This window comes from Procambarus clarkii, chromosome 77 (genome assembly GCF_040958095.1).
Source record: "Procambarus clarkii isolate CNS0578487 chromosome 77, FALCON_Pclarkii_2.0, whole genome shotgun sequence".
In the NCBI taxonomy this organism is placed as follows: Eukaryota; Metazoa; Arthropoda; class Malacostraca; order Decapoda; family Cambaridae; genus Procambarus; species Procambarus clarkii.
The window spans coordinates 15,557,451-15,701,629 of NC_091226.1; the positions used below are offsets into that span (position 1 = coordinate 15,557,451).

The 144,179-nt window shown below is 40.8% G+C and overlaps 3 protein-coding genes and 1 long non-coding RNA gene across 8 annotated transcripts; 1 reads left to right on the forward strand and 3 right to left on the reverse strand.

The window, feature by feature from the left end:
• Window positions 1–22,399: 22,399 nt before the first annotated feature.
• Window positions 22,400–38,596, forward strand: LOC138357274 (uncharacterized). Its single transcript, XR_011224897.1, has 3 exons — window positions 22,400–23,410; window positions 28,622–28,762; window positions 33,399–38,596. It is a non-coding gene; the product is annotated as an uncharacterized lncRNA (long non-coding RNA).
• A 676-nt stretch (window positions 38,597–39,272) lies between these two features.
• LOC123747165 (stomatin-like protein 1) lies at window positions 39,273–85,465 on the reverse strand. Of its 5 annotated transcripts, none has more exons than XM_045729200.2 (11): window positions 85,354–85,465; window positions 83,700–83,901; window positions 82,117–82,263; window positions 74,109–74,386; window positions 69,837–69,997; window positions 67,429–67,527; window positions 66,970–67,178; window positions 62,689–62,730; window positions 59,387–59,443; window positions 51,203–51,352; window positions 39,273–43,773 (listed from the first exon to the last, which is right to left on the reverse strand). In XM_045729200.2, exons 3-11 carry the CDS (start codon window positions 82,259–82,261, stop codon window positions 43,547–43,549), a joined length of 1,368 nt encoding a protein of 455 aa, XP_045585156.1. In that variant the 5' UTR covers window positions 82,262–82,263; window positions 83,700–83,901; window positions 85,354–85,465; the 3' UTR covers window positions 39,273–43,546. The 5 variants fall into 5 exon arrangements, with proteins under 5 accessions (XP_045585156.1, XP_045585153.1, XP_045585154.1 ...); XM_045729197.2 differs by having other exon boundaries at window positions 82,042–82,263; XM_045729198.2 differs by having other exon boundaries at window positions 82,042–82,263; window positions 85,279–85,431.
• A 3,666-nt stretch (window positions 85,466–89,131) lies between these two features.
• Window positions 89,132–102,640, reverse strand: LOC123747129 (homeobox protein MSH-D-like). Its single transcript, XM_045729146.2, has 4 exons — window positions 102,157–102,640; window positions 94,989–95,146; window positions 93,002–93,138; window positions 89,132–89,832 (listed from the first exon to the last, which is right to left on the reverse strand). The coding sequence occupies exons 1-4, from the start codon at window positions 102,638–102,640 to the stop codon at window positions 89,439–89,441; spliced, it is 1,173 nt and encodes a 390-aa protein (XP_045585102.2). The 3' UTR covers window positions 89,132–89,438.
• Window positions 102,641–123,510: 20,870 nt separating this feature from the next.
• On the reverse strand, window positions 123,511–124,269 carry LOC138357314 (coiled-coil domain-containing protein 70-like). The gene has a single exon (XM_069314005.1). The coding sequence runs from the start codon at window positions 124,267–124,269 to the stop codon at window positions 123,511–123,513; it is 759 nt and encodes a 252-aa protein (XP_069170106.1).
• Between the last annotated feature and the right edge of the window lie 19,910 nt (window positions 124,270–144,179).

Here is a 144,179-nt window from a genome sequence, read left to right on the forward strand (position 1 = left end):
CGGCTGCCAGGAAATACTACTAAAGAAGAACCAGCATCCCACCGCTGCCACCATTGCTGCCTCCGCCGCCACCATCACCGCTGCCCCCACCACCACCACCACCACCACGGGCACTACCACGACTACCAACACCATCACCACCACTAGGAACACCACAGACACCACCACCAGTCTGCCTAGCGACCCCCCAATCATCGATCCAACACTTACTAAAGGCAAATGAGAAGTTGAAGATTGACCCGGCCGGCCTGCGTTTTGAAGACTTCAAATTTCTAAAATATCATAAGAATTCTATTGCATCGAAGAAGAAAACGATCTTTTTACTTGTGAACTTAATTACTTTGAATCACTTGAATAATTTAAAATAAATTATTTTAAATTATTGGATTGGAAATAATTTAAATTCCAGCTGCTACCCATCCCTTCACATCCCATTCCACATGTGCGTGTGTGCGTGTGTATTTTTACTATTTGTATATGCAGAATCGAGCTATTAGCTCTTGGACCCCGCCTTTCTAACCAATTCATTTTTCTCTATGTCTACTACATACATTTCTCTCTAACACAAGTGCGACCCTCCTCCCCCATCCCCCTAGGAAGCAGCCCGTAGCAGGTGTCTAACTCCCAGGAACCTATTTACTGCTAGGTGAAGAGGGGTATCAGGATGAATGAAACTACCCACTTGTTTTTGCCTCGGCCAGAAATCGAACCCAGGCTCTTAAAACTACGTCCCCCGAGCACTATCCGCTCGGCCACAAGACCGTGCAGGGGGCCAGATTCACGAAGCAGTTACGCAAGCACTTACGAACCTGTGTATCTTTTCTTAATCTTTGGCGGCTTTGTTTACAATTATTAAACAGTTAATGAGCTCCGAAGCACCAGGAGGCTGTTTATAACAATAACAACAGTTGATTGGCAAGTTTTCATGCTTGTAAACTGTTTAATAAATGTAACCAAAGCCGTCAAAGATTGAGGAAAGATGTACACGTTCGTAAGTACTTGCGTATCTGCTTCGTGAATCTGGCACCATTAATGCGTGTGTTTATATCAACCCGTTCTCGCACTTTCTTACAGTCAATATTGACTTATTAAATACGTGCATATGTGACATACTAAACATACTAGTTTACCTTGAAAAGCTTCATAGAAAACACCGACCTTGCTAATCTTAACATACTAAGAAGGTTAGGTAAGGTCGGTGTTTTCTATGAAGCTTTTCAAGGTAAACTAGTATGTTTAGTATGTCACATATTCACGTATTTAATAAGTCAATACTGACTATACGAAAGTGCGAGAGCGGGTTGGTTTATATAAATGTACACAGTTGATTAAATTTCCATAATGTTTCTTTATAATTTGATGTAGCTAAAGTCTATTTATTTCACCACGCCGGCCAGCCGCTCCTCCCTTCATCACTAACTAATTGATAGTTTTTAATTAAACTTTGAACGGTGACGAATATCGGCCCTCGGTCGCCGGCCGCTGTGGTACGGAATTAAGAATTCTGTTCTCCATTTTTCACTTATATTTTACGCTTGCTCTTCAGGAGTGATGTGTAGGTTCTTTAAACAAATTAGCTCGAGTAAGTAATATGGTGGAAATGAACAAATCCACAAGGGCCGTGACTAGGATTCGAACCTGCGTCCGGGAGCATCCCAGACACTGCCTTAATCGACGGCCCTTGTGGATTTGTTCATTTGATGCATCACGTTAGTGTGATCTCTGTGTGTGATGGTGAAAATGTTTGTCAAAGGAGTGAGTATTTTCGTAAATTTCCATATTGCGTTCGAGTATGGGTTCAAGACCCTGGTTCGAGATTCACGAAGCAGTTACGCAAGTGCTTACGAACGTGTACATCTTTCCTCAATCTTTGACGGCTTTGGTTACATTTATTAAACAGTTTACAAGCATGAAAACTTGTCAATCAACTGTTGTTATTGTTATAAACAGCCTCCTGGTGCTTCGGAGCTCATTAACTGTTTAATAATTGTAAACAAAGCCGCCAAAGATTGAGAAAAGATGTACAGGTTCGTAAGTGCTTGCGTAACTGCTTCGTGAATCTGCCCCCCTGTGAGTGGAATTCATATTCCGTATTTGCATCATAAATAAATATGCATGTCGTATTTATTTATGCTTTCATAATATGTTTTTATTTATGTAAATTATCCATCTGTTCTGAGGGGAAACGTGTATATAGTGTTTTGGGTATAAGGCGTTTGTGGTCCAGTATCCTGCGAACAAACCCAGGATACTGTATCCCAGGATACATACCCAAGTCTATCAAAACTATTACCGTATGTAAATACTAATTTATATATTAGAAAAACGTGTTTTTTATTACCCCAGTACTGAAAACCTGACGCTTGTCCCATTGGGACTCCCATAGCTTGGAGAGTCTCTTGCAGTGGGAGAGTCCATGGTGTTGTGAGTCCATGGTGTTGTGAGTCCGTGGTGTTGTGAGTCCGTGGTGTTGTGAGTCCGTGGTGTTGTGAGTCCGTGGTGTTGTGAGTCCGTGGTGTTGTGAGTCCGTGGTGTTGTGAGTCCGTGGTGTTGTGAGTCCGTGGTGTTGTGAGTCCGTGGTGTTGTGAGTCCGTGGTGTTGTGAGTCCGTGGTGTTGTGAGTCCGTGGTGTTGTGAGTCCGTGGTGTTGTGAGTCCGTAGTGGTGTGAGTTTGTAGGTCTGTGTTTAACTATCAATGACTGTGAGGCAATTAAGGCCTTTTGTTCTCCATGACGAGATTGTACCTGTTGCATTTTAATTTAACTTCTCTGACGCTTCCATTTTTTCCGAAACTGGCCTTAAAGTTGTAGGCCTACTCGATTTCTTCTTTTCTGTGCATTCCACTTGTTAATCTGTCGTAAAGGGTGTGTGTTTCATTATATATATTCGACTCCTTTGCTTTTCCAGCATTCACATATGTCTTGTCCTACTGTCCTTGTCCATCTTCCCATCAGTATTTTGTATAATGGGATCATGTCCCCTCTCCTTCTTTCCTTTTAGGATTGTGAAGTTTAATTGGTTTAACATGTCCTTGTAGCTTAGCCTTGTTGGTTTTAACACGATTCTTGTTGCAAACCTCTCCAAATATTTGTATCTATCTGGTTCCTGTAATAGCCTTTTCTGTAATGTATATTCCCTCCAATGTCCTTTCCACCTTTCTCACCTTCATTACCTTACACTTGTTGTGATTGAACTCTAACGACCAGTTGTCTGTCTATCCCTGGAGTTTAAAATATTCCTGGAATTTTCTGCAATCCAATTTGGGATGTTATATGTATGTTATATGTACGTGCTCACTTCATGTAGTAGAACAGGAACATGAATTCGAAACAGCTTGAGTCAAGCTTCTTGAGGTTATCTTGAGATGATTTCGGGACTTTAGTGTCCCCGCGGCCCGGTCCTCGACCAGGCCTCCACCCCCAGGAGCCCATAGCCCGTGACAGCTGACTAACACCCAGGTACCTATTTTACTGCTAGGTAACAGGGGCATAGGGTGAAAGAAACTCTGCCCATTGTTTCTCGCCGGCGCCTGGGATCGAACCCAGGACCACAAGATCATAAGTCCAACGTGCTGTCCGCTCGGCCGACCGGCTTCCCTTAGCTTAAGGGAACCTCCTTCCCTCTATTTGTCACATCCCTCCTTCTCGACTCTTAGAAAACAAAGGGTCACAGTCTGAGACTGTCATTTAGGTACTCCCTCGTCCAACTAAGTGTTCTTCCCCATTTCCCCTCAGCATTTCCCCATTTTCCCCTCATTTCCTCCCCCATCTTATACACTTGCCCTTCACAAGGAACAGTATTAAATGTTTGATAAACAATATAGTCTGTCCTTTTTTCGGTGGGGAAAGGGGGCTATTTTGGTGGCATGTCATAGGACTCTATCAAGTTTGTTAGGCATGTCTTTTCATTTTTCTAAATCTATGTAGGTTTATCGTTTATCCTCTCCAAGCCGTTAGTTCGTTGGTCTGTGAATCCCTACTTCTGTGAATCCGAACGTCTGTGAATCCGAACGTCTGTGAATTCGAACGTCTGTGAATCCGTACGTCTGTGAATCCGTACTTCTGTGAATTCGTACATCTGTGAATCCGTACATCTGATAATCCGTACATCTGATAATCCGTACATCTGATAATCCGTACTTTTGTGAATCCGAACATCTGTGAATCCGTACATCTGTGAATCCGAACATCTGTTAATCCGTACATCTGTTAATCCGAACATCTGTTAATCCGAACATCTGTGAATCCGAGGGTCCTGGAGCCCCCGAGTACAGAATTCTCTTGGTTTTTGAGTCCATAGATCTGTGAGTATGTGCGTCTGAATCCACGGGGTCCTTTGGTCTGTGAGTCCACAGGTCTGTTAACGTGCGCATTCATAAATCCAAAAGTCTTAGCATATGATGGTAAATGTATCTTATAAGACAGCGTCTGGGATCCTCTCGGACATAGGTTCGAACCCTCATCACGGCCCTTGTGGATTTATTCATTTAAATGCATCAGTGTTGTCGTGGAGATACTGAAGAGAGGCCAATAGCCTCCCATGACGACTGTTCCCCGACGACAAGGATAGAATATCCATTATTAATAGCATTAAACGATTTTTTTGTAAACACGAGTCAAGAGCCACGCGTAGCTCTGAGAGCGAGGACGATGACCCCCGCAAGGAACTTTATTGGTGTCGAATTCCCTGAATGTAGGATTCATCTGTTTGATCGCGTGGCGTTGACAGGTTTGGCACCTCCAGAAAACTCGACATTTGCAGCAATTTGCTATATTTTTTGGTCTATCAGTAACTTGGGCTACGGCGAACCGATGTATATTTGTTGACCAGACCACACGCTAGAAAGTGAAGGGATGACGACGTTTCGGTCTGTCCTGGATCATTCTCAAGTCGATTGTGAGAACTTGAGAATGGTCCAGGACAGACCGAAACGTCGTCGTCCCTTCACCTTCTAGTATGTGGTCTGGTCAACATACTTCAGCCACGTTATTGTGACTCCTCGTCTGCAGATGTATATTTACAAGTTCCTCTTGTAGCAATGATTTTGTTACATTATTGCATTGCAGTGAGAAGTTGGAAGAAGCCACAAGCATAGAAAATGGGATGAAGTCAACACGGAAAGTGGGGATCCGAAAAGCCTACGAAACATAGAAAATGGGAAACCAAAAATATAGAAAATAGGATGAATAAGGAAAGTGGGAAGACGCCAGCAAAGCTTAGAAAATGGGTAGTAGTCAACGAATCAAAGAAAACAGGACTGACCCAAAAATTTACACGAAATGGGACGAAGAGAACAAACAAAAAAAATGGAAAGCCAACAAAACAAAGACAGTAGAAAGTGACAGACATAGAAAATGGGAAGCCCGCAAATCACAGAAAACGGGTTGTAGCAGCAAAACGAGAAAAATAGGGAAGAGATAAGAGAACATAGAAAATGGGTCGGAAGGGAGCTACCAGGGGAAAGCACCAAGACATTAGACTATATAGCACTGGGAAGGAGTCAGGATATAAGGATTTGGGATGGGACGGTGGGAAAGGAATGGTGCCCCAACCACTTGTGGACGGTCGGGGATTGAACGCCGACCTGCATGGAGTGAGGCTGTCGCTCTACCGTCCAGCCCAAGTGTTTGGGTATGTTGCACAAGCAATTGTTTTCTTGTTAATATGTTGCAAAATTATCATATAGTTAATATATTGATTAAGCATTTTTTTTATTTAATGTTTCTTATGAATTATCGCTAAGTTACATAATTATTTAACCGTTTATGCATTGCATAGATATTATTATTCATTGAATATCTGCAGCGGTTCGTATTCCATTGAATATCTGCAGCGGTTCGTATTCCATTGAATATCTGCAGCTGTTCGCATTCCATTGAATATCTGTAGATATTCGTATTCCATTGAATATCTGTAGATATTCGTATTCCATTGAATATCTGTAGATGTTCGTATTCCATTGAATATCTGCAGCTGTTCGTATTCCATTGAATATCTGCAGCTGTTCGCATTCCATTGAATATCTGCAGATGTTCGTATTCCATTGAATATCTGCAGATGTTCGCATTCCATTGAATATCTGCAGATGTTCGTATTCCATTGAATATCTGTAGATGTTCGTATTCCATTGAATATCTGCAGATGTTCGTATTCCATTGAATATCTGCAGATGTTCGTATTCCATTGAATATCTGCAGATGTTCGTATTCCATTGAATATCTGCAGATGTTCGTATTCCATTGAATATCTGCAGATGTTCGTATTCCATTGAATATCTGCAGATGTTCGTATTCCATTGAATATCTGCAGATGTTCGTATTCCATTGAATATCTGCAGATGTTCGTATTCCATTGAATATCTGTAGGTGTTCGCATTCCATTGAATATCTGTAGGTGTTCGTATTCCATTAAATATCTGCAGGTGTTCCTATTCCATTAAATATCTGTAGATGTTCGTATTCCATTGAATATCTGCAGCTGTTCGTATTCCAACAGTTGTGTCCGCAATATGTGCTTGTCGCGTATCCTGCCGCTGCATCTGGAATCTGTAACTGCGTTCATAATGGCTGGAAATAGGTTGGAAGGAGCAATTCGAGGCGCAGGAGCGAATTCAATTCGTCAAAGTCACCCCTCTTTGCTAGATCAGTTTCTTTGTCGATTAAAGAGCATGTCAGTTACACGTCAAAGCGCTTCCGCTACCTAAAATAAATATCACTTTAATAAATACTGATATTGAATACGATAAATGATAAGAATACCACTTTTTTTTTTAATAATGGTAGATAGTATTATGATTATAATATTTGTTGAATTTGAATCGACCAGATGGTGGGAGCCATTTTTGGTTCCTTGATTTGCAATGTGACATAATATTTTTTTTGAAATATATACAAGGGTTGTTACATTCTTGTAGAGCCACTAGTACGCGTAGCGTTTCGGGCAGGTCCCTGGAATACGATCCCCGCCGCGAAGAATCGTTGTTACAACCAAGTACACATTTTACTGTTGCGTTAAACAGAGGCTACAGTTAAGGAATTGCGCCCAGTAAATCCTCCCCGACCAGGATACGAACCCATGACATAGCGCTCGCGGAACGCCAGGCGAGTGTCTTACCACTACACCACGGAGACTGTGTCTTACCACTACACCACGGAGACTGTTAAGATATTATGAGATATTATGATGATTGAGTAACGTAGGATTATGTTACGTTACAGGCGATGAGTCACAATAACGTGGCTAAAGTATGTTGACCAGACCACACACTAGAAGGTGAAGGGACGACGACGACGTTTTGGTCCGTCCTGGACCATTCTCAAATCGACTTGAGAATGGTCCAGGACGGACCGAAACGTCGTCGTCCCTTCACCTTCTAGTGTGTGGTCTGGTCATCATTATGTTACGTTGTTGGGTAGATTAGATACACAGTGTTTAGTGGGTTTTCATGTTTATTTAGTAGTCTTGGATACAGCAGTGTCGTAGACGTTGAGACGGAGCTTGGAGCAGAGCAGAGCGCTGAGTGAGGCCGGAGTCGTGGCTCGATGGGGAATAGTGAGTGTCTAAACTCAATGGGGTGGTGAGTGTCTAAACTCAATAGGGTGGTGAGTGTCTAAACTCAATGCGGTCGTAGTCTGCTGTGTCGAAGCTGGAGCGTCTTAATGTCGATTAGAACTGCATACACCGAGTGCTACATTCTTGAGGTTGAAGAGGTGTGATAACTCCGAAGCGTGTGAACTGAAGTTATCTGAATTACTGTGGAAATTGTACTGATTATTAACTGTTGTTGTTGTTGTTTTAGATTTAGCTACTCAGAACGAAATGTCCATGTAGCACGGGCTATGGTGATCCTGTAATTGAGTTCGGTTATTCCTGATTACCTTGTTACTCTGATATTTGGGTCAAAGTTTTAAATGGAGGTGGGGTTTCCTCCTTTTTCCCTGTTTCTTTTTCGCTTCTGTTTTAGTGCTCTGGTTTTAGTCTTGTTTTTATTAATCGCTTCTCGATTGCTTATATTATTGGACTACACTTCAGCTTCCTCCAATGGGAGGGAAGAAATATTACCTGTAATTAGGGAAAAGATTTGATTGATGCCATTAGGACTAATGAAAGGTTTGCTTCTTCTCTCATTTAGCTAATGAGTTTGGAGCGAGTAAATTGTTTACATAGACACTTGCCTGGCGTTCTGCGAGCGCTTTGTCATGGGTTCGTATCCTGGCCGGGGAGGATTTACTGGGCACAAATCCTTAACTGTAGCCTCTGTTTAACGCAACAGTAAAATGGGTACTTGGTTGTAACAACGATTCTTCGCGGCGGGGATCGTATTCCAGGTGTAGTGGTAAGACAGTCTCCGTGGTGTAGTGGTAAGACAGTCTCCGTGGTGTAGTGGTAAGACAGTCTCCGTGGTGTAGTGGTAAGACACTCGCCTGGCGTTCTGCGAGCGCTTTGTCATGGGTTCGTATCCTGGCCGGGGAGGATTGACTGGGCACAAATCCTTAACTGTAGCCTCTGTTTAACGCAACAGTAAAATGTGTACTTGGTTGTAACAACGATTCTTCGCGGCGGGGATCGTATTCCAGGGACCTGCCCGAAACGCTACGCGTACTAGTGGCTCTACAAGAATGTAACAACTCTTCTATATATCTCAAAAAAATAATAATAATTAACTCGCTACGGTAGTGGTTCAAAGCAACTGTTGTGGGTTGGGTGTCAGATGTGAGGATTGAATATAATTATTTCAGCTACTTTATTGTCACATATCGTCGACATATTTAAGATATATTAGGAGACAAATACTATTTATCTGTCTATTTTTTCACGACCAAACGCTGGACATTTGTGAAGCACACTTCCCAGCCTTCGCTATTTCAGTCCACATATAAATAAATAAAAAAACGCAGATAAAAATTCCTCAGTTTTAATTGAACTAAATGGAAATCCGTTCTGACTCAGAACACAAGTTTTCTCCTCTTAAGCCTGTACACAGAGAGGGAGGAATTGCCTATTTCAACGCTCTGGAATAGGCAGATAGGTTTGCCAACGAGCTCCCTACCAGTATCATTCTCCCTACTCCCTATCAGTATCATGACTAGTATCATTCCAAAGGTGCCACCAGTGGAGGCACCTTTTTCCCTCAGCACCTGCCATCATTCCATTCACCCGGCCTGTAGGAAACTCGAACCGCGAAACCCATGTGTCTGATGATGAAGATTAAGCCATCCAAAAGGTAGCACGGGCATGAATAGCCCGTAAGTGGTGGCCCTTTTGAGCCATTACCAGTATCAAGAGCTGATACTGGAGATCTGTGGAGGTGCGACTGCATCCTGCGTGACGGGAGACGTCTCCCCATGTGACTGGGTTGTTGTTGTTATAGATTCAGCTACTGGGAACAAGTTCCAAGTAGCACGGGCTATGATGAGCCCGTAACTTACTTGGCACAGGAGCTGGGCAAGAAGCACGGGCTATGGTGAGCCCGTGTGTCTGAGACCGAAGCTTCCCTTTATACTGCGCTGGCTTCTCTGCGGCGGCGGTTCTTGGCTTCACGTTCCTCTGCCGGTAAAAACAATGAGTGAGAACTTACGGTGAAAGTATCCGGGCTTCCGGAGAGCAGTAAGTCTCTCGGTATTTTACACTGGGAGCCATTTTCCTCGTGGGATAAGGAGAGAGTCGCGGTGAATTATTCAGTAGTGAACGAGGTTATACATTAGTGAGAGCAGCTGGAGCAGTGAGGGTAGAGGGGAGGAGGGAGGGAGAGGTGGATATGAGGGGACTGACCGGGAAGGCCAGTCAGTCCAGTCAGTCAGTCAGTCAAGTCAGTCAAGTCAGTCAGTCCAGCCAGCCAGCCAGCCAGCCAGCCAGCCATATAGTCAGCCAGCCATATAGTCAGCCAGCCATATAGTCAGCCAGCCATATAGTCAGCAATATAGTTGACCAAATCACACACTAGAAAGTGAAGGGACGACGACGTTTCGGTCCGTCCTGGACCATTCTCAAGTCGATTGTGAGAATGGTCTTCTCACAATCGCTGGAGAATGATGGAGATTGTGATTCGAACCACAATCGACTTGAGAATGGTCCAGGACAGACCGAAACGTCGTCGTCCCTTCACTTTCTAGTGTGTGGTCTGGTCAACATACTTCAGCCACGTTATTGTGACTCCTCGCCTGCACACTAAAACATTCACTCACTCACTCCACATCACAAGATATAAGCATGGACTCGATAACAATCAAATTACCTGGTATTTTTCTGTAATTTCCTTCGTGGCTCCATCGTCCCGCGGTCAACCACCTTGTAATTCTTGAGGTGATCGCCCTGAGGTCAGCGTTCCAAGGTATATACCACCTGGGGTATAGTCTCAAGATTCTATGTGGTCTGCTTGGGGTAATTTGCATACAGCAAGATGTATGTTGTATCGTTTCCGATGGTAGTTTGCAAGCTGTGAGAGCAATTGAACTTACCCTTTCTCTCTGTCTCTCCTAAACCCGTTTCTCTTCCATCGTATCTTTCCCTTCCCTTTCCACAGAATTTCCCAATCGGTGTAGTTTTCAAACTTTGCTAAGGTTGCTCCCCCTCGCCACACTCTGGATCTTTAGTTCCGCAGCTGGAAAAGAAGATTGATAGCGCAAAGTTTGTGGTAAGGTGGAAAATCAGGGGGCGGTTGAATACCTCAAGCGGGTAATCATAGGTTATAATGGTGGTTATCCAATCACCGCTGTTGGGAAGACCGCCGCGTACCCGCGGTGAGCCATTCTTGGCGGCGGTCTAGCTCGGGGCTCGCTGACGAAATTGGCGGGAAATTGTTTCGCTGAAGGAGGGAAATATATTACATTGGTGTTTGATCAAGTGTATCGTTGGGTCTTGTGTGTGTGTGTGTGTGTGTGTGTGTGTGTGTGTGTGTGTGTGTGTGTGTGTGTGTGTGTGTGTGTGTGTGTGTGTGTGTTCATCTAGTTGTGCTTGCGGGGGGTTGAGCTCTGGCTCTTTGGTCCCGCCTCTCAACTGTCAACTGGTGTACAGGTTCCTGAGCCTACTGGGCTCTATCATATCTACACTTGAAACTGTGTATGGAGTCAGCCTCCACCACATCACTGCCTAATGATTAAATCATCTCAAGATAATCTCAAGATGAAGATAATCGTTAATATACGCGCCTATTTGTTATTTTTCTCGTTCAATGAACGCCATTGAACGCGTCTTCATTTCTTACGTTAGGCTGAGTGAACAGTGAACTGGTGTCCCTTTTGTTCATCACTTTCAGTGAACGTTCAACTCCGTCATGCAACGTTTGCTCGCAAACTCAAAAGAAAACTTTTCTCTATTGCAATTAAAACTTCAATGAATTTTACTGCGTTTCCAGTTCGATACCCACGAGATTGACTGTGTGTGTGTGTGTGTGTGTGTGTGTGTGTGTGTGTGTGTGTGTGTGTGTGTGTGTGTGTGTGGGTGTGTGTGTGTGTGTGTGGGTGTGTGTGCGGGTGGGTGGGTGGGGATATCACGGGAAGAATAGGGAAACTTTCAGAGAGGAGGCCGAGAAATTTCCCTTTCACAGACTGACGTGTCGTAATGGAACTTATCCATTCATTTTCCCTAGACAACGTGCGGTGGGGGAAATTTGTGTCTGTATGAGAGATGATAGATGGGGTGACGGGGGAGAAAAGCCGAATTCTGTCTATTATCCTTGTCCAGGAATGTCCTTATTATCTGTCTCGAACTGTGTTATCTGTGTGTGTGTGTGTGTGTGTGTGTGTGTGTGTGTGTGTGTGTGTGTGTGTGTGTGGGTGTGTGTGTGTGGGTGTGTGTGTGTGTGTGTGTGTGTGTGTGTGTGTGTGTGTGTGTGTGTGTTATGTTGGCCAACATAAGAAACTTGTGTAAGGAATCTTTCAGAACATTATATACCACATATGTCAGGCCAATCCTGGAGTATGCGGCTCCAGCATGGAGGCCATATCTAGTCAAGCATAAGACTAAACTGGAAAAGGTTCAAAGGTTTGCCACCAGACTATTACCAGAACTGAGGGGTATGAGCTATGAGGAGAGACTACGGGAATTAAACCTCACGTCACTGGAAAACAGAAGAGTTAGAGGGGACATGATCACCACATACAAGATTCTCAGAGGAATTGATAGGGTATATAAAGACAGACTTTTTAACACAAAAGGCACACGCACTAGGTGATACAGGTGGATATTGAGTGGCCAAATGAGCCACAGAGATATTAGAAAGAACTTTTTTAGTGTCAGAGTGGTTGACAAATGGAATGCATTAGGAAGCAATGTGGTGGAGGCTGACTCCATACACAGTTTCAAGTGTATATATGATAGAGCCCAATAGGCTCAGGAATCTGTACACCAGTTGATTGACAGTTGAGAGGCGGGACCAAAGAGCCAGAGCTCAACCCCCGCAAACACAACTAAGTAAGCACACTGGCAGCCTGTCCCCAACAATGAATTAAAATGAAGCATTATATACAAGCTAGAAAATAAATAAAGAATATATACAACATATTAATTATTCTACTACTATGTATTTTGGAAATTTTTATTCCAGTTATTCAAACTATAAACACTGAAGTTTTGTATATTAAAAACAAAAGGAACACTGAAGTTTTAATTACATTGTACGTTTTAATGAGGTTAAAGTTGAACTCTGGTGCAGTTGATGTGCACAAATAGGTCGCTTGTTTGTTGGAAAATTATAAATAGGTTCATTGTAGCGTACTTTTGAGCCGATTTTCAATGATGATAAATTGTGTGTCTGGCGTGTGACCTCGAGTGTCATATATATATATATATATATATATATATATATATATATATATATATATATATATATATATATATATATATATATATATATATATTCAGATTCAGATTCAGATGTTTATTCAGGTAAGGTACATACATACAAGTGATGTTACATTAATGGATTGATATATAGATAGAGCTAGTACATACAATGCCTAAAGCCACTATTACGCAATGCGTTTCGGGCAAGAAAAAACATTAATATCTAGAACTTAATACTAATTGAGCATAAAGAATAAAAGGTGTTGAGAACAAATACAAATAAAGATAAAAAAAAAGGGGGAACATGACTGAAAAAGCAGCACAAATACAATAGGTTGACAAACAGTGTTGATTAAAAAAAAGAAAAAAAAAAAGAAAATAACAGACATGGGTTGACAATAGAGGAGTGAGGTAGATTACAGGGAATTTATTAGGTAGTGTTTAGTTTTTATCTTAAACTGGTTGAGAGAGGTACAGTCTTTAACATGGTTGGGAAGGTCATTCCACATTCTGGGCCCCTTGATTTGCAGAGCATTTCTAGTTTGATTAAGACGTACTCTAGGAATATCAAAACTGTATTTATTTCTGGTGTGGTGCTCATGGGTTCTGTTACAACCTTCTATGAAGCTTTTAAGATCAGGATTGGCATTATAGTTTAGCGTTTTAAATATGTATAATACACATGAGAGAATGTGCAGTGACTTAATATCTAACATATTAAGAGATTTGAGTAGGGGTACCGAGTGATGTCTGGGGCCAGAGTTGGATATTGTTCTAATAGCGGCTTTGTGTTGGGTAATTAGAGGACGTAAGTGATTTTGGGTAGTAGAACCCCAAGCACAAATACCATAGTTGAGATAAGGATAGATAAGGGAGTAATAGAGAGTCACCAGAGCAGGGCGTGGTACATAATATCTGATCTTAGAAAGAATGCCCACAGTTTTTGAAACTTTTTTTGATATATTTAGAATGTGTCCCTGGAAATTCAGCTTGTGGTCAATGAGAATGCCAAGGAATTTGCCATCTAATTTGTTACAAATTTGGGTATTGTTTATTTTGAGATTTATAAGACTAGAGGATTTATTGCCAAACAGAATATAGAAGGTTTTGTCAATGTTAAGGGTGAGTTTGTTGGCAGTTAGCCAAAGATGGACTTTATTTAGCTCAGTATTTACTGTGGCATTTAGAGCAAGAGGGTCAGGACTGGAGTAAATGAAGGTTGTGTCGTCAGCAAATAGAATTGGTTTGAGGTGTTGGGAGGCATTTGGAAGGTCATTAATGTAGATGAGAAAGAGGAGAGGGCCAAGTATGCTGCCCTGAGGAACACCAATGTTGATGGGTAGGGTGGGAGAAATTGTATTATTCACAGAAACATATTGGAGCCTGTCAGTAAGGTAGGACTCGAGGTATTGTAGGGAGTGTCCTCTGACTCCATAATGATGTAGTTTAAGAAGAAGGTTTTGGTGGATGACAGTATCAAAAGCTTTACGCAGGTCCACAAATAACCCAACAGGGAGCTCCTTTTTATCAAGAGCTGTATGAATCGAGTTAAGCATACTAATAAGTGCATCGTTAGTGCTTTTTTTGGGTCTGAAGCCATATTGGCAAGGGCTAAGTATATTGAGTTTGGCTAGATATGAGTAAAGCTGCTTGTATATAAGTTTTTCAAAAATTTTTGACAAGTTTGGCAGGATTGATATAGGTCTGTAGTTGTTAACATCTGTGGGGTCACCACATTTGTGGACAGGCGTTACTCTCGCTTTTTTTAGAATATCTGGAAAGGTTTGGAGTTCAAGTGACTTGTTGAAGAGCAAAGCAATAGCAGGGGCTAAAGATCTGGAGGCTTTTTTGTAAATTAAAGTTGGTATCTCCTCAAGGGCACCAGACTTGGTTTTAAGGGAAAGGATTATCTCATTGACGTCAGTGGAGTTAATAGGCTTTAGGTACAGAGACTGTGGATAGTTACCTGTAAGATAGTCCTTAATGTCAGTACTGGAAGATGGAATATCATTTGCAAGGGATGAACCAATGGAAGAGAAGAACCTATTGAACTCAATAGCAGAATCAGAGGCTGAAAGCTGACCATCGTTATTAGACAGGAGAGTCGGTTTGTTATTTAAAGATTTCTTTGATCCCAATATTTGTGAAATTGTGCTCCAAGTTTGTTTAATGTTGCTCTTTATTTGAGTAAATTTATCTTCGTAGTAATTAGTTTTGGCTCGTCTAATTATCTTAGTTAGCAATAATGAGTAATTCTTTGAGAATTCTTTGGAGACAATTCCTAACCTATACTTCTTCTCAAGGTCGTGTTTTTTGTTAATGGATTTCAGTATTCCCTTTGTAAGCCAAGGATTGTTAAGCCTTTTGCTTGTGACTTGTTGAGTAAGCCTAGGACAGTGGGTGTTATAAAGGCTAAGAGTTGTTTGTAGAAAAGATTGCACTGCTAGGTTGATGTCCCCTATGTTACCTAATTCGGACTCCCAGTTGACATTATCAGCAGCAGTTATAAAATTGTTTATAGCAGTTTCATTGTGCAGCCTAAAGCTTAACTCCCTTGTTTCTAGAGGTGGTTTGCTAATGTTAGTTAAGAGAAATGTGGGGTAGTGGTCTGTAGTGCTATCGGTGATTATACCTGAAGTAAGCGGAGAGGTTATGTTGGTCCAGATGTGATCTAGAGTCGTGGCAGTGCTATCAGTGATTCTAGTAGGTCTAGTGATTAAGGGTATGAGGAGGCAGGAATTCATACAGTTGAGGAAGCTAACAGCAGTAGGGTGTTCTGGCTCGCAGAGGTCAATATTAAAGTCCCCTGCGATAATTAGGTGGTTTTTGTTCAGTCTGTTATCAAGTATTAGATTTCTAAGGTTTGAGTTGAATACAGACACATCAGTGTTGGGAATTCTATAGACTGCACCCACAGACAGGACAGACTCGGCACCCTTGACTCTGAAGCTGGCGAAGATATACTCCCCATAGCAGTCTCTAGTTCTAATTTCTTTTAGGCATGTTAGTTCTTGGTGGTAGTAAAGAGCAGTGCCACCACCTCTCTGAAGTTGACGACAGTTGTGAATTGCTGAGTAGTTAGGCATGTTAAAGAGTTGAGTAGTATCCTCTTTCAACCATGTTTCAGTAAGTATAATAAAAGAGAATTTGTTGCCAATAGTTTCAATCAAGGCACTAACATCATCGAAGTGTTTACCTAGGGATCTAACGTTCAAATTGATTACAGAGATATTGTGATTATGAGTTAATACATTGTTTACATCATGAGCTGCAAAATATCTGCAATTTAGATCATTAAAGTGATTATTGTCATAGATAGTGGATAAGAGGTTAAGTTCTGGGTCTATACTTGACTGCATAAAAGAAGCTGATTGTAGAATCAGAAATAAGTAGAAAAAAGCTATAAAATAGGGAAAAATATAAATAAAAAAAAAAAAATAAAAAAAAAAAAAATAAAAATATATATATATATATATATATATATATATATATATATATATATATATATATATATATATATATATATATATATGCAAACAAGCCTGAATGGTCCCCAGGACTTCAGTTTTCAGTTTATATATATATATATATATATATATATATATATATATATATGACAGACAGTGTCAGACCACGTAGGAAAAATTTAAACAGGAATTTCCTTAAGTACTTTCGTATATTAATACATCTTCAGAAGGAATGATTTTTTGACAAAAAAGGCAAAAATCATTCTTTCTGAAGATGTATTAATATACGAAAGTACTTAAGGAAATTCCTGTTAATTCTTCCTCTGTGTGGGACATGGCAGGATGTGCAGGATACCCCCGTTGAAAAGCAGAGGTGCAATAGGTATTATGAGAGAGAACTCTATCAACATCAGAGGCCCGAGACTGTTCAACACGCTTTCACTACACATAAGGGGCATAACTGGCCGACCCCTCACAGTGTTCAAGAGAGAACTGGATAAGCACCTCCAAAGGATACCTGATCAACCAGGCTGTGACTCATACGTCAGGCTGCGAGCAGCCGCGTCCAACAGCCTGGTTGATCAGTCCAGCAACCATGAGGCCTGGTCGACGACCGGGCCGCGGGGACGCTAAGCTCCGGAAGCACCTCAAGGTAACCTCAAGATAAGATGGTCTGACACTGTCTCATTTTTGCAGGCGATGAGTCACAATAACGTGGCTGATGTATGTTGACCAAACTAGAAACGTCGTCGTCCCTTCACCTTCTAGTGTGTTGTCTGGCCAACATTCTCAAATCGATTGTGAGAATGGTCCAAGACGGACCGAAACGTCGTCGTCCCTTCACCTTCTAGTGTGTGGTCTGCCCAACAGAGTATATAGTCTCTAAACGCTGTTGCTGCTCTTCTCTCTCACGATCTGCTGCGTACTCAATATTTTTCTTGGCCCCCTTGTCGTGTTCTCCTGGAGTAATGGGCTTCGGGGCACACTCTCCAAGCAGCGAACTAAGTTATGCATTAGTGAGAGCAGCTGCAGCCCCTCACTGTCTCAGGGCCCGCAGAGACAACCCGGAGAAATTGGATTGTCAGACCCAGTCAACAAGCGTTTGCCGGTGAGAGAGGGAGTATAACGAGCCAAGTGAGGATGATATCTCTGATAGGGACACGAAGACCCTTGTCCAAGCTACTCCAAGATCCCCAGGAGCCAGATTCATGAAGCAGTTACGCATGTACTTACGAACCTGTCCATCTTTTCTCAATTTTTTGGCGGCTTTGTTTACAATTATTAAACAGTTAATGAGCTCCGAAGCACCAGGAGGCTGTTTATAACAATAACAACAGTTGATTGGCAAGTTTTCATGCTTGTAAACTGTTTAATAAATGTAACCAAAGCCGTCAAAGATTGAGGAAAGATGTACACGTTCGTAAGTACATGGGTAACTGCTTCGTGAATCTGGCCCCAGGTTCGTAAGTGCTTGCGTAACTGCTTCGTGAATCTGGACCCAGGTGTGGTCTACGAGCGGGATTTGACGAGATCCGTTAACCGGATAAAAATGTATGATCCATGCAGTTAATCATTGCGTTTTCATACTTGGAAGATAGGCTAAAAGAATAATAATGTATAGCGAGTCAAAAAGTAAACTAGGTCCTTCGCTTTGCAACAAATAGCACCTAGAAGAACAGAACAAGGTACACATGAGTCAACCCGTCCTTGGACCAAGTCCATTCCATCCAGCGGTCGACCCCCCAAAGACACATTCATCAATTTTAACATTCTGGTCATTCAAAACGGTACTTTTTATCAAATATAAATTAATATTATTATATATTGTGCATATTTAGGCATTGGTTACATTAGGTGTTTAGGTTCTGTTGGCGATTATTTGGCACTAGTACTGTTTCTTATATAAGGAAACAAAAGAGCTCTACCTGAAATACATTTCTCTACTCAATACTCAACGCATTTTTTTCTTTTTACCCATTAGTTTTAAGCTTTAGTCAGTAGTGTTTTTTCCTGCCCGAAACGCTTTGCGTAATAGTGGCTTTAGGCATTGTATGTACTAGCTCTATCTATAAAGCCAACAAACTTTGTAAAATCTCTATGTATGTACCTTTGCCTAAATAAAAATTATTATTATTATTATTATTATTATTATTATTATTATTATTATTATTTCAACCAGTGAGAGTGAAGGTGCAAGCACTAATAGAGGTTGTGGTAGAAGAACCTTTGAAAACTTCGACGCGTGTACATTTGGGTGAGGCTGTGTACCTGTCCTCACCACCACATTTAGCTCTCCAAATGTACTCACTAGAAAGGAGACGAGAGACACCAAATAATATACACGTGGAAAATACTGGAGGGACAGGTCTCAAATCTGCACAGTAAAATAACAACGTACTGGAGTGAACGATATGGAAGAAAATGCAGAATAGAACCAGTGAAGAGCAGAGGTGCCATAGGCACAATCAGAGAACACTATGAACATCAGAGGTCCGCGGTTGTTCAACGTCCTCCCAGCGAGCATAAGAAATATTGCAGGAACAACCGTGGACATCTTCAAGAGGAAACTAGATTGTTTTCTTCAAGGAGTGCCGGACCAACCGGGCTGTGGTGGGTATGTGAGCCTGCGGGCCGCTCCAAGCAACAGCCTGGTGGACCAAACTCTCACAAGTCAAGTCTGGCCTCGGGCCGGGCTTGGGCAGTAGAAGAACTCCCAGAACCCCATCAACCAGGTATATGTGGGCCTGCGGGCCGCTCCAAGCAACAGTCTGGTGGACCAAACTCTCACAAGTCAAGCCTGGCCTCGGGCCAGGCTTGGGCAGTAGAACAACTCCCAGAACCCCATCAACCAGGTATATGTGGGCCTGCGGGCCGCTCCAAGCAACAGCCTGGTGGACCAAACTCTCACAAGTCAAGCCTGGCCTCGGGCCGGGCTTGGGCAGTAGAACAACTCCCAGAACCCCATCAACCAGGTATATGTGGGCCTGCGGGCCGCTCCAAGCAACAGCCTGGTGGACCAAACTCTCACAAGTCAAGCCTGGCCTCGGGCCGGGCTTGGGGAGTAGAACAACTCCCAGAACCCCATCAAGCAGGTATATGTGGGCCTGCGGGCCGCTCCAAGCAACAGCCTGGTGGACCAAACTCTCACAAGTCAAGCCTGGCCTCGGGCCGGGCTTGGGCAGTAGAAGAACTCCCAGAACCCCATCAAGCAGGTATATGTGGGCCTGTGGGCCGCTCCAAGCAACAGCCTGGTGGACCAAACTCTCACAAGTCAAGCCTGGCCTCGGGCCGGGCTTGGGGAGTAGAAGAACTCCCAGAACCCCATCAACCAGGTATATGTGGGCCTGCGGGCCGCTCCAAGCAACAGCCTGGTGGACCAAACTCTCACAAGTCAAGCCTGGCCTCGGGCAAGGTATGGGGAGAAAAAAACACTTAGACTAAAACTTAATAGTAATTGGGATTAGGTATAAACTGTGTTGAAAAAAAAGGAATAAAAAATAAAGGGGGAACATGCCAGAAATCAACAATTGTACAAGTTGGTGAACAAACAGCATTGTTTAAAAAGTACGGTAGGTTAAATGGAGGTAATTAGGTAGCACTTGGTTTTACTCTTAAACTGGTTGAGCGAGGTACAGCCTTTGACATGATTGGGGAGGTCATTCCACATTCTGGGTCCCTTGATTTGTAGAGCATTTCTAGTTTGGTTAAGTCGCACTCTTGGAATATCAAATAGGTATTTGTTTCTGGTGTGGTGCCCATGGGTTCTGTTACAACCTTCTAAGAAGCTTTTAAGGTCAGGATTGACATTACAATTCGAACACAAACAAGGGGACACAGGTGGAAACTGAGTACCCAAATGAGCCACAGGGACGTAAGAAAGAACTTTTTCAGTGTCAGAGTAGTTAACAGGTGGAATGCATTAGGCAGTAATGTGGTGGAGGCTGACACCATACACAGTTTCAAATGTAGATATGATAGAGCCCAGTAGGCACAGGAATCTGTACACCAGTTGATTGCCTGTTGAGAGGCGGGACCAAAGAGCCAGAGCTCAACCCCCGCAAACTGAAATAGGTGAGTACACACACACACACACACACACACATTTTTACTTACACAGGTGTAAACCTGATAGTTCAGATTCTTTACTTAGACCAGATACATACATTTCAGATGAGTTACAAACATAATGTTGGATTTAAAGAAAAAACTAGTACATACAATACCTTTTTATTTACTTATTTACTTAATTTATATACAAGAAAGTACATTGGGTTTGTGAGAATACATAGCGTAGTATTTACAATCTTGTAAAGCCAAGTAATTGGCTTGTAATTGACATTAAGTATACATAGTGTTGAAAAAATAAAAAAATAAAAAAGGGGGAACATGGCAGAAAATATACAATTTGGTCAATAAACAGCATTGTTTAAAAATAGTAAGACATGGGTTGACATTTAGGGGTAAGGTAGGTTTCATGGAGTTAATTAGGTAGTACTTTGTTTTGATCTTAAACTGGTTGAGTTATTAAATAAAGTAAGAGAAATCAAATACATTATATAACAAGGGTTAGGCTGCTGTTTTATCAGTAAAGCAAAGTTAAATAAGTTTTATTATTAACATGAAAATATAAATAAAAAGAAGAGGCATCCAATGTACAGCGATATTTTTCCATAATATCTGTCCCAATGATCAGGGGGTAATTTTTGCCAGGGAGTACCTGTAGCTTCTCTTCAATGTAGATGTCGCCAGCCATATGAATCCGTAGTGTTTTGGGTGGAGTGTTTTCTATCCCAATACTTTTTAGAAATAAGCTGGACACAAAGGTCTCATCTGACCCTGTATCAACCAGTACTTTATTTGTCAGTGCATTTTCTGCATTGTCCGGTAGACTTATTCTAATGAAAGAATGTTTTGAAGATGCCAATCCAAACCCTTTATATATGAAGGGTCTTAGGTTTTTGAAGTAAAGGGATGAATTATTAGAGTGAAATTATTGTATTACGTGGCACTCTGTCATTAGTGGAAACCCAAAAATAAAAGTTGGGATTGGGTCCGGGTCGTAGTAATGGTCCATTTCCGGAGGGTAAATGTCTATTCGTACGGTCAATTCTTTACCCTTTTGTAACTGTAGTTTAACATTTTCCGCTGTATTCACAATGAAATCTTTAGTTTCGCTAAACAGGTTTAATGTAACTGGGTAGCTATCGGACACCATCTCATTTAATCCTAGTTTTGTTGCTTCTCGGTGTTCTATAAAATTCCTTGACGTCCCGCTGTCAACGAACATAGTAGAGGATTTCCCATTAATTTTCACTTGCAGGAGGTTATGGCCTTCCAGAGCAACCTCCTCCATACCCTCTAGTGACGGGGGATCACACATTATAGGCTGATGAAGGAAGTATATTGTCAGCACCTCGCCATTATCGCTGATCTCATAACATGTGTCTTCGTATCTTTGTCTTTTACTGTGGCTATTGTGCTCATCCAGGAGCCTTTTGGATCCGCCTACGACTCTTAACATGCCAGTAGCCATGACTGAAGAGAGTGGAGAGGGACTGGAGCTGAAGCTCGACCCTTCGTCCATATTCTCGTCTTATATTGGGTCTCTGTCTCGGACTCGAACTGTAAAATATATCCTAGATCCTTCATAATATAGTCATGTACATCTTTTAGATTTCTTTCAATGGCGGTTTTGTATTTATAAACAAATATTGTGTGGTAAATACACCAGTAAATACACCAGTAAAGTATATTTTGTATTATAATAAAAAATAAAATTTTTGAGAAGAGCGGGAAAATATTAATAATGTGCGCCGTGTTCGGAGACTGGACCAAGTACGAGAAGGTGCAGCCCCGCTGGACGGGGAACAAGGCATATAAACTGCTTTATGCAGGTGTTGACATATATGGGAACCTTACTAACTTTACTTAGCTCAACCTAACCCAACCCAGCCAAATACAGTCTAACCTAAGCTAATACATCCAGGCATAACAATATACAAAAAGGGTTTTAACCAAGAAAACCTGGTCGTATGATCGTATTTAACCTGGTCGCATAGTATTTAACCTGGTCGTATTCCAGGGAACATAAGATTAAGGATTTGCTCGAAACGCTACGTGTACTGGTGTCTGTACAAGAATGTAAGAACTCTTGTATACATATAGATATATATATATAGATATATATAGTAATAGAAAACGAGCTTGGCGGAATGGTCTGGTGTGGTAAGCGAGCACAACACTGTCAGTCAGCTGAGCGGTCTCTCATGGCTCTCTAAATCAACACAACATCTCTTGGCCCTCTGCAGTTGTTCTATACGTGGACTCGGTTATATCCCTACATCTGATATCATCTCGGCGTCCACGAGTCCATCGTCATACAGACCCGTGGAGAACTGCTGTCATACTCTGGTACTCCGGGTTGGTCTGTCTCCAATGGGTTCCGTCACATGTCGGTATTAATGGCAATGAGGTGGCCGACGCAGCAGCAGGGATGGCACATGCTCTCCATGACTACAAATGTGCCTCTGGACCTTTCCGAAATTCTCCCACAACTCCGGGCGGTTTGCCTCGCGAGTTGGGAGGCAATGATGGAGTCAGCACTCAGGTCCTCCTCTCTGGCGGGTCTCCGGGAAGACTACTCCCCGCGACCATGGACTCGTCATCATTCTCGACTCCTCGACACTGCCATCACTCGTCTCCGGATTGGGCACACCTGCCTGGCTGCACATCTCCATCGTCTATGGCTGGTAGATTCCCCATACTGCCAGTGGTGTCCGACCCAGGAGGATACAATGGAGCACCTTCTTCACTGCTCTCGATTTCATAGCGCTCGCGTCAGACTACAGAGTGCCGTTCGTAGGCTGAATATTCCCCGCCTCACAATTTCCGTTCTTGATGGGGCAGGTGTGAGAGACGAAGACGTCCGTCATGACATCCTTCGCCATACCTTTCACTTCATCCGTCATGTCCGTGGCCTGAAGAGACTAAAATATGTGGCCTGAGGAGATTGTAGGGTCTATGGCCTGAAGAGACTATAGGGACCCCATCCCTCCGCTATTTCCCGGTATCGGGCAACTGGGGCGCATCCGATCCCACAATAGTCGCCGTTCCTAAATCAACAAAACAACAACAACAGTGTCTCTCTCTCTCGCTCTCAAGGTAATGTTTTTATTTATATTTCTTATATACACAAGAAGGTACATTGGGTTTATGAGGTTACATAGCAATGATGTTTTTATATTCTTGTAAAGCCACTAACATGCATAGCGTTTCGGGCAGGTCCTTATCCTAAATGATGATTATGAAGTAGGTAATTTGTAGCAAAATGTTAGCCTCTGATGGAGTTGTTTTGAGATGGCGTTTTTATTTCAGTTGTCTCTCTTGAAATTACTTGCGGCATTTTACTAAATCCATAGTGAGGGGGATAAAATGATGTCTGTAAGTGAAGTCAGAATGAAACGAAATCATTCAGGGCTGTGGTTTATAGTGAAGTTGCGGCTCCATTTATAATTTTCCTATGTTGAAGTTAGTCACTTTTCTGGGGGGAGATTCCCTGGACAATTTTAGATTATATGAAGTTCACTATGGATTTTCCCATATGAAGATATATTTGGTTAGTGTAAGATATTTGGTTAGGGCAAGATATATTTGGTTAGGGCAAGATATATTTGGTTAGGGCAAGATATATTTGGTTAGTGTAAGATATTTGGCTAGGGTAAGATATTTGGTTAGGGCAAGATATTTTTGGTTAGGGCAAGATATATTTGGTTAGGGCAAGATATTTGGCTAGGGCAAGATATTTTTGGTTAGGGCAAGATATTTTTGGTTAGGGCAAGATATATTTGGTTAGGGCAAGATATATTTGGTTAGTGTAAGATATTTGGCTAGGGTAAAATATTTGGTTAGGGCAAGATATATTTGGTTAGGGCAAGATATATTTGGTTAGGGCAAGATATATTTGGTTAGTGTAAGATATTTGGCTAGGGTAAGATATTTGGTTAGGGCAAGATATTTTTGGTTAGGGCAAGATATATTTGGTTAGGGCAAGATATTTGGCTAGGGCAAGATATTTTTGGTTAGGGCAAGATATTTTTGGTTAGGGCAAGATATATTTGGTTAGGGCAAGATATATTTGGTTAGTGTAAGATATTTGGCTAGGGTAAAATATTTGGTTAGGGCAAGATATTTTTGGTTAGGGCAAGATATATTTGGTTAGGGCAAGATATTTGGCTAGGGTAAGATATTTTTGGTTAGGGCAAGATATTTTTGGTTAGGGCAAGATATATTTGGTTAGGGCAAGATATATTTGGTTAGGGCACGATATATTTGGTTAGGGCAAGATATATTTGGTTAGGGCAAGATATATTTGGTTAGGGCAAGATATATTTGGTTAGGGCAAGATATATTTGGTTAAGGCAAGATATATTTGGTTAAGGCAAGATATATTTGGTTAGGGCAAGATATATTTGGTTAGGGCAAGATAATTTTTGGTTAGGTTACGATATTTTTGGTTAGGTCAAGATGTTTTTGGTTAGGGTAAGATGTTTTTGATTAGGGTAAGATGTTTTTGGTTAGGGTATGATATTTGGTTAGGGTATGATATTTGGTTAGGGTATGATATATTTGGTTAGGGCACGATATATTTGGTTAGGGCACGATATATTTGGTTAGGGCACGATATATTTGGTTAGGGCAAGATATATTTGATTAGGGTACCTTAAGATGTATTTGGTTAGGGGTACCTTACCTTACCTTACCTTGAGGTGCTTCCGGGGCTTAGCGTCCCTGGGGCCCGGTCGTCGACCAGGCCTCCTGGTTACTGGACTGATCAACCAGGCTGTTGGATGCGGCTGCTCGCAGCCTGATGTATGAGTTACAGCCTGGTTGATCAGGTATCCTTTGGAGGTGTTTGTCAAGTTCTCTCTTGAACACTGTGAGGGGTCGGCCGGTTATGTCCCTCATGTGTAGCGGAAGCGTGTTGAACAGTCTCGGGCCTCTGATGTTGATAGAGTTCTCTCTCAGAGTACCTGTTGCACTTCTGCTTTTCAACGGGGGTATTCTGCACATCCTGCCATGTCTTCTGGTCTCATGTGATGTTATTTCTGTGTGCTGGTTTGGGACCAGCCCCTCTAATATTTTCCACGTGTAAAGTATTATGTACATCTCCCGCCAGTGCTCAAGGGAGTACAGTTTTAGGCTCTTTAGTCGGTCCCAGTAGTTTAGATGTTTTACCGAGTGGATTCTAGCAGTAAAGAATCTCTGCACGCTCTCCAGGTCAGCAATTTCTCCAGCTTTGAAAGGGGTTGTCATTGTGCAGCAGTACTCCATTCTAGAGAGCACAAGCGTTTTGAAAAGTATCATCATCGGTACAGCATCTCTAGTGTGAAAAGTTCCTGTTATCCAACCTGTAATTTTTCTTGCAGTTGTGACGGCTACTTTATTGTGTTCTTTAAAGGTAAGGTCTTCCGACATGAGTACACCCAGATCCTTTACATTGCTTTTTCGTTCTATGTTATGATTTGCCTGAGTTTTGTACGTGGTTTCCGTTTTTATATTTTAATTTTTTCCGTAGCGCATGAGCTGGAACTTACCTTCGTTAAACACCATATTATTTTCTGTATCCCATAGAAAGACCTGATCTACATCTGATTGGAGGTTTGTCGTGTCCTCTATGTTGCCTACTCTCATGAAGATTTGTCTTTCATTGCATCTAATGCCATATCATAGTGGTCCAGCAACTGCGACAGGCAAGAGCGTCCTGTTCTGAAACCATGTTGTCCAGGGTTATGGAGATGCTGTGATTCCATGTTTTTGGTGATCTTACTTCTTAGAACTCTCTCAAAATTTTTTATGATGTGCGATGTTAGTGCTATCAGTCTGTAATTTTTTGCCTCTGCCTTATTTCCTCCTTTATGGTGTGGTGCTATCTCTGCTGTTTTTAGTATGTCAGGGATAATGCCAGTATCTAGGCTTTGTCTCCACAGAATGTGAAGAGCCTGCGATAGTGGTTTTTTACAGTTCTTGATGAATATGGAGTTCCAAGAATCCGGGCCTGGTGCAGAGTGCATAGGCATACTGTTTATGGCTTCTTCAAAATCCAGTGGGCATAGGGTGACATTTGATATATGATTTGATGTTGGTATCATATCCATGAAAATTCATTAGGGTTATCAATCTTTAGTGCGTTTAGTGGTTCTCTGAAAACAAGAGTCGTACTGCTTCCTCAGTAACTCGCTCATGTCTTTGTTGTCATCGGTGAAAGTTCCATCTCCCTTTTGCAGGGGCTCGATACTAGATGTGGTTTTTTATCTTGATTTTGCATAGGAGAAAAAATATTTTGGATATCTCTCTATTTCACTGATGGCCTTTTGCTCTCTTTGCCTCTCCTGGGTTTTGTATGATTCTTGTTAGCTTGAGTTCAATTGTTTCTATTTCTCTACCTAACCTTCTTCGCCGTTCTTGAGATAGGGTGCGACTCTCAAGTTGTTCTGCGATTCGTTTTCTTCGCCTATAGAGGGAACGACGTTCCCGTTCCAATCTGCATCTCTTTCTCTCTTTTCTTAGGGGGTATGCAGTTTGAACATATTTCTAGTGCTACTGAGCTTATTTTTTCCAGGCACTGGTTCAGGTTTGCATTTTCTAGCTGTTCTTCCCAGTTTATTTCTGTAAAGTCTTGGTTTATTTGCTCCCAGTTTATCTGTTTATTATTGAAGTTGAATTTGCTGAAATCTCGGGTAAGAAGGAAATAGAGATAAGAAGGTAAGATTTGCTGAAATCTCGGAAGAAGGGTAAGATGTATTTGGTTAGGGAAAGATGTATTTGATTAGGGTATGATATTTTTATTAGGATAATAGGATAAGTTAGGTCATTTCAGATTATTTTAGGATGGGTAAAAGTGGTTGGTTGGCCACAGCTCTCAGTCTTGTTGCAAGTCGTTTAACAGCCAGGTACCCAATCACTGCTGGGTGTACAGATGCGTACAGTTAATGACTGGCACCTTCCCAGTCAAGATGCAAACTCAGGCCAAAGCACTCGCAAAGCACCGGGCGAGTGCTTTGCTTTGCTTTGCTTTACAACTATTTAGCACTGGGAAGGGATCAGAATAAGGATTTGGGATGAGATAGAGAGGAATAGTGCCAAACCACTTGGACGGTCGGGGATTGAACGCCTACGACTGCTACTGTGCATTTAAATTACTAACTTACCTGAGAGTCTATACCCCTACATGTCAATGTTTGTGTATACTGGTATGTGAGGATCATACAGAAGATAAGGGCAGCTGAACACCACAAAATACTGAAGAACAACTTTATTAAAGTTGCATAATATGGTTATTGACATTCAATAATAGTAAGACAAAGCAATGAGGATCAAATGGGAGACCAATGATCAGATGAATATTACAGACTGAAGGGTAGCTCTTCACAATTGCAATATGCATGGTAAAGTTACCAAGGTGGTTGTGATGACCAAACCACATGGCCAGAAGATGAGGAGACGATGATATTTCGGTCCGTCCTGGACCATTATTACAATCGACTTGTTAATGGTCCTCTCCTCATCTTCTGGTGGGTAGTTTGGTCATCATATCTTCAGCCACGTTATTGTGATTCATCGTCTGTACATGGTGGTTGTGAGCTTGAAAGTCTGAGCCACAGTATTACTGTTGATTATCCTTAGGCAAAATGATGTGCATGAGCCGGTCGGCCGAGCGGGCAGCACACTGGACTTGTGATCCTGTGGTCCTGGGTTCAATCCCAGGCGCCGGCGAGAAACAATGGGCAGAGTTTCTTTCACCCTATGCCCCTGTTACCTAGCAGTAAAATAGGTACCTGGGTGTTAGTCAGCTGTCACGGGCTGCTTCCTGGGGGTGGAGGACTGGGCCGTGGGGACACTAAAAAGCCCTGAAATCATCTCAAGATAACCTCAAGATGGTATACAGTAGAGTGTATCTCTTGCTATGACATTATGCCACAGTGTAATCTGGTCGCTTGCCGAACAAAATACAACTTTTCAGATCGGTGAGGAGGGGAATCATCAAAGATTGTCACCTGTTTTGTTATTCTGTGAGATTCATTTATAATGTTTGTGGCATGTTTTATATCTTTATATCCGTTTTATAACATTGCATTTTTATATCAAATTGGAACAAAAATTGCTGTACAGTATTTCTGCTTTGTTAGAACACCAAATAATGTTGCTTCATTCTGTAATTGTCCATAAATTTGTTAATCTCACTAGAGATATTCCTGCAGCATCTGGATTGAGAAACAATAGCTAACATAATGATTCATTATCACCCTAACACATTTCCTAGGTCACTCTTTACACAAATATCCGTAACCTGTTAAGAAAGTGGGTTTGTTTCAGCCTCCACACAAAGATTATGGCATCAGGATACTCCCTTGTGAATGGTGAGCAGAGGCGGGGAAGGGGACAGCGATCATATGGAACCATAAATCCAACTGTGGGATTGCTCCTGCAGCAAGTTTGGCAACGGAATTCTTTCAGGTATGCTTCAGTTAATCTGACAAAAATAAAGTTTAAGGGTTATCGACAATAATAAATTGTCTTTTAAGCCTAAAATATTGGTTCATAAAAGTAATGTGATTTTATCTTTTTAAAATTCAATTGGGTTAAAAAATGTACAGTGATACCTCGGGTTACGAGCGCCTCTGGTTGCGAGTTTTTCGGGTTATGAGCAGGATTTGCTTGGAAAATTTGTATCGGGATACGAGGGTTGCCTCAGGATACGAGTTTGTTGATACGCGTACGGGCCGACTTGGCACGTGGTGGCACGGCAATCGCCGCTCAGTTTACCAGTGCCTCGCGCCCAGTGACTATCCCGTCTGAATTCTTCACAAGGATTTAATGTTTATTTTTGGAGTTTTTGCTATTTGAGCATAAAATTTGTTATAATATACATCGCAATGGATCCCAAGAAAGCCAGTGGTCAGGTTCAAGGCAAGAAATCGCATGTGAGGATGACAATAGAGGAAAAGCAAGAGATCATTCGGAAGCATGAAGATGGTGCACGTGTTGTTGAACTTTGTAGGCAGTACAACAAATCCACGTCAACGATATGCACTATACTTGCCAAGAAAAAGGACATTATGAGTGCTAAAGTGGCAAGAGGAGTATCAACAATCGCGAAACAAAGACCACAAATACTTGAGGAAGTGGAAAAGTTGTTATTAATTTGGATACACAACAAGGAGTTAGCAGGTGATAGTGTTTCAGAGGCCATCATTGTGAGAAAGCCAGGGTATTGCACGAAGACCTTGTAAAGAAAACCCTTGGAATGAGTGATGCAGATACGAAAGACTTTAAGGCAAGCAGGGGATGGTTTGAGAAATTTAAAAAAAGAAGTGGTATTCATAGTGTTGTAAGGCATGGGGAGGCTGCCAGCTCAGACAAACCAGCGGCTGAAAGATTTATTGAAGAATTTAAAGAGTTTGCAGAGGCTGAGGGATATCTACCACAACAGGTGTTAAATTGTGATGAAACAGGACTCTTCTGGAAAAGATTGCCTAAGAAGACATATATTACCAAGGAGGAAAAATCATTGCCCCGACACAAGCCTATGAAAGATAGGTTTACGCTTGTGCCGTGTTCAAATGCGAGTGGCGATTTGAAAATTAAACCCTTTCTAGTGTATCATTCTGAAAATCCAAGGGTTTTCAAACAGTATAAAGTGCAGAAAAACCAAATGTGTGTGATGTGGAGGGCTAATAATAAGGCATGGGTGACTAGGATTTTTTTTTCAGAGTGGGTGAATGAAGTGGTGTGCCTTGCCACAGAAAAATATCTGCAGGAGAAACATTTGCCACTCAAGCCCCTGCTTCTCCTCGACAATGCTCCTGCTCATCCTCCAGGCTTGGAAGATGAATTGTTGCACAGATACAGTAATTTTCTCACAGTAAAGTTCCTTACTCCTAACACCACTCCTCTAATTCAGCCTATGGACCAGAAAATCATAGCAAATTTTATGAAACTTTATGAAAGGGCACTTTTCCAGAAATGTTTTGAAGTGACTGAAGCCACAAACCTCACCCTCAAAGAGTTCTGAAACACCATTTTAACATTTGTAATTCTTTAAAACTCGTTGACAAAGCCTGGCAAGAAGTGACTCAAAGAACCCTGATCTCTGGCTGGAGAAAATTGTGGCCTGAATGTATACCAGAACTAGACTTTGAGGGGGTTTGAGCCTGTAAATGATGCACCTATTGTTGAGGAAATTGTTACTCTGGGCTGGCAAATGGGCTTGGAATTGGATGGTGATGATGTGGAGGAGTTGGTGGAAGAAGACAACGAAGAACTGACCACCGAAGTATTCCAAGCCCTTCAAAAGAAACAGCAAGAAGACCCCACTGAGTATGTTTCTCCAATGAAGGAGGATGAGACAGTAGCGAATGTCCCTTCCAGAACCATTATGTAGTGGTGTCAGATGTGAGAAGAGATGCAAACTTTTATTGAAAAGTCTCACACAGAGAAAGCTGTAGTTGTTGCATTAATCTTTTCAATGACAATGTGATGCCTCACTACAGAGACATCTTGCGAAGAAGGGAAAAACAATCGTCCATGGACAGATTTGTTGTGAGAACATCGAGCAGTGAGCCACAACCAGGACCGAGTGATATGCAGGCAAAACGTGCCAGAGAATGCACCCCAGAGAGGTCCTCACTGCCTGATGTTATAATGGAAGGGGACTCCCCTTCCAAACAGTAACACCTCTCCTCCTCCCCATTCCTCACCATCTTCCATACGCCAACAGCAGTCGTCAGCAATGGCAAGTAATAACATGAACATAGTTTGTAGTGTAGATTTTGATGAATTAGGTATAAAATTTAGTTTGAAGTGAGGTTTTTGGGTAGTCAGGAACAGATTAATTCATTTCCCATTATTTCTTATGGGGAAATTAGCTGCGGGTTACAAGCTGTCTCCAGGAACGGGTTAAACTCTTAAACCGAGGTACCCCTGTAGTGTACTACTGAATATCTTTTCTGGGGAGGAACCCTTTGTGGCTCTGTGAAGCTAGTATTCACCGAGATGAATAATACTTTTATACTTGGTAATACTTTTACCAAGTACTAGGTCACATCAGCCATGGTGTTCTGTTGGCCTGCTGGGGACCAGCGCCAGAACCTGGCCTTCTCACAGAGAAGTGGTGACATTTATTTTCACCTCCTCACACCTGACTCCTGGTTGCCTCTGGAAGGGCAACCAGAGAGTCAGCGAGTCAAAACAAATCACTGATGGATTCAAGGGAGACTGAAACCTCAAAACCCATCTGAAGAACTCTTCCAACTATGTAAACAAAAACAAATACAGTAGAACCTCGAGTGATGACCGCCTCAAATGGCGAGCAATTTGGGTATTTGAGCTCCCCAATCGCCGACAATTCGTGTCGTTAGGCGAGCTCTCATTTGAATAACATCAACACCACGTGGTGGGGTTGCGCTGCTTCTCGCACATTCTCGGACGCCTCTGATGATGCAAATAAATTGTTTTTTTTTTTTTGTTTTTTTTAAATGCTAATGATGCTGGGATATAAAGGGGTGACTGCTGTGATGTTGCAAAGCATTGACTTTTTTGTAGAAAAAAAGAAATTAAAAATTTTGAAAAACAGAACAAATGTCAAAATGGTTCATTCGGTGTTCGGCAGGCAGGCTGCTCCATGTTTTTTTTAAATAAAAATAAATGAAAATTTTTGAAAAATAACAAATGCCGAAAAAGTTTGTTCGGTGTTTGGCAGGTAAGCTGCTGCAGGTTTTAAAAAAAAAAAAAAAAAAAAAAAAGTTGAACAATTTGAAATTTGAAAACGGACAAATGCCATAAGGATTCGTTCAGTGTTTGTCAGGTAGGCTGCTCTATTATTGAAACATAAATGAAAAATACAAACCAAATGCAACACATTTGAAACAAAGAAAGATTGTCATAATGGAGCAGCCTACCCAACAAACACTGAACAAACCTTTATGGCATTTGTCCATTTTTCAAATTGTTTCAACTTTTTTTTTTTTCATTTTTTTTTTAATAAACACAGAGCAGCCAACCTGCCAAACACCGAACGAACCGTTTGTTCGTGAGAAAAAAAAGGAAAAAAATATTGAACAAATTTGAAAAAGAAAAATGTTATAAAGGTTTGTTCAGTGTATGTAGAGTAGGCTGCTCCATTATTTAAAACATCGAATATCATATTGATGTTTGTCGGTGGTAGAACAGATTACTTTGATTTCCGTTATTGTCAATGGGGAACTTCGTTTTGAATGACGTCAGTTTCACATGACGACCACGGCGCTGGAACGGATTAAATTCGTTATTCGAAGTTCCACTGTAATTGACTTATTTTGGAACGAATGCGAGGCTGTTCATCCCACCTCCACTCGTTTGAATGGGGGGGGGGGGGGAAGTAGCTGACTGTTTACCTGGGAGTGAGTTCTTAGTTCTATAGCTGATGTAGTGCATACTGGGTCACCTCTCTTCCATGCTGGCTCTGGTGTTCTGCCTGTTCACCTAGTGGTGTGGTGTTTTCATTGGTGGAGTCTCCTGTACACTACAGGGTAGCATGAAGCTAGTGTTAAGAGTGCTTGGAGCTGCATCTGCTCAAGGTTACCTTTCCTGGGTTATCCTCGCCATAGATCTTTATCTTCACTCTTCTTCAGGGAAATCTTCAGTGAGCCACAAAGGGCTCGCCCAGAAAACCAGCAGTGAATGTAATGAAACGGCAACTTCTGGGCGAGCCCCAGTGGCTCGCTGTTCCCTGTCCTTCCAGGTTGTCAGGTGGATCCCTTCATCTGCTCAAGAACTGGGAGCTCAGCCCCCGGAAAATGGTGAAATACCTCCTTCTACATCCCAAAATGAGTGGGGGAGGCGAGGAGAAAGACCTTGTGTTAGTTCCGAGAGAATTCCATGGTTTACATACAGTAGTTGGGGTAATTCTTTCGGTGGGTTTTGAGGTTTTGGTCTCTCTTTGAATCCAGCAGTGGTTGTTTTGACTCGCTGACCTTCTGGTTGCCTTTCCCAGTGAGGTGGCAAAAGTAAATGTACTATTTCATATAAGCCTACATGTTGTAAACAAAAAATGTCATTCAGTAATATTTATAACTTGCTCTTCGTGTTACTGATTTTTTATTCCATTTTTCAGTTATGTGAAAAAATTACAACAAACCTTTACACAATCAACAATGCAACAAGCACCCTGGATTGGTCATTAAAATAAGTAGGAACAACTTCAGACAGTCAGCAACTAAGAGATAGAATGTAGGTTAATAATGCCTTGAACCGTCTATAATATGACTACTGTATAGATTTTTTTGTAGTGTGTGTGTACTCACCTAGTTGTGTTTGCGGGGGTTGAGCTCTGGCTCTTTGGTCCCGCCTCTCAACCGTCAATCAACAGGTGTACAGATTCCTGAGCCTGTTGGGCTCTATCATATCTACACTTGAAACTGTGTATGGAGTCAGCCTCCACCACATCACTTCCTAATGCATTCCATTTGTCAACCACTCTGACACTAAAAAAGTTCTTTCTAATATCTCTGTGGCTCATTTGGGCACTCAGTTTCCACCTGTGTCCCCTTGTGCGTGTTCCCCTTGTGTTAAATAGACTGTCTTTATCTACCCTATCAATTCCCTTCAGAATCTTGAATCTGGTGATCATGTCCCCCTAACTCTTCTGTCTTCCAGCGAAGTGAGGTTTAATTCCCGTAGTCTCTCCTCGTAGCTCATACCTCTCAGCTCGGGTACTAGTCTAGTGTGTACTAGGTACTGTGTGTGTGTGTGTTAGGGAAAAATTTAGAGAAGTAAGTTTTGGAAGGAAAATGACTGGTGGAATGTAAGCCCAGGTTAGGAAGAATCATTTTAGAGGGAAACGTTCTCACACTGTAACCATGGACTGCACATGTGCAGAACTAGCTCACTACACTAGCAGGAGTTTCAAATGTTTTTCTCTTTCAACCCAACAGTTTCAACTGTGTATTATCTGTTATCTGCACTATTACTCACATTCTTTCCAAAAGGGACCCCTTCCTTACAACCTGAAAATCTTAACAGGCTTCCTGTCTGTGCAGTGAAAACCATATATAATATTGTACAGAACAAATATTTATAACATTATTCTATAATATAAGGTAAAAAAGTACTGTACAACAAAATGCAAAACTGTACAACTGTGGCACCTTGCTCGAATGGAATAATTGGGACTAAACTCACTCTCAGTTCACAAAGTGTGTTCAAATTTTTCATCAGTTCTTCTGTATTTTGCTTACTAGAAATGATAAAGATAAAACACACTATTATGCATATTTATATGCAGTATATACATTTTAAATATACTGGAAGGTAAAATGTTGAGAAATTAAAAAAAATTACCACTAAAGAGAACTTAAAGAAATATAAATTCACTTGGATCGTAAAGTTCATTTTTCTCATAATGCTGGAGACCTGATTTCTGACCACTGTTTCAAAATATTTAATTATGGTGTGACATTAGTGCAACCTGTCTAGAATTTTTAGTCAATGCCCGCCAAACACACACCGAAACTACGACGTTGGTACAACGTTCGAACAAGTTTTAACACTTCCTAACCAGTTATAACAACCAATATAGCAAGTTGTAACAACGTTCTAATACGTCATAAACACGTTAAGCCAAAATGTAACAACTTTATTACAAGTTGTAACAAGCGGAAAATAGAGACAGTTTCGGTTTGTGTTTCCAGGGTGGTTTCCTACCTCCCTTGTGTAGTGGTACTATATGTGCTGGTGTTTTCCCTGTATCCAAGCTTGTTCTCTACATTATAGCAAGTGATCTTGCTACTGGCACTTGACATTTCTTCATAAATATGGAATTCCGAGAGTCAAGACCTGGAGCTGAGTGCATGGGCTTGTTGTCAATTTCTCTTTCAAAGTCTCCTGTACATTTGTTTGTATTAATTATATTGTCAGTTTTGGATATATCTCATAAAGAAGCTGTCCATATCTTCAACTTTTGACTTGTTTATTGGTGTCCTAAGCATTGCCTCGTACTGTTCTTTTAGAATTTCCCTAATTTCATTGTCATTCCCTGTGTATGAACCATATTTAAAAGTTATTCCGAAATTGAAAAGCATATCATGGTCTTGCACAATGCTCTTTATGTGGTCCTCTGATAGTTAACTATACCACTTTGTAATTGCCTATTTGTAGTTACAGGATGACAGCTATTCTTGGCATGTCCCATCTTCCCAGCACCCTTTGTCATATAACGCTTTGAAACTACTGACGGTTTTGCCCTCCACCACCATCTCACTTAACTTGTTCCAGCCGACTACCACTCTGTTTGCAAAAGAAACATTCTAATATTTTTTCAGCACCTTTGTTTCCTTAGCTTGAATCTGTGTCCTCTTGTTCTTGAAGTTGCTGGTTTCAGGAATTCCTCTGTGTCAATTTGGTCGATTCCTTTTATTATTTGTAAGTGGTGATCATATCGTCCCTTTTTCTTTTATTTTCTAGCTTAGGCATATTTAACGCCTCTAGCCTCTCCTCGTAACTCGTTTTTCAGTTCTGGAAGCCATTTTGTAGTATGCCTTTGCACCTTTTCCAGTTAATTAACACTTTTGTGCTCTGCGGGGTCGAGCCTCTCACTATCTAAGGTGGGTCTGGGCATTTCTGCGCACTCCCCGGGAGTTCGTGGTAATTCTGAAAAGTGTATACTCTTTTCAACTTTGTCACCTCAATTCTTGTCCTAGGATTTTTAATTTGGTATCATTGTGTTCGCAATAGAATTCTCTACAGGACTAAATGCATATAAAGCCCAAAAGACCTGCGAGAAAGTGAGAGCGAGTTACCCAGGAGATTAATTAGATTAAGGACCTGCCCAAAACGCTGCACGTACTAGTGGCTTTACAAGAATGTAATTACTATGCTATGTATCCTCACAATCCCAATGTACCTTCTTGTATATTAAATAAATAAATAAATAGTGTTTGTTTCGGTTTTGGATCAGACAAAACTCCAAATTTTTTCTGGCATTTAAGTCAGTGGTCATTTGATTGATTGGTTTAAAGTAAAGAATTTGGCCAATAGTCACTTTATTGATAGAAACATAGTAGAATCGTGCCTAATATAAGTATAATACTCTGTTTTAAATATTAGTCCAGGTTGATATAAAATGAATCTCTTTGTGCTTGCAAAGATTGCTTCAAAGTTTACGGGAGTAGAGTAAATTATTGTTGTTATAGTCCTCCTTACTGTAGGGTGGTTGTGTGATAGCCGGATTGGATTTAAATAATTTTTTGTTTCACATTCTTTCAGTTCAATTTCAGTTTTCTCATTCACTTAGTTTAATTATTAATTATGTTAAATGTTCTACACACAATCATCTGTATATTTAGACCTATAATTGTAAATTTACTTTATAAATAATATCAGGATAAAAGGTATTTTGTTACATTAGCATTGATCGCTAAATTTTCCTGTGGGTCTCAAGGGTCACAATGTGTTTGTGTCAGGAAGATAATTATGGATTGAATTTAGAAGTTAGTGATTTGTTATAAATACATGGTTCATGTTTTAGCAATTGGTTTTTGTACTTAAGATTGCATTTTAATTTATAGTACCAAGTATTTGTTTTTAATTGTTAGTATTTTTAGGAAATGATAATAAACTACATATAATTATTTTTAAACTAGGAGAAAATTAAATTGTATTCAAAGGTTTAATAGGAAAATATTAAATACACATTAAAGTTTCGAGTTCCAGATAATAATTGGAAAATGAAAGGAGCATAATTTCCTTTTCTTAATGCTTTTTCATATTAACAATGATTTAAGTTTCTACAGTATTTGTTATATATATTTTGTCACTTGCAATAAAGCAACATTAAATATTGATAAAAGATTGAAGGTTTAAGTACAGAGTCAAGTATTCAAGCAAACTTAATGTGTAAATTTTCTAAGTAGACTCGCAACGATCAGCATATAATTCTGTTTTAAAATCATAGTGTAAAAATATTTAGATAATTTTCATAAACATTTCAAAAGCTGTCATAATAGGTAAATTAAGTATCTGAAAAATATACACAATGGTAGAATAAAAAAAAAAGCAAAGGTTGCACATAAGAATAGTACAGGAAGGTAATTACGAATAAAAACATACTCAAACCTTCACATACTATTTGTGATTTTTTGCACTTTTCTCATATAAAATTAATTACTGCATATCCATAGTACGAAGTACTGAATTTTAGAAGTAACATTACCTTTTCTGGTGTTTCTCATGGCCATCAATAAACTTCAAGTGTCTTGTAAGGCGATTAGTCCCCTTGATCAACAATTTTAAAATAGTCATCAATAATATAACCTCTCCCACTCTACCAATAACTGTTGGAGTGCCACAGGGCAGCATCTTGGGACCTCTCCTATTTCTTATATACATCAATGATCTGCCTAATGTCTCTAACATTTTGAAACCTATATTGTTTGCTGATGATACTACTCTCATCTACTTTAACCCCAACCCACATACACTAAATAATGTTGGTAATAATGAACTAAAACAAGTCCACTTATAGATGTCAACCAACAAACTAACACTTAACATAGAAAAGACCTACTACATCCTATTTGAAAGCAAATCTACAAATGCTATTCAGCTTCAGATAGACAATGTAAACATTAGCAATAAAAATGATGGAAAGTTTCTTGGCCTATTCCTAGACAAGAGACTCAACTTCAGCACCCACATACAACACATAACTAAGAAAGTCTCTAAAACAGTCGGTATACTCTCCAAAATCAGATATTATGTACCTAACTCTGCTCTCATCTCTATATATTATGCACTAATCTATATCTATCTTAATTATGGTATCTGTGCATGGGGTTCAACCACTGCAAACCACCTCAAGTCCATCATCACCCAGCAAAAATCTGCTATCAGAATAATAACATTCTGCTTTCAGACAACACTCGGCCCCCTTGTTGAACTCCCTAAACATGCTAAACATAATTTCTCTCCACAAATTCTCTTGTGTCAACTACATTTACAAACCCCTCTTCTTAAATGCAAATCCTGCTCTGAAACTCTCCCTGGACAGATGTAATAGGATCCATTATCACCACACCAGAAATAAATATCTCTTTGATATCCCCAGAGTCAAACTTAATCTATGTAAACACTCTATGCAAATAAAGGGACCCAGTCTATGGAACTCGCTCCCTAGTGAATTGAAAAGCTGTCCAACTTTTGCGTCATTCAAAAACATAACTAAAAAGTACCTAATTCCATCTTCATAGTTTTTTACCTTGTTGCTTTAAAATTGCACTGTATCTATTGCTACCCAATCTCCCAATCTTTATGTACCCAATCTCCCAATCTTTATGTACCCAATCCAAACATCTTTACCATTGTGATCATTGCTGTCTTCTTATATGTGCTATCAATCTGCTGTATGGTGTCTATTAATCTTGTTTAAATTACCAATCAAGCTGTCAATGTAATCAATCAGAGCTTTAATATACCAATGTGCTTTAATAATATACTTACTAATCTCTCTCATCTCATTTTTTTTTCCTGCAATGTATCTGTTATCATTTTATTAATTCTGCTAGAATTTACCTACTTGAAATTATCTGTTAGATTAAGGACTTGCCCGAAACACTGCGCGTACTAGTGGCTTTACAAGATTGTAAATACTATGCTATGTATTCTAACAAACCCAATGTACCTTCTTGTATATAAATAAAAAAATAAACATTAAACTTTAGACATCTTAGAAAGCAATCTGAACCCCTTAATCAAAATATAATGAACATTTCCAGCAGTAAACTTTTATCATCTTCAGTTATCAGAATACTACAAAATAGACAATAAGAAAGTGGCACTATAGATACTGTATGAACGAACTTTCAATAAAAATATCTCACGGCAATTTAAGTCATGCAAGATGCGTTAAAAATCATTCTCACATTAAATAACATGACTACATTACTCCATGCTAATGTTACATTCTTTACAATAGGATAATCAAAGAGGGTGATACAATAATAATAAACAATTTTATATAAAGATTGTCTCAAGAATCTCTTCTTGCATGTCAAGAATTAACATGATTTTAAGTCGAAAATAAAAACATTTAAAATGGCAACATTCTCCACTAGTACACTCTCCTTGCTCTCAATAAGGTCTGTTTACACGGGCAACAGTACTGTAAACAAGGAATGACAGTAGGGGCCCTGCCCGAAACGCTGCGCGTACTAGTGGCTTTACAAGACTGTAATTACCATATTATGTATCCTCACATTCCCAATGTACCTTCTTGTATATGCATAAATAAATAAATAAATAAGTAAGTTTGCAAAAATGTAACCTAAATATTTTGGTGTCAAAATCAGGATATTGAGTGTCAAAGACTCGTATAAACATTGATAAAAAAATAAGAATACCTTATTCAGTTCTGCACTTCTTATGAAAATACCTTTAAACTAAATTTCAAGGTACTGTATTGTACCTTGAAATTATTTCAACAAAGTGGGAAAACAAGTTTTTTATTAAGAATGTCACCATGCAGAAAATATGCTGTATAAAACATTATAATTTTCAAATTACTTTCACCAAAATGTATAATTAGTTTAGACAAACATTCTCATCTGAATATAGCACAGAACTTTAATAATAAAACATTTGTCATTGTAGAATCAAGAAAAAAGCAGCCTTTCTAGCAAAATGACTATGAATTTAAACAAAATTATAGTAGATCTTTTTGGTATACATAATATGTGACCAATAATACTGACCTCCAGATTGCATCACAAGCCCAATATACAGTACTGTTAACACAGTGCGTGAGAAACAAGCGGAAAATGCTGCCTTATACATATTAAATGGGTGATAGAACTAAGTTGGGTAATACAATAAAAGATACACAGTACGAGAAAAACTACTTCAAAATCTATAATCAGATTTAGTGCGCCAAGGAATTGAATTTTCAATAAAAAAAATGAAGACTGACAATTTACTATTACTAACAGATGCTATTCAAGTTTAAATACATTGGCTATTTACTAGTAAGGTAAGGAGTAAAAGAGAATTTAAACTGATACTGCGGAACAGCAAATGCTAATAATATGAAGTAAAATGAATGACAGCTTCAGACACGATGACAAAATGAATGACTGATACTTCAGTCTTCACATCCAAAATGTGAATTTAGTAGAAGTCTTCATAATATTATACTGGATCTTAATTAAAACTAATAGTGAATGTGGATTTACCTATCATTGCAAAATATAATACATTATATCGTTCACAATCTTCTGCTATAAATGGGATGACTTTAAAAAACATTTGTTGAGCACGAGTAAATCTATTATAAAATACTAACAAGACAAGAAACAATCACATTAAGTATTCATAGATAATAATGCCCAAAGGCGGTGATTAGAAATGTACTCAGAAAATCAAAAATTATTGACACCTAAACAAATTACTGTGATGAAATTCTCTTAATACGTTAGATTGAAATGTTTAATGTTTTTTAATGAATTTGTTATCGGTTTAAAATGGCTTTCTGTTCTTTTACTAGTTATCCTTGTAAATCATATTTCATTGCAGCCACATATTAATGAAAAAAAGATGCTCATCCATATGAATTATTGAATTTATGAGGAATTTCAAAAGTTGAAACAACATTTATTCTGTTAATATAATATCATATGGTGATAATTTATCCTAATTAAACAAAAAATGTTTTTCACTATGTTGTTTCATAGATTTATACATTAAAAGAAAATAAATTTAATAACAAGTATGAAGGCTTTTTCTTCAATGAGCAGCTAGAAAAATAATCAAAAAGCATTTGGTCAAATTGTTTGATCAGCATCAAATTATGTTACTGTGAATAATTAGTTCATTTTCTATACATACTCGTTACAAACCTTGCCCACCTTAGGAGCAACTGCTCTTCATGCAGAAAAAAAAAAAAATAAAAAAAAAATGCTTCAAAATCATCAGTTCACATTAAAATGGATTATAAGCAGTTATAATATTGTAACCGTAATGCTTTGTTAAACTTTTAAAGTAATCATGACTATTGCTATAGAAACGGTGCTACTGAAGAGGCAAGTCTGATGAGAGTCGGGCGAGCATGTCCCATGTAAAGTACAAGTGTCGTGTCGTGGTACAGTTGACTAGAGCGTGTCTGGGAACATCCAGTGCATAGGTTCGTATCCTCATCAAGGCCCTTGTCGATTTGTTCAAGCATGTCATTACTACAAGGCAGGTATGAGTGACTACATTGTCCAGGTATTTCCTACCTCTGTTGACCAGACGACACACTAGAAGGTGAAGGGACGACAACGTTTCAGTCCGTCCTGGACCATTCTCAAGTCGATTGTGAATGTCGATTTCCTATCTCTTTTGAGCTTAAGTGGGACCTACTTTTCGCACGTTTTGTCAGATTTCCTCTGCCATTAGCAATTTTTGAAGAGAATATTCGACATGTAACAAAAATATTTTGAAGATTATAAACTTTATAAAAAAAACAAATACAATCTGTAGAGACAACTCTATACAGTATGTAACAAATACAAGACGAACAAAAATAAATAAAATAACCTACCAGCAGGATATGCTCAACATAATATGATAAATAAAGGGCTTCCAGTGAAAGGCTGTCAAATCATAGTGTCCATAAAAATATACACTTTAAAAAGATAACATTAACACAACACATTAACACTATAATATAACATTTATGTTTAATGCAGAATCTAAACATATCTAGCTTTAAACATTTTTTACTATCTACATCTGTATAAATCTTTTTATCAACTTGTATATTTGTGCGGGAATTGATCATAAATATTTTTTTTCACTGTGAAAATATTCTCATCTAAATATTTGCTTTTTTATACTCGACACCATAATTTTATGCAATAATTTCCAGTGAAATATTATAGATCGCCTCTGATGGTATAAAACTATTCACAAACCATCAGCCTTCAGTTGATTGAAAGTGAGCTCAGATTGATAAAGATTAAGCCACCCAAAAGGTGGCACGGGCATGAATAGCCCGTAAGTGGTGGCCCTTTTGAGCCATTGCCAGTATCAATAGATGATACTGGAGATCTGTGGAGGTGCGACTGCACCCTGCGTGACGGGAGATGCCTCCCGTGCAGTGAGCTCAGTTGTGTACTTTTAGTTATATCTTTTTGTTTCATGTTTCAATTTGAAAAATGTACTGTAATATTATCTACAAATGTAATTAAGACTTTATTTAAAGCTAGCTCATAGCTCTCACAACTAGCAACAATTAGTAAAAGTATATATATATGAATATAAGAAAACTGAGACAGCATATACTAATTCACATAGAATAGTTTTAAGAAGCATTCGCTGTTCAAAGTTGTAGTCAAGAAGCGAGTCATGGATGAGACGAATGACTTACTTACTTACTTAATTGCATCAAATTGGAAGCAGTTCATTCAGTCTCCTCTAAACAATTATCTTCTAGCAAAATTGTGTATTTGCTTCATCTCATATAATCTCACAATCCCCTCAAACATGTACTCCTTAACCACTAGTCTGTAAAACACCCATATTGATAAACTCATTAGTAAATATAATTTTTGTTTTCTCTGAAAACCCTAATAAGAATTTCTGCAAACTTTAATATGATACATTACAAAAATCTCTTATTCTATAAAAATAATTTAACACTCTTATTGCTTACTATGGAATGCCAGTGTCATTTCAAAACAGTCGTAGCTGAAATTATGTGTATGCTTTTGCATAAGCTTCCAAATTTTAAATAGTAATTTGAATCATGAATAAATGGCACTTTTGCCCTTCTAGTTGCTTCAGCCATTTAACTAAATCATAAATGTAACAACACTGTCTTTAAGTTAATATTTATGAAAAATAAATTTTAAAATACTACTGTATATTAAAAATGTAGGCTACATTAGATAAAAAATAAAATATTTTCAATTGACAGAAAAATAAACAGTACTGTATTAAGTTACAGAAAGCCATGCAGTACTTTTGGGGGATTTATAGGCAATTGATATTTAAAGTTAGAGTAAATAAAGCAGATATCCAGCCTCTTTCATTAATTTGCGCATAGCTACTAGAAACCTATGTTGGCGTCCCGTCGTTTAAAGGAAGTAAAAGCTAATAAGTCTCATTGTGCATTTTTTTATTATAAATGATTCATGCAAGAGGTATTTTCCAAGGTAACATTAACAATGCATTTCTTACTCTTTTAAAGCTTTCTTTGTTTTATCTAGTAGAAATTTTGAGAAAATGCATATATTACACAATGAAAATATCATCTTTGTCTTTATCCTTATTACCCTGGCGGAGGGACTCGAGCCCCATAAGCATCTGCACATTGCCTTGGACCGTCAGATGGCCTGAGAGATAAGCCTGCAGTGGGGCAAGAGTCCCTTCAAAAATGGCCATCAAATCACTCTTGGCAATGGTCACTGCAACGTCTGGGGTAACCTTTGGCAAGTCTCCTTCTACCACTTGTCGCACCCCTGCGGGGGGAAAAAATGTAATCCATTATTTTTCTTAAGATTCGGCAGCCTACTAGATCATACACCAAGTTAATAGATTTTGGTTTGTTTCCCCCTCTAAGAATTTATTTGTTCATATCTGTAAATCAGTGTTCCCTCCCGCACCTCCACACTAGGGAGACTTACACCTTCCAACTTAGTGGCTGTAACAAATATTCTTCGGGTAAGTAAGTTACCCGAAGCATAGTCATTTTTGGGTAACTATCTGAACTTGGTCTAGCATGTTACGGAGCTCTTTAAGTCTTTATGTAATTCTTTTCGTTAATCTTTATATGAAAATTATATGCTCTATACTAATCACTATAACTATTGCTTTACTTATCACTCTACCCATTATTCTGCCTATTGCTTTTATCCTATTGCTATAACCACTCTACATCTACCCATTGATCTTCCTATTGCTTTACTCATCACTATTCCCTCCCCCCCCCCCTGTGCATCAAGGTTGTAAATATTCATTACAAGTCTACCATTACCTGTAGTTACTTTTCTAGATTTGTAAACCTTTGAAGAGGTTTAATTCTTCATCCTAATTCACTTCACCCTTCATGACATTTTGACCTCGTCTACCTTTCCATATATTCAATACAGTTGTTGTTAAATATTCATCTGTGCCTATTTATACCATGTGAACGTGTGTGTTCACCTGAATTTTAACGATGAATTTTAGATTTGTGTTTCCTTCCTTATTAATAGTCTAACCACTTGGGCTGGACGGTAGAGCAACGGTCCCGCTTCATGCAGGTCGGCGTTCAATCCCCGACCGTCCAAGTGGTTGGGCACCATTCCTTCTCCCCCCGTCCCATCTCAAATCCTTATCCTGACCCCCCTTCCAAGTGCTATATAGTCGTAATGGCTTGGCGCTTTCCCTTGATAATTCCTTCCTTCCTTCCATATTAATATTTCCTTCCCCATAAACAAGGGTTGAAGACATCTTCAACCGCACAATGTTGTCTAGGCGTCCATAATAACATCCATACATTATCCATCATCAATCTCTTTACATCCAACATAGAGTATCCAAGTTTTTTGAAAATTAAATTTGAACTACCCATTTCAATAGTATTTGGTTTAGCATGTTATGGAGCTCTCTAAGTCTTTATGTAATTTTTTTAGTTAACCTTTATATGAAAATTATATGCTCTATACCAATCACTATACCATCACACTTTGCCAGCTTATCCTGTACAGAAAAAACATAAAATAGATCTTGCCAGCTTTTATCTGTAATGCCATATTACACGGTAACCTCTAAAATATGGGTCACATCTTTTTAAAATTGTTCTGGATTTCCAAATACAGGGGTACCTCAGTTTAAGAGTTTAATCTGTTCCTGGAGACGGCTCGTATTCCAAAAACTCGTAGGGTACTGTACTGTGTGTGTGTTATAACTATATTTATTTGTATATAAACTGGGCAATAATTTCCTTAATCACCATATGATAACCTCATTATCCAGAAAATCAATGTATGAAGATAGCTCCACTTTAAAGGTTAATTAAATTTGTTATAATAAATTTAGTTTCATATTATGAAGTATTAATCAAGTTGAAAATACAGTATAGAATCTTGTATGATGATTTAGCATTGTATAAGCTAATGTCAAAGATATGGCAGACAAGATCCTTAAATTTCCAGACAAAAATTCTAGGTTTATAAAGATGTAGGACTTTCTGGGTGACCTTGTCGTTAATCTTGATGATTCATTCTACTAAACACCACGGCCAATTACCAAAATACACACAATAGTACCATCTACTGGCACACATTTTGCAAAGGCGATACAAGCAAACCTATTAAATTACCAAAGAAAACATTAAAACATTAACATCCATCCTACAAATTCTCAACATGCATATGTAACAGGCACTGGCTAGCATGTCATGTCCATAACTTGCAAACAACTTATTACACAAATGCTATATTTATATCGTAATGTAGTTATTTTAGTGCACAGTATCTCGGTTTCAAGTCGGCTAAACACTATACGGAACATGTAAACGTTCACAGAAAAATAAGCCCGCAGCAGGTGGCTTCACTATACGGGACACGTACACGTTCACAATAAACAAACCCGTAGCAGGTATCTTGCCCCCGTGTCAAATCACAGAACTAGTTCTCACATGCTATTTGTCACATGCAGACACCATGGTAGATGCTCCATATTTTTACATGCACTATGATTTTGTACCTCCTTGCCATTTGAAAGTCTATCTGAATTAAGGCAGCACAATTGAGATGAATACAGTACCATTTTGGTGACACTGGCATTAAGAATAAAACAAGGAATTCTATGAAAAGGTAGGAGGTCTAGAAGTCTACCTTCTACTGCAGCTTTCAGCATGGCTGCATATTGCCAATGCAGCTATTCAGCATGGCTGCATATTGTCAATGCAGCTATTCAGCATGGCTGCATATTGTCAATGCAGCTATTCAACATGGTTGCATATTGTCAATGCAGCTATTCAACATGGCTCCATATTGCCAATGCAGCTATTCAACATAGCTGCATATTGCCAGATCAGCTTTTCAAAATGCCTGTATATTGCTTAATATGTTACAAAACGACACAAGGTCTCTATTATAGCCACCTACCATAAACAAAGTTAGTGATGACTGGTGAGATTCTCAACAATTAAACTACTATACAAATTGGAGGTAATTTGTGCTGATATTTTCTTCTTGTGAGGGGGGGGAAAGGAGAAGATGTTGGAGGTCCAAGGATTCATTTGTATTTTTCTTGTAGGCTATTAACACTGAGTTCAGAGTTGGCAAGACCACAGCAGATCCAGACACATATCCTTGTGAACAAATGTAAACACGTGCACAATTGTAACCTATGAACAAGTGTAGCCCAGTGCATAATCTGGGACAAACTGCAGTTATATCAAAAGGATATCAAAACTGTTTCTTTGTAGGTGTTGCTTGGCACGACTCGTCCTCTTTATGGAACAGTTTTTTCATAAATGAACAGTGATTCTCCAACTGATACAACATGTGCCTCTTGTCTTACTAGTTACATAACCAACAACATAACACTAATAGCATTTTACACATGGATGCTGAGAACATTAGAATTAGATGGTTGCTAATGGGGCCACTGAAGTAAACATGTTTGTCAAAGTGTCCCACATGGGACATCATAGCAAACTTATTAAAACTGGCCCAGATATTTAGATACTTATAAGCTCAAGTTCTGATAAATGGATTACATAAAATAAATGAAAAACCAATTTTTAACGTACAGAAATACCTCTTTTTTCTGGAATCTCTCAGAGTTACCTGGGTGTAGTTTTCCATAGCCTCTAATGAATGACAAGCACCTACTGGAGACCAGGACTGTAATCTGGCCCCATTACTAGAGACATAAGGGAGTGGGGGATATAAGATCACTGCACTGTCAGAGGAAAAGTCACTAGAGTGGTAGAATACTCCAAAATAAGTGGGTTGATCAACCACTATGCCAATGCAGGAATGGTTTTAAGGAAGACTCCCAGGACCAGATACCAAGACTTGATGACCCAGAAACCAAGGTTGAGCTACACACCACCAAACACCAAGACTTGATGGGCCAAAAACCAAGGTTGAGCCACCTACCAAGGAGGGACATCATGCTGGCAGAAGTCCTTCAAAAGCAATAACTGGGTAAACACCAAATAGGAAGACAGAATAATCACCTACAATTCCAGGCAAGGCAAAAACTGGCAACTGCAAACACCTTGCAACTGGGAATGGAATAAAAGTTAAATAACACTTGCAGATGAATGTGAACGGCTTGCAAAAGTGGCAAAGGACCTGTCGATGACCATTTAACCCATCGAAAAGGATGGAACACAAAGCGGGACTTTCCAACCAAGACAACCAACATTACCCAAGAGAACATGTGAAGCCAAACCCTGAAAATAAGCCAAGCTACGAGGCCAACCCATACTGGAAGAAGCCACACTGACCTATAATGGGACACTAAGAACCTCCTCGGTGCATCAGGGAACCAAACCATGAAACCCCAAAAGGATAAATGCACAGTAAAATATCCAAAAAGTGCTGTCAACTCGTAAATCTAATTAGTACCCCACTGCCTAGAACCACCAAGGAAGCACTCGCCACGAACCCCCAGCCATAACACTACACACAGAAATCACAATTTCATGAGGCATCAAATGAACAAATCCACAAGGGCCGTGACGAGGATTCGAACCTGCGTCCAAGAGCATCTCAGACGCTGCCTTAATCGACTGAGCTACAACACGGTCAAAAGGAGTTGAAAGAATCCTCGTCACGGCCCTTGTGGATTTGTTCCCCAGCCATAAGGTAAGGTAATCGCAACAATCACTCCCAGAACTGAAATGAAAATGGGGTCAGGAACAAACAGACAAAAGCTATGAAGAGATGTTAGAGGCATTAAATATGCCAAAACTAGAAGAAAGAAGTAAAAGAGGTGATATGCTCACTATGTACAAAATAGTAATGGAAATCAACAAAATTGATAGGGAAGAATTCCTGAGACTCGTAACTTTAAGAACAAGAGGTCATAGATTTAACCTAGCTAAACAAAGTTGCCAAAGAAATATAAGAAAATTTACTTTCGCAATCAGTGTGGTAGATGGTTGGAACAAGTTAAGTGAGGTGGTGGTGGAGTCCAAGACTGTCAGTAGTGTCAAAGTGTTATACGACAAAGAGTACTGGAAAGACGGGACACCACGAGTATAGCTCTCAAACTGTAACTACACTTGGTAATTACACTTAGCTTAATTACAACAAACGTGTGCCCATGAATGGCAGGAGACATACCAAAACACCTAAAAAGAGACTGACAGCCAAGACCTCAAATCCCAACTACGAAGGAGACCCAAACCATGAAACGAGTCCCAGGTGCAAACTAGAAGCCAAAACCAGTCCATCCAAAACCAGAAAATATAAGAGGTGGACTCACAAAACAGGATGTATTACGGGAAACACATGAGTTCCAAGAAATACAGTACCCTTAGGGACCTGAATCCCCAGAAAAAATAGCAAATTGCTGTGAGGACCACAATGGCCAAGTACACTGGCCCCTTGGTGGTGTGCCTGGGCCAGCCTGGCCCTTCTTACTGGGCCTGACTGGTCCAGTCAAAAACGAGAGAGACGAGGAGGAAGTGCAGTAGGAAAGCAAGGCAGTAACAAGCATCACCCACCAAAACATCAAAAAAGCGGAGCAACAACTCCAGGGCAGCAGAACCCAACAAGGGTCAACAAAGCAATATGGCAGACCCCAAACAGCCAAAGAACTGCCACACTCAAAGCCTAGAGAACATAAACTGGTGAGGAACAACCCTCAACCCAGTAAACAAAATCAGTAGAGACAGAAAGGTGACCAGAGGCCCAGGATGAAACCAAGGAACACCCAAACAACCTACAAAAACTAGCAGTTGGACGTGTGTACAACCCCGATGCACACACGTACATTGTGTACAACCCTGATGCACACACGTACATTGTATACAACCCTGATGCACACACGTACATTGTGTACAACCCTGATGCACACACGTACATTGTGTGCATGAGGGTTGCAATATTTCCCAACCAATTGCTTGTTTTCATTCAATAATGTGGTGATCTTGAATCTCATTCCGTTATGCCTCCACAGAGGGAGGGGCCAGATTTTAGTCTCGACCTCTGATAGGTGCTCGTACCTTGTCAGAGCCTGGGTTCGGAGGACTCCAGGTAAGTAGCTCGGGAAGTTGGAGAGTTGCTGTCCCAGAAAGTGGGTTATGTATTATAAATGTTACTAAGCAATATGGCAGACCCCGCAAAAACTGCCATCACAGACAAAAAAAAAATTTTTAATAATTAATGTACAGTTCTGTATGTACAATGTAATGTCAATTTTTCAATAATAATTGCCAAAATACTGTTTTATATTCTTAAACAGAATCTGGTCTGATAAACAAATATGGCATAAACGGAGGAATTCATATGTGACACCCATTATATAAACCTGTTCTGTGATTCTAGAAACAACTGGGAACTTCATAGTTCATACTTGACCACTATCAAAACCTAAACATATAAATCGAGTGGCAGACTCATCTTCTTGATGTATATACAGTACATTGAGAATTAATTTTATCCCAGGACTATGATCAGGGATAAAGTACAATTACTGGTAGGCCAGTAAGTTATTGTGGTGGCCTTAATGCAGACGATGAGTCACAATAACGTGGCTGAAGATATAGAGACTAAACCACACACCACGAGATGAGACAACGACGTTTCGGTTCCTCCTGGACCATTATCAAGTCGACACAATCGACTTGATAATGGTCCAGGACGGACCAAAACATCGTCGTCTCCTCATCTTCTGGTGCGTAGCTGTAATTATTCTCCTGCGGTTAATAGGTCTTAAGGTCAACACCAAACCAAAAGCCTCCAAAAGGAATATATATATATACTGTACACTTGGAGAGGTATTTCACTTCCTGTCCATATATACACGCTAAGAAGTTTGTTTTAGTTCAAGACTAAGGTATACTTGCTGGTTGGACAGTAAGTTATTGTGGTGGCCTCTTAACCATCCCACAGTTAATATGCCTTCAGCCCAACACCATACCAAAGCCTTCTTGAAGATCTAATTGCAATTAATACTTCAACAGTGCAACTACTTACAAGTACAGTACTACACGTAGGTACTCATGACTAAAAATAGTTAAGAAATCAAATGGATGGGGAGGGGGGGGGAATTGCACATGGCGAATACAGTTAATGGGTTAATGGGACAATGTTTAACCTAAATACCATCAAATAGTGACCCAGAAACTAACGAGTTAAATAATGTACAATGCTGACAGATTATGTAAGAATTGGCAGATACACACAAATATCAGCTTGCTCAGCAGTCCGATAATATAAATAGGAAGTCCTGTTCTGAGGCCATTTTGAAAGACACGAGAGAAAGTCGCATGTACAGTAGTGGGATGCTGTGAATGAATAGTGTTCAGTGCAAGAATGTCAGGAAATTAAAGCCATCTTATGTTCTGCACCTTCAAAAGAAATAAAAGATACATGATGCTTCATCTCTTCAAATAGCAGCACTAGAAAAGATATTCTGTGAGGTCATGTCTTCAAAGAAGGGAAGTTTCCAGATGAGACAAGGCATGGAAAAATACAGAATCTTTATTTAATGACTTGCATTAATATGCTTGTGTTTGGTGAGTAAGGTGGGACAGAAGAACAGAAACAGAGCAGGACTTAGGAAAATGAGTTAAAAATATATTTGTGAAAGTATGGAGATGAAAAACGTGAACTTTTCTCAAAAAACTGTAGTACTTAAAGGGGGTTTCATTACTACATTGTCATAGCAGCATAATTATGCCATTTTATTTCATATTAAATTCAAATTAATACTTGCCATTTCCAACAAATATGATGAAGATGCCACCATCTTTTCCTTCCACCTGGAGTCTGTAAATCCCATGAGCCAGATCGGCACCACCGGCGCCATTGATGAGAGACTGCAAATGCTTCCCAAGTTTGGAATGGGGTGATCGGCTACTGGTCACTGTAACGATAGACACATTTGAAAGATCACTTTGCGGGACCAAAGAGCGAAGCTCAACCCCCTCAAGCACAACTAATTGAGTACTACCGTATACCAAATAAAGAAATAAGTTATTTTATTCCAAAATACTGTATTGAAATAATTAAACAACTCAAAATTTAGTTTAGGTTGAAGCAAATGGTAAATGAATGATTTTTTTTTATAATTTTTATGCCTAAACTGCATGTACATTTGAAGACTTTCTTGCCTAACCTGGAGTAAAATAAGAAAGGTATTAAATTAGACTTAATTACATGATTATGTTTCCTACGGTATATAGTATAATGAAAAGTAGCTCTGTAAACAAACATAATCCAAAAATAATTAATTAACACAGTGCTTTGAAGTTATATCAACACTTAAGTAAATATAAGAGCATGTAATCAGTGTTCATATATCATTGTGAACCTACTTAGGTTCAGAAGACCTTCATCCCGCCAAACACACAGCGAAACTACGACGTTGCTACAACGTTCGAACAAGATTTAACACCTCCTAACCAGTTATAACAACCAATATAACAAGTTGTAACAACGTTCTAATACGTCATAAACAGGTTAAGCCAAGATGTAACAACTTTATTACGAGTTGTAACAAGCGGGAAATAGGGTCGGTTACGGTTTGTGTTTCCAGGGATATACCGTGAACACGGCACAACTTGTGCACAGCGTGGCCGTGTTCGTTAAACAGAATTATCCCATAGAGGAAGCATGTTTTGTGTGTCACAAGTTGGCACTGGATTTTCTTTAGCATTACACACTAATTAGATTACTGAATATCCTTGTATGTGACATATTCCAAATAATAAGAGTACAAGAATATAATATAAAATTGTAAATTACTGAGGGGTTCAAAGTACAGTTTTTACATAATTATACCTGTATATATTTTTGATGCTGCTGAAAATAGCACACAACACTTCAGGCAAAACACAGATAGTAATGACACTATCGTGATGCATCAATGAGCATATCCGTAAGAGCCATGATGAGGGTTTGAAACTATGTGCTATGTGTCCTCCAGACACATGCTCTATCCAACTATGCCACAACATGGTCAAAAGGATTACAACCTGGGGTACTACTGCACCCTCTAGGATTCCTGAGGCTTCCATGTAAGCCAAACCAGAGTTTCACACCATCCTCCATGTACTCTGGCTCTGGCTCCCAGGTGTGTGCCTGGGCGCACCCAGCGTATAGGTTCGAACCCTCATCACGGCACCTATGGATTTGCTCATTTCAGGCAAACGTATGATTAATGTGTGCATTTAATTATCATTTTTTAGGGCAATACTTAATGCTTTGAGATGTAAGTTAACATTTATAGAATATAAATGTAGAATTTTTTTTTAGAATTGAAGTACAGTAAATGATAAACAGATTCAAAGAGTGATGGTAAATGCTAAAGCAAGTAGACTACTTTATTTCAGATTATATAGCTTTAGTAGTAAATATTACAATAATATATTTACAGTATTTAATATTAACAATAACAGCAAACACAATTGCCTTAATTAGGATGGAGAACCAATGTATGCTAGATTTGTTACTTGGAGTAGTAGATATGTAAGCAACTACATGTTGATTATTTGTTCCGTTATTAATGTAAGTTAGTTAAAAGAAGTACACATTTATTACATTTGGGAAGTCATTCCACTATTTACGGTCCTTTATTTGTATGGCATTTCTACTTTGGTTGAGTTGGACACTTGAAATATGAAATAGATAACGGTTTGTGTTTTTTCAAGTTCTGTTGCAGCCCTCTTAGTAATTATCTGAGGTGAGGATTGCAGTTTAGAGTTTTGAAGATATAGAATACAAATGAGTGTGTGTTTACATTTTTATATTTGGCAAGTTCAAGGATTTATGTAAAGGTACTGCATGCTGTCTGGGGGTTGGCATTCGTTATTATTCTAGTTACTGATTTGTGTCGAGTAATTGTGTGAGGTAGTTTTTGGTCGTAAATCATCAGGCACAAATGTGTGGAATTCTATGAAATCTACATGATTTTATAATTGGAAGGATACCCATTTTTATTCAAACATTTATCCCTAATCATCCCAAGTTTCGAGTTTAGGGGGCCCTGTTGGCTGAGTTGATAGTGCTCGGGGTTCGTAGTCTTAAGGGTCCGGGTTTGATCCTCGGCAGAGGTGGAAACAAATGGCCAGAGTTTCTGATGTCCCTGTTCACCTGGCAGTAGGTGAACCTGGGAGTTAGACAGCTGCTACGGTCTGCTTCTTGGGGATGTGTGTGTGTGTGTGTGAAAATTAGGATTAAGGACTTGTGTAATTACCTAAGTGTAATTACCTAAGTGTAGTTACAGGATGAGAGCTACGCTCGTGGTGTCCCGTCTTCCCAGCACTCTTTGTCATATAACGCTTTGAAACTACTGACGGTCTTGGCCTCCACCACCTTCTCACTTAACTTGTTCCAACCGTCTACCACTCTATTTGCGAAGGTGAATTTTCTTATATTTCTTCGGCATCTGTGTTTAGCTAGTTTAAATCTATGACCTCTTGTTCTTGAAGTGCCAGGTCTCTGGAAATCTTCCCTGTCGATTTTATCAATTCCTGTTACTATTTTGTATGTAGTGATCATATCACCTCTTTTTCTTCTGTCTTCTAGTTTTGGCATGTTTAATGCTTCTAACCTCTCCTTGTAGCTCTTACCCTTCAGTTCTGGGAGCCACTTAGTAGCATGTCTTTGCACCTTTTCCAGTTTGTTGATGTGCTTCTTAAGATATGGGCACCACACAACAGCTGCATATTCTAGCTTTGGCCTAACAAAAGTCATGAACAATTTTTTTAGTATATCGCCATCCATGTATTTAAATGCAATTCTGAAGTTAGAAAGCATAGCATAGGCTCCTTGCACAATATTCTTTATGTGGTCCTCAGGTGATAGTTTTCTATCTAGAACCACCCCTAGATCTCTTTCTTTATCAGAATTCTTTAAAGATTTCTCACATAATATATAGGTTGTGTGGGGTCTGTTCTCCTATTCCACATTCCATAACATGACATTTATTAACATTAAATTCCATTTGCCAAGTGGTGCTCCATCTACTTATTTTGTCCAGGTCTTCTTGAAGGGCATGACAATCATCTAAATTTCTTATCCTTCCTATTATCTTAGCATCATCAGCAAACATGTTCATATAATTCTGTATACCAACTGGTAGATCATTTATGTACACAATAAACATCACTGGTTCAAGAACTGAACCCTGTGGTACTCCACTTGTGACATTTCTCCATTCCGATACATTGCCTCTGATTACTGCCCTCATTTTTCTATCAGTCAGAAAATTTTTCTTCCATGATAGAAGCTTACCTGTCACCCCTCCAATATTTTCCAGTTTCCAGAACAACCTCTTATGTGGAACTCTGTCGAAAGCCTTTTTTAGGTCCAGATAGATGCAGTCAACCCAACCATCTCTTTCCTGTAATATCTCTGTGGCTCGATCATAGAAACTGAGTAAATTCGATACACAGGATCTTCCAGATCGAAAACCATACTGTCTGTCTGATATTATACCATACTGTCTGTGAAACCATACTGTCTGTGAAATGCTATGCGTGCTAGTGGCTGTACATGAATGTAAGAACTCTTGTATATTTATAAGTTAAAATCACAGATTCCAAGAGGACCCAGATTCAAGCTAAGGAAACACATGTGCCAAAAAATATTAAAGTTTTCTTTTGTCAACAGAGTAGTAGACGGTTGGAACATGCTAAGTGAGAAGGTGGTGGAGGCCAAAACCGTCAGTAGTTTCAAAGCAACCCATCCTCCTGTTTAGATGGTACCTATTGTGACGATCGTCAATAGTCAGAATTTGTACGTTCTTAGCTTTTTGATAGTATACTGACTAGTAAGGAATTCTTTTAAAATAAATGAAGCTAAAACACAAATGTAAATATTCTTAGGCCTAGTATAGCACTCATATGTACTCTATTAGCCTTCAAATATTGTGTATTAGGCCTAGGGAGGTTTAGATAAGTTGGTTTAGTTTGTCAAAGTAACATAAGTAAAAAATAGTTTTCCAGTTTGTCTAACTCAATAGTTCAGATTTCTGTACTCACCTAATTGTGCTTGCGGGGGTTGAGCTTTGGCTCTTTGGTCCTGAAACTGTGTTATAGTTTCGTTGTACGTTAGTATATATATACTATGGCCCTCATTGTTACTATAAGTACTACCAAAACGGGAGGATGGGCTGTTCAAAGAGCTATACAACAGAGCACTGGGAAGACTGAACACCACGAGCGTAGCTCTCATCCTGTCTCGAGGTTATCTTGAGACGATTTCGGGGCCAATAATAATAATTCATTGTCGGGGGACAGGAAGCCAGAGTGTATTCATACACGTTATGCTTATATCGAGCCCCCAACCCCACCATCTTTAGGTTAGGTTATCTTTAGATGATTTCGGGGCTTTTAGTGTCCCCGCGGCCCGGTCCTCGACCAGACCTCCACCCCCAGGAAGCAGCCCGTGACAGCTGACTAACACCCAGGTACCTATTTTACTGCTAGGTAACAGGGGCATAGGGTGAAAGAAACTCTGCCCATTGTTTCTCGCCGGTGCCTGGGATCGAACCCAGGACCACAGGATCACAAGTCCAGTGTGCTGTCCGCTCGGCCGACCGGCTCCCACCATGGTTGAACTACTGACCCCGACCAGAATACAACCCCCACAAGAAGCTGACTAACTCATTAGTACCAACTTACTACTAGGTGAACAGAGGCACTAGGTGAAAAGAAATGTGCCCAACCATTTCTGTCCCGCCCGAGATTCGAACCCAGAATTCCCGACTCTGCGTCGAGAACAAACCCGACTGTACTATCGGGACCCTACTACTAACGGTATCTTGAAGATATCTTGAGATGATTTCGGGGCTTTAGTGTCCCCGCGGCCTGGTCCTCGACCAGGCCTCCACCCCCAGGAAGCAGCCCGTGACAGCTGACTAACACCCAGGTACCTATTTTACTGCTAGGTAACAGGGGCATAGGGTGAAAGAAACTCTGCCCATTGTTTCTCGCTGGAGCCTGGGATCGAACCCAGGACCACAGGATCACAAGTCCAGCGTGCTGTCCGCTCAGCCGACCGGCTCCGGTATGTTTAATATTTTAGAAAGGATTGAGACATGTATACTCTGCCCACCCCTGACATATGGACAGGAAACTTGGGAATAGATGGAGGTAGTGTGCTCAGGAGTACAAGCAATGGAAACGAGTTTCTAGAGCAAATCAGCTGGAGAATGTGGCATGAAGATAGCAATGAGGAAGTACAGTATCTGAGATATATGGAAAGGGGTAAGGGAAAGAAATTTGGTGTTGGTGAAGCATATTACACTTGGGTGATGTGGACATGTTAGAAGGATACCTGAATGGGGTTCTGGGAGTTTGTCTACTCCCCATGCCTGGCCCAAGGCCAGGCTTGACTTGTGAGAGTTTGGTCAACCAGGTTGTTGCTTGGAGCGGCCCGCAGACCCACATATCCACCACAGCCTGGTTGGTCCGGCACTTCTTGAAGAAAAATATCCAGTTTTCTCTTGGAAGATGTCCATGTTTGTTCCAGCAATATTTCTTATGCTCGCTGGGAGGATGTTGAACAACCATTATTGACCTTTAATGTTTATACAGTGTTCTCTGATTGCTCTCTGAAGGGTCAAATAAGGGAGTTCATAAGGAAGACAATGACCAAGTGAAATAATATATGAAAGAATGGGTAGTGCAGAGGAACCACCTCCAGTGGTAGACCCTCCTAGAGAAACTGCTACTGTGGCTATTGTTCAGATAGGGAGCTCCTTTGGAGGGGTATCAAGCTGCTTTGGATCAACCAGGCTGTGACTCATACGTCAGGCTGCCAGCAACTGCGTCCAACAGCCTGGTTGACAAGTCCAGCAACCAGGAGGCCTGGTCAACGACCAGGCCGCGGGGACGCTAAGCCCCGGAAGCACCTCAAGGTAACCTCAAGGGTATGGTATTGGGGGGTTATGTCCTTCCAGCTGGTATGGCGGTATGACAAGCACACTGTACAGTATAAGGAAGACCTGTCCATTTCAATTGTCTCACAATAATCCATTTCAATTGTAGCTTAATGCATGTCGATTGCAAATTAAATTTGCTATTGTCCTTGGATTGAGTATCTTGGTGGGCAGAGGAGTTTAGCTTTCAATTTTCACCTCTGAAGACTGTAGCAATATGCCAATATGACATATGGCTATGACTATATACCTGTACTGTATATGGCTATAAGCCATATAACTATATGGCTATAACACTTATGCCAAACCCAGAGACCCAAAATTTTATATAAATTGGGTGCAGGATATCTTGCATAAATGAGATTCATTTCTCTGGGCTGATCTTTGATATGAGGCTCGTATGGATCTCTCTCTCTCTCTCTCTCTCAAAAAAAAAAAGTTGAATTGGGATCTCTCAAGGCACCTTAACTGTAGCCTCTATTCACCCAGAAGTGAATGGGTACCTGGTTGTTAAACGATTTGGTAAGTCATATTTCGGGGAAAAAATTTGGATCAAGGACCTGCTCGAAACGCTATGCGTGCTAGTGGCTTTACAAAAATGTAACACTTCTCGCATATTTAAATAATAACAAAAAAATTATAACCCAAGTGTCCTAGCACTATATTTTTTCCCCTTCTTTGAGCAATTACAGCCCCACCCCATAAAGGTGGGAAGCAGGGTGTCGATGATGAATAATGCTGCCAAGAACAAAAATTAGCATGTCATTAACGTGCTTAGGCATAGACTGAAAAACCCTCCAAGAAACTTACTGTATAATAAGACTATTCAAGACACATTTGAGAACCCCAACAAAGACTTTATCAAGTAGATGGTAGAAGTTTGAAGAGAAATCAAATGTTAGTAGAAATGTTAATATAGAACAAAGACCAGACTAAATGACAGGTTACAGGGAGCAGTAGTCGTTCAGATGGTTAATAATTTACTCAAACACAATAGACTGAAATTAACAAGCAGCAATGAGGACTGAAAATGATCACTATTTATCACTATTATTTCTTCGGTGTGAATCTGGTCTGTAGCTTTCTTTTAAGAACTTATAATCAACAGTGTTTAAGTCACCAAAAATTGAACAAGGGAAGCATATTTAACAAAAAATAAAAGTAAGACAGTAACTTCATATATTATGCAAATAAGCAGTGACACTCTATGTAGGTGCCTAACATGTAAGAAAGGCACAGCACCCATTTACCATATTGCACAAAAGTTTATAGTAAAAAGTATCGTCAGAACAGTACTGTACCAGACACGAATCTACATAAAAAATGCTGCTGCCAGGAGGAAAATTAACAAGGAAGCAACATGCCGCTACATTACAGAAGAAATGCACTAAATCTCTACTTTCTTTGCACTTCAACCCAGCTTGAAAATAGAATGTGGTGCATGCGTAACTTGGGAATAATGATTTACCTACGTTGGCCAGCCAGATACAATTCATACAATGATATATTAGTGAAGGGTATGTGGCATAGTTCCTTAATCATACGAGACTTTGACACGGTCGCGATTTAATCATAAGCTTTGATACCCAGCGTGTGTTTAATCACAATGTCATCATTTTGAAAATTTAAAGATATGTATATGTTTAAGCAATTTGTATGCAATGGGTATGACTGAAAAATGATACCTCAATTTAAGTATGAGTGATGGAAGGTGTACAAAGGAAATTTTAATTTTGCCTAAAAAATTAATGGCATTAACATCAGTTTGCAGACATCAGTGACGACAAATGCCTGTAGCAAATCACACAATTTTGCCAGGGTCTGAATATTCAACAAAACAAATGACAACAAAACATTTTGCCAGATTCAAATACATAAAATACAAAACTGAAGGGTTTGCAAAACTATTTCTGTGAGCAATGTTAACAAAAAACAGAATATAAAACCGCGTTATCGATGTTATTTATAGTGTACATGCATAAACAGTATCAAAGAGTTGGCTGTCAGGAATACCTTGATTGTTAAGCTGGTTAGGTGGCTCACTATTTTCGTCTGAGAAACCCAGTAGATCTGTGTGGCGGGAGACATGGGGGATGTTAAGAGATGATGAGACCCATGCAGGAGAACCTATATCTTGCACGCCATGTAGGAATGCGAGGTCAAATTGCCAAATAATAATATAGGCTAACAGAGAGTAGCAACTCAAAGATAATTCAAAGAAGCATATGAATTCTGAAGTTCATTATATATATATAACAGTGTTTTTATTTAGGTATTCTTGAAAAGTAACTTGCTAGAAAATTTGTCGTTAATCTAAACAATAGGCTATCAAAAATAAAAAATACATACTTCATGAAAAGAATTTATAAATAAAATGACTAAAATGACATGCTTTAAACTGTATATACACTAATTTAATTTTATGACATAATACACAAAGTTTCTAACTAACAACCTTAGAAGACACATCTATTATACTGTAACTACTGAACAAAATGTCGGCCAGATTTTCTTCTCTCGGCACTACAGAATTTATAAGTACTGTACTGTATGATGATCTTGATTAAATTCATCAGAAATAATTTCTAAGTAACTTCTGACAATACAAAATGATGTCAACAAAATACAGAGCCAGAGAAATTCCATGAAATACCAAACATGAGTATAAGTCTTGAAGGAATTGCCGAATGTAGATCAAATTGAAAAGCTATCTTGTAAACAGAGACAAACTCTCAATAGATAGTAAATAACAAATTTCCATAACTAGCAAATGGTTAGTAACCATCATCTTTCTCGTAATAAATCTTAATATCAGTTCTGAAAACTTTGAGCATTAATAATTATTTAACAACTTGTAATTTCTCAACAAATTTGCAATCTAATGGATTTTTCAAAATTGATTTGTTTAAATAAATCCTTTGCTATCTTTACTCATACAGTATTGACATTTCTCTATAACAATCTATAACCTCCTTCCCAATATTTGATACCAATGGCCAACGTGTATTATAAGCGAATAAACGAAGTTGAAATATTACTCTTCAAGGCCACAACCCCAGAGAACTGATCCAAATCTGAAGGAATTTAGAGTCGAGATTATTCTGGTTTTGGTATTTATTTTTCCTCTCATGATATGTAATCTTAGCAAAAGAAATGTTGACTCCATGAGATTTATAGGATTTTTGAAGATCTCAGATTATTTCAGAAGTTCAACAAGAAAGTAATTTTAGAACTTCATTGTGCATTCAGTTTTTTTTATGTATAAAACAGTATTAATTGTGGCAATTCTATGGAATTCCATTAAGTAATTTAAAGACAATTACTTAATGGAAGTCACACACAAAAAAATTTTTAGAATGTAATTAGAATACGTTTAGTCCAGCAGACGTTTGCGAGTTATTAACAGCATATTTGCATTAGATATAAAAGCTCTTGGAATACTGCACAATGTTCTCCCCAGAACTTCTGAATGCACATCGAAATGATTTCAATTCCGATAAAATATTGTGCCGTGTTAATTTGTTGCAAATAAATATACACAATAAAGTATGCAATGGTTTGAAATTCCATTACAGTATACCTGCACAGCAATATACAGTATAATGTAGAAGAAATTTGTAATATACAATACAAGAATTCACAGTGTTTCAAGTATTTGTCGAAAACAAAAAGCATGCTTTTAAATGCTTGACTAATTTTCTTCAACATAAAAGCACTGAGGTTATCTTGAGTTGATTTCGGGGCTTTAGTGTCCCCGCGGCCCGGTCCTCGACCAGGCCTCCACCCCCAGGAAGCAGCCCGTGACAGCTGACTAACACCCAGGTACCTATTTACTGCTAGGTAACAGGGGCTAAGGGTGAAAGAAACTCTGCCCATTGTTTCTCGCCGGCGCCCGGGATCGAACCCGGGACCAGAGGATCACAGTCCAGCGTGCTGTCCGCTCGGCCGACCGGCTCCCATGACGGACTAATGATCCAGAATCTATACATTTTCCACGATGGAAACATCTTGCAAATCTTTAGTAGGCATATCGCTTTACCTAAAGGAATACCACTTGAAGACACGCTTCTGAAATTGAGCTGCGGCCGACGAGCATTACAGGTCTGAGGGAAACATTGTCACATCTTGCGAAGCATTTACAATACAGGATTGTACAATATTTATTTCTAAATAGGAAAGGCTTCCTCTTCATTTTTGTGCTAATTCCAAGTAAAATAATTTGTCTGAAAAATATAGTATGTATTTGAATAAGAGGGAGACAGTTACATCACAAGGATGAAGAATGTAGAGAAATACCGAGATGAGAGTAGAATTTAAAAGCAGATGATAAGCCCAAACAGCCAAAAAATTATCTACTGTCAATAGTCTACTCTTATCTTGGTTTTTCTTTACATCGTTGTCAGCACTTTGTGCTCTTCACTACCAAGGATATAAGAAACTAAATTATGAAGCCAGTGAAGTCTTTAAACTGAGCAGAGGCCTATAATGCCTTGAGAAAAAAAAAATACCCTGTGCGTATTGTCTATTTACACACTGCCTTTATGTCTTCTGAAAACTCAAACAAAACGATTCATTATTAACTGGTAAAATTATATACCTGTAGTTTACTTTTCAGGATTTATCATTGGTTGTAATAATGAAAAAAAAAGTGAACTAAACTTTCAAAAGCACATTAAACTTCAATTGATCACAAGCGTGTTCCTTCAACACACCAACCCGTTCTCACACTTTCTTACAGTAAATATTGACTTATTAAATACGTGCATATGTGACATACTAAACATACTAGTTTACCTTGAAAAGCTTCATAGAAAACACCGACCTTACCTAACCTTCTTAGTATGTTAAGATAAGCATCTTATTGCTTCGTAATTACAATTATTTTGTAATTATGAAGCAATAAGATGCTTATCTTAACACCGACCTTACCTAACCTTCTTAGTATGTTAAGATAAGCATCTTATTGCTTCATAATTACAAAATAATTGTAATTACGAAGCAATAAGATGCTTATCTTAACATACTAAGAAGGTTAGGTAAGGTTGGTGTTTTCTACGAAGCTTTTTAAGGCAAACTAGTAAGTTTAGTATGTCACATATGCATGTATTTAATACGTCAATATTGACTATACGAAAGTGCGAGAACGGGTTGAACACGCACACATTCAGCAAAGGGAAACGCTCGTGCATTATTGATGTGAGGCTTGCTTCAGTTCAGACTTTTAAATGATACTGATGATTAATCAAGGTTGTGTTAAACAATGAAAATGGAAGAGGAAATTAATCAAACATTATTCCCACCAAAATTCCCAATACCTGTAAAATAATGCAGACCATTGCTCAAGTATGAGGGTTCATCTGCAATAATAAAAGGGAAAAAACATTTATATCAAATTAAAAAAAAATGGATAAAATAATATAATTGTATTTTAGAGTGGCAATGTGCAGTCATACTACAAATAACTTAGCAACTCTCCAATAAATCAGACAGTAAATACCAGGATGCTGTAGAGGTGCACTTGAACATCTAGTTGGTGCGATTCTACTGATGATGATAAAAACAGTGGATGCAAAACACGAAATATCATAAAATTACAATTTTAGAATAAAAAACAGAGTACGGTAATTGCTAAATTAGGGGGTACTATGCTGGCAAAACATTTAGTTATCTAATTTTTATATGAAAGAATTAATCTAAAATGTGCATTGGGCAAAGATTTACCTCACTAAATTTCATGACAAGAGGCATGCATATTACTTTCCCATCTTGAAATTGGTGATAATAGATTTAATTAGCAGCAACAACAAATACCACGTCCAGTACTGTTAAAGATTAAGCAATTACTTGACAAAAAAATAAAAAAACAAGGCTAAGAGGGAATAAGAAAACCCTTCATTCTGAGTAGAACACTTGGATGCTTCACAAAGCAACATTCATCCTGGTCCCAAGGAGTCGATCATGACAGCATGAGGGTGATGTTCAACACCTGTGCAATATAAATTCTTTCAAACGTGTGTTGGATCATGCTGATGCTCGGGTGGCACTGGAGAAAAGCTCAGTCCAGCAAAGTATGGCTGAAGAATATTTACTAAATAAAAACTCAGCATTTTTTTCATTCACCTGGGCAATAGAAGTCTCAAACCATGGACCCTAAGTGTGTTAGCGAAGCTCTATCGATATCGATAGAGTTTTGGCCTCTCACCTGTGAAGTCCACAGTTCAAGACTCCTATTGCCTAGATGAATGGAATGTTTATTTCCACTGAAGTGTGGATGACTGTCAGTTTTTTCAAAATCCTACTAAGCATCACAAGGACTACCATGTAGCAGTTACATACACCACCAGTTTGCTCACCTGAATGGTCGCCATCCCTTATTGGTTAATACCGTATACAACTCGAGGAAAGGCCTCTTTTTCTGCTGTGGTAGTGAATTTTAACCAGTGCATGTGTAATGCTGGTAAAATGACATGACCAACAGAGAGAGAATCCATTGGGACTATCTTCTTATCTTGAGGTTATCTTGAGATGATTTCGGGGCTTTAGTGTCCCCGCGGCCCAGTCCTCCACCCCCAGGAAGCAGCCTGTGAAAGCTGATTAACTCCCAGGTACCTATTTACTACTAGGTAACAGGAACATCAGGGTGAAAGAAACTCTGCCCATTGTTTCTCGCCGGCGCCGGGGACGAACCCGGGACCACAGGAATACGCGTCCAGTGTTCTGTCCACTCAGCCGCTGGCTCCCTTTGGGTTTCCCTATGAGACGCCGGGTCCTATGGGTCTATGGGTGGGCGCGAACCTATGACTCCGGCATTACCAATCGCGTACTCCATCACTAGACCACCGCTCGGCATTACCAGTCGCGTACTCCATCACTAGACCACCGCTCGGCATTACCAGTCGCGTACTCCATCACTAGACCACCGCTCGACATTACCAGTCGCGTACTCCATCACTAGACCACCGCTGTCTGTATGACCAACATTGCTGTCTGGTCTCCTCATGTTGCACTGCAGTTTACTTAAAAAGTGTTGCTGTCCTCCATGTAGTGGCTACGTTCCAATTACTATATATCGCATTCCAATTTCACCTATACCATGTGACCTTTGGTCATGCATGGATATAGCTCATTGATAACACTATGCAGCACTCACCAGATTGCTTCAAGATTAATAGCATCAGATTCATAGATGAAGCTGTGACTTTTGTTAATACCTAAGCTCTATGCAGCTGCTATCCTGGATATTGACACTATGCATACGAGCCATCCAGTCCCAGAATGGAATGATAATTCGACAAAGGTTCACAGAACTTCCAAACCTGAGAACTCGCTTTCAAGTCATTTTAACTAGAAGGGCATATGCTGAAAACTTGAGTCCAGTAGTGTATAAATTTTGTCATCAATGCAAATGGTACTCCACCTGGTAGCTTCAAGCATTGGTTTGCCCATCCTAGTACCATTTACTGGCAGCATGTCTAACAGCATAGGGAGGCAAACAACTGGTAAATAACCAATAATCGCGTACCAGACTCTTAACCCAGCCACAAAGGGTGAAGAAGAAGCCTTGAGATGGAGACAAAAGTTATTGGCAGGCCCTAACCATACCTTGTCAAAATCAAAGTATTTAAGAATGAAACTTTTATAGGTGATTGGTGATTCCAGTGTCTTTCTACCACTAGTATGATCCCAGCAGATATATTTCAAATAACTTCTAAAACTCTTGGGCAAAAAATCAACCTATCCAGACATCATGATCCTGTTTATGACACCAAAAAGAATCCAATCTTGTTGACCAAACCAAACACTAGAAAGTGAAGGGACGACGACGTTTCGGTCCGTCCTGGACCATTCTCAAGTCGATTGTATTCTCACAATCTTATTCTCACAATTGACTTGAGAATGGTCCATGACGAACTGAAACGTCATCGTCCCTTCACTTTCTAGTGTGTGGTTTGGTCAACATATTTCAGCCACGTTATTGTGACTCCTCTTCTGCAATCCTATCATATGGGGCAACCAAGTGGGATAACTTGGAAAAATCGTGTAAATACCTATATAATAACTAGCATATGTATACTTGTTTAAATTGTTATTAAATTCTGCCACTACACAACTGTAGAAAATGGTGCCAGGAGAGGGAGTAAGGTGGCAGACTGGCAGATCCCTCGTGTGATCTGGGATGCCATCTGGTGGCTGTCGGGCACATCAAGACTAAGGTATTTACCCAGAGACAATGAACATTTGCCTTATTTACATTTTGTTCCTAGTTTCTTCAGGCAGTCTCTTGTTTTTGTTGTGAATCCATTCTTATGAGCTATTCCTCAACTTTAGGTTGACTTCTGATCCCCTAGGCTCCAAGGTGATCTTCTTGAGGTTATCTTGAGATAATTTCGGGGCTTATCGTCCCTGCAGCCCGGTCCTCGACCAGGCCTCCATTATCTTAGACATCCCTAGGAAGCAGGCCGTAGTAGCTATCAAACTCCCAGGTACCTATTTACTGCTAGGTGAACAGGTGCATCAGGGTGAAAGAAACTCTGCCCATTTGTTTCCTCCTCTACCGGGAATCGAACACGGAATCTCAGGACTACGAATCCCGAGTGCTGTCTCCTCAGCTGTCAGGCTCCATTTGGGAATCTCTTACACCATATACAATAGTACTTTAATTCACTTATCACGAATTAAAACATGTTTCATTCGTGATACCTCAAGGAATTAAGTTTCATGATCTAAGGAAGCACTGTATCCATACCACAGCCATCAAAGTTACTTGGCCACGATGCACTCTTCCAAAATTCAGGACTGTATTTTTTCCAATCATATATCAAATAGTTGACTATGTCCTCATTTTATTCCCATACAATGTAATGCAAAATATAAAGAAAATCATTATTTATCTGACTGTAAAATCAAATGTTTATTTTACTATAGAGTATTGTATAATTTTGTTTAAATTTATGGATATGTTGGAAGATAAGAAGTTGACCATTTAAAATGTTGTAAACTTTTCCCTGTTACATAAACTGGAGTCACATACACTATAGACCAGTAGAGTATATCGGTAGAATACACAAAATAAAATATATTACTGTATATTTTGAAATTTTGTATTTGCATTTTTGATTTATATTAATTTACTTTATTTGTAAAAAAGGCATATAAAGTTTTTGTAACAATGCAGGCAAGTACAGTACATAAACCATACAAATTAGTAGAGTGAATAATAAAAACTGAATTAAGATTATACAAAATATTAAATTGGGCACTTTCTCGTAAAGTCGTTAATACATATACAGTACGTAACATTTCAGGAAATGCTAGGTTGGGATTTTTTTGTTTTATATGGTATATTTTGTGCTACTTTTGCAATCTATTGGAGCTTGAAAAGCTACCTATGAATAGTGAATCACAATAAGGGATATATATACAGTATATAATTCATGCAGAAAACAAATATGGCAGAAATTAAAGGCTGTAATTATAAAGTAAGCATAAATGGACCTACTAATGCCTTGAGTAATTTTCCAAATTTTCATGCAAAAACTTTACTCCATCAGGTTCCTAAGTATTCATTTTTTTTTTAATTGATTGTACAAACTTACCAATGGCTTCTGATTTTTTTTTTGAACTGCCACTGAGGAAGTTGAAATCCCCCATGTTTCCAAGCCCAGGAATGTTAAACATTGCAGAGGCTGTGGAGCCGGCTGATCCAGGCGGGGCAATGATTTCCCCTCCTCCTCCCCCGAAGCAATTAATGATGGGCTTCAGCGGATTGTTGGGCTCGGCTTCCTTGAGAATGTTGACTGTGCTCCTACATGAGAAAAATATTTAAATAACAACAATTGTACCGAAGTATAAGGGAAGGTTGTAAACAAAAGTATCCACAGTTTTAATTATAATTTACATGATGTCCTAATTAATGAGATAAAATAGTACATAGAGGATGTATATGAAGTGCTCATGATAATGTGTACATAAAAGTGAATGTGTGTTTTTATACTAGCTCACTGCCTTAGAATAATCTTTGAATTTAGGTTTTATGGACGGCAGAGAATACTTACAGCGTTACTTCTCCAATTTCAATACCCCACTCAAGAACTCTCAAATTGAGCTCCTTTTGGATCTGTGAAGCAATCATGGGCCGGTCTCGTTCCGTCTCTCTGAAACATATATAATATTAAATAAATGGTAGTAATTAACAACTGTGCATCAGCATATAAGACTGTTCTATAGCTGGCAAAATGCAACACACACTTAATCTGAACGGTCAAATAATGACAAGAATATTTTATTTATATAGAAAATTATGGTAGGCCTACATATCGGTAAACACAAATGTGATGTAATTGCATTAAGAAATTTTGTTTTTTCTTAACAGGAGTGTCTATGATGGTGAATGGGTTAATAAATAATAGTGTACAACATAATCAAAGTTGCATAGAGTCTAAGCAACTCTAATATTTCTATATAATGAGTCCTGTATTCACAATAACACTAAAAACCCAAGCATTGAATGTATTCATATACTTCATTTTGGAGAGGCTCCGGTAGCTCCTAGAAGCTATCTTGCTGAGATTGTTTCATACTAAAATATGAACAAACCATGAAATTTGCAGATGACACTAAGATTTAAGGTAAAGTGAGAAGTGAAAATGATATTGAAGCCTTACAAAAAGATCTACATAAACTCCAAAAATGGTCAAAGGGCTGGTAAATGCTATTTAATATCGATAAATAGCAAGACCTTGCATAGGGGCATAACAATCCACGTCCCAACTACCAAATTAACATAATTACCTGGCAGCAGATTAATAAAGAAAAGGACCTTGGAGTTAGAATCCATCATTCACTGAAAGTTGTACAACAAATGGGAGCGGCAGTTAAAAAAAATTTAACCAAACCCTATGAATAATCAAGCATACCTCTGCCTTAAAGTGAAAGATGGTCATTCAATTGTATAAGTCTGGTGCATTCCCACCTTGATTATTAGATCCAGGCGTGGAGACTTATCTTCAGAAAGACATGGTTTCATTGAAGAAAGTTCAACACCAGGCAATAAAAATAATTCCAGAACTAAGTCAACTCTTATACCAGGACAAGTTGAGGACCACAAGGTTAACACTGCAAACCAGACATGATAGGGCTGATCTCAACAAAACGTTCAAAATACTGAACAATTTGGAGGATGCTGATCCGAACAACCTCTTCAAAATGTCAGATATAATGCAGTCAAGGAGTAACGATTTGAAGCTCAACAAGCCACAATGTAGAACTGAAAACCGGAGATGCTTTTTCACCCCACAGGGTTATAAACCCATGGAACTGCCTACCCACCAAAGCCGTAAATGTCAAAACTCTGCTGAACTTGAAAATCCAATTTGAAAAAATCATGAGAAGTTTTGGCTGGCTTCCTGTCCTCATTGAGGACACTAGTGTGTTAGTGGCCCCTGGGTAAATTCAGGTAACAGTCACACCAGTTGCAAAAGTTCTGCTTGGTGTACTTGGGACCAGAGCCAGACACTGGCCCCCTCAACAAAGGCACAGGGAGGCAGGGAACTATCAGGGAAATAATGCCAAGCCATTATGACTATACCCTGTATAGCACTTAGAAGGGGTCATGATTAGGATTTGGGATGGGCCAGGGGAAAGGAATGGTGTCCAACCACTAGGACGGTTGGGGATTGAACGAAAATCTGCATGAAGCGAGACTGTCGTTCTACCAATCAGCCCAAATGGTTGGGCAGACACACAGGAAGTTTAAGACAATTTGCTGCCTCACCGGAAAAAGCATTCAGGAAGTCTGCAAAGCTTTACAGACAACTGGAAGGTTCACAAAATATATATTCTTGAAACCGCTAAACAACTCTGCAAACAATTCACACAGAAAAAAAAAGGATGCACTCAAATTAGCTCAAAACACATTAGTGCCAATCACCACCACCACCAGACAGCCCAGCCCCAGGCAGCACTCCTGACCAGCGAGTTTTTCCGAGTACAGTACCTGTACTTTTTTTCCAGTGAGGAGGCGAATTGTCACTCACTCCCTCCCTGTGCTGTGTGAGGAGGTCGTGTTTTAGCTCCAGTACCCTGGTAGGCCAAACAGAACTTCTGTGACTGATGTGCCCTTTTAATATACAGCAATCTCAGCAAGATAGCTTCAGGGAGCCACTGGGAGGCTTCCCCCTGGAATGTTTAAGATGCAAGGTAACTGTGAATGCCATAGTTTCTTGAAGGGATCACCCATATTGTGAGATATACAGTATACAGCATAATTTAACACCTCTGTATACAGCTCGGCATAATTAATGAACACCAAGATTCCCCAGAATTGTAAGTGTGGAAACAAACCTTCTTAAGATGCAAAAATAATAACAATTCAGTACTCTCCTAGCCTTAAATACAGTAGTTGTTCTAGCATGCACGACATTAACTCTGGTCACTGTTCACATATTGTAGTTGCAATTCTAACCTGACAGTATTCTTGGTGAGAACATTCAGCATAACTGTTTTTCCAAATGATCGCAAGCCATGCTCCGGGGATGTAACTGAAATGGTCAGTCGCTGTACATCACTGATCCGATACTTCACCTCACAGCCCATCTCTATTATCCCATTATCAGCTGTGATTAACTGCAATAAAAATAATGGCGTAGTCAAATTAATTTCAGGATTTTATTCTAAATACTCATTATATATTCTTGGAACACTTTAGTATAAATATTAAAGTGTTCCAAGTACAGTAATTCAATTCTATTTAAATTTTCCAAATACTCTCTTAATATGAAGTTATACTGCAGGCGATGAGTCGCAATAACGTGGCTAAATTATATTGACCAAACCACACACTAGAAGGTGAAGGGACGACGACGTTTCGGTCCGTCCTGGACCGAAACACAATCGACTTGAGAATGGTCCAGGACGGGCTGAAACATCGTCGTCCCTTCACCTTCTAGTGTGTGGTTTGGTCAATATGAAGTTATACTTTTTTTTAATATTCCCATAACCCAAAGAGAAGCTTGTATGTTTGTATGTTTATAATTCATATCAGAAACTATTTTCCTGCAAAAAAAAAAAAGCATTGAATATAGTGAAATGCGTCTTTCTGGTGGAACTCCAGTAGCTCTCTGTAGCTATCTTGTCGAGATTGCTCCAGATAAGTCACATCAGTTGTAGTTCTCTTTGGCTTACAGGAGACCAGAGCCAGAATCTGACTGCCCTCACTGGGGCACAGAACACAAATGATATTCTACCAATCACTGGAAAAGCATCCACAAAGTCAGTGAAGCTTTACAGACAATTGCTGGGTTCACGTGAGTTGAAGCCTTAAAATTGCCAAACAACTCGCCAACCGATTCAACTGAAACAAAATAATTCACTTCAAAATAACTTCAGCCCAATAGTACCGATTGCTGCCTGGAACTCGGTCCTCTGTCAGGCTCAACAGTCAATTCTAAAGCAAATAAAACCTATCTCAACAAACCAACGAACCTAGAACAGAGGGAGGAAAACAAAGAGCCATTGGGACTATGCCAGAAAGACACATTTCATTAAATTCAATGCTGGGATTCTAGGAGCAACTCGTTCTCATGAACAAAAACCAAATGCTCGTTAATCCAGTCAACAAACCCTCTCTTTATGAATGACAGTTTACACACCACTCACAACTGATGACGTTCTACCATATCTTGAACTGTGCTTCATTGACGATCACTGTTCGAGCTGCAATCTATAACGTTTTACCCACATACAGTACTACAAGTAATTGCCAACAGAACCTCAACACTTAACCCACACCACTATACATAGAACTTTCATATACACTAACATTGATATAGATGAGAACAAACCTATTTTTTATAGACTATGTTAAAATTGATTCAATGCATCTTAGGGCATGGCCATAGCTTTAACAAGCCTGGCCTGAGGATAAGTTGCGGGGGGAGCCTCTTGGTGGCTCCCTGTAGCTAAATAACCACAGAGAAAAAATGGGAGCCGGTCGGCCGAGCGGACAGCATGCGGGACTTGTGATCCTGTGGTCCTGGGTTCAATCCCAGGCGCCGGCGAGAAACAATGGGCAGAGTTTCTTTAACCATATGCCCCTGTTACCTAGCAGTAAAATAGGTACCTGGGTGTTAGTCAGCTGTCATGGGCTGCTTCCTGGGGGTGGAGGCCTGGTCGAGAACCAGGCCGCGGGGACACTAAAGGCCCGAAATCATCTCATCTCAAGAGGGACTTATTAGAGAGGAGGGGAGGCAGCAGGTACTAATCTAAAGGAAGGACGATTGGCTGAGAAACAAGGTCCAGGGCAACACAAGACCAACGAGAACCAGGTACACCGACTGAATAGCTAGCCACCATGACCCTGTTTGACAGCCAAAAAACCCAAACCCGAATATCCCCCGAAACATTCTAGAAAAGACTGCAGAGAGAGCAGTGTATAAGTATTTGTGAATGTCATGAGCACAAGAGTCGACAGTAGGGTTGCTAGACCTGAGATATATGAGCTTTGGAACAGGGGACCAAGGAAACACAGTAAAATGGGTACTTGGTTCTAAAAACGATTCTTCGCGGGGGTCGTATTCCAGGGAACATAGGATTAAGGACTTGCCCAAAACGCTACGCGTACTAGTGGTTGTACAAGAATGTAAGAACTCTTGTATATACTGTATCAATAAAAAAAAGCAGGATCACCCCACAAAGCATCCACTGAAGCAGAGGAATGCAGGTAGCGACAAAGCACTGCCACTGTACACAACATTCTAGTGGCCTCGATGGGGATAGAAAGCCAGCGGCTTGACAAAGATCATCTCATTTGTCCGATGATTTTTTTCTAGCTGGATTTTAAAATTCAACAAAGTTTTGGCCTTTACGGCTTCTGAAGGTAGGTGGTTCCATGGGTTTATAACCCTTTGGGTGAAAAAGCATATCCTCTTTTTCAGTCCTACATTGTGGCATGTTGAGCTTGAAATTGTTGTTCCTCGTTTGTGATATATCTGACCTTTTGAAGAAGTTGTCTTGATCATTATTCTCCAAATTGTTAAGTACTTTAAAAGTTTTGATGAGATCAGCCCTGTCATGCCTGGTTTGCAGTGTTAACCTTGTGGTCCTCAACTTGTCCTAGTATAAGAGTTGACTTAGTTCTGGAATAATTTTTGTTACCTGGTGTTGAATGTTCTCCAGTGCAGCTATGACTTTCTGGATTAGTCTCCAAGCTTGGATACAATAATCCAGTGGGGGCTCGCCAGAGATTTATGCAGTCGCATGCATGCCATAAAATCAGTGATAGACCTGCATCAGAAAGTCCAGACTGAAAAGGAGAAGGTTGAAACAGCAAGGTATGTTGTTGGACCGATCCGCTAAAGAAGCAAGAGCCACAAGAAAATGCCCACTGGGGCAGAAGAGCCAGAAAACAAGGTTGAACTAGCCACCAAGGAGCCAGAAGGAACATCTTCCCCCCCAAAAAACGACTCTAGAATGGAAAGAACCCAGAGCAGTAACTGAAATGGTAGGAAGAGGTAAATGCACCCCCACCATCATCAATCCAGCTGAAAAGCATCCACCAGAAGAGACTTGCAATCGGGAAAGTGGAGCCACGGATACAGAGAGATCCACCTTGGGGCAACCAAACATTTCACAAAGCCACTGAAAGGACATGTCATCAATGATCCATTCTGTAAAAATGGGACAGAACCGAGATAAACCATCTATGAAAACGTTGGAAATGCTATGTACGTGCCCTCCACAATAAAGGTAGCAGAAAGCACAAGCAGCTGATGATGAAGCTGCCACTTAGCCACCACATTGGCATAGTAACATTTGCAACGAAAACTTCACTTACATCGATAAACAATCGTGAAACGACAGCAAGATTTTTTTTCTTGGGTTCATGTAAACTCCACTATACAGTATCCATATAAACCTATTATATTTATATTAGCATTATTGTTATGAAACCCAGACAATAATAGTTTAAATTAATGTATGACGATAACCACATTACCTCATGAATCAACATGAGGTGATAAGTGCACAATTGAGGGGGGTGTCAGGAATCATAAAGCAATGGCAGGACGTTGTTTCACTAGTCAAGGTAAACTCCATTACATCCATAGACAGCTATTACATCCATATTAGCATCATTGTTTAAAACCCAGATGATGATAATAGTTTAAATCAACATATTATACCTTGATTTACAGGATAATGCAGTTATGATGATAGCCAAACTAAAAGAGCTAAACTAATTATAAAAGCAACAAATAAAATAAATCCATAGAATATGATTTGTCTGAAAAATAATCACTTGTGTTTTCTAAGAAAGCTGAATGCACATCCAGTGAACCATAGTGCAGTATTTCATAATGTGCCTCAATAATTGGTATACTTTAGGAAATCTAATGATTATCAACACGCGTTTGCTTTTCCATTGGACAATTTCATCATCGTGGAGAGGGAGGGACCTGCTGCATGGGTAACAGCTTCTCCTCCATATCGACTTACCCTGGCTTTGAGCCCTGGAGAGGACACCTCAGCCTTGACAACCCGAACGCAACTCCATAGTCTCCCGAAACTGCAGGATGCTTACTACTTCTACAATACTAAAGCTTTAAATTAATTTTGCCAGAAAAAACACAAGTGCTTCTCTGAAATTAACCTCAGAAGTCAAATGACCAAGTACATATTTTAACACACTGATAGACTTCTAGCAAGAAAATAAGCAGCCTGAAATGGATCTATTTACCTGTTGTGGAGGCACAGAGAAAGCCTTGGTTCTCATGTCGACACGGGTATGATGATCTAGCCAAGGGATTATGAACACCAAGCCGGGCCCCAGCGCACCTCGTAACCTCCCGAGGCGAAAGACGATAAGACGCTCCCACTGAGCTAATTTCTTGAAGCAGAACCAAAGGGTGACTGGGAATGTAAGCGCTATGAAGAAATAACTGAGCCATGTAACGAGCGTCGCTAAACAGTTCATGATACTCCAGTTTGCAAACTTTTTCTTTTTCTGTTCAGTATCTGAAAAACAATGACAATATTGTGATACATGTGACTATTTATTCAGCGAATCTTAAATGAAAAGAAATATTGTCATACTTGTGACTTTATTTGGTGAATCTTAAATACTGTACAAAGAAATATTGTCATGTATGTAACTGTTTATTCAGTGAATCTTAAACACAAACATTCTTATTATAAAAAAGTACAGTACAAAAAATGTAAAACGGAAATAAAATCATTAAATGTTTTAAAAACAAAAAGATACGGCACATTTTCATTTTTAAAGTCACACAATTTAACTACAGATTGAATAAACATTTATTTTCTAATTTAATAATGTAGGCATTCATTATTTCCTCAGGCACATTACTGTTTTTATCTAATAATATGCTACATCCATGAATTTTTTCACAATAAACACCTTTGTACACTACATGCACACAATGCAATGTGACTAATAATACAGTGCATATATGATGTATATTAACCATTAAATCAAATTAAGGACTAGTATTCAGTTTGTAACACGTTTAATTAACAAATGAATATCACATTTATACAGTGGTACCTCAGTTTACGAATGCTCTCTTTGCGAACTTTTCAGGTTATGAGTCCGATTTCTTCGGAAAATTTTAATCGGGTTACAAACTTTACCTCGGGATACGACTTTGTTGATATGCGTATGGGCGACCTAGCGCATGGTGACACGGCGATAGCGCCTCAGTTTACCAGTGCCTCCCACCAAGTGACTATCCCGCCTGAATTCTTTGCAAGGATTTACATTTTTTTCGGATTTTTGGCTATTTGAGCATAAAAGTTATTATATATCTTGCCATGGGTCCCAAGAAAGCTAGTGGTAAGGTTCAAGGCAAGAAAACACATGTGTGGAAGATGCAATGTGCCATCTCAAGTGAACATAGAGTACATGTAGTGTAGCAGGAGGCCTGGTCAATGACCGGGCCGCGGGGACGCTAAGCCCGGGAAGCACCTCAAGGTAGCACCTCAAGGTAAGGTAGCACCCTTGAGTACACTATAGTACACAAAAGTGCTGTGCATTAAGCAAAATGATACATCAAGAGTTGTTACAGAGTAAACTGTATCAAAACCAACAAGCCCATCTTTTAAAATGATAACATTGGTTCATAATCTAAAAATACAAATGTGCTCTAAACTGCTAATTTATTTAAATGTGCAAGTAGCTTTGAGATCTATAGATATTATCTATGGTTCCTGTTTTTTTACCGTTTTAACTGTGGTCATACAGGAATTGGAACATTAAATGCAATTATGAGTTTGCCAATATTACAGGTCTAAATTCATTCTTCTAGTGTTAGAATTGCTTTTTGCTGACTGGAAAGATATTCAGTTGAATCTTTAATGATTTGTTCCTTGATACATATTGTTTCAAATTGAGATTAAATGTTCAAGGCAGACCACAAGAGACTACACAAAATGGCCAATCATCTTCAGACTAATCGCCTCTGAATCCCTGTTGTCTCCTCCCCTACTGGTAATTATTGTTTTCCTGGAGGGGTAGGGAATTATCAGGGAAAGCACCAAGCCATTACGACTATATAGCGCTTGGAAGGGATCAGGATATAAGGATTTGGGATGGGACGGGGGAAGGAATGGTGCCCAACCACTTGGACGGTTGGGGAATTGAACACCAACCTGTATGAAGTGAGACCGTCACTCTACCGTCCTGGAGTGGTTACACGAGTAAATGGGCCAATTGGCTCTCTTATTTGATTTCAAAGAGGATGGGAGAATATTAAAATTTGGCTCAATAAAATCACAGGACAAATGGACGGACCTTTGACAATGCCACCAGCTTCGTGTCCACGTAATGGCCACCAGAGCTATAGTGGCCCTCGGGTAAAAAACTTGCTTTACATTCACTTCTGTAGCTAGCTTGTTAAACAATGGTGCTAGTTACCCGTTTCTGTTAGTAGCCGGTGTTGACACTTTTGTTGTGTATATAAAATGGAGCGTCTTAAGCCGTCACCCCATGCAAAGAGCTAACATCTAAGGGAGATAGCTTCTTCTCTGTTCCTACTTGATTAAGTGGATAAATACAACCTAATTCAATGTGGTAAGAATCTATAATTGGACAATTAGGATCAAATCAAACCATTGTTATGGAACGGAAGTGTTAGATTTGATGTTCCCGTTTGTCATCCTTATAAATCTTGCCTGAGGAAAATACAATACGTAGCAAGGAGAGGGACTCTTGTGTCAGAGCGGTATCCATTTTCTAACAAAGTGTCTGACAGACTCCTTATTTTCATAGTCATAATAAATGAGGCCCCTCTGGAATAGAACACATCAGTAGGAGCAGTTTAAAGCCTCAATATTTACTGTTTGTGTCACCAACTTTTTAGGACAATCATTGGAATATTAAGGTCTAGAAAGGGAATACTTATCACTTATTCTTTCCTGAATGGCATCTCAGGCATAAATGATGCAAGTGTATTGGATCCATAACAGTAATGTGTCATTTATTCAAAATGTGCTGCAAATCATTTAATATTGTTACTCTCCAACCAGGAGACAGTGCCGAGCCATTATGACGATATAGAACTTGGAATGGGTCAGGATAAGGATTTGGGATGGGATGGGGGGGTGGAAAGGAATGTTGCCCAACCACTTGGACAGTCGGGGATTGAAGTGAGACCGCCGCTCTCCTGTCCAGCCCAGAGTGCATGATAAGTTTCTGGCCCTTTCTTCCCTTTGAATTTCCAACTGAATATAGAACTGGGAATGCTCATGCCAAATTCTATCCTAAATTGAGTCCTAACTGGATAGACACACAAACATTAGAAATGACACTTGGTGAGTTTGAGGCAAGACTACGTGTTGTGTTCAATAAGGCTTCCAAGTGAACATCAAAGAATACCTGACCTTCCAAGTAAGTTGAGCCTTTAGGCAACTGTGGCAAAGATCTTTTGGATCTCTTAGCCCTGGCCTTAAGTGTACTTTCCATTCTGCTTGCATCAACACTTGAGGTAGGACCTAAAAATAAAAAAATAAAAAAAAAAAGAGTGGAGACTAATGCATTACAAATATCACACAGTTGTGGATGATGAAATTGATTTCCCTAGTGTGAAGTGTCGAATGCATAGCACATGTCCATCTGTATCCTAAATTGTTGTAGGATGGCATGTGTAGGCTGCCCCCTCGGTTCAAATCGGAGACCAGAGCAGGTGGGACCTTGAATGGCTAGGTCTGTGTATCCAACAATGAAGAAGTTTAGAAGAAGCGTTGAGTATTCCTCCAGTTCCTATCAGGTATGACAGTCAACCACTTAAGCCTATAATTAATAAGTTGTAATATAACATTTGCTGAACAATTGCTGAATTCCATATCTCAACAGAAAATAAAAGGGCTAAATTAATAATAATTCATTACATAAAATGTACTATGATAGATAAACACAAGCCAATCTGCATAACTTCACTGCACTGATTTTAGCATTGAAGTACAGTATCGATCTTGATAAAATGTATGGTTCAGAAATTGGCTACCTATTGACATGCTCTTAAGCTCATTCATCTTCCTACGCACTCTGTGGACTGACTCCACTCTAACTGCTTTCTAGTGGTTCAATGTCTTAATTCAGGCGGGTTACATCAGTCTTTTTCTATTGTTGGGCTGGACTCAGTGGATAGTATGCCTTCTCAATTATCAGGATTTGTGGTGTGTCTTTGTGTGGTTCACATGTGCAGCATGTCCATCATGCTTGCAGACAGTTTCTCTTATTTCTGCTCCATTGCTATGGTATGGATGGCCAACATGTCCTTATGTTGGTTTTGCAAGACACTTGGCTGCCCTCAGGTGATCTCCTTTGCATCAGTGTGGAATCGCCTGTGCTTGGTTTGTGGCTATATCTATAGATCATAAGGGTTTTACGGTGGTCTATTTTTAATATTTATTTTTTATTTAGTTTTACGGTGGTTTCTATACAGTTCTTCATGCCTGCTAGCTTGCTGTTTTGGTTTCTTTCTAGAAGTGTGCCTGTTCATTCTCCTGCAGATGACAAGTGTGGGCTTCTATGCAGCTCTTCATGCCTGCTAGCTTGGTATTTTGGTTTCTTTCTAGAAGTGTGCCTGTTCATTCTCCTGCAGATGACAAGTGTGGGCTTCTATGCAGCTCTTCATGCCTGCTAGCTTGGTATTTTGGTTTCTCTCCAGAAGTGTGCCTGTTCACTCACTCCTGTTCACTCACTCACAAGTAATTTGTTTTAAGTTGGATGCAAAATCAATATCAAGCAACAATGGGAGACACTTGATACTTAATGATACTTGACACTTAATGTCTTGCTTTGTAGTAGTTACAATAAATGACAAATAAAAAAACAATATAATGGATAGTTTGTGGTAATATTTGCTAAAAGTGAACAGTATGAAAAATAATAAAGCCGCCGGGCAAATTTAACGTGAAGCCATGACCAAATATTGGATTAAATATAAATGAATATTCTCAAGTATCTAGAGACCAATTTCAGTTGTTCAACATGACAAATATAAAGCCATGCACTATCAATAATACAGATCTAGCTTCTCAAAACATAAAATACATTGTAGAAAACCATATTTCACTCTAAATACAATTTAGTTAAAGCATAATTTGACAATTAGATTAGTAAATTTTAGATATATTACTGCATTTACTTGCAGAAATTATTCCAGAATATTTAATTAAACACATAAGGTAACACCAAAAATCACAGTTTTCACATTAAGGAATTAGATAATTATATGACAAGTAGCATGATCAACATTAAGTCAATTATAAGACAAGCATATTTTCTTTACAGAAGAGAACAAGAAAACCATGAGACTGGCTTGGCTTTCTTGACGTTATGTTCTGACTGAACACATTTGCCTGCCAGATTACTTAACCCCTGCACTGCGCACCTGTTTTTGGCAAAAACTTCACAGTGCAATTGTTAAGGACATATTTTTGTTGTTTTTATAAATGTTCAGGTAATGTCAAAATGTTTCCAAACTCAACTATTTTCATTTCAAAACACAAAGTGATGAAAACAATGAAAAACATTAAAATACAGCCTAATTAAAAAAAAAAGTACAACTCTCAGAACGAGATTTTTTCGGTTGGGGCAGCACAGTGGTTAAATAAACTCTATTCTGAAAAAAATAATGACTTTGCAAGCTTTATCTTTAAACCATAGATTTATGATTTTTATCAACTATAATCCTGAAAATCTATTTTTTAATAATGACAATCACTTCCTGAGTATTCCATTAATCAGCTGCCGTGGCATGGCTTGTTTTCATCAGTGCAATAGGTTGTCTTTATAAAGAAAAAATAGAATTATTATATTAGCAAACACTCAAGAATAAAACAAAAATCTGGATAACAACATTGATGTACTCTATATATGTACAGTGGAACCTCGAATAACAAATTTAATCCGTTCCGACACAGAGCTCGTTATGTGAAACGCTCATCTTTCAAAACGAATTTCCCCATTTAGAATAATGGAAATCAAATTAATCCGTTCTACCACCGAAAAACATCAATATGATATTCGATGTTTTAAATAATGGAACAGCTTACCTTACATACACTGAACAAATTTTTATGACATTTTTCTTTCTTCAAATTTGTTAAAAAAAAAAAAAAATTTCGTAGAGCAAAAGGTTCGTTCGGTATTTATCAGGTAGGCTGCTCCATGTTTCTTTAAAAAAAAAAAGTTGAAACAATTTAAAAAACGGAAAAATGCCATATAGGTTCGTTCACTGTTTGTCGGGTAGGCTGCTCCATTATGACAATCTTTCTTTGTTTCAAATGTGTTCCATTTGTTTTGTATTTTTCATTTATTTCTCAATAATGGAGCAGCCTATCCGACAAACACTGAACGAACCTGTATGGCATTTGTCCGTTTCTCAAATTATTTCAACTTTTTTTTTTTTTTTTTTTTAAGAAACATGGAGCTACCTACCTACCGAACGAATCTTTTTGACATTTGTTCTTTTTTTTTATTAAAATCATTTCTTTTTTCTACAAAAAAATCGATGCTTTGCAACATCACAGCAGTCACCCCTTTACATCCCAGCATCATTAGCATCTTTAAACAAAAAAAGATAATTTATTTGCATCGTCGGAGGCGTCCGAGAATGTGCGAGAAGCCGTGCGAGCTCACCATGTGGTGTTGTCATTTTTTTTTTGTTTTTTTTGTTTTTTTTTTAGATATATACAAGAGTTGTTACATTCTTGTACAGCCACTAGTACGCGTAGCGTTTCGGGCAAGTCCTTAATCCTATGGTCCCTGGAATACGATCCCCTGCCGCGAAGAATTGTTAACTATCTCGAAGAATTATTCAAACGAGCGCTCGCCAAACGAGACGAATTGTCGGCGATCGGGGCGCTCATTACCCAAATTGCTCACCAATTGAGGCGCTTGTCACTCGAGGTTCTACGGTATATATATACATATAACCACACCTATTTACAGAACATTCATAACATCAGAATTTATTAATTTTACTACCAAAGGGCAATCACATGAAAATAGGACACACACATACCACGATGCTCTACTTGGTAAATAATGCCTTGCCAGCCCTGACATACACTATCACACTTAAGGCTTACTGAAAAGCATACTCTAAAGATTTAAAGAGGTTCATCAGAAAAAACCGATAGCAGTGAAATATATAGAAGAGAAAAGTATCAGTGTATTGGTTAGAAAGCTCACATTAGAGACCAGCCTTGCTTTGGGAGAGTGACACATTTCTAGGCGAGTGTGTAGGAATGTGTATGGGGAATGTATATAGAGATGTGTATAAGAAGTGTATAGGGATGAGTATAAGGAGTGTATAGGGCTTATGACAGAGGAATTTGTCTTCAACCCCTCCAGTACAAGGTGAGACAAACAAGAAATACAATTAAATGGGTCATATCCAGGTGATAATTAATTCTAGAAATGCCCTCTAGTAATCAGTGATATTAGACTAACAAAAATAGTCTTTTTGTGTTTACATGTAGAAATGTAACTGACAGCTGTTAGCCCTATCTTGACTCAGCTGTAAATGTAGATATAGTAGGATTTTGAATATTGTAGAAGTCTAAGGTATGGGCTTGGGAATACCCAACACGTCCTCAGACCAAGCCCATTCCATCCAGAGGTCGACCCCAAAGCCGCATTCATCAATTTAACATGCTGTTCATTCAAAATAGTTTTCTCGTATATAAATTAATATTATATATTAGCATATTGTGCATATTTAGGTACTGGTTAGGGTAGATGTTTAGGTTCTGTTGGCAATTATTTGTATTTGTAGTATGTGGATGATACATTTACAGTGTTGTGGTTAAACAAAAGTCGTCAGCGAAGTACTTGTTCTGGAAGTGTTTGGACGTCATCAGTTGTGAGTCGTGTGTAAACCGTTTTTCATTCATAAACAGCGGGGTTTGGCAGATGCATGGGATGGACTTTGGCCTTTGTTTATGAGGATGGGATGGAATACCAAGAGTGTGTGGATTCAAATAATCTTGAATATATTCCAAAGCTTAAAAATATTCCAGAATATGACCCTTGCCTAAGTACTTACCAGAGAAAAATGATAGTTGCCAAAAAAAAAAAAGATGAAAGCTACTGCATGGCTAGACAACTAGACACACAACATGAATCAATTGCCTCTACAAACCCTTCTCCCCAAGATTGAGGGAAACTGAGTGACCCCTGTGGCCATAGCCATAGTCGAATGCAGACTGGTACTGACTGGGAGTTTTGCTGTAGTCAAATGCTGATTTGTAGCTGAATGCCGAATTGTAATCAAAGGCTCCCGAGACCCTTGACTGTGTAATATCTTGTGCCTCCTTTGGTTCCTCCATGGGAACCAAGCTGTATTTTGCGAAAGACACCATATCTGGAAACAAGAGCCCAAAGGGCATCCATGTCATGAGACATAATATTACAGGGCATAGGTATATGTAGATGTGTGTACAGTATATATAATATGTTGTACCTCGCAGCCAGAATTACTCAACTAACCGAATCTCCTTTAAAATTTACGTTTTTAGAAATTTGTAACTTGCGCATTAATAGATATATTCAGATTATTACACAGCATATAAAAATGATGTTTGAACCAAAACATAGCAGCCTGATCTGTCCTAAATATGGTATGATATACCAGTGTTAAGGACAGAAAGCCTGTGAGTATGTCGAGGTCCCGCTAACTATAGGCAAGGCTGACTGTGTGCAGTCCCCGACCAACTACTGTACCGGCAGACTCGGCTGCCGACAAAACCAACTGCCCTAATGACTCGCACATCTACTGCCTCCCTTGATCCCTTATATACTGCAGGTAAAACAAAGCATAAATAAATCTGTAAATAAGATAATGAAATCATTTCATTAAGCGCTGGTATTTTTTTCTTTTTTAAATAAAAAGAGTTGTCTACTATGCCTAGTTCTGTGGTTCTGGTGATTAGGTACAGCATATATAATGTGTGCATATGAAAAAGGAATCTAGTTTCTGTAAACACACTTCACCACATGCTTGAACAATGACCATATTGGTCATATTGCAATAAATGCAGGTATTTCATACGTGTACACTAACTCATAAACCGTGTGACTGTTGCATACACTCATATGAGGTCATACTTTATTTGGATAACAGGCCGATAAGGCCTGTTATCTAATACAGGAAGAACACCATAACTGCCGAACTCATAAAATGCTTGTTACATCATAATTTATACCTTATCCGAATTTCAAAACAGCTTACATGCCTGTATTTAAAAAGGGCATTGTATTAATAAGAGTAGCATAGTGGTCTACATCCTCGGTTCACATTAAAGAGATCTGGGTTCAATCCACAGGCAAAACTGAAACAGTTGGGCAGTAAATAGGTACTCAGGAGTTAAGACAACTGTTGTGGGGTTGCATCCTAGGATAGGTCAGTAGTTGGTCGGTGGGGACCTCAGAAAACCTAAGTACAGGCTTCCTGTTCCCAACAAACAAATTAATGACAATTATATATCCACAATCTCTCTTAAGGGTTCATTATTCACATGATTCCCAAAATGATTCACAAAAAAAAGGCTTCATAATGTTTTTCAATATGGCTCAGTTTCTCAAATAGAGTGGTATTCTTCCTACTATTCTTATTCTTACGTACTAAGTTCTTACTTGGTGCTATCATTAACAAAATCCAATTGCCCAACCCAATGGAGGGGAAACAATTTTACATTTGTATAATCTTCTATTACCTATTGATCATAGCATCCTATTTTTATACTTTTTCAGACAAATGTATTTTGAACTACTCTGTAAAATTGTAGAGATCTTAAGTACCTGAATAATGCTTCGATCTTGAGTGACAACTGGGAATTTTACTCCAAATATTCTGTTTAGCAAGCGAGCAGTGCCTTTAAACTCATGTGGATGAACGCTCTTCGTGCAACGCTGACTTGATGAGCACAAATTGAGCGCTCATGCGTCGTTGTGCAAACAGTGATCAAAGTGTCGTACAACTTTAACTTCATTTGTTCTTGCTCTGCAAATAAGAAAGTTAAAAAATAAATCAAACTACATAAATATCTGTAACTGTAATTCTTCTATTCTAGGATTAGACATAGATTATATATTTTATAAACCAGCCTCCTGTTTAGATAATACTTTTTGTAGCTATGTGGAGCATTGTATATATAGTCATAATGGACAGTTAGATAGTAGAATTTGGGACTATTCACTTTATTTTTCCTAACTATAAAGTTAAAACCCATACTTAAATATTCTTAAGTAATATAAAATATATATAAATATATTATATGTTTTTATATATAGTATAAAAGGTTTTATACTATATATAAAAATATAGGTTTTATAGTATATAAAACCCATACTTATAAGGGGGTTTATGATTAGGTTGTTTTAATGTTTGTACTGCTCTTAAGAATTATAATAGTATAAAACATTAATTTCTTGGGGTACAACACTCCAGATTTGATATATTCCGTCCATAGTAATTATAGATACAATACTTAAATTTGTACATCCAATATGCAAAAAATTATGAGCATGTATAACAAAAAACTAGTGAGTATTCCCTATATAATAATGTAAATTCTTGAGTGCAACCTATCAATACCCACAAGCACAACCCAATCATATTATACATCCCCAAATAACGTTTTAAAATCCAAATGTTAATCACCATAAAATAAAAATGATATAAAAGATGCATCACAAATACTGAAATCACATTTTTCCAATTTCTTTCTTTATTGTGCACCCCATACCCATCCCGTGGGCGGTTGTGTAAAGGATTACAGAGGCACATAATCGGTTCAGGAACTGAACCCTCTAGTTCGTTTAGCTAAGCAAATAACAATTTTTGACGCTAGTTACAAAATTATTAATGTTGTATATACATGTACACACACTCATACATACATGTACATATATATATATATATATATATACCTATACATATATTCATAGACATACATATCTGAAATCACATAGTTATCAATATAGCACAAATTGATGACAGCAACATTTAGCTTGATAGAAATGTCGACACTCATTGTTCCTAGTATTATACTTCATTATAATTAATAATGATTCGACTAAGCTAATAAAAATACATATATATAATTTGCCTCAATGGAGTTTATTGGGCAACGTCAGTCAAACTTCTTGAGAGAACACACCACCATAGCATGTATAACAGCCTTTCAGTAGCTAGAAAACCTCTCTAGGTTATTCATTATATTACAGAAGGTTATTCATTATATTTCATGTATGTTAAAATAAGATGGAGTCTCTCCATAATCGTCCAGCATCACGAATGAAAAAAAAATTAAATCCTCTTGCTGGGGAGTACGCACTGAAATCCCCTAAAAGTAATATACCGTTTAAAGTCATATACCTTCAGCAGTTCGTAGAGTTCTGTGTCCCTGAAACTATGGAGGTGACGAGGGAAGCAGTGGGGCTGGGAAATTACCTGAGATACTGCTGAAATGCTCCAGCAGACGCCCGCTCTCTGCCACACTTCGATTTTGTCGTCTGCTGCGCGTCGTCTGCTGCAAAACATTGTGTTCGGAACCTCGGTCAGGTCTCTGGCTTTGATCCGTTCTGGCGCATTGTTATTGTCAAACTTCAAAGTTAAAAAAGGATTTTCTTGATATTATTAATATATAATAATGTTATATCTTTAAATACAGCTGTTTTGTTAACGTTATCTGTGGAATAGAGCTTAGAGGGAAATAAATAAATTGGGAAAAAAGGCATTGATGAGAGATCGGATGTGATGCAGGTAATAAGAGGCCTTTTACATTAGCAATCGCATTTAATTCCCGTTCTCAGAGACAGGAAGCCTGTGTGTATATATGCTTTAGGACTGAATAGAAGTCCTCCGCCCTAGATTGAATTACCTACTTTTCCCGCGGGGTACTTAATATAGTTGCTACAGTTACTATTATTATTAAGAAGTAATATACTTGCTCCATATTCTCATTAGGTTTATGACAGATAATGAAATGGGTCGGTTAACCTATCGCTAAGTGTTACAGTCCTAAGGCCATTCTAAGAAGTCCCACATTCTGAGAAGTCCCACATTCTGAGAAGTCCCACATTCTGAGAAGTCCCACATTCTGAGAAGTCCCACATTCTGAGAAGTCCCACATTCTGAGAAGTCCCACATTCTGAGAAGTCCCACATTCTGAGAAGTCCCACATTCTGAGAAGTCCCACATTCTGAGAAGGCCCACCTTCTGAGAAGGCCCACCTTCTGAGAAGGCCCACATTAATTCGCAAGTGTACAACTAATTATTATTAATATCACTTTCCATCTTGCTAGATGTTGGTCAGTTTGGCCAAAGTCAGAAGCTTGTAATTTTTTGTAATTATCATGGGAAAGCGCCAAGCCATTACGACTATATAGCACTGGGAAGGGGTCAGGATATAAGGATTTGGGATGGGCCGGGGGGAAAGGAATGGTGCCTAACCACTTGTGGACGGTCGGGGATTGAACGCCGACCTGCATGAAGCGAGGCAGCCTCTCTACCGTCCAGCCCAAGTGGTTGGTGGAGAAGCTTGTGATATAAGCCGTTGTAGGTAGATCGGTACTTCCTGTTCCTGTTGAGGGTCAGTAGATATGGTGACTTTCAGGTAAATTCAGGTAAATTTGCCTTTTTGTGAAACACTTGTTCCTACAATATTGTACATTACTCTTATGCTCTCTGTACACACATTATTTTGAATACAAATTTGAATTGTATCAATTTATCTGAGTTTATCAGAAGGCAACGTTCTCTCAATCGGCCTCAGCGGGGGCAGGAAGCCGGTGGCTTGTCAAAGGTTTCCCCTCCCCATATCATTAGGGTCTCAGTAGTACAGTCGGGTTCGTTCTCGACGCACAATTGAGAATTCCGGGTTCGAATTCCTGGTGGCACAGAAATGATTGGGCGGGTTTCCTATCACCTCATGCACCTGTTCACCTACAATAGGTATCTAGGAGTCAATCAGCTTGTTGTGGGGTCCCATCCTGGGCGGGGTTCAGTAATTTAGTTTGATTCATAACCCCTATTTACTTAGAAATGTTTTTTTCATTTATTTGTATTATGTGTTTATTACTTATATTCATTTGTGCTTTATTTTATTGCATTCGGTTATTGGGCGCCGAAGGAGAATTTTCTTTAGTTAGCCATTGAAATTTTATTTATGTTTTATAGAAAATGGTGCTTAATGTTTTTGTTTGGGGGAGACCTCGCTAATAATAAATTATATACCAACCTAAATTTATATAATGATCATGTACCGTCTATGATGCGTTTACCGGGAACCTCCCAGACGTCTTGGCTAAGGTACAAAATGCATGCAAAACGCCATGAAAACACTGTACTAGTGCTTAAAAATCAAGCCAGAGAGACTTGTTTGTTTACTGTCTACAGACCAACGCACGAGGACGCAACCTGTATAGAACATTTACCTGAATTTACCTGAGGGCCACTAATATTATTGGACTCAATGAGGGCAGGAAGTCGGCGGCTTGTCAAATATTCCAAAGGTCCCAAACATGATTGAATAGAAGTGCTTGCCAACCTCATCAAATGGAAATGGAAATGGAAATTGAAATAAGTTTATTGAGGTAAAATACACACAAAGGGATGAGGTAGCTTAAGCTAGTCTCACCCCGTTCAGTACATCGTGTTAATACATACATATACACACATCCATCAAATAGAACATTACTTTTGTATGCAATGTATAAGCTAATGATATTCCACTATATCTATACCCTTTAATTCAAGTGTCATACATTTCATTCAGCAAATGGAATACCGAAAAACTAATACTTCTCAAAGGAACAGTATTGGAGACTTATAATTCGTTTATACATAAAGACCACGAGAGCACTGCACTTGCCCTAATGGCTGTCCAAATGTCAACATGCCGCACTGCAGTAGCTTGTATGATATATAATTCTAAAAAAATAAGATGTACACAAACTGGTCTAAGACTGCTCAGCTGGTTTAGCTCTACTCGTGTAGAGTAAGTGTAATGATAGTCTGTTGTCACTGCTGTAGTATTTGTCAACAATCGTTGTTGTTTAAGATTAAGCTACTGGGAACTAAAAGTTCCAAGTAGCACGGGCTATGGTGAGCCCGTGATGGACTTACCTGGCGCCGGAGCGGGGCTGAAACTTGTGTGTCAACAATTACTGCTGCGTTCTTTTATGGTATTAATCCCACGGAACCTTCCATGTTCCCAGGGGTGTATAGTCCCATGGTACCCCAGTACTGGTACTCCGGCAACCAGGAGGCCTGGTCGACGACCGGGCCGCGGGGACGCTAAGCCCCGGAAGCACCTCAAGGTAACCTCAAGGTAAGGTAACCCCACCCATGATCCCAGGGTATATAGACCAATGGTACCCTCCCTCCCACTTTTACGGGCTATTCATGCCCGTGCCACCTCTTGGGTGGCTTAATCTTTATCAATCAATCAATCCGTCCCACACACACATCTATTAGTAGTGAGACTATAATAGAAGATAGAAATAGCTTGGTCGATAGAATTTCCGTTTCTCACACTCAGGGTTCAAGGTTCGAGCCTCCTAGTGCCCAGGTGAATGGAGTATTGAAAGAACAGACTGTACAGACGCAGACAAAAACAGTGTATATGTCTGCAGAAAATGTTTTCATACACAACATGTTTTCATACACAACATGCTTTCATACACAACATGCCTAACATATTAATTGTCGTCTGTTTTTCCATGATATTAATCATGGGACTGTATTGTCCCATGATTAAACTAACTATATTGTCCCATCATTAGACTTTTAGACTTTATTCACTCTCGCTAGTGCGTGCGTGCGTGCGTACACATACCTTATGTACTTTACATAAACTTACATAATTCAGAGACGAGAATAACAAACTAATAGTCAAATGACTCGCACAATAATACTATTTACATCATTGTAGGGGATGTTATACAAGTATACAGTTGTATAGAATGTTATACTGATATACAGCTGTATGGTATTATTTTATTTTATTTTATTTATTTATTTATATATATACAAGAAGGTACAATGGGATTGTGAGGATACATAGCATAGTAATTACATTCTTGTGAAGCCACTGGTACGCGCAGCGTTTCGGCCAAATATATTGGGCGTTTCGGAATACAATAACGACTTTGATATCTTCAGTCTTTATTACAAAAAACATGGAATTACAATACTTTTTGTTTACTAATAAGACTTAAGTCCTCAATTCAGGCCTTGAGCGCCATCGTGCCCTTGAGTACCAGTTAAGTTAGGTCGCCAGCATCTTGGACAACTAAACTTAGGTTTGTACCCCCTTGAAATTCTTAACAGTATTTTCTTCATCTTTCTGCGACTGATAAACAAAATGGCGACCTCACTCACCGGTAATTCAAAATTATAAATTATTTTTTACCCGATTTAATAAAAAAAAAATAACTTACTAATATCTTAAGAGTTTGTTACCAGCTGAAACATGCAATTAAATATAAAATAAGGAAATGTGTTTTTTTTTTTTCGTTGCGAGAGATTTATATTTAAACTCCAGATCGATTTTCCTGTTGGTTTGGGTGTCCTAAGTTGTTAATGGTGTTGTGAAGAGAGGTAAGGGCCGAGAGGTGATTGGTCGGGGCGGGTGTGTACATCGATGACGTCAGCGTGGGCAGGGTTCTTGAGCCAATAGGAGAGAGCGGACTCTGAGAAAAGCCGGGCGGCTCACCAATCAGGTGGCGGTCAGCAAGAGGGTTGATAGGACTCGGATGCAGGATTGGCCGCTCTCCGGAGGCGGCAACCAATGAGGATGGGAGGGGCATAGAGGGGAGACAGTGGGGTGGAAGGGGAGGCAAAACATGAGAGGGGAGAAGGGGCAAGCCGTTGCTATGGAGACCCACTGTGTGCTGGTTCGGGTGTCCGGCTGAGTAGTTGAAGAGCCTGTTGGAGAGGAGAAATGATCCTTATTGGTTAAGATAAAGTCTTTGTTAGCTATTGGGAGTGTTTTCATTCAACAGCTCTAATGGCGTGGTTCCTTAAGGGCTTATATAGCTGGTATTTAGTGTTTGTAGTTAGTTAGTTTTACTTTAATATGAACCGAGATGTTTATCCTAACTCTTGCAGGAACAATTTGGCTTGGACACGCAAACATACATTTACCTACACATGTCTGTACGTACACACACACACACACACACACACACACACACACACACACACACACACACACACACACACACACACACACACACACACACACAGTACTTTCAAAGCGTTATATGACAAAGAGTGCTGGGAAGACGGGACACCACAAGCGTAGTTCTCATCCTGTAACTACACTTAATCACACACACACACACACACACACACACACACACACACACACACACACACACACACACACACACATGTATGTGTACATCAGTTGATTGACTGTTGAGAGGCGGGACCAAAGAGCCAGAGCTCAACCCCCGCAAGCATAAATAGGTGAGTACACACACACACACACGCACACGCACACGCACACACACACACACACACACACACACACACACACACACACACACACACACACACACACACACACTCACGCCTTCCCAACCTCTTGAAAATTGCGAAAATAATCTAAGAATTCTTAACATGAAGGAAACATCATACTAAGGACCAATAACGTCTCTAATTCGCAGCTTATATCAAGGAAAATCATATATGAAGGACCTGATATACTTCAACAACAAGTGACCCAAAATATATCGGGAACAGAATGATGGGTAAATGAACAACTCCACAAGAGCCGTGATGAGGGTTCGATCCTACATCCAGGATGATCTCAGACGCTCCTCATCCCGGTCGTAGGTTCGAACTCTCATCACAGCTCTTGTGGATTTGTTCATTTGATATATCACGCTATAGTGATTTCTGTGTATATTGAAGGATGGGTATCTTGAGGTTATCTTGAGATGATTTCGGGGCTTTAGTGTCCCCGCGGCCCGGTCCTCGACCAGGCCTCCACCCTCAGGAAGCAGCCCGTGACAGCTAACACCCAGGTACCTATTTTACTGCTAGGTAACAGGGGCATAGGGCGAACGAAACTCCCGTAACTCACCGAGCGCTAAGCCTCAATGAATATATAGCACATGGAACGGATATGAGGGATGCTTATCTTAACATACTAAGTAGGTTAGGTAAGGTCGGTGTTTTCTATGAATCTTTTTAAGGGTATCTATTATGTTAAGTATGTCACCTATGCACATATTTAATAAGTCAATATTGACTTATTAAATTTGCGAGAACGGGTTGCAAGAGGATAGAATTGGAGCTCGGATAGGAAGACAGAAGCAAGACCATCGTGGTACTGATCTATCCAAGTGGTAAGACAGGCTAGGGATTGAGTTTTTTAGTATTATCATTATTTTCTGCCACCAACTTGCCCCCATATACACGTTGTGAATTAAATTGGGCAAGAAAATAGTGAAGAGGAAGTAGTCATTGTGAAATTAGAGTTGACAAGAACAGCAAGAATGGTGGTTACACTACACACAGAAATCACAATAGCCTGATGCATCAAATGACCAAATCCACAAGGGCCGTGATGAGGATTCGAACCTACGTCCGGGAGCATTCCAGACGCTGCCTTAATCTACTCAGCTACGACATGGGTATAAGAATTGCAAGCAGAAATTCTACTGAATTTACTTGGATCCACAAGGTTCAGTCCTAGGACCCATTCTGTTTCTGCTCTATGTGAACTTACTCCAGTATGTTCAATATGTTTTTCCTCAGTATTTGGGGCTTGCAGGATGATATAACGAGGGAACTAAGGCACAGAGGGCGATTGCAGAGACGACTTGATATCCTGCAGGATTGGGCAGAGAGGTGGCTAATAGATTTGACTCTTAAAAAAGTGTAAGGTAATGAAAATAGTTCTTGGAGATAGAAGTCAAAAAGATGAGTACAGCCTCAGGAGAGCTCTGAAGGTCACTATAACCTGAGAAGACTATATCTCACCACAATCTATATCCCTCACCACCATCACCATCACCACCACAATCACCACCATCACCACCACCACCACAACGCTTGAATAGGAAATTTACCAGAAGACTGGAAAAAGACATAGTCCCAATATTAACAAAAAGGGTGAAACAGGCAGGCGACAAAATCTCGCAACCTTAGAGGATAGTACAAAGGAGATATGGTCACAACATACAAGATACTGAGAGGAATATACATAATGCACAAGGATAACCTCATTTATTTAAGAGAAAGTAAGACAAGAGGACACAAGTGGAAGCTGGAAACTCAAATAAGTAAAAGAACTGTAAGGAAATACTCGTACTTTCAGTGCAAGTGGAATGCACTATAGTCAATATTGACTTATTGAATAAGTGCATAGGTGACATACTAAACATAATAGATACCCTTAAAAAGCTTCATAGAAAACACCGACCTTACCTAACCTTGTTAGTATGTTAAGATAAGCATCTTATTGCTTCGTAATTACAATTATTACTTAACCTATACCTATAATAGGTTAAATAACAATTTTAATTACGAAGCTATAAGATGCTTATCTTAACATACTAACAAGGTTAGGTAAGGTCGGTATTTTCTATGAAGCTTTTTAAGGGTATCTATTATGTTTAGTATGTCACCTATGCTCTTATTTAATAAGTCAATATTGACTTTACGAATTTGCGAGAACGGGTTGCACTATAAGAGGAAGTTGTAGAAGCCACCTCCATCCACAACTTCAAGGCCAGATTCAACAAATTCAAAATCACAACAGCTAAATTATAATGTACTAGCAACAGCTGGGATTAGTAGATAGGGGGCATAACCCGCCAAACACACACCGAAACTACGACGTTAGTACAACGTTGGAACAAGTTTTAACACCTAACCAGTTATAACAAGCAATATAGCAAGTTGTAACAACGTTCTAATACGTCATAAACACGTTAAGCCAAGATGTAACAACTTTATTACAAGTTGTAACAAGAGGAAAATAGAGACAGTTTCGGTTTGTGTTTCCAGGGAAGGAAGTGAACCTCACTCCCCAATAGTCACTAATAGGTACCACCACAATCTATCCACCACCACAACTCACCATAGTCTATCCCCTACCACCATGGGCCGAGGACTGAGGACCCCCAGGGCGGAGTAATATTGTTGTGCCATCAGTTCCAGGTCATTGGTGTACTTCCTCTTCCATTTAGTCCTTCGGTTCTGGAACCATATCTTAATCTGGAAAAGAAATATTTAATCTTCAGTTAACCTAATTCGTCTAGTTTCTGTTAGCAGTTTGTTTCGTCTCTGGCCCTTATAGAGTGAACTTTGGCACTAGTTTGTGTGTCAGTTTGAACAGTCAAAAGAGTTGACGTGTTGAAACACGTTTCAAACACGTGTCAAACACGTGTCAAACACGTGTTGAAACACGTTTCAAACACGTGTTGAATGTTGAAACACGTTTCAACATGTGGTGATTCAGTTTCTGAGGTTCTTGGGGCCAGATTCACGAAGAAGTTACGCAAACACTTACGAACCTGGACATCTTTTCTCAATCTTTGGCGGCTTTGTTTACAATTATTAAACAGTTAATGAGCTCCGAAGCACCAGGAGGCTGTTTATAACAATAACAACAGTTGATTGGCAAGTTTTCATGCTTGTAAACTGTTTAATAAATGTAACCAAAGCCGCCAAAGATTGAGGAAAGATGTACACGTTCGTAAGTACTTGCGTAAGTGCGTTCGTGAATCTGGCCCCAGTTCTTCTCCACTCACACGGTTCATCAGAATTAACAAGTCAAGGTCTGTATAAACTACAACGTCTCTAGTTTCTCCTCTAATGCTCTTTTATTCTCTTCTCTTCGTTCTGTTTTCACTCTCACTTCTCCTTTCTTTCTTTGTTTTTCTGATCTGTTTCGGTAACTTTCACATCCTGGAAAGCTGTAAGTGCTTTATTTTCCCGCCATTTTTAGATTTCTCTCTGTCTGTCTCTCTGTCTCTCTCTCTGGCTCTGGCTCTGTCTCTGGCTCTGTCTCTCTCTCTCTCTCTCTCTCTCTCTCTCTCTCTCTCTCTCTCTCTCTCTCTCTCTCTCTCTCTCTCTCTCTCTCTCTCTCTCTCTCTCTCTCTCCCCTCTCTCTCTCCCTCCCCTCTCTCTCTCCCCCCTCTCTCTCTCTCCCTCCCTCCCCTCTCTCTCTCCCCCCTCTCTCTCTCCCCCCTCTCTCTCTCCCCCCTCTCTCTCTCTCTCTCTCTCTCTCTCCCCCCCCTCTCTCTCTCTCTCTCTCTCTCTCTCTCTCTCTCTCTCTCTCTCTCTCTCTCTCTCTCTCTCTCTCTCTCTCTAGTAGCGTACGCCCTCAGTGGATGTTGGAAGTGTGGGTGATATTTTATTCCTTAAGCTTTACAGCGCAGCTTGATTAAGCTCACAAATGTGAAGCTTACAACTGCTAGTTATGACACCTGAACGAGGGGACACACGAGGGAAAAGAACCAAGAAGAGAGGGACTCATTTTATTTTGAATCCGTCACTTGCAAAAATTGGGCCCTAATTTATTTTAGAATCCCCTCAAATAATAATAAAAAATGGGAATATAATTTCTATTACATTCAATAAAAGCCTGACTCTAGATTTTTTTTAATTGGAATTTATTGATCAGGCATTATATGAAAATTGTTCTGCCTATATACATATATTAATATATTTATTAAATGTTCAAAATTGGATAAAACTTAATGCCAATAAAGTGCTCTTTATTGGCATTTAACCCCACTTCTGCGTGTATATATATACATATATAAAGAATATATTTTAGTCCTGGGCTACGTCCAGGACTAAAGTATACTTGCTGGTTGGTCAGTATAAGCTCTTGAGGTAGCTTTGATATTCCTCTATAGGGATTGATGGAATTGTTTGAGTCCACCATCAAATTCAATTTTCTTTGATGTAAACTTTGCAGATTTGCCTGGGAGGTCAAGCGCTCTAATAATTCAGAAATATGAGTGACCATAAGAGGTTCAAGTACGTTTTTAACCGAGTCAATGTACAAAAGTGCCATGAAACTGTCAATTCCAAATTAAATTCCTTGCAAAGCTTACCTGAGTCTCGGTAAGCTTGAGTTGCTTGGAAAGCTGGAGGCGCTTGCTCACGGAGAGGTACTTGTTCTTCTCGAACTCCTGCTCGAGCGCCTTGATCTGGGAGGCGGTGAAGGCCGTTCTTGGTCTCTTCTTACGCTCCTCGCAAGACTTCGCGTCCTCTGCAGGGCGGGAAAGGGACGTTATACAAGGAGGTAAGATAATCCGGAGAAAATATTAAGCCATTACGGCTATATAGCACTTGGAAGGGATGGGTGGATAATGATTCTAGACAGGAAAAAAGGCAAAGAATCAGACCCCAATCATTTCGAGAGTCGGGGGATTGAACACTGACCTACAAGAAGCAAGACCAACCCCATATATATATATATGATAACCATCTTTGTACCCTATATGTAACTCCTTTTTCTGTAACACAGTTCAAATAAACGAATATATATGTGTACATACTAAAGAATAGGGGTGGTAGGAGAAGATAATATCAGTGAGAAACCACAATGTCTTCTCTGAATACTTTTTATTTTCTTCTCCGAGGCTATGGGTCCCCTCATTGGCACCAGAGGTGGTACCCTCACTATATATAATATATATATGTATATATAATATTATCATCGTCGTACGGCAGAATACGATAAATTTGGCAAGGGGAAAGGGAATAAATGGAAAGATATAAATGGTAAAACACTTACAAATCTGAAATAACGGTAAATAACAGTCGACCAGAGATCAATAAAGAAAATGGGTGATGTAATCCGTTTTCACTAATGTATGTTTCATGTTTGGATCACGTGTTTTGTTTTATTTTGAACAATCTGTCCTCAGGCTGGCTCGTTAAAGCAGCGGCCTCCCCCTATTAATTAAAATAGCTTTGTTCTCGATTGATTGATTGATTGATTAATGAAGATTAATCCACCCAAGAGGTGACAAATACGTCATGTATTTGTTCTCGTAAAGTAATTCATATATATATATATATATATATATATATATATATATATATATATATATATATATTACAGTTTTCTGTATAGTTAGGGATAGGTTAGGTTTAGTGTTCAGGTTCTATTGGCGATTATTTGTATTTGATCTACGTGGGTGAAGCATTAACAAAGTCGGGGTTCGAACAGAGGTCGTGGACAGTTCTATCCGCACAGCGGACAGTTCTACCCGCACACTGGACAGTTCTACCCGCTCACTGGACAGTCATACCCGCTCACTGGACAGTCATACCAACCCATCTAAGTCTTATGAACAAATCCCCAAGGGCCGTGACGAGGATTCGAACCTGCGTCCGGGAGCATCCCAGACGCTGCCTTAATCGACTAAGCTACGACATGGTTAAAAAGAGTTGAAACCGAGTTGAAAGAGTGCATCGAAGCCTTGTACCGGTGACCGCTTAGGAAGAACACCTCATTATTTATGGGTGTTTGGGGTGGGATGGGCGGGGAATGAGTGGAATGGAGAAGCGTTCGGGCGGCTAGGGAACGTGAGATGGGCGGGAAGTGGGCGGAGAGGGTGGGCGGCATTGACGGACGAAACAGTACACCCAACTCCGGGGAACTGCACCAAGAGAAGCGGCCCGTCAGAATGCTAATAGCCTCGTTAGATCGTAATTAATAACAGCCCGTGGCGCCGACACCCGACTCGTCAGGTCGCCGGGTCAGACGGGTTCCGCTGGGTGACCTCTCCGTGACCCGGGTCAAGCTTGGTTGAAGGGAAAAAAGAACTATCAGGGTAAAGCACCAAACTTATACGACTATATAACACTTGGAAGGGATTAAAATAAGATTTTGGGATGGGACGATGGGCAGGAATGGTGCCCAACCTCTTGTGGACGGTTGGGGATTATAAATTATCCTCTATAGCACTCCTAGGGTTAAGAAGTCAGTTTTTTTCACGCTTTTGCCAATTGCAATCCCCGTGGCGCAGTGGTAAAACATTCGCCCGGCGCTTCGCAAGCGCTCTGGCCTGGGTGCGTATCCTGTCCGAGGAGGATTGACTGGACGCCAACCATTAACTGTAGCTTCTGTTCACCCAGCAGTGAATGGCTTCCTGGTTGTTAAACGATTTGGCGGGTCGTATTCCAGGGAAAATTAGGATTAAGGACTTGCCCGAAACGCTACGCCTACTAGTGGCTTTACATGAATGTAAGAACTATTATACAAATAAATATATGTATACAAAATTGAATACCCACAAAATTATTTACAAAAACCGATTTCATCTTGGAAATTCAAGCCAGGGGCAAGTTTGAAACATTTTTATGCTTGTATTGTGTAATATTAAAATTTCTTAAAATGTTAGTATATAGAACAACTCTGAAGCTGATATATAAAATGTGGATGCATTTACAATTCAAAATTCTATATTTTATACGACTGATTTTCAAGAGCCAAATACAATAATCTAGCCTAGCCTTCCCAAAGCCTAATACAGTGCATTTATGTACTACACTAGGCCTAAAATATTAGGTCTAGGATTGGGTATATTTATCCTAGAAGAGGTTAGTTTATATTGATGTAGTTTTTATTGTTTTTTGTAGTACACCAATAGAGGAAAATGTAGACAAAATTTTCGATCTAATGATCAATATTTTATTCATTGATAGATATCAGTGATATCAATGTAAGAGGGCAGATATCAGTGATATCTGCCCTCATAAGTGAACGCACTGCACTTTTTACGCAATCGACCCTTGACGTCAAAAAAATCAGCGGTTTAGAGACATGAAAACTACAGCAATTATGACGTTTAATTGGCCTAATGATAACATATATGTTCTGACTGTCTTAGGCTAAACCACTGCGTTTTTTACGAAGGGGATATCAAGTTATCGGGCTCCATATTCATTACTGGTGCTATCATATTTGGAGGTTGGGTTGATGCGACTTAATAGACTTGAGTTATACCTTCTGGAAGAGCTACTTGGGGGCTAAGTAACGACGGAGGCGGCGGCGAAGGACTCGCTTCGGCTCCACGACTAACTCTTTAGCATAAGCCCGAATTCTAGGGCAGATTAAACTACTTTTGTATGCGACCTTGTAATAGGCAGCTATTGTTTACAGCCTATTACGTTGCTGTTGTGGGTATTATGCTATTAGTCACAATAGCAGTATAATAACCACAATAAATTACAATAATAGCTGCTATTGTAGTTATTGTAATTTATTAATATTATTGCAATACGGCCTGGCCTTCATTTGTACATTTTTTTTATTTTTTTGTTGTAAGTTTGCAATTGTTTGCGAAATAATTTTGCTTTATTTACCATTCGTTTTATATTTTAATTGTCGAAGTGAAAGCGGTTAATGGCCGTCAGCCAATTTCCAAACCGATTTTTGCCGTTTTGCGTAATTGGGAAGATCCAAAGGTCGAAATTGTTGTTTGTACAGAGAAAAGTTGCAGTTGATAATCCCTTTTTATGTTACTGTACCTCACATATGGAAGTGTATTGATTAGGGAGGCTTTTGTAGTGACGCTAGAGGAAGATTCTGGAGTCAATACAACTTTACCGTCAGTACAAAAGTTTTTTTTTGTAATGGGTTTTTACAAAATGCACGTCCCTCCAAACACACACCGAAACTACGACGTTGGTACAACGTTCGAACAAGTTTTAACACCACCTAACCAGTTATAACAACCAATATATCAAGTTGTAACAACGTTCCAATACGTCATAAACACATTAAGCCAAGATGTAACAACTTTATTACAAGTTGTTACAAGCGGAAAATAGAGACAGTTTCGGTTTGTGTTTCCAGGGGTAGTGTTAGAGAAAGCCTAACGGCGAAGTGAAAAATGTGAAAATTGAGCCCCAAAAAAGATAGCAAGATAAGAGAGAGATAAGAAACAAAATCTAGAAAGGCTGAAGTTGAGTCAGTTCACGTTTCCTAAGGTCAGAGAAATTATAACTATATATAAATTATGTATAATCTAAATTTGATTAATATATTCAAATCTAATATATATACATATCAAATCTATGCAAATATAATATATACATATCACATAAATACAAATATAATGTATACACAGTTATTTATGTATATTTATACATATGTATAAATCTAGATTTGCGGCATTGAAGCCGCAAATCATTGTTTTTTGCATTTTTTTTTTTTAGATGTCTTTGATGTCCTTAGATGAATTTAGACGGGATTCAAACTGGATTTTTAGGGGATTTTGAAATCTGTATAAATTAATTTTGTCGTAAAGCCTAACAAGGTTAAAAATCATAGGATTACAATTATAGAAATTCTTATAAAGGTCCAGGATGAGGATTTTCGACACTATCTACTTTAAATAACAAAAAATGCCATCACTGATCTTGTTCAATATGTGCCAAGAATAGGAACAAAGGATAGGATAGGTTAGGTTTATTTACAGAGTAGTGATGGACCTAGGATATATATAATTTAGTCATGTCTTAGACCCTACTCACTCCAGTAGACATAAGGGAACCTGAATACAAAAAACGTATCTTCCTGGAGATAGCATAGACCTGAAGGGAAAGGAAAGGATAGGAAAGCGCTTAGCTAGTATGCCTACATAGCACATGGAAGGGATACTAGGGAGGGATGGGCGCTGGGATGGAATGAAGGAATTAATGCCCTATAACTACTTAGACCCAAACAAGATATTGAGCAATCTATCACAATCTATCACCTGCCTTGAGGGCTGAATCTTACTCCCAAAAATAAAGATATTGTTGATGACCAGACCACACACTAGAAATTGAAGAGACGACGACGTTTCGGTCCGTCCTGGACCATTCTCAAGTCGATTGTGACGACTTGTCCAGGTCCAGGACGGACCGAAACGTCGTCGTCTCTTCAATTTCTAGTGTGTGGTCTGGTCATCATACTTCAGCCACGTTATTGTGACTCATCGCCTGCACAAAGATATTGTTGTTTTACTAATATTGCTGTAAACGCTAAAGTTAGAACTATTAGGATAAAATAATATAGGAACCGATGGGAAACGAATGAGGATGAGAGAGAGAGAGATGAACGAGGAGACAGAAGTAAAGGTAGAACAGGCGATGATTAACGAAGAATACAACGAAGAGGAAAGTCGGAAATTCTTCATCTCTCCCTCCTAGTGGGAGAGTAGGAGGCAAGGTGGAAGGGAAGAGAGAGAGAGAGAGGAAGTGTGGGGAGGCATTATGGGAATAGTGGTAGTAGAAGGAGTGATAAAGAGGGATAAGATGAAGGAAGGGACACAGAGGAAGTATGAAAGATAAGGGAGAGAGAGAGAATGTGAGTAGAAGAGAAGTAAGACAAATACTAACCAAGAGAGTTGGGTTTAAATGAGATGAAAAAAGGAAAACTGAGGAAAGGGGGAACTTAGAAAATGGTGATACATGTAATTGAGGAGAAATAGGTGTGGCGCTTTCAAGGGAAAAAGGGCAAAGGGCTTAGAAGGGGAGAGGTTTGGAACGAGAGAGAGAGAGAGAGAGAATATAACAGAGTAAAAATAAATTTGGCAAAAGGAGAGTGGTATATCACGTTACTTTAGAGGTAAACTATGCCATTTGAGAAGGGTAAATGATCTTATAAATGAGCAACAAAGTTTAAAATTAAGTTTATATCTTGTGCCTAATTAAGTTATGGAGTTAAGAGCTAGTTACATTAATTGAGAATGACAAAATTAAGTTAGAATTGAGGCGCAAATTAAGTTAGATACGTTAGCGAAGGTAATTACGATTGAATGGAATTAAGATAAGCTTAAGTCAAGACCTAAGTGCTGAAATATCGGATTTACATCGTGAAAATGTTTCCTGAGCCACAAAAGGTGGTGAGTGAAAGTTTCCTGAGCATCACATGGAGTTTGTCGTATATTTTTCCATCATTAATTCATGTGATTTCAGTAATTATTTACATGTAAAATCATTCAATGTTGATTTTATCACATCTCTTTATTTGGCGTTTATATCCTTCAACATAAATATGTGGAATATATGTGGAAATATGTGGAATATATATGTACCATATATATGGGGGCCTCGTAGCCTGGTGGATAGCGCGCAGGACTCGTAATTCTGTGGCGCGGGTTCGATTCCCGCACGAGGCAGAAACAAATGGGCAAAAGTTTCTTTCACCCTGAATGCCCCTGTTACCTAGCAGTAAATAGGTACCTGGGAGTTAGTCAGCTGTCACGGGCTGCTTCCTGGGGGTGGAGGCCTGGTCGAGGACCGGGCCGCGGGGACACTAAAGCCCCGAAATCATCTCAAGATAACCTCAAGATAACCATTTGTTTATCTGTACCTCGTTTGCATAAAGCCATTGTTAATTATAGGGCGATATTAACATTGCTGGTTAAAATACCATGCGATAATATGGAACATCACACAGTAGCTCCGCTTAGTCTGAACACCGGGTAATACATATATCCGGTGTATCTCTTGTTTGGTTGGCTGGGTATATGATTATACATATATTAAATATATCACACACATATAATCAACTAGCTATATAATATATATTTTGCCGGATATATCTTCTCGGTGAATCTTGCTCTGCTGCTCTCATAAATATATATATATATATATATATATATATATATATATATATATATATATATATATATATATATATATATATATTGTGTGTATAGATATATATTTAAGGGAAACAGAAAGGAATGATAATGTTGACTAAATAGATCAAATAATCTTATATCTCTGAAATATTATTATAATTTATAAAAATAATTGCAGGATTAATTAACCAAATTAATTTTTTGAGAATGCTGCAGGGGGTTTAATTGGTAATATTATTGTCAATTGTTTCTTAATATGGATAATTTGTATTGTTAGGAATTATTATGAATTATTAGTGTGATAATTATAATTTTTTGGTCTAGGGTTTGGTACTGGGTTTTAAAATAATTTTGTGTCAATGTTTGTTGGTTACAAAATAGTGAAGATTTCTAATATATATATATATATATATAATATATATATATATATATATATATATATTTATATATATATATATATATATATATATATATATATATAATATTGTTTTTGTATCCTATCATTATGTCTTGGTTCTGTTGGCTTGAGTTTTTGTCTGTCTCTCTACCTGTCTGTCTCTTGCTGTGTCTATGTCTGTCTGTTTGGTTACGTCTTTCTGTCTGTCTGTCTGTCTGTCTGTGAAACACTGACCTGCATCACTAAGCTGTTGGTCACACAGGGAGGGAGTGTTGACCGCCCCAGCACCCACGGTCGAGGGGGAGCTGTCAACATCATCCACCACAAGGTCCACCTCTTCCTCCTCTTCGCAATCTCTCAGCTCGTCCTCCACCTCTTCTTCTTCCTCCTCGGTGGAGTCACCCTCCGCCCTCGATGCGGCCCGCGGAGGCTCAGAGCTGGCCCTCAAACTAGCCAAGAAGAGAGGCGTGACGCCGGTCGAGCGGGACCTCATCTGTTCTCCAGTGGAGTTAGGTTGAGTAAGGGCGACTAGATGCGGGTCTTGGAGTGGCTGAGAATCTGGTCTGAGGGCCGCTGGGACGAGGGAAGGTAGGGCTGAGCCCTCAAGGGCTAAGGTCTGAGGCTGGGGCTGGGATTCAGGTCGTCGGGAGGATAACAAGGACTCGATAGAGAAGGAATCACTGGCCATAGTGAATCTTGTAGGCGGTGGCGTCGACATTTTCAAATCTCAAAAAAGTTCCTTCTGAGCACCAGGAAATATATCCTCGAATTACACAGATAGCCAAATTGCTTTGCAACAAGAGCTTAAATTTGCAATCTGAGTTAATATTCACTATAAGATCGATACGAGTTTTAGCGAACAGATCGACCAGCAGATCACGATGGCACCACTTTAAAAAAATATATATTTTTTACGCAAAATTCTTAAGATTTGAAATTATTTGTATTGCTCTATGAATGTGTATTTGGACAAAATGAATCGATATATGAATATTTGGACAATATATCTGGACAATATGATTATTTGGACAAAATTAATGTTTGTATTTGAACAGAATCAGTATTTTGTCTATGAGTATTTGGATAAAATTATAATAGTTAAATTATATATAATTTGATAATTATAGTGTCTGTGTTCATGTAAATTATTGGCTTTTCTTGTAAATTATAGAATCCACCTCCTCGTTAATTATAGTGACGTGGCAGTGGTTAACGATGATGTGGCACTGGTTAACGATGATGTGGCACTGGGTACTGGGAATGTGCCACAGGCACCAGTTTTCTAAAGTGGCACTGATTTACCGAATCATGGCACTCGTTAACGAAAACTAGGAGCTAACGAGCACAGACATGGCACTATAGAGATAGGGCAACGAAGCACCACTAACGATCAGTGAGGCGGAGACAACTAGAGTGGCACTGAGTGCCTCTGAGTGCCTGGGGGCACCTAGCCCCTGGGAACAGCTGGGAGAGGAATAGTGATGAATACTACCATGAACCCTTCGCTATTTCCTCCTTCCATCACACACTCATCACTGTAAATGCCTCACAATCACCTGCCAATCAGATCAGATGGATCACAATCAGATGATACTCAGTTAACTGATGGATTAAGGATTTGTTTACATTTATCCGATGAATCCATCTCAAGAAATGGGTGGATAAACAGCACATGGAATCTCTTGGCTCCACCCACTTTGGGGCATAGTATGGTTCGAATCCCGCCAGAGGAGGTGGGCGGGGCTTGCTAGTGAGACTTGCCCCGCCCACACACACACACACACACACACACACACACACACACACACACACACACACACACACACACACACACACACACACATACACACACACACACACACACACACACACACACACACACACACACACACACACATACACACACACACACACACACACACACACACACACATACACACATACACACACACACACATACACACACACACACATACACACACACATACACACACACACACACACACACACACACACACACACACACACACACACATACACACACACACACACACACACACACACACACACTGTGTCTTACTTAAGATGATTGTTAGTGACAGTGCCAATTCGAGGTGATCTCCTGTCACCACCTAACTACCTCCTTGTAAGATGATACACAACTCTATTCTTAAACCTCGCCTAATGCCTGTTTTTCTTTTGAAGTTTATTAAGCCAAATATTCTGACTATCAACCTCAGTAATTTTTCTGACGTAGCTTTTCAATAGTTAATTATTGCTATAATCGCTGATTGGTGCTATAATCGTTGATTGGTGATTTAATCGTTTATTGCTGTTATAATCGTTGATTGGTGCTATCGATGATTGGTGCTATAATCGTTGATTGGTGATTTAATCGTTTATTGCTGTTATAATCGTTGATTGGTGCTATCGATGATTGGTGCTATAATCGTTGATTGGTGATTTAATCGTTTATTACTGCTATAATCGTTGATTGGTGCTATAATCGTTGATTGGTGCTATCGATGATTGGTGCTATAATTGCTGATTGCTGTTATAATTGCTGATTGGTGCTATAATTGCTGATTGGTGCTATAATTGCTGATTGGTGCTATAATCGCTGATTGGTGCTATAATCGTTGATCGGTGCTATAATCGTTTATTGCTGCTATAATCGTTGATTGGTGCTATAATTGCTGATTGCTGTTACAATTGCTGATTGCTGCTATAATCGCTGATTGGTGCTGTAATCGTTGATTGGTGCTATAATCGTTGATTGGTGCTATAATCGCTGATTGCTGCTATAATCGTTGATTGGTGCTATAATCATTGATTGGTGGTATAATCTCTTATTAGTGCTATAATCGTTGATTAGTGCTATAATCGCTGATTGGTGCTATAATTAGTGATAACTTCTATAATTGTTGATAGGTGCTTGAATTATTGACGGCTGTTATAATTGTTGATATCTGCTATAATTGTTGATAACTGCTATAACTGATGATTTGCAGGTATAATTGATGATTGCTGCTATAATTGTTGCTTATTTCCGTGATTGATGATTGCCGCTGTAATTGATGATTGTCGCTATAATTGATGATTGCTGCTGTAATTGATGATTGTCGCTATAATTGATGATTGCCGCTATAATTGATGATTGCTGCTATAATTGATGATTGCCGCTATAATTGATGATTGCTGCTATAATTGATGAAGGCTGCTATAGTTGATGATTGCTGCTATAATTGATGATTGCTGCTATAATTGATGATTGCCGCTATAATTGATGATTGCTGCTATAATTGATGAAGGCTGCTATAATTGATGATTGCTGCTATAATTGATGATTGCTGCTATAATTGTTTATAATTTCCGTGATTGATGATTGCCACTATAATTGATGATTGCTGCTATAATTGATGATTGCTGCTATAATTGATGATTGCAGCTATAATTGATGAAGGCTGCTATAATTGATGATTGCTGCTATAATTGACGATTGCTGCTATAATTGATGATTGCCGCTATAATTGATGATTGCTGCTATAATTGATGATTGCTACTATAATTGATGATTGCTGCTATAATTGATGATTGCTGCTATAATTGATGAAGGCCGCTATAATTGATGATTGCCGCTATAATTGATGATTGCTGCTATAATTGATGATTGCTGCTATAATTGATGATTGCCGCTATAATTGATGATTGCCGCTATAATTGATGATTGCTGCTATAATTGATGAAGGCTGCTATAATTGATGATTGTCGCTATAATTGATGATTGCCGCTATAATTGATGATTGCCGCTATAATTGATGATTGCTGCTATAATTGATGATTGCTACTATAATTGATGATTGCTGCTATAATTGATGATTGCCGCTATAATTGATGATTGCCGCTATAATTGATGATTGCCGCTATAATTGATGATTGCCGCTATAATTGATGAAGGCTGCTATAATTGATGATTGTCGCTATAATTGATGATTGCTGCTATAATTGATGATTGCCGCTATAATTGATGATACCTGCTATAATTGATGATTGCCGCTATAATTGATGATACCTGCTATAATACTCTCGATGATAGGTGTATAATTAATATTAGGGTTAACGGGTTCAAGTAACCTGTCCTCCCACTTAATTTGTCGCCTCTTAGTTGACGTTAAAAATGCGTTAAAAATGCGTTAAAAATGCGTTAAAAATGCGATGTATTAAGTCAAGATTAGAACACGACGATAATGACGTTTTAATCCTCGTTGGTTTTGTGGTTGTAGTGGTTGAGCAGTTAGTAGAACCTCTTAATTCCTGAATTAGTAAATTCTAATTATTATCACTTAATGGGCTGGTAATGAAAGCCATAAGCTAAAGGAATGTCATGCTAAAAGAACCCATTTAAATAATGGGTTAAATTCGACTAATGGAGTGTGGTATTTGGTTATTTTTTTTTTATAAATTGGTAGTCTCTTGTGTTTTCTAGTTAAATAGTGAGTGTCAGTGGTTGGCGCGTTGATATGTCTTTAGGATAGCTTACGAGGTTGTTAAAGTTTTGTGTGGCTTTTAGTGTTTCCGTGTGTGTGTGTCTCTGTCTGTCTCTGTCTCTCTCTGTTTCTCTCTGTCTCTGTCTCTCTCTGTCTCTCTCTGTCTCTGTCTCTCTCTGTTTCTCTCTGTCTCTGTCTCTCTTTGTCTCTGTCTCTCTCTGTCTCTGTCTCTCTCTGTCTCTCTGTCTCTCTGTCTCTGTCTCTGTTTCTCTCTGTCTCTGTCTCTCTCTGTTTCTCTGTCTCTGTCTCTGTCTCTGTCTCTCTGTCTCTCTCTCTCTCTCTCTCTCTGTCTCTGTCTCTCTCTCTCTCTCTCTCTCTCTCTCTCTCTCTCTCTCTCTCTCTCTCTCTCTCTCTCTCTCTCTCTCTCTCTCTCTCTCTCTCTCTCTCTCTCTCTCACGTCTCTACAAAGGGTACTGTGTTCTCTATCTCCCTTTTCATTTCCAACATTAAAAAAACGCCAAAATATATATTTACAACTTGTACATATGTAACTAGACACAGAGACACACATGGAAACATGTAACTAGACACACAGAGACACACATGGAAACATTTTCGCGTTTTGGCGCGAAATGAAGGGACGAATCGGTTGCACTTTTTTTTTTGTAACGTGAACACAGCTTATTGGTGCATTAATGAGGTCACGTGACCTTAAATAGCCCTTGTGCTGTAACTAATAGCTTGTGAGTGATGAGCTCGTGCGTCTGGCTGCCACGTGCTGCTGGGTGGGGTAAGGGGGGGGAGTGGACTGCAGTTATCGTACGGGTCACTCACACGGCCGCCATTAAGTGACGTCACGCCGGGAAACGAGACTGGGATGGGGATGTCCCAAAGTGTCCCAGGAGATGTAGTCATCCCCTAGCCCACCGTAAGGGTCAAAACCCATCCCCTTGCCCACCTTAAGACTCAAAACCCACTCCTTAGCCTGCCGTAAGACTCAAAACCCACTCCCAAGCCCACCATAAGACTCAAAACCCACCCCCCCCAGCCCACCGTAATACTCTATTCCACCCCCTAGCCCCCCGTAAGACTCAAAACCCACCCCCTAGCCCCCCGTAAGACTGAAAACCCACCCCTAGCCCACCGTAAGACTCAAAACCCACCCCTTAGCCCACCGTAAGACTCAAAACCCACCCCCTAGCCCACCGTAAGACTCAAAACCCACTCTCTAGCCCACCGTAAGACTCAAAACCCACCCCTAGCCCACTATTAGACTCAAAACCTACTCCTAGCCCACCGTAAGAATCAAAACCCACCCCCTATCCCAGTGTAAGACTCAAAATCCACCCCCTAGCCCACCGTAAGACTCTATCCCACCCCTAGCCCACCGTAAGACTCAAAACCCACTCCCTAGCGCACCCTAAGACTCAAAACCCACCCCTAGCCCACCGTTGGACTCAAAACCCACCCCCTAGCCCACCGTAAGACTCAAAACCCACCCTCTAGCCCACCGTAAGACTCAAAACCCACCCCCGTAGCCCACCATAGGAATCTATCCCACCCCGTAGCCCACCGTAGGACTCTATCCCACCCCCGTAGCCCACCGTAGGACTCTATCCCACCCCCTAGCCCACCGTAGGACTCTATCCCACCCCCTAGCCCACCGTAAGACTCAAAACCCACCCCCTAGCCCACTGTAAGACTCATTGGCGCCACAACACCACTAACCGAAGCCCCCTTTGTCTTATGTGTTGAGAAAATGATGTGTCGCCTGCTGGTGATGGATTCCCCCCTCCCATTTTCCCCCTTTCCTCACCACCCGCTTCCCCATCTCCACCTTCTCTCATGGAATGGGAGATGGAACGAGGAGAAAGAGGAACAAAACTAAGATAGTACTAAAGAGGACAGGAGAAAGAAAGGAAACAAGAGATATATATATGATAAGAAATAACATGGAAAGGTATAAACGAAAATGGGAATTAAAGGGAAGAGAGAGAAAAACTAAACACAAATTCGATTTAAAATGCTTAAATCTGATTTACAAGCTTAAATCTTATTTACTATGTATAAATCTGATTTATTTTACTTAAATCTGATTTACAAGCTTAAATCTTATTTACTATGTATAAATCTGATTTATTTTACATAAATCTGGTTTACAACGCTTAAATCTTATTGTTAAATGCTTAAATCTGATTTACAATAGTTTAGGATGGGAATAAATGGTTTAGTGAAGATTGTGGTAGTTTAAGATGTTAAATGGTCTAAAGACAATTGAAAACACTTAAATCTGGTTGGCAATACTTAAATTTACATCACTTAAATTTATAAATAAATACTTAAATATAAATTTTAAAATTTAAATATAAATACTTAATATAAATTTTAAATATAAATACTTAAATATTAATTTTAAAATTTAAATATAACTACTTAAATATTAATGTTAAAATTTAAATAATAAATATATAAATTCTGATTTGCAATATTTAAATACAATTTAAAAAACTTTAATCTAATTTACAAAGATTAAATCAGATTTAAGATGCTAGAATCTGATTTACATTCCTTAAATTTCTTTTACTGCACTTAAATTTGATTTACAACGTTTAAATATTTTTGATTTACAATCTTTAAATCTGATTTGTTTTCTTTAAATCTAATTTACAAGACTTAAAACCTGACAGACATTGCATAATTGTAATTGATAATACTTAATGTGATTTTCAACACTGAAATTTGATTTACAATGCTTAATAATAATGATATTGAGAATAGTCTTTAATCTTTGATATCTGATTGTGTTGTTTACATAGCCGTATTGTTGGAATTTAATTTACATTTACAATTGTAAAACTTTAGAAAATAAGCAAGAAACAAAAGCGTATCGCGTTTGTCTAGCGTCTCGTATCCAAAGAGAATTTCCTTTAGTTTATTTAGAAGTAGAGTTCATTTATTATGCACCCCATACCCGTCATGGGGAGGAGGGGGAGGGGGGGGGAAGATGTGTCGTTTCCAAGCTTTCAAACTGTTTATTAAATGTAGAGAAAACGACCATGGTTGTTGAAAGATGCACTGGTTTCGTAAATGGATGCGGTAATGCCTGAATGACTCCTGTGACGCTAACGACTGTCAGAACGTTACTAACAACGCTGACAGAACAAAAATACGTCAGTCTCCCCATTAAAGTGCTTCCCAAGTCAAGAAAGACACATATTATATTTTTGTATTTAAATTGAGTTATTACCGCGTGTTATGGTTTAAGAACATCGTTATGTTCTGTAGAACATGTCATAACAATGTTATTTTTGTGTTTATTTTTATATATAGAATAGTTTTTACATACTTGTGCAGCCACTAGCACGGTCGGGATTCAATCCCCGACCGTCCACAAGCGGTTGGGCACCATTCCTTTCCCACCGTCCCATCCCAAATCCTTATATCCTGAGCGCCCTTCCCAGTGCTATATAGTCGTGATGGTTTGTCCACAAGCGGTTGGGCACCATTCCTTTCCCACCGTCCCATCCCAAATCCTTATATCCTGAGCGCCCTTCCCAGTGCTATATAGTCGTGATGGCTTGGCGCTTTCCCCCTGATACTTCCTGCACCCCCTGCTCTCTCATCTCCTTGTTCTCTACACTCATTTCTTTCTCATTTCCTCAGCGCCGTCGCCTCATGAAAAACTTGAGCCAGTAACGAGGATCTAATGAGACTAATTCTGGCCAAAATTTCATAGTGGTGTGAGGGGGTGTGAGGTATATTTACCTCTCATTAGGCTATCCAAGTGGTGGTGAGGGAAGTGAGGGAAGTGAGGGAAGTGAGGGGGGGTAGGAGAGCCTCCTACATATAGGTAAACTATATGTAGCTTACTACATATATGTAGTTAGAAGGGAATTACGACGTCGTCTACTGCTATGTTCAATTCATTTGTGTTGATTAATTGTGGTATACCTGGGGCCAGATTCACGAAGCGGTTATGCAAGTACTTACGAACCTGGGGCCAGATTCACGAAGCGGTTATGCAAGCACTTACGAACCTGTACATCTTTTCTCAATCTTTGGCGGTTTTGTTTACAATTATTAAACAGTTAATGAGCTCCGAAGCACCAGGAGGCTGTTTATAACAATAACAACAGTTGATTGGCAAGTTTTCATGTTTGTAAACTGTTTAATAAATGTAACCAAAGCCGTCAAAGATTGAGGAAAGATGTACACGTTCGTAACTGCTTTGTGAATCTGGCCCCCAGGTTTGTAAGTACTTACGTAACTGTCTTCGTGAATCTGACTCCAGGTTCGTAAGTACTTGCGTAACTGTCTTCGTGAATCTGGCCCCAGGTTCGTAAGTACATACGTAACTGTCTTCGTGAATCTGACTCCAGGTTCGTAAGTACTTGCGTAACTGCTTCGTGAATCTGGCTCCAGGTTCGTAAGTGCTTGCGTAACTGCTTCGTGAATCTGGCTCCTAGTCTGCACTTCCTGCCATATCGTTTGTTCCAGTTTGTTGTTAGTTAACTGAATAAATTAGTGAATTGGGCGTCCACACAATTAGCTTACCCCAACCCCGTTTTTAAAGTCCCAATTAGCTGAGTGCTAATCTGGTGTCTTGAGCCCGCCCGCTGAGCCCCGCTAGAGTGGCACCCGGACAAGCGGGTTCACCCGACCAGGTGTTGGTGATTCGAGGCCCGGCGGTCGTTACCACAATTAGCTAAGTCATCCGTCACTGAGACTACCACAACACTGCCACACTTAACTGACTCTCCGTGCCACACTTAACTGATTTTCCCTGCCACACTTAACTGACTTTCCCTGCTACACTTAACTGACTCTCCGTGCCACACTTAACCGACTTTCCCTACCACACTTAAACGACTCCAAAGGCAAACTTAAACGACTCCAAAGGGACTTAAACGACTACAAAGGAACTTAAACGACTCCAAAGGGACTTAAACGACTCCAAAGGCAGACTTAAACGACTCAAAAGGCACTTAAACGACTCCAAAGGCACTTAAACGACTCCTAAGGTACTTAAACGACTCCAAAGGGACTTAAACGATTCCTTCTTCCACCATGTCGTAGCTCAGTCGTCTGGGATGCTCTCGGACGCAGGTTCGAATCCTCGTCACGGCCCTTGTGGATCTGTTGTAGGATAAGGTCATTATCGAAAGAAATAATTGCTACCTGAATTGCTACTGATCTCACTAGGATCCCGCAGCCTCTCTAATGCCCAATCGTTTCACACAATCCCCCCGCCTCCCCCCCCCCATACACCCACATCTGTCAACAAGATATTCTAATTCCACGCCCTTACTTACCTGACAGCTGGGTGGATAGCGCTTCGGATTCGTAGTCCTGAGGTCCCGGGTTCGATCCCCGGTGGAGGCGGAGACAAATGGGCAAAATGTTTCTTTCACCCTGATGCCCCCTGTTTACCTAGCAGTAAAATAGGTACCTGGGAGTTAGTCAGCTGCTACGGGCTGCTTCCTTGGGGGCGGAGGCCTGGTCGAGGACCGGGCCGCGGGGACACTAAGCCCCGAAATCATCTCAAGATAACCTCACGATATTACTTCAATACACTTCGAATTGTGTAAGAATGCTTAATCACATAATCTAATACGCTTAATAACACAATCTAATATGCTTAATAACACAATCTAATATGCTTAATAACACAATCTAATATGCTTAAACTTACACTAATACACTTTAGACACACTTTAGTACACTTAAACTCGCACTATAAGATTAAACACCCAATTTAATACACTCATAATAGAGCCCAATAGGCTCAAGAATCTGTACACCAGTTGATTGACAATTGAGAGGCGGGACCAAAGAGCCAGAGCTCAACCCCCGCCGGCACAACGAGGCGAGAACAAGCACGGGGTTAAACCACCGTTTAAACCTCCAAAGGATACCTGATCAACCAGGCTGTGACTCATACGTCAGGCTGCGAGCAGCCGCGTCCAACAGCCTGGTTGATCAGTCCAGCAACCAGGAGGCCTGGTCGACGACCGGGCCGTGGGGACGCTAAGCCCCGGAAGCACCTCAAGGTAAGGTAAGGTCATCGTTTACAACAAGGTTGTTAAGGCTCCGTAACAACCTGACAACCGCGATCTGTATGCAAATCCTCCTCAGGTCGAAAACGTCAATATTTCAACGCTCTGATTATTACAAATACGTCGCATTTCTAACGTTTTGGTCAATACCTAAATAACTATATGACCTATTAGATGATAGGAGAGGTAGACGCCAGTCACAGCCCCGCTCCTGTGCCAGGTAAGTCCACTACGGGCTCACCATAGCCCGTGCTACTTGCCCCGCTCCTGTGCCAGGTAAGTCCACTACGGGCTCACCATAGCCCGTGCTACTTGCCCCGCTCCTGTGCCAGGTAAGTCCACTACGGGCTCACCATAGCCCGTGCTACTTGCCCCGCTCCTGTGCCAGGTAAGTCCACTACGGGCTCACCATAGCCCGTGCTACTTGCCCCGCTCCTGTGCCAGGTAAGTCCACTACGGGCTCACCATAGCCCGTGCTACTTGCCCCGCTCCTGTGCCAGGTAAGTCCACTACGGGCTCACCATACCCCGTGCTACTTGCCCCGCTCCTGTGCCAGGTAAGTCCACTACGGGCTCACCATAGCCCGTGCTACTTGCCCCGCTCCTGTGCCAGGTAAGTCCACTACGGGCTCACCATACCCCGTGCTACTTGCCCCGCTCCTGTGCCAGGTAAGTCCACTACGGGCTCACCATAGCCCGTGCTACTTGCCCCGCTCCTGTGCCAGGTAAGTCCACTACGGGCTCACCATAGCCCGTGCTACTTGCCCCGCTCCTGTGCCAGGTAAGTCCACTACGGGCTCACCATACCCCGTGCTACTTGCCCCGCTCCTGTGCCAGGTAAGTCCACTACGGGCTCACCATAGCCCGTGCTACTTGCCCCGCTCCTGTGCCAGGTAAGTCCACTACGGGCTCACCATACCCCGTGCTACTTGCCCCGCTCCTGTGCCAGGTAAGTCCACTACGGGCTCACCATAGCCCGTGCTACTTGCCCCGCTCCTGTGCCAGGTAAGTCCACTACGGGCTCACCATAGCCCGTGCTACTTGCCCCGCTCCTGTGCCAGATAAGTCCACTACGGGCTCACCATAGCCCGTGCTACTTGCCCCGCTCCTGTGCCAGGTAAGTCCACTACGGGATCACCATAGCCCGTGCTACTTTGGAACTTCTGTTCTAAGTAGCTGAATCTAAAACAATAGAGGTATTACCATCTAGATCTGTCTATTCCTATCCTGTCTATGTTATTCCTGTCTATCCCCTCTCCACCCCTCCCCCCAGCGCCGAAGTCACGGGCCATTAGAAGACTACTGTAGAGGGTAAGGTCACGCTGGGTCAACAAGTGACGGTTTAAGGTCAACTGTCTCCTTGACGGGTATAGTCTCCGAGTGACGGGCGGTCTGAGTCCTATAAGTCTAGCACACTCGTTAAAACACCTTGACAATGCTCATTGAGAGAGTGCGGGCTCGCCATAGCCCGTGCTACTTGGAACTTTTTTGTTCCAAGTAGCGAATCTTAAACAGCAACAGCTCATTGTTAAGCGAGGACGCTGACCCTATATAGCGGACGCTGTCTAAGCGTTTAGCAGCTGTAACTGGATAATTAGATGCGACCTTAGATCACTGAAAAGATTTACAGAACAAAAAATTGTACCACTTACGGGCTATTCATGCCCGTGCCACCTCTTGGGTGGCTTAATCTTCATCAATCAATCAATCTAGGCGTTTTATATTGTGTGTTTGAGTACTCACCTAATTGTGCTTGCGGGGATTGAGCTCTGGCTCTTTGGTCCTGCCTCTCAGCGCGCGCGCGCACACGCACACACACACACACAGACACACACACACACACACACATCCCCAGGAAGCAGCCCGTAGCAGCTGTCTAACTCCCAGGTACCAATATACCCCTAGGTGAACAGTCCATCAGGGTGAAAGATAATCTGCCCATTTGTTTCCGCCTGCGCCGGGGATCGAACCCTCCATCATCCCAGATAACTCCAGCATCACCAGCTTCCCCGCCAAGACATCATCTCAGATATCCGATGCCCGCTCATCAGTTACCAGCCTCCGGAGCGCCTTCAAGGGTCAGGTCATGCTCTCGGAAGCCCTCAGAGGTCAAGTGTTCCTCGGTGACCTCCACGCGTCTCCTGGAAGTGGTCATTAGAGGTTACAAAAGGTCACCGGAGGCACATAGTTGGGAGATGAATGACCTCGACAGCTTATTTACTGTCAATAGCTTATGATGGGACATGATACATGAAGATGATCGGTTCTGTTGTGAATGAGCAGCCTAGGCAAACATCTGACAGCCTAGCCAAACATCTGACAGCCTAGCCAAACATCTGACAGCCTAGCTAAACATCTGACAGCCTAGCCAAACATCTGACAGCCTAGCCAAACATCTGACAGCCTAGCCAAACATCTGGCAGCCTAGCCAAACATCTGACAGCCTAGCCAAACATCTGACAGCCTAGCTAAACATCTGACAGCCTAGCCAAACATCTGACAGCCTAGCCAAACATCTGACAGCCTAGCCAAACATCTGACAGCCTAGCTAAACATCTGACAGCCTAGCCAAACATCTGACAGCCTAGCCAAACATCTGACAGCCTAGCCAAACATCTGGCAGCCTAGCCAAATATCTGACAGCCTAGCCAAACATCTGACAGCCTAGCCAAATATCTGACAGCCTAGCCAAACATCTGACAGCCTAGCCAAACATCTGACAGCCTAGCCAAACATCTGACAGCCTAGCCAAACATCTGACAGCCTAGCCAAATATCTGACAGCCTAGCCAAACATCTGACAGCCTAGCCAAACACCTGGCAGCCTAGCTAAACACCTGGCAGCCTAGCCAAACACCTGGCAGCCTAGCCAAACACCTGGCAGCCTAGCCAAACACCTGGCAGCCTAGCCAAACACCTGGCAGCCTAGCTAAACACCTGGCAGCCTAGCCAAACACCTGGCAGCCTAGCCAAACACCTGGCAGCCTAGCTAAACACCTGGCAGCCTAGCCAAACACCTGGCAGCCTAGCCAAACACCTGGCAGCCTAGCCAAACACCTGGCAGCCTAGCCAAACACCTGAGAGCCTAGCCAAACACCTGGCAGCCTAGCCAAACACCTGGCAGCCTAGCCAAACACCTGGCAGCCTAGCCAAACACCTGAGAGCCTAGCCAAACACCTGAGAGCCTAACCAAACACCTGAGAGCCTAGCCAAACACCTGGCAGCCTAGCGAAACACCTGGCAGCCTAGCCAAACTCCTGGCAGTCTAGCCAAACACCTGACAGCCTAGCCAAACACCTGGCAGCCTAGCCAAACACCTGGCAGCCTAGCGAAACACCTGAGAGCCTAGCCAAACACCTGGCAGCCTAGCCAAACACCTGGCAGCCTAGCCAAACACCTGGCAGCCTAGCCAAACACCTGGCAGCCTAGCGAAACACCTGGCAGCCTAGCCAAACACCTGGCAGCCTAGCCAAACACCTGGCAGCCTAGCGAAACACCTGGCAGCCTAGCGAAACACCTGGCAGCCTAGCCAAACACCTGGCAGCCTAGCCAAACACCTGGCAGCCTAGCGAAACACCTGGCAGCCTAGCGAAACACCTGGCAGCCTAGCCAAACTCCTGGCAGTCTAGCCAAACGCCTGACAGCCTAGCCAAACGCCCGGCAGCCTAGCCAAACACCTGACAGCCTAGCCAAACATCTGACAACCTCGTAACAACGATAGCTTGCGGAAGGGGGGGGGGGAGTCAGACGACACAGACATCGTAACCAAAGACTTTGGCGCCACATTAACGACCCTCCTTAATTACTCAACAGCACCTGCCTCATTACAAAGCAATTCCAATTCCGGCAGCGGTCAGGTTTGCCCTCTTGACCTTCATTTGACCTCCGGCAATGACCGGGGTTGTGTACCGGATATCCCGGTATCTCTGACGGAAGAGGAAGTGTCTTCTGAGGTTCGAATCCTCGTCACGGCCCTTGTGGATGTGTTCTTCTATGAGTGGTGGGTCTATGTTCAGTCCCGCGTAGATTGGCTGTGATTGATCGTGTCTCCCTCCTAACACACACCGAAACTACGACGTTGGTACAACGTTCGAACAAGTTTTAACACCACCTAACCAGTTATAACAACCAATATATCAAGTTGTAACAACGTTCCAATACGTCATAAACACATTAAGCCTAGATGTAACAACTTTATTATAAGTTGTTACAAGCGGAAAATAGAGACAGTTTCGGTTTGTGTTTCCAGGGCTGCTAGGTGAAGTCTGCTGTTTACTGGTCCTTTTTGGGGTCTGCTGTGTGTGTGTGTGTGTGTGTGTGTGTGTGTGTGTGTGTGTGTGTGTGTACTCACCTAATTGTACTCCACCACATCACTGCCTAATGCATTCCATTTATTAACTACTCTGACACTGAAAAAAATTCTTTCTAACGTCTCTGTGGCTCATCTGGGTACTAAGTTTCCACCTGTGTCCCCTTGTTCGTGTCCCTTGTGTGTGTGTGTGTACTCACTTAATCACCTAATTCATCTAATTGTGTTTGCGGGGGTTGAGCTCTGGCTCTTTGGTCCCGCCTCTCAACTGTCAATCAACAGGTGTACAGGTTCCTGAGCCTACTGGGCTCTATCATATCTACACTTGAAACTGTGTATGGAGTCAGCCTCCACCACATCACTGCCTAATGCATTCCATTTGTTAACTACTCTGACACTGAAAAAGTTCTTTCTAATGTCTCTGTGGCTCATTTGGGCACTCAGTTTCCACCTGTGTCCCCTTGTTCGCGTACCACCAGTGCTAATGACTTTGTCCTTGTCCACCCTGTCAATTCCCCCGAGGATTTTGTATGTGGTTATCATGTCTCTTCTTATCATGTTATCGTGTGTGTGTGTGTGTGTTTCACCTGCATTTCGTTTTCTGATTGTCAGTGTGTCTATTTTCTCTTTGTCTTCCAGTACTTAGAGCACAAATCACTAACATCGCCAATTAGAGTATGCACAGTTCACTACAATCAGTACTTAGAATATGCACAATTCACTAACAATCAGCGCTCGAAGCATGTGGAACAATCACAATCTTACTTACAATCTCGTTGAAATATTACGGAATATTTTCGATGTATTTATATTCCAAAATTCTTAAATTTGTTAGACAAATCTTCAAAATCTTACGGCCATATTAATATATACTTTCCTAACATATATATTCTTGCCTAAAATACCCTTCTTCAATATTCTTCCTAGTAAATATCTTAGCCGAATATTCCTTTCTTAAATTCCCGGTTAGAATATCCTTCGGAATTTCTTAAATATTCTTCGAAAATATCCCCTTAATAAATACCCTACTAAAATTGCCCCAATGGGCTTCCGTCAGTAATAATTATATTATTAGCAATAATAATAATGTTATTATAAATTAACGAACCGAGTCTGTGTACTGCGTTAATTACCAGTCGTTAGTTAGCGATAATGTCCAGGAAAGTCATTAATACTCGTTTAAGTAAATGATTAACAACTCGCTGTTTATATATCATTTGCAAATTGTCATTCTCGCATCACGACTGTCATATTAACTACCGAGTAGTTTATGGTAGTCTAACAAGCAAGTCGTGTCAAAAATTAGCATTGATAATGAGGCCAAATCGCTTCAGTAAGCAGCCTGTTGGCATCTCCAGCACACACACAAGCCCGTGTATATATATAAGTCTCTATATGAGATATATATATGTCCTCGGCTCATTATATAAGTGTGCACTAACTGTCTGACTGTTCCAACAGCCGCTTCTCTCTCTCGTAATAATTCTCTTAACTATTTCCCGCCTAATAAATTCTAATTATCGCAGTTAGCCGACAGGTGGAGCAATCTGTCGGGACTTGAAATTTTGGGATATATTTTCCGCGCGCGATTAACGGCTTGGCTTGGTTCGTTTGCTCTCTGGCTCTGTCTCTGTCTCTGTCTTTCTGTCTCTCTGTCTCTCTCTCTCTCTCTCTCTCTCTCTCTCTCTCTCTGTCTCTCTCTCTCTCTCTCTCTGTCTCTCACCCACCGTGTACCTAGCCAAATTTCTCCTAACTTAAACTGTTCTATTCTCTCCAAACTTTGCCTAAACCAATCTTATCTAATCCTAACCCAGTCTAACCTAATCCCTCTAAGCCTAGACAAGTAATCTTTTAATCTTAACCAATCTCTTATTTCTCTTAGGAAAGGTTAGGCTGGGTTTGATTAGGTTAAGCTTGCCAAGCGCAGCCTATTCTTTGTTAATCGAGGGAAGATCAGCCTAATCTCTCTTGCCATATCCAAACTAAACTAACCCTTAAGGTCTAAATACAGCCAAAACGCTACCCAATCCTAATCGCTTATGTAAATAAATTCATCCTAATGTGTTCAAACTTACACAATCCTGATTTCTCCCTCTATGTTGATGCATACCCAACTTAATCCTCTGCAACCAATCATGATTCAACCTAATCTAGTCTAATCAATCGCGGATACAATGCATGCTTACCTGATTAATCACCAGCTTTAATATAGTCAATCTGTTTCAAGCTTATTCCATGCTAAAGCTTGGTTCTCATTCTATACTTTCTCAAGCTGAACTAGGTTAAACATTGGGCTTAGATAGGTCAAGAGGTTCACAGTTCTTGACCTTCCTAAGGTCAAGAGCCTTAAGTGACCTTAAGGTCACTTAAGGCAAGTGACCTTCCGTCCTTCCTCTTGACCTTAGGCTAGTTTAGGAGCAGGTTTTGTTGTTGGGTATTTAAGGAGGACATTTTAAGACTGAATTTAACGTGGGTCCTTTAAAAGTCCGTTTAAGGAGAATATATAAGAAGAATATTTTACGAGGATATTTAAAATTGCAGGTAAACACCAGGTATTTCAAGAGGGCATTTAAAGAGGGTATTTTATGATAGTAGGGTATTTAAGGAGGGTATTTTATGATAGGGTATTTAGTGAGAGAATTTAAGGAGATCATTTTATGATGAAAGGGTATTTAAGAAGCGTATTTTTAGTAAAGTACTTAAAATGGTCAGGTCAAAATTTTTTAAAGGGTATTTAAGGAGTGAATTTTAAAAGGATATTTAACATGCAAAAGCTGATATCAAAGATAATACGCAGAATATTCTTTATGGTTCTTCGTTAGTGTTCGTTATTGTATCTTCGTTATTGTATCTTCGTTAGTGTATCTACGTTAGTGTATCAACGTAATTTAATGTACGTTATTGCATCAAAGTTAATGTGCCAACATTAGTGTATTTACGTTAGTAAATGCAACTAGCAACATTATATTACAACACTTAATACATTATAGTCCAACATTATACCTACGATAATGTCTCTACGTTAGCCGCTAAATTGCATTGACAACGCTTTAATCACCAGGGCCACTGGCACCAGGAGTGGCAATCGTTGGCTAGCGAGACAATGAGTGCCAGATGAGTGGCACTGTGCCTCTGAAGAGCACAGGGGGAGGGGGGGAGGAGTGCCATCCGACCCTAAACACACAGATGGTTTTACACATGTGTTCCCGCGGAAAGGGGGTGGGGGAGGAGGGGGGGGGTTTAAGGGGCACTTGGCACCAAGCAAAGGGGGGTTTTGTGTGGGGTTGAAACCCTTTGAAGCTCTTAGAAGGGGTTGGTTGGCCAGGGGGAATGACTCAAGGGGTCTATGGGGGAGTAGGGGGGGAGAAGAAACCCCTCCCCCCCCCCTCATTGTGGGTCGTTTAAAGGGGGTTTGTAACCCAATTGTCGCGTGATGCAAGAGGGATTCTGTGACAATGGGACCGCTATGCCACGCTATGCTACGCTATGTGGCGTGGGGTGACGCTATGCCACTAGGAGCTAATGATGGACCACAAGCTGGGATGACTGGATTACTAATGGCATGTCCTGGGTAAGACGAGTCTCTCTGTCTCTCTCTCTCTCTCTCTCTCTCTCTCTCTCTCTCTCTCTCTCTCTCTCTCTCTCTCTCTCTCTCTCTCTCTCTCTGTCTCTCTGTCTGTCTCTCTCTCTCTGTCTCTCTCTCTCTGTCTCTCTGTCTCTCTGTCTCTGTCTCTCTCTCTCTCTCTGTGTCTGTCTCTCTGTCTCTGTCTCTGTCTCTGTCTCTCTCTCTCTCTCTGTCTCTCTCTCTCTCTCTCTCTCTCTCTCTCTCTCTGTCTCTCTGTCTCTCTCTCTCTGTCTCTCTCTCTCTCTGTCTCTGTCTCTCTGTCTCTCAGTCTCTCAGTCTCTCAGTCTCTCAGTCTCTCAGTCTCTCAGTCTCTCTCTCTCTCTCTCTCTCTCTCTCTCTCTCTCTCTCTCTCTCTCTCTCTCTCTCTCTCTCTCTCTCTCTCTCTCTCTCTTCAACCCCCCTCCCTCCCTCCCCAGCCTAAATCCCGGGTGCCAGTTTACTGTTAGGGGAACAGGGGCAACAGGTGAAAGAATACGTTATCCAAACACTTCTAACCTCCCTCGGGAATCGAACCAGGGACCCTCCGTCAGCACTTCCGCTTGAACTGAGCCTACATATCACATCTATTTAATCGTTAATATCTATATAAATACCTTATCAAATGTTTATATAAAAAGCACTTTAAAAATAATAAAGTTAATACAAGTGAGGTAATAAAGCAAATACAAGTGATGTAATAAAGTTAGACAATACAAGTGAGGTAATAAAGTAGTGGCCACGGCTCGCCAGTGATTAAGTAGCGGCACATATGACCCTTGCGGGTGTGTACACAAGGCTTGTCAGACACGGGCGGCATACGACCCGAGCCCACATGTGACTTCCAGAGTAAACAGTGTCAGTCTTGACACGGACGGGAGAGGACAGTGAGAGAGAGAGGAGAGAGGAGAGAAAGAAATTCAGAGAAGAGAGAAGAGTGAACAATAAACAAAGAGAAAGGAAGATGAAACGAGAGCATGAGGGGAAAAAATAGAGAATAGGGACAAAAAAAAGAGGACATAGTCTCCCAGAAAGGAAAAGAAAGTAATGGAAAAGAGGATAGACGGGTATAGAGGAAGAGGGAAAAGGAAAAGGAATTTAGTAATGGTAACGAGACACCTTTAACAAGCCTCACACTTGGACCAATCATAGAGAGGTTAAAGGTCACTTCTCTGTCGCCCCAAACTCCAGTCCTTTTCGTCCCAAGCTGACCTTTTAACCCCTGGAAGGCGCATATCGTCTCCTTAGAGGACATCCTCTTTCAACAGTTTCTGGCACTTTTTCAACAAGGTTTCATACCCTTGGAAAGGGAGTCGATTCCCTTTTAATTGGGGTAATGGGGATCCACCCCGACCCGTCCATGTTGGTCACATACCTCTCATCAGTCACCCTGCAAATTATCAGTCTGAAGGCCAGATGCTTTGGCCTAGCTTCAGCAGACTTTGCAGGGTGATGGGTTTCAGGGATGGGCAGAGGCGGATGGTGATCAACCCGTCCTATCCCAAATCCTTATCCTGAACACTGGGAAGGGGTCAGGATAAGGATTTGCGATGGGACGGGGGAAAGGAATGGTGCCCAACCACTTGTGGACAGTCGGGGATTGAACGCCGACCTGCATGAAGCAAGACCGTCGATCTACCGTCCAGCCCAAGTGGTTGGACCATTTTGAATCAAGTACTTGCACATTTCTTTAATATTCGTAATAGTATTCGTTATGAATTCGTAATGTCGAATATCTCTGATATTCAGTTCGTAATCTTGAATATCGTAATTTAATTCGTAATCTTGAATATCGTAATTTAATTCGTAATCTTGAATATCTCTGAATTCAGCGATATTTAAAAAAATCACCTACGATTACAGAGCGAATAATAGTTTGTGTATAATTCTGTCGATAGTTTCTACATGATTAAATGTTTGTTTCCTGTAGTGTGTGTACTCGCCTAGTTGTGCTTGCGGGGGTTGAGCTCTGGCTCTTTGGTCCCGCCTCTCAACCGTCAATCAACAGGTGTACAGGTTCCCGAACCTATTGGGCTCTATCATATCTACACTTGAAACTGTGTATGGAGTCAGCCTCCACCACATCACTTCCTAATGTATCTAGGTTAGTGTATCTACGTTAGTGTATCTACGTTAGTGTATCTACGTTAGTGTATCTAGGTTAGTGTATCTAGGTTAGTGTATCTACGTTAGTGTATCTACGTTAGTGTATCTACGTTAGTGTATCTACGTTAGTGTATCTAGGTTAGTGTATCTAGGTTAGTGTATCTAGGTTAGTGTATCTAGGTTAGTGTATCTAGGTTAGTGTATCTACGTTAGTGTATCTACGTTAGTGTATCTAGGTTAGTGTATCTAGGTTAGTGTATCTACGTTAGTGTATCTACGTTAGTGTATCTACGTTAGTGTATCTACGTTAGTGTATCTACGTTAGTGTATCTACGTTAGTGTATCTAGGTTAGTGTATCTAGGTTAGTGTATCTACGTTAGTGTATCTACGTTAGTGTATCTACGTTAGTGTATCTACGTTAGTGTATCTACGTTAGTGTATCTAGGTTAGTGTATCTAGGTTAGTGTATCTAGGTTAGTGTATCTAGGTTAGTGTATCTACGTTAGTGTATCTACGTTAGTGTACCTAGGTTAGTGTGTCTACGTTAGTGTATCTAGGTTAGTGTATCTAGGTTAGTGTATCTAGGTTAGTGTATCTAGGTTAGTGTATCTAGGTTAGTGTACCTAGGTTAGTGTGTCTACGTTAGTGTATCTAGGTTAGTGTATCTAGGTTAGTGTATCTAGGTTAGTGTATCTAGGTTAGTGTATCTAGGTTAGTGTATCTAGGTTAGTGTATCTAGGTTAGTGTATCTAGGTTAGTGTATCTAGGTTAGTGTATCTAGGTTAGTGTATCTACGTTAGTGTATCTACGTTAGTGTATCGTGGACCCCTTCCCAGTGCTATATAGTCGTAATGGCTTGGTGCTTTCCACCTATGATAGTTCCCTCCTCCCTCATCACATGTCAATAAAATGATTGTATGGTTTCTTTCAGGTTATCCGCTTGGAAAACTCCAAAACTGGTAGATAGAACACACGAAGAACACTGTGTTCTCCACGAAGAACACTGTGTTCTCCACGAAGAACAGTGTTCTCAACGAAGAACACTGTTATCAACGAAAAACACTGTGTTCTCCACGAAGAACATTGTGTTCTCCACGAAGAACACTGTGTTCTCAACGAAGAACACTCTGTTCTCAACGAAGAACACTCTGTTCTCAACGAAGAACACTGTGTTCTCAACGAAGAACACTGTGTTCTCCACGAAAAACACTGTGTTCTCAACGAAGAACACTGTGTTCTCCACGAAAAACACTGTGTTCTCCACGAAGAACACTGTGTTCTCAACGAAAAACACTGTGTTCTCAACGAAGAACACTGTGTTCTCCACGAAAAACACTGTGTTCTCCACGAAGAACACTGTGTTCTCCACGAAAAACACTGTGTTCTCCACGAAGAACACTGTGTTCTCCACGAAGAACACTGTGTTCTCCACGAAGAACACTGTGTTCTCCACGAAAAACACTGTGTTCTCCACGAAAAACACTGTGTTCTCCACGAAAAACACTGTGTTCTCAACGAAGAACACTGTGTTCTCCACGAAGAACACTGTGTTCTCCACGAAAAACACTGTGTTCTCCACGAAAAACACTGTGTTCTTCACGAAAAACACTGTGTTCTCCACGAAGAACACTGTGTTCTCCACGAAAAACACTGTGTTCTTCACGAAAAACACTGTGTTCTTCACGAAAAACACTGTGTTCTCCACGAAGAACACTGTCTTCTCCACGAAAAACACTGTGTTCTCAACGAAGAACACTGTGTTCTCCACGAAGAACACTGTGTTCTCCATGTGTTATTTTCGCTCACCGTGCAGACGCCGGCCACTCCATTGATCCACAATGTTTATCTCCAGCGAAACGCGTCATAAATTGTCAAAAAATTACATTTCCCCCTCGGGACGTTCATCATTTCCGTCAGGCCGCGGTAGATAATGCCATTTCCTCTTCTCTTATTGCATTGTCTATCGCGCCCCATTGCTCGCGTGGTCCACTGGGCCATATCCAGGAGATGAGTCACAATAACGTGGCTGAAGTATGTTGACCAGACCACACACTGGAAGGTGAAGGGACGACGACGTTTCGCTCCGTCCTGGACCGAAACGTCGTCGTCCCTTCACCTTCTTCGTGGGCCACTGGGCCATCATGTGGCCATCGAGGGCCAGCATCACAGGGGCCAGCGGTGGTCAGGGGATCGATCCCAAATGAAAACAGATGGCCAATGTTGAGCTGAAAGTCAATAGGTTGGATATGACCTGACTGGGAGAGCTAGGAGAGGCTTTTTGTGGAATTGGTTCGATGCTGGAGAGGGCGGATGACGTAGATTCATCATAGCAGCCGAGAAGTAAATTGGACAGCACTCTATGGACAATCGTCCTCACATTTCAGCATGTGGGGATCGGCTCTTAACATCACAAGAGGGTAGGAATAGCCTAAGCTACTCTCTATCCTTTTGAGATGTACTTCTTGTCCTCAATACACTTGAACGTCCTATTACACTCCCAATCACATAGCCAGTAATCCTGCAAAGTAATCTCGTCTCTATCCTCTCGCATACAGTCTCCTTTTGCAGATGTACTGGGGAGTACCCACAGATGTCTCATCCACTCTCCCCCCTCTCTCATCCACTCTCCCCCTCTCTCATCTCTCCCTATTCATGCCACTTTCTCGTTTTAATGATGGCTCATGTGATCCACCAGCCAGGCGATCCATCAGTCAAGTTATCCAACAGGCAGGTAGTCTATTAGAAATGTGATCCACCAATCAGATAACCAAGCAAATGATCCACCAACCAAATACTCCACTAACCAGATAATCCACCAGCCAGGTGACCCACTAGCCTGGTGATCCACCAACCTGGTGATCCACCAGCCAGGTGATCCACCAGCCTTGTGATCCACCAACCAGGTGATCCGTGTGGGAGGAGGAAGGGAGGGGGTGATGGTCGAACACCAAGGGGAAGCCTAGCATCATTGCGCGCCAAAACTCGCCATTTAGACGACACACTGGCGGTAAATTTGCGCGCCAAACGAGTTTCATTTTTCAACCAGCTGTCAAAACAAGACTCAACAAGGAATGCCGTCAGGTGATTAATAGGGCTGTTGATCATCTGGTTGACAGCACTTCCGTTATTGCCCAATTATCTCTCGATTTAATTATTTCGATTCCAATATTTTTTTTAGTGAAGAAGTGGTCTGAAACTAATCTGTGAGTGTGGTGATTTGGAGGGCCTTGGGGAGGTCTGATGGGATTGGAGGGCCTTGGGAAGGTGAGATGGTTTGAGTGTATGGGGTAGTTAAGGGTAAAAAACTTAATACAGCCGATGACAGAGGTCGCTTAAGTAACTGTCTCGGTGTATAGCGCAGGAAAGGGAAAGTTGAAGGATTTTGATGAGTGTTCTTTGTGAACTTGAGGTAACTGCTGTCTGTTTGGTGGTGGTTGTGGTAGTGGTGGTGGTGGTGGTGGTGGTGCTAGCGGTGGTGGTGGTGGTGGTGCTTGTGGTGGTGTTGGAGATGGTGGTGGTGTTGGAAGTGCTGGTAGTAGTGGTGGTGGTGCTGTTGGAGGTGCTAGTGGTGTTAATTCTGGTGGTGGAGGCGGAGACGGCACTGGAGACGATAGCTGTAAGGATGATAAATGTGGTGACAGTCAAGGCACTATACATCACAGTGCCACGAGGCGACCATAAGTGCCAAGCTCCTGCAATTAGCCGGGAGAAGGTGGGGCTGAGGGATAGGGATGAGGGTGGTAGAGGTGGATAGGGGGTAGGGTAGAAGGCATGCTAGGTAGGGGAGAGGGAGTGTTGGACGCATTTGGGGTAATAGTCTCTAAATTGGTTGGTAAATTGGGGTTAATGGAAGATGGAAAATGCGATGCCATGGGGACAAATTGGGTAGATTAAATTGGTTAAATAAATTTATCTATAAGGGAAAATAGCTAAAGCGAGGTTGTGCAGCATTGCAGCGAGCACACACAGGATGCAGGTTCGAATCCTCGTCACGGCCCTTGTGGATTTGTTCATTGCAACGAGTTTTGAACAGTCGAGAGATCTTGAACTGGGAAGAGTTATGAACAAAGTATGATGTGTTGTAGGCCTTAATAACCCACAGCATGGGAGCATGGAGAGAGAGAGAGAGAGAGAGAGAGAGAGAAAGCTGCCTTTCTTCCCCCTCTCATTCTCAGCTTCTGCTTCCTTCTAACTCACATTCACTCATCAAAATCAGGAGTACTGCTTTCTCTTAATTATACCTCTACATCAATAGCCATTCCCCATTAATAGCCCCTCCCTATTACCCATTTACCCACTCCTCTCACCTCTCCCATCCTCTCCCCCACAATCCCGTCTCTCTTTCACACTCCCATCTCCCCTTTACAATTCTCTCCCCTCCTCCCTTCTCTCCACAATCCTGTCACCCCCTCACAATCCCTCCCCCCCCTCCTGCACAATCCTGATTAGCCTCAACAATCACGTTCCCCTGTAATCACGTCCACAATCACGCCTTCAGGTGTACAATCATGTCTCAAAGACTCACAATTCTCTCCTCCACGCAGCCATGTAACTCCCCATCAAATGGGGGGGGGATGGGGGGTGCCACATGAGGATGTCGTTAAGGCTGTGCCAGTGCCATATGAGGTTGCCACACCTGGCACCGGTCTCTCTGGGGCCCCCGGAAGCCTATGGCAACCCGTAGGTTCTAGAAGCTGTTTCGCCACGAGCTTGGAGACGTCATAATGACATCACACACCTATATCATATATGGTCTATATCATATCATATATAACAACACTATATTTAATCTTATTTTGATTAGATTATGTTCGGTCGGATAAGGTTAGGATAGGCTATGTTATGGTTAGGTTAGGTAAGGTTAGGTTAGGCTAGTTTTGGTTAGAATTGGTTAGGTTAGGGTTTGTTTATAAAGTAACGATGACGTAGAAGGATGCAAAATTTTCTCAGGTCTTAGACCCTACTCGGGGGCAGCTCTAGGTATTTCAGTATCGTCAAATAGTTCACAAAACCGGTTCGACAAAATTAGCTTTCTGATTGTCAAAGTGATATCGTTAGGTTAGGATGTATTAGTTAGGTTAGGCTGCGTTAGGCTCAGTTAGGTTAAGTTAGGTTGGTCAGGGATAGGTTAGGTTAGGTTAGGGTTAGATTATATTAGGTTTTAAACTTCTGGACTGCCAAAAAGTCTTAGATACAGTTACTCCAATTATTACTGTTAAAATTACTACACAAATTTCAGGCAGGCGGGAATAAATAGAAAGCATTAACATGGGTAAATAATTACCTAACAGAAAGAAAGAAATTAGAGAGCCTAAGTGAGAGGCGATAAGATGGACTGGTTCCAGTAGGGTGACAAGCGGGGTACCGCAAGGGTCGGCGCTGCTACCCATACCATTCCCCGTATATATGTAAACGACCTATCTACAGGAGTCGAACGTTGTATGTCGATGTTTTGCAGACGATGTAACATTAACGAGGAGAGTTGTGACAGAAGAGGATTGTGTATTTCCAGAAGAACTTACACAAGCTACAGAGTTGGTGCAAGAAGTGGCTATTGGAGTTCAACACCAGCACGTGTAAGGTGATGGAAATGGGAGTAGGCGTCAGGAGACTAAAAAGGACAGTACACAAAGAAGGGAAACTACTTTCCTTTAATGACTAGAGAAAAAGACCTGGGAGTGGACACCAAATCTCACTCTAGAGATGGTCTAGAGTGAGATCGACTTGAGAATGGTCCAGGACGGACCGAAACGTCGTCGTCCCTTCAACTTCTAGTGTGTGGTCTGGTCAACTCACTCCAGAGGTTCATATAAATTTTATAACGACAGCAGCATACTCTACACTACACACAGAAATCACAATTGCGTGATGCATCAAAGGAACAAATCCACAAGGGCCGTGACGAGGATTCGAAGAGCGAAGAGGGAGAACGGCTTATTGACATAGCTCGAGTGCAGGGGGGAGTTGTGTAAAACCCTGGTTTGTGTCTCGGAGAGGCTGCAGGATCCAGTAAGTTCAGTAGAACTTCGGTTTCAACTCTTTTTGACCATGTCGTAACTCAGTCGATTAAGGCAGCGTCTGGGATGCTCTCGGACGCAGGTTCGAATCCTCGTCATGGCCCTTGTGGATTTGTTCAACATACTCTACACTAGCAAGAGTCAGAACATCATTCAGAAACCTAAATAACGAAGCATTTAGATCACTGAACAACACGCCGTACATGAGGCCTGTTTCAGATTATGTCGCCTCATCGATGGGGTTCCACGATGTAAAAACAAAGTTTCGAATTTCCTTTCCATACATAAGGATATTCGAACATGCTCAGAAGCTTCGAACGGAGCTCGTTCCAGAATTGAGACACGCTAAACTTTAATTGTCTCTTTTTAATTCTCTACAATTATCACCTACTGGTCAATTTGTATGTCAAATTATTTACGTGGAAGCTCTGCATAGGTGGTACGCGAACAAGGGGACACAGGTGGAAACTGAGTACCCATATGAGCCACAGAGACGTTAGAAAGAACTTTTTCAGTGTCAGAGTAGTTAACAGATGGAATGCATTAGGCAGTGATGTGGTGGAGGCTGACTCCATACACAGTTTCAAATGTAGATATGATAGAGCCCAATAGGCTCAGGAACCTGTACACCAGTCGATTGACATTTGAGAGACTTGACCAAAGAGCCAGAGCTCAACCCCCGCAAGCATAATTAGGTCAGTACATCCAGTATTTCTTGTGGACATTTATCTCACAACCTTAAATACACATGTTGGTTTTGCAAAAAAAAAAAAAAGCGAAAAATCTCTGAGTTGCTCACACATTTCGTTCTCATTTTCTGAGAGAATTTCATCTTTGCGTCTCCAGCTTGATCACGTGGTATCTTTCTGTTGTTTTCTCTTTATATGGCTGTACAACAGCTTTCGTTGGTCTTAAAAAGCAGCAATGGCGTTTTCAAATATGCTTCTACAGACTCGAGCTTATATATTTTTGGATCCCTTTAGTACAGAAGCAAAATGTGTACCCCATGCAATACATGTACCTTAATCCATATGTAGTGTGTGAGAGCTGGTATGTGTACCATAGTGAACAACAGAAGTGGCCCTGTTTCGGGCCGCTCCAAGCAACAGCCTATTGGACCCAGCTCTCTACTCAAGCCTGGCCCCCAAGCCAGGCTTGAGGGAGTACAAGAACTCCCAGAACCCCATCCAGGTATAGTCCTCCGTGCAGTTCGTACCTAATTGTGCTTGCGGGGGGTTGAGCTTTGGCTCTTTGGTCCCGCCTCTCAACCGTCAATCAACTGGTGTACAGATTCCTGAGCCTATTGGGCTCTATCATATCTACACTTGAAACTGTGTATGGAGTCAGCCTCCACCACATCACTGCCTAATGCATTCCATTTATTAACTACTCTTGACACTGAAAAAATTCTTTCTAACGTCTCTGTGGCTCACGTGGGTACTAAGTTTCCACCTGTGTCCCCTTGTTCGTGTTCCACCCGTCCTGAAGAGTTTGTCTTTGTCCACCCTGCCAATTCCCCCGAGGATTTTGTAGGTGGTTATCATGTGTGTGTGAGAGAGCAGGTACCAGGATTTGTACCATAGTCCTCCAAGCAACATATAACAGCTGCTTGACTCACTGATGGGTACACAACCCCAGGGAGTATTCCGGTCCTGCTCAAGCCGTCTCCTCTTACACTACTCACTTCCTCTCTCTCTCTTATACATCTGCTTCTCCATTATTTTCCCTCCGGTGACTTTTGTTTTTACACTGGCAGGTACAGGAGTTGATGCTCTGTGACTCCTGTTATATGGCTAAAGTATGTTGACCAGACCACACACTAGAAGGTGAAGGGACGACGACTTTTCGGTCCGTTCTGCACCATTCTCAAGTCGATTGTAACACACTAGAAGGTGAAGGGACGATGACGACTTTTCGGTCCGTTCTGCACCATTCTCAAGTCGATTGTAACACACTAGAAGGTGAAGGGACGATGACGTTTCGGTCCGTCCTGGACCATTCTCAAGTCGATTGTAACACACTAGAAGGTGAAGGGACGACGACGTTTCGGTCCGTTCTGCACCATTCTCAAGTCGATTGTAACACACTAGTAGGTGATGGGACGACGACGTTTCAGTCGGTCCTAGATCATTCTCAAGTCGACAATCCACTTGAGAATGGTCCAGGACGGACCGAAACGTCGTCGTCCCTTCACCTTCTAGTGTGTGGTCTGGTCAACATACGTCAGCCACGTTATTGTGACTCATCGCCTGCAGACAGAGACTACCCGAAGCTCGTGGTAGTCTCACACTACTAGTTTTTCCCTGTAACACGATTCGGTAAATGGTTTACAACCGAGACCCCCAATTAATGCTATGTCAACAAGGCGTCTCTCTGTCCCTTGTGTTCTCGCTCTCTCTCGCATTTTATTGTGAGAGACAATAAAATGTCCCTTTCCATACCAACCAACATTTGCCCCGTTTCTTGAACATTTGTAACACAGCTGTTCTCTGACTTCTAAGATTTTTGCATATTCAACCACAGTTGGAATACACACAGGGAGCCGGTCGGCCGAGCGGACAGCACGCTCGACTTGTGATCCTGTGGTCCTGGGTTCGATCCCAGGTGCCGGCGAGAAACAATGGGCAGAGTTTCTTTCACCCTATGCCCCTGTTACCTAGCAGTAAAATAGGTACCTGGGTGTTAGTCAGCTGTCGCGGGCTGCTTCCTGGGGGTGGAGGCCTGGTCGAGGACCGGGCCGCGGGGACACTAAAGCCCCGAAATCATCTCAAGATAACCTCAAGATAACTGACAGTGAATGAGAAACATTTATGTTATCTGTCTCACAAGGTGAGAGAGAGAGGGAGAATTCGTAGGGTAATTATGCGGGCGGCATCACCTAAAACTACTGTGGAGGGGAAGGGGTAAGGAGGAAGTGTTGGCGTGGGCGTGTGGGCGGGTGGGCGTGGCGCTTGCAAAGCTGTGGCAATATATTATGCTAATTAGCCGGCCCATCCGTCGTAATGTCTGGCAGAGCGAGCGATCAACTGACGTCCCAAGCTGACATTATGGCTCTATTTTGTTATCAAGGGGGGGAGGGGGTGTATGGGGGGATAGGTGAGAGGGAGGGATAGGTAGAGAGGAGAGAGATGGTGGTTAGAGGCAAGAAGACATTCGCTTAGTACATGCTCCAAGAATTCTAATTGGCTGCTAATTCTCCCGATTTCTTTGATCTAATCTCACTAAAGCGAGGAGTAACTTTAATATTTTTTTTTTAAAGAAGATATCTTAATTATATCAGGTCCTCCTCTGCACCTAGTTGGTTTCAATGGCTGGTTATAGACATGGATTATTGTGTTTGTTCTTTAATTCTCTATAATGTCTTCAGTGAAATGTGTGTAAAACACATACATACACACACAATCTCTCTCTCTCTCTCTCTCTCTCTCTCTCTCTCTCTCTCTCTCTCTCTCTCTCTCTCTCTCTCTCTCTCTCTCTCTCTCTCTCTCTCTCTCTCTCTCTAAACCAGTAGAAACCAAAATGATTGTTGTAAGGATTCGGTGAGAGTATGCACAAGACAAAAAAAATGATAAAAATCTTGTATACCAATGGGACTGAGTCGCAGAATAAATGAAATAAGATAAAGAATGAGTAAAAAAAACACCTGATATGACCTGATAGGAAACACCTGATAGAAAACAAAGATAGGAAGGTGATGTGGCTTCTAATACAACGAAAGTGGAAGCTCGAAGAACCAGTAGATAGCAGGATATACACACTATACATCACTGGGACTCTTTAACATCAGACAAAAAATGCAGTCGTGATAATATACACACACCAGTAAACAATAAAGACACAGGGATACGTAGACACAAACAAAACCAACATAGACAAACACTACAGGAGAGCAAGTGACATCAGCACACAGATTGAGAGATAAATTACTAATCATGGGAGATCTAAATCACAGATTGAAAAACGAGAAATCCCTATTTCTCGTGTGAAGACACGTGAAGCACGAAATGGGTGCAAGTTATGAAGAGGAATACGAGTAAAAAAGACACGAGAGAAAGGCGAGGAGATGCACCTAATTTACAGGACCTATTTTTTCATCCAGAATTAGGAAAACAGGAGAGCTTGGTGCATGAAATTCCACTAGGAGCCAGTGATCATTGTGTAATGACCTTCTACTCTGCATGCCAGACATTTTGCCTGCCTGCCTGCCCAAAAACCCGCCCACTTGCCCGCCAAAACCTGCCCGCCCGCCAAAACCTGCCTGTCCGCCCGCCAAAACCCGCCTGTCCGCCCGCCAAAACCCGCCTGTCCGCCCGCCAAAACCCGCCTGTCCGCCGAGTGCAAATAGGTGAGAACCTAGTTGCAAGTGCAACTAGGTGAGAACTCAAGTCCATCGCTATTTTCTTTGTATAGGAATTACAAAATGATTTCCTGTTATACAGATGTAACTAGCAGGAAAAAATTCCAGCGCGAGACAGGTATCGGTAGACAGGCCTGCGTCGAAAATTAGTCAAGTCTGAGTTTGGTGTTGTAACCGAGCATAAATCTTACACCCTGACCCCGCCCACCTACCTGAATTGCCACATTCGGGTCATCCTTTATTGCATTTATTTCGTTTCTCGACGAAATCCGTACAAAAATTAATTATCGAATATAATGCATTGCTTCAGCAAAGCATTTAAAGTTAGTTTAGTGCTATAGTCGTAATATCAATAAGCTTGGTAGGAAAAAAATTATAGAAATGTCAATTCATGGGTTGGCAACAGCGTTAAAGTGGCACCTAGCGGGCATAAGATGAAGCTCTGGTGTCAACATGACATTAGCCAGAGTTCCTGTTGACTGTCTTCAAGTGCTGCTTAAGCTTGAGTTGATGTGCCTCATTCCTGTCTGTTACTCGTGCTCGCTTTGATCTTCATTATGCTACAAGTCACATTATATAGGAAAACAAATAGATTAACTTTAAAAATAATCTAAGCCTATCATAAAAAAATATAAGCCCACACGTAAAATAATTATATACAATAACCACCTGAGGAGGACAAAGTTAATGCAACTCGGATCAACAGGGACCTAAAGAACAATTATATACATTTAAATCGAGTCACATACTGTTAATTTTCCCACTAAAGATATTTTTACCAATTACACTTTTCTTAAACTACCACGTTTTCACTTGCAAAGACACCTTGAATTATTCTGAAAAGCCGGCAAGTTATCACACCATCTCTCTAAACGTCCAATCAAAAACCAACAGCGTCGCTTCAGGAATTCTAATTGGGTAGTTCATTGTCCCTGACTCGCTGTTTGGGAGAGCCTGGTCGGAGTGGCGTCTCGTTCCTTATGTCACTGTTTCCGGCGGGTAATTTCTAAAACTTCAAGTGGCGGTTCCTTGTTATGAAATATTTGGCAAGTTGTGAGTGGGTTAAAATATGTGTGAGGACTGTGCTGTGATTGGTGGAGGTGGCGTTGACAGTGGCGTTGACAGTTGTGGAGGCGGCGGCTGCGTTGACTACAGTGTACAGTAGAGTAGCGTGGTGTACTGTAGTGTAATATAGCGCAGTGTACTGAAGTTTAATGTTGCGTAGTGTAATGTAGTGTAGTGTACTGTACTGTAGTGTAATGTGGCGTGGTGTACTGTAGCGTAGTGTACTGTAGCGTAATGTGGCGTAGTGTACTGTAGCGTAATGTGGCGTAGTGTACTGTAGTGTAGCGTAGTGTACTGTAGTGTAATGTGGCGTGGTGTAGTGTAGCGTAGTGTACTGTAGCGTAATGTGGCGTAGTGTACTGTAGCGTAGTGTACTGTAGTGTAATGTGGCGTAGTGTACTGTAGTGTAATGTGGCGTAGTGTACTGTAGTGTAGCGTAGTGTACTGTAGTGTAATGTGGCGTAGTGTACTGTAGTGTAATGTGGCGTAGTGTACTGTAGCGTAGCGTAGTGTACTGTAGTGTAGTGTAATGTGGCGTAGCGTAGTGTACTGTAGTGTACTGTAGCGTACTGTAGCGTAGTGTACTGAAGTTTAATGTTGCGTAGTGTAATGTAGTGTAGTGTACTGTACTGTAGTGTAATGTGGCGTAGTGTACTGTAGCGTAGTGTAGTGTAGCGTAGTGTAGTGTAATGTGGCGTGGTGTACTGTAGCGTAGTGTACTGTAGCGTACTGTAGCGTAGTGTACTGTAGCGTACTGTAGCGTAGTGTACTGTAGCGTACTGTAGCGTAGTGTACTGTAGCGTACTGTAGCGTAGTGTACTGTAGCGTACTGTAGCGTAGCGTACTGTAGCGTAGTGTACTGTAGCGTACTGTAGCGTAGTGTACTGTAGCGTAGTGTACTGTAGCGTACTGTAGCGTAGCGTACTGTAGCGTAGTGTACTGTAGCGTAGTGTACTGTAGCGTACTGTAGCGTAGCGTACTGTAGCGTAGTGTACTGTAGCGGAGTGTACTGTAGCGTACTGTAGCGTAGCGTACTGTAGCGTAGTGTACTGTAGCGTACTGTAGCGTACTGTAGCGTAGTGTACTGTAGCGTACTGTAGCGTACTGTAGCGGAGCGTACTGTAGCGTACTGTAGCGGAGCGTACTGTAGCGTAGCGTACTGTAGCGTAGTGTACTGTAGCGTACTGTAGCGTAGTGTGAAGCTTTTGGTTCGATTCATGTATCGTACCATTTCAAGACATGAAATCATCGCATGTCGTTCCCCGTAGAGTTTTAGATCAGGATTTTAAATTAGTTTGCCGTCCAAAATTCATAAATACAAAATTTGACTTTCTATTACACCGAGAACTTCAACAAGATCTTGTAGATCTGAGGCAAAGTGAAATTGACACCAGTAATTCCATCTATCATCATACTATCATGCAAGAGGAGCCACACATCTATGGATCATCCAATAAAATCAGCAGACTTCTAGATGTTACTACTGCTCGGCTTAGACTCGGTTACAAGTATCTCTGGGAATTCTCATTATCTGCTGATGTAGACCTGACCAAATGTAAACTGTGTCAACAAAATTATTCGCACACCCTCCGTCACTATGTGATGGAGTGCGAAAAGATACGTGAATTTAGAGACAATTCTATAACCAATGTTCCAGCGATGTGTCAATATTTCATTCAAAATGATCTGCTACCAGAAATTTTAGCCAAATATCCCCAGTTTGCTAACTGCAGGTAGTAACTAAGTGATTGTAACCTATCCACCGCTGCCCACTGGATGGGGGGCGGTGTGCAGGACAAACATATAAATTTTGACACTAGCTCTCCACATATGTCAGTTGCTTAATTTAGAACCTGTACTTGAGGTCGATCTCGAACCCATTGTTGATGTGATGACTTATATTGAATTTTGTAACTAGCTCATCAAGATTGTAACTTGCTTAGCTAAATGAATTGTGGGGTTCAGTCCCTGAGCCCATTATGTGCCTCTGTAACCCTTTCCACTACCGCCCACAGGATGGGTATGGGGTGCATAATAAATGAACTAAACTAACTAAACTAACTATTATACAGTATAAAGAAAATCTTTTGGGCGGTAAAGGGGGGGGGGGTGGTGTTACCCGGCTGGGCCCGGGTCTTTCACCCTCCCTCTGTCTTCACCTTGTCTTCAAACAGCCACCGTTCTTGCATTTCTGTCTCTGTATGTGCCTGTTTTTTTCCGTCTGTCCCATCTCTACATTGGTCGACCCGGTCTCTACATGCCTATCCTAGTCTCTGTCTCGTTTTCTTTCTGTCTTTTTGCTGATGTCTCTATCTCTCATAACGGAAGGAATTATTAAAAATATAATAGTTTCCCCCTTGGCTTTGAGAAAGGGGTTGGGAAAGTCTTTGATGTTAATGGAGCATCGTCTGTTTTATGCAACTACAGGCAAAGTATGATGAATAGAAAGATGATTTTTAATTATCCAGGATCAGTACATAATTTTCCATATTTCAATACAAAAAAATATCGTAAAATTTAAATTTAAATGGCTAAAATTTCAAAATTTATAGTTTTTAAATTTTAGCCTCACTAAATTTAACTATTTAGCCAGGCACTGTTGGTGAAGTGCCAAAATTCACTTGTGGAAGGTTATGTGATTGTGGAACGCTGTTCCCTGTTGAATTATGGCAACTCCCTACCAGCCTGTGTTAGTTCTGTACCCAAGACCATTCCTCCTGCAAAGTTAGGTGAAGCTATCCCTTAGCATCTGTCCTACAATCTTGACCAAACATACATAGATATGCTCCTTTACATATATAGGTAAGTCCAAGTATGTCCAATTTGAATACAGTATTACTGGTTCTAACCCAATTTCATAATTCTAAAGCCCTATTTGGATAAAAAAAAGTAATTTATTTCGTGTATTTTTTGCCTGTAATTTAGAAATACAGTAGTTGTGTAGTTGCTTTGTATCGCCCCTCTCTCTCTCTCTCTCTCTCTCTCTCTCTCTCTCTCTCTCTCTCTCTCTCTCTCTCTCTCTCTCTCTCTCTCTCTCTCTCTCTCTCTCTCTCTCTCTCTCTCTCTCTCTCTCTCTCTCTCAGGAGTGTAACTTCAGTACTTGCTGACTTGTGTGTGTATGAAGAAAGAGAGATTGATGAAGATTAAGCCACCCAAAAGGTTGCACGGGGATGAATAGCCCGTAAGAGAGAGAGAGGGAAAGAGAGGGGGGGGAGGAGGTGAGGAGAGAGGAAGTCTACTGCCATAAAGTGAGGTGTAAAGAATGAGAGACATGAGAGGCAGTGATAAAGGCCACTTTATCACCCGTAACAGATAAGTCTCTGGTGGAAGCATTACTCTCAAGAGGTTATAATGTGTTGATGTTATAGTCGGAGTTTGAGATAACTGAAGTGTTAATACCTTCTCTTCCCCCTAACCCCCCCCCCCCACCCTATCTCTGACTTCTACTGCCTTATCTCTACCTATCCCCCGTTAATTCCTCCTTATCCTAATTTCTCTCTAGCCTAACCCTTTAGTCCCTCTAATCCTTACTCCTCGTCCCTCGTTGTTATAGATTCAGCTACTCGGAACAAGTTCCAAGTAGCACGGGCTATGGTGAGCCCGTAGTGGACTTACCTGGCACTGGAGCGGGGTAAGTAGCACGGGCTATGGTGAGCCCGTAGTGGACTTACCTGGCACAAGAGCGGGGCAAGTAGCACGGGCTATGGTGAGCCCGTAGTGGACTTACCTGGCACAGGAGCGGGGCAAGTAGCACGGGCTATGGTGAGCCCGTAGTGGACTTACCTGGCACAGGAGCGGTGCAAGTAGCACGGGCTATGGTGAGTCCGTAGTGGACTTACCTGACACAGGAGCGGTGCAAGTAGCACGGGCTATGGTGATCCCGTAGTGGACTTACCTGGCACAGGAGCGGTGCCAATAATGCCTCGTCCCTCTTACTCCCTATATTTCCCCTCTCTTCCCTTTCCCCTCATCCCTATCCACCCCACACCTTCCCCTCACCCTCCCCCCCCCTTACCCCATCTGTTCTGCCCCCCCCTAGACCAGTAATTACCACAGTGCCGTCGTGCCATGGCAGTGCCACTCGGTACTTTGGCACTCCTTGGCATCCCTGTGACCTCTGACAGCCCCCTTGAGCGTTCACAACGTCACAAAAATGACGTACTAAATTGCCCGAACCGAACCTAACCAAGGAGCTACGAATAGAAAACGGAACATCACCCAATTTTGCGAACCGGTGTGATTCTTAGGGGATTTATGCAACATGTATTTTTAATACAGAATACAATAGGCTCCATTTTATTCTGGACCTCGTATTGTTGCAATTTCAATATGAACTGCCATAGTAATATCATGCAATAATTACATATTGCATTATCAATATCATGCAATAATTACCTATTGTAATATCAATATATCAATATCGATGTTATTGCAATATAGATATATATTAGCCACACTTGTTAAGAGCAGGAGTGAGAGATAAGGACCAAAGATTAAGATCACATTCACTCCAACAAAAATCTACCACTTAGGGGCTATTCATGCCCGTGCCACCTCTTTGAGTGGCTTAATCTTCCTCAATCAGTCAATCGATCAATTAGGTCGCTCTGGGCTAACTTTGTGTGTGTGTGGGGGGGGGGGGGAATGATCATTCCCGCTTGCATTGATCACCCATATGCAGGCGATGAGTCACAATAACGTGGCTGAAGTATGTTGACCAGACCACACACTAGAAGGTGAAGGGACGACGACGTTTCGGTCCGTCCTGGACCATTCTCAAGTCGATTGAGAATGGTCCAGGACGGACCGAAACGTCGTCGTCCCTTCACCTTCTAGTGTGTGGTCGGGTCAACATGATCACCCACCTTGCAAACCATTGCGTTTTCTATGCGTGGCCAGTTAGGTTAGGGTATGTGCGGTTCGTACGATTTAATACATCGATTTGTGTGCGTTGTGGCAACTTGCAAGGATAGGCTCGTGGGTGTGAAGCCGGCGCCGAGGAGCTAGAGTCTGTCTTCCATTACTCTGATGATTGGACTGGTCGGTACAGCAGCGGTCTCGCTTCTTGCAAGTCTGCGTTCGATCCCCCGATGGCCTCAGTGGGTAGGAATTGTTCCTGCACTACGTCCTTGTATCTTAAGCTGGAGGAACCTGGGGATGACTGGGGTACCTGGAGGTACGAATGGGGAAGGCCTCGGGGTACCTCGTGCGTGTATAAAATGTCGCATTACGTACACGGAGTCCACAGCACCCCTCCTGTGCCAGGTAGGTCCACTACGGGCTCACCATAGCCCGTGCTACTTGCCCCGCTCCTGTGCCAGGTAAGTCCACTACGGGCTCACCATAGCCCGTGCTACTTGCCCCGCTCCTGTGCCAGGTAAGTCCACCACGGGCTCACCATAGCCCGTGCTACTTGTCCCGCTCCTGTGCCAGGTAAGTCCACTACGGGCTCACCATAGCCCGTGCTACTTGCCTCGCTCCTGTGCCAGGTAAGTCCACTACGGGCTCACCATAGCCCGTGCTACTTGCCCCGCTCCTGTGCCAGGTAAGTCCACTACGGGCTCACCATAGCCCGTGTTACTTGCCCCGCTCCTGTGCCAGGTAAGTCCACTACGGGCTCACCATAGCCCGTGCTACTTGCCCCGCTCCTGTGCCAGGTAAGTCCACTACGGGCTCACCATAGCCCGTGCTACTTGCCCCGCTCCTGTGCCAGGTAAGTCCACTACGGGCTCACCATAGCCCGGGCTACTTGCCCCGCTCCTGTGCCAGGTAAGTCCACTACGGGCTCACCATAGACCGTGCTACTTGCCCCGCTCCTGTGCCAGGTAAGTCCACTACGGGCTCACCATAGCCCGTGCTACTTGCCCCGCTCCTGTGCCAGGTAAGTCCACTACGGGCTCACCATAGCCCGTGCTACTTGCCCCGCTCCTGTGCCAGGTAAGTCCACTACGGGCTCACCATAGCCCGTGCTACTTGCCCCGCTCCTGTGCCAGGTAAGTCCACTACGGGCTCGCCATAGCCCGTGCTACTTGGAACTGGTTCCGAGTAGCTGAATCTATAAAAACAACAACATACACGGAGTCATTGCCGAGCGACCCAGACACACACACAGACACAGACAGACAGACAGACAGACAGGCGGACAGACAGGCAGAGACGCCAAGCGACCCCGTACAAACAGACAGACACGCCGAGGGGCGCTAAGAAGCCAGTTAAACGGGAAAGAGGATCTGAAGATCGTTTAAATTCCGTGCCGTCTCATTTTCGCGGGTAAAGGCGAGATAATTTGTCGTTCTTGCTGACGAACGTGAGATCCTTAACGATAAGAATTTCACGGTTGTTCTTGAAGTTATTCCTTCCGAGTTATTCCCTAAACCCGCAATGAACATCACAAAGAATTTTCGCCTTGCTTAGGAAAAAAAAGAACATCAGAGTCGTTTAAACAACCTATTAAATTTGAATTATTCGAAAAGGTTAATTTAGCAGCAGGATTTATAATCCGGATTCCTTGCTGAGGTTCTGCGTGGAGACATTTGGCAACGTCAGTGCTACGGAGTTGGCAAAGATAAATTATCCTTCAAATTATTATTCGTCTGTCTACTTAATATAATGTTCAATAATAATTCAGACCAATTTGCATATCGTCAAGACACTTGGTACTTAAATCGAGCACGTAGAAGTGTTTTGGCGCGCGGGGTGGAAAAAAAAATACAAGAAATGCCGCCACTGACAAACGACGAGTAACTGCGGCCGCTGTTTCGCACGGTTCCTCGGGGTTACTAATTGGTCGGGGGTGACAGGAGCCAGATGCCGGCCCATGACACTAAGTAGTGTCTTAGAGAGCAATTATGCGCTGCCAAGGTGCTGAGCCGGCTTTATATATATATGCACCCCCTCCCCCACAACCCCCCCCTCTCCCCACAACCCCCCCCTCTCCCCACAACCCCCCCTCTCCCCACAACCCCCTCCCTCCCCCCCAAACATACTTCCCCATGTCTTATATGATGCTCTCAAACCCCCCTTTTCTCTTTAATATATACTTATGCTCATTATATCGACCGGGAAACAAGGACGATGGTTTGAAGTTTTGAAAATTCAATAACAAGGTGTGGGAAATTTTCCCAACAGGGGCCGGCCGGGAAATTCCAAATAGATGGTAAGGGAAATTTTCCCTAACAAGGCTGGGGGAAATTCCCTAACAAGACTTGGGGAAATTCCCTAAAAAAATTTTTTGGGGAGTTCTACTAAACAAGGATGCGGAAATTCCCTAATACGGTTAGGGGGGGGGGGAAAGGGCGGAGGCGATTTCATCCTTAGTGGATGGCAGCTTGAGTGCCATTCAACACTCTCCTGACACCAACTCATGTGGAGTGTCACATATTTTATAGCACTCAAGACGAGGACTCGCCGATTATCACCGCACTCGACTTTCTTTGAAGCGAGGAGCCACACATATACATATATATACCAAAGAAAACGGTAACCTTAAGGCCCACTACACTATGTTTCCCCACTTCGTCGAGAGGAAAATAGTATACTAAATATGTTCGTACGCTAAATATTGCACAGTAAATATGCTAAACTATACATTGAGGACTTCACCTGCAGGCACGCTAGTGGGTGACCATATGCTTTCATCGGCAGTGCGATGCTCAGGCATTAATTACTGCTTCATAATTTTTTTCCATTTACGGGTTAGTGCTCGCGGGGCCGCAGTCGCCAACTTAATTATTTACACCAGTGTATAAATTCGTTGGTTTAATATTGTTTATAAAACTGATTATTGCTAATATAAGAAACACTCTAGGTACTCTTGAGAATAGTAAATAAAGACTAAAATAATTTGGGTGTAATTGGACCTTTGTTGGTATTTTAATTACTTTGTGTAATTACGAATTTCAGGGTTTGTTTGTATATTTTTCTCTTGACAGAAAGTAATCTCTCAGTAATGAAGAATTTACCTCAAGGCGCGAAAACATGCTTATGTTGGTCATTTAAATAACACCAAAAAAATAGGATTGATACAAATCTATGCCTGTCATTTGTAGCAGTTGTTTAATAGAACTCTGTTATTTTTTTGTCAATGTTTTTGTTGGTTACAGCACGTGTTGATAACTGTTCAGGTGTTTTAATATGGTTACGTTGTTGTTCATCATTTAGTCAAGCTATGTATTTATTTTGTTTGTGCAATAGTTGTGCGTAGAATGGATAATACTAATCGATATGTGGCTCTAATGGCTATCTTGATTTGATTTGTCTGTTGGGCTTGTTGATCTGAAGTGATTGGCCAATTGTTTCCTCTCTCTCTTTTTCTCTCTTCCTCTCTCTCTCTCTCTCTTTTTCTCTCTTCCTCTCTCTCTCTCTCTCTCTCTCTCTCTCGCTCTCTCTCTCTCTCTCTCTCTCTCTCTCTCTCTCTCTCTCTGATGGCTGTCATGATTTGATAGGTCTATTGGACTTGTTGATCTGAAGTGATTGGCCAATTGTTTCCTCTCTCTCCTCTCTCTCTCTCTCTCTCTCTCTCTCTCTCTCTCTCTCTCTCTCTCTCTCTCTCTCTCTCTCTCTCTCTCTCTCTCTCTCTCTCTCTCTCTCTATCTCTCTCTCGCTCTCTTGGTACCCCTCAACAGTTGTGTAATGAACAAATCCACAAGGGCCGTGACGAGGATTCGAAACTGCGTCCGGGAGCATCCCAGACACTGCCTTAATCGACTGAGCTACGATGCATCACGTTAGTGTGATCTCTGTGTGTAACAGTTGTCTAACTTCTGAGTACCTATTTACTGTTAGGTGACCACAGGCATCAGGTGAAAGGAAACTTGTCCATTCATTTCTGTTTAACCGGGGATCGAACCCGGGACCTCAAATCGAGTGGGTAGCCACTATACTACCGAAACCCTTGCGAATGGTAACGCCTTCTTATCTATTTCTTCGAATGATATTCTTAGAGATGATAATAACGAAGATTGAGAAAAGTAAAAATCAGAAGCATTACCGAAAAATCTCAGTACAGTTCGACTTCATTACGATGTGTATCGGTATGAGTGATCGATATATGTCGATGCGAAACTTTCTGGGAAACCTGCGGCAGGTGTTTCAAATTGTTGCAGTTGAGTCCATCAAAGTTATCACCGGGAGTGATGTTTCGATTTGAAATGTAAGGTGTTTCAAAATTATACGTCACCTTGGCTCTTTCATTTCGTTTGATAACTTACAGGTGAATTTTTAAGGCTTGCAGTATACGGTATAGCTAAGTGTATAGTCCATTACCTTTTCTCTGCATAACACATCCCCCTACGGGAGATTGGGATGCGACAGATTGCAACGCTCCAAAATATTCAGAGTAGTTTCCCCCTCTCAGCATCGAAAGAAAACGGAACTCTGAGCCAAGCGCCCGTGAGAGAGCGGGTCGTCAGCTGAGATATATAACAGTGTTTGGCTGGGTCTGTCACTTGGACAATTTGTCAGGGGTAACTAAAGCCGGAGCCGACACCTCTCATCGCGACGAAGCGTAAATGCCGCCTGGCGAATATATATATATAATATATATATGCAACAATGATCACAAAAACACTGATCCAAGTATGCAGAATAACCACATGTGAAAAATAGAAAATGCTTAACGCGTTTTCGGCTAATTCGCCTTCATCAGAGCAAAGTAGAAGGAAGATCTACTTTCTACTTTGCTCTGATGAAGGCGAATTAGCCGAAAACGTGTTAAGCATTTTCTATTTTTCACATGTGGTTATTCTGCATATATATATATATATATATATATATATATATATATATATATATATATATATATATATATATATATATATATAAAACCTATACTTGCATAAACCACAAGTGAAGATTAACAATCTTTGGACAACACCCACCAGTGGGACTCGAACCCAGAAATCACAACTACCTTCCAGTAGCTGCCATAACTAGTATGCTTTAACCCACTACACCATCACCATATATATATATATATATATATATATATATATATATATATATATATATATATATATATATATATATATATTAATATTATTGACGCCACCACAGATACCATCTCCTATCACCACAACCATCACTACTTTCACCCTCACCAGCACAGCCACCAACCATTAACCCCTTACCTCTCCCATACCTTCACCCCCACCATTAACCCACAATCACCATTCCACCCACCACCAGCCATTCTTCTATACCACCCTTACCACACGACCGACAAAACCATGTAATATATACCGATTATTAATGTAGGGATCA

Bases quoted from the DNA above. Each gene is read 5' to 3' on its own strand.
- LOC123747165 (XM_045729197.2), bottom strand. From the start codon at position 82,261: ATGGTGTCTTTCGCAAAATACAGCTTGGTTCCCATGGAGGAACCAAAG. The intron at 74,387-82,041 runs GTTTGTAGAGGC...ATTGTTTTTCAG, and splicing joins CCTCAATCTTGGGGAGAAGG to ATACTGAACAGAAAAAGAAA. The intron at 67,179-67,428 runs GTAAGTATTCTC...TTTCTCATGTAG, and splicing joins GAAATTGGAGAAGTAACGCT to GAGCACAGTCAACATTCTCA.
- LOC138357314 (XM_069314005.1), bottom strand. From the start codon at position 124,269: ATGGAGAACACAGTGTTCTTCGTGGAGAACACAGTGTTCTTCGTTGAG.
- LOC123747129 (XM_045729146.2), bottom strand. From the start codon at position 102,640: ATGTCGACGCCACCGCCTACAAGATTCACTATGGCCAGTGATTCCTTC. The intron at 95,147-102,156 runs GTCAGTGTTTCA...CCCGCCCTGCAG, and splicing joins CCAACAGCTTAGTGATGCAG to AGGACGCGAAGTCTTGCGAG. The intron at 89,833-93,001 runs GTGAGTTGTGGT...CCTCTCCAACAG, and splicing joins GTGGTAGGGGATAGACTATG to GCTCTTCAACTACTCAGCCG.